This window comes from Mustela nivalis (assembly GCF_964662115.1).
Source record: "Mustela nivalis genome assembly, chromosome: 3".
Classification (NCBI taxonomy): domain Eukaryota; kingdom Metazoa; phylum Chordata; class Mammalia; order Carnivora; family Mustelidae; genus Mustela; species Mustela nivalis.
This window is the reverse complement of record NC_139022.1, coordinates 31,995,697-32,133,234: the sequence shown is the minus strand read 5'-3', so window position 1 is coordinate 32,133,234 and position 137,538 is coordinate 31,995,697. Positions and strand designations below refer to the sequence as shown.

Genomic DNA, 137,538 nt, shown 5'->3' with positions numbered 1-137,538 from the left:
CTGGTCTTAACTAAATGACCAAGGAATACCTGACCCCCTTGGTAATGCATTAGAAAATCATGTTTGACCTTTTAACAATATGGCCACACTCCTAAGATGGTATTTATCCTATTTTTTTATATAGTTTCGTGGGATTTTCTTCCATATAATGAGAATGGGGGCACCTGGCTGGCTTGGTTGGTGGAGCATGTGAATCTTGATCTTGGGCTTGTGGGTTTGAGCCCCACATTGAGTTTAGAGATTACTTTAAAACAAAAATCCTTGGGGTGCCTGGGTGGCTCAGGTCATGATCTCAGGGTCCTGGGATTGAGCCTTGCATCCGGCTCTTTCCTCAGCAGGCAGCCTACGTCCTCCCTTGCTCTCTGCCTGCCTCTCTGCCTACTTGTGATCTCTGTCTGTCAAATAAATAATCTTTTTTTATTTTTTTAAAGATTTTATTTATTTATTTGACAGAGAGATAGAGTACAAGCAAGCATAGAAGCAGGCAGAGAGAGAGGAGGGGAAGCAGGCTCCCCAATGAGCAGAGAACCCGATCCTGGGATCATGACCTGAGCCGAAGGCAGAGGCTTTAACCCACTGAGCCACCCAGGTGCCCCTAATCTTTTTTTTAAAATCCTTTTAAAAATGTAATTCTATGATTATCATAGAAAGGCTAGATCAAAGAAAAAGGCAAGATCATTTCTTAGGATAAATTCGCAGATGTAAATTACTCAACAAAAAGGAACTAAGTCTTTTTGAAGGCCACTAACAAAGGTTACAGCACTTCACAACCCTCTCTGTGGTGTGTGAGGGTTCCATATCCCTTCTTTTACTGGTACTAAAATTTTCCTTTCCACTAATCTTTGCTAATGTGTTAAGCTACATCTCTAATTGGCATCTGCTTGAGTCCTAGCGAGGTAGAATAAATGTTAAACATTTATAGCCAACTCTCTGGTATATAGACTATCAGTTTGACTTCTTTTTTTTTTTTAAGATTATTTATTTATTTGACAGACAGAGATCACAAGTAGGCAGAGAGGCAGGCAAGGGGGTGGGGAGCAGGCTCCCCGCTGAGCAGAAAGCCCTATGCAGGGCTTGATCCCAGGACCCTGGGATCATGAACTGAGCAGAAGGTAGGCTTTAACCTACTGAGCCACCCAGGCACCCCTCAGTTTGACTTCTTTAGTGATCTTTTGGATTTTATTAAGTCTATCAGCCCTCAGCCACAGCTACCCCAAATATTTTTCTGTTTGCTTCAGAAAAACAGAATAAAACCTGTTTTTCTTCTACCTTCTACCTATTTTAATTATTTTTTTCAGACTTACTTATTCTAGAGATAAGGCATGAGTAAGAGGGGCAGAGAGAGTGGGAAAAGGAATCTCAAGCAGACTCTGATGAGCAGAGCTGACTTGGGTCTCAATCTTATTTTTTTTTTTAAAGATTTTATGTATTTATCAGAGAGAGAGAGGGGCAGGCAGAGGCAGAGGGAGAAGCAGGCTCCCTGCTGAGCAAGGAGCCCGATGTGGGACTCTGTGATCATGACCTGAGCTGAAGGCAGCTGCTTAACCAACTGAGCCACCCAGGCGTCCCGGGTCTCAATCTTATGATCCTGACTGAGATCATGACCTGAGCTGAAACCATGAGTTGGACAATTAACCAACTTCACCACCCAGGAGCCCCTGTTTTAATATTTAGAAACAAGGACGTTTTTAATTTTGATGAAATCAAAGCCATGGATACTTTTTTTACCTTTTCTATTTTACTTTCTTTTATCTTTTTTCTTTAAATGTGACAGCTATGTAATCTTTTTGTAAAAGATTTTATTTATTATTCATTTGGGGGACATAGAGAGAGAGAGAGAGAGAATCCCAAGCGGACTCTGCACTGAGCTAGGAGCCCAGCACAAGACTCAATCCCACAACCCTGAGATCTTGACCTGAGCTGAAATCAAGAGTTGGACACATGGGGGGCGCCTGGGTGGCTCAGTGGGTTAAGCCGCTGCCTTCGGCTCGGGTCATGATCTCGGGGTCCTGGGATCGAGTCCCGCATCGGGCTCTCTGCTCAGCAGGGAGCCTGCTTCCTCCTCTCCCTCTCTCTGCCTGCCTCTCCATCTACTTGTGATTTCTCTCTGTCAAATAAATAAATAAATAAATCTTTAAAAAATAAATAAATAAATTAATTAATTAATTAATTTAAAAAAAGAGTTGGACACATGGGACACCTGGGTGGCTCAGTTGGTTAAGCAGCTGCCTTCGGCTCAGGTCATGATCCCAGCGTCCTGGGATCGAGTCCCACATCGGGCTCCTTGCTCCGCAGGGAGTCTGACTCTGCCTTCCACTCTGTCTGCCTGTGCTCGCTCTTGCTCGCTCTCTCTCTGACAAATAAATAAATAAAATCTTAAAAAAAAAAAAAAAAGAGTTGGACACATAACCTGCTGAGCCACCCACGTGCACTGACATTTAGTTAATCTTTATTGACCTTAACAAGAAACAAAATGTGTCGAAGTTGTGATGAAAGCACTTTCTCTCCTTTCCCCCCCTCCAAGTACTCTCTTTGATCTTTAAGCTTAGAAAGCCATTTCCTATACAGAGATAAAGGATGTATTTATTCGTCACCTATCTCTTTCATCAATTTTATTTTTTTTTATTTTTTTTAAAGATTATTTATTTATTTATTTGACAGAGAGAGATGACAAGCAGGCAGAGAGGCAGGCAGAAAGAGAGGAGGAAGCAGGCTCCCCGCTGAGCAGAGAGCCCGATGCGGGGCTCGATCCCAGGACCCTGGGATCATGACCTGAGCCGAAGGCAGCGGCTTAACCCACTGAGCCACCCAGGCGCCCCACTTTCATCAATTTTAAAATAACATTTCTTCACAGTTTATCCTCTCTAAAATAGGGATGTGTCTTAAAAACCAGTGGTATGTTTTAATTGGCAGCATTTACCTAAAATAATGCCTTAAAATTGGTGACATTTTAGTTTTGATGGAAACTGGTATATTCCACTTTTTAATTTTTATGATGACACATTGTGGGCCATTAAAATTATGTTTTAGGGGTGTCTGGGTGGCTCAGCCGGTTAAGCCCTACCTTCTGCTCAGGTCATGATCCCTGGGTGGTGATCCCAGTGTCCTGGGATTGAGTCTCAAGTTGGGGTTCCTGCTCAGCAAGGAGCCTGCTTCTCCCTCTCCTCCTTCTGCCCCCCTTGATTGTGTACTCCCTCTCTCTCTCAAATAATACAGTCTTTTTTAAAAAAAATATAAAATTATGTATTTATAGATTTTTTTGCTATTGTAAAGTGATGTTTGTGATATAACTATGTGGGAAAAGGAGAAAACAATATTAACAAGTAGTATATAGACCATGTACAACTATCCTAATGTTACAATAAAACACCGTGACCACAGAAATACAAATAGAATGACAATCCAAAACCTTTTGCCACTGACTTTCAAAATAATCAATGTTAAAAAGAGTAATAAAGAGCTGGAAAGAATGCACGCAGGTGACATACACATACTTCGTCACCCAGGGGCCCACATGCATTGCATCACGGTTGGAATGTAAATTGGTACAGTCTTTCTGGAGGGCTATCGGCAATATATTATATATTCAAAATCTTAAAAATATACATCCCTTTTGGGGCACTTGGGTGGCTCAGTGGGTTAAGCCTCTGCCTTCAGTTGAGGTCATGATCTCAGGGTCCTGGGATCGAGCCCACATTAGGCTCCCTACTCAGCAGAGGACCTGCTTCCCTCTCCCCCTCTGTCTGCCTCTTTGCCTCTCCCCCTCTGTCTGCCTCTTTGCCTACTTGTGTTCTCTCTCTCTCTGTGTCAAATAAATAAAATCTTTTTAAAATATATATGTATATATATATGTCCCTTTTGAGGGACACATGGCTGGCTCAGTCAGTAGAGCATGGGACCCTTGATCTTGGCGTGGTGAGTTTGAGCCCAGTGTTGGGCCTAGAGCTTGCTTTACTTTTTTTTTTTTTTTTTTAAGATTTTATTTATCTGTCAGCACGATCACACAAGCAGGGTGAGCAGGGGGCAGAGGGAGAAAGACACTCCCCTCGCTGCAAGGAGCCCAATGCAGGACTCAATCCCAGGACCCTAGAATCATGACCTGAGAGAAAGGCAGATGCTCAACAAAATGAGCCACCCAGGCACCCCCAAAGAGCTTCCTTAAAAAAAAAAAAAAAAAATTACAAGAATGTTCATTGTAGCATGAAATAGGGAAATCTTAGGAAACAATTTAAATCGCTATTGTAGGGAATAAACTGTGGTACAGCTTTACTATGCATTCTCGCCTGACAGCTTTACTATGCATTCTCGCCTGGGATGATGTTTCCTCTGCAGGGGGCAAAAACTGGTTCTGGAGTTTGGGGGGGTGCTAATAACATTTGTACTATTACAATGGTTTATGGCCACCTAGAAAGAGATCTATGCTGTTAACATTTCATATGGGGAAGCATTAGGGGAAAAAACTGTCCAAAAAGTCTCCCTTGGGTAGCAACCATGAAAAAAAATTTTTTTCAGAAAAACTGATCTGTATAATGGAATACTCCATAGTTATTAAAAATGGTGGGGGTGCTGGGTGGTTCAGTTGGTTAAGCCTCCAAATGTGACTGTTGATTTCTGCTCAGGTCATGCTCTCGGGTCATGATCTTTTGGTTGTGGGATCTAGCACCACCCCACGCTGCCAAATCCGCTGGGTGCTCAGCGGGAAGTCGGCTTGAGGTTCTCTCTCTCCCTCTGCCTCTCCCCGCTGCTCTCTCTTTCACAAAATAAAATCTTTTAACAGTCATAATAATATGATGGTGATGTAGGGGTATATTTTTGAAAAGCCGTTTACAGTATTCCTTGAGTGAAACACAATTAATGGAACAATAATCGTATGGCTCAGTTTTTCTGGAATATGCATAATCACACACGTATAAATCCGAAACACTCACAGGGTCTTTAGATGGCGCGGGCCTGGGTAATGGCCGTTTTGTTTTGTTTCTCGGTATTTCCCACCGTTTTAATGCTCAACACCTGTTACTTGTGGCTAGAGCACTTCACAGTCCTCTGCGTGGTAAGACAGAACGTCGGGGCAGGAGCTTCTCCCTGTCCTCGCAGCAGCTCAGCACCAGCAGCCTCCCCAACGGCCCGGGGGCGGGCACACCGTTTCGGAGATGGAGACTGAACCCCGCGGCGGCCCAGTGGTTGGAGCCCGGGACTCGGCGCCCAAGCGCATCCCGCCCCCATGCCTCGTGGCGCTGCCCTTGCAGCCGCCGGGTCACGGTTGTGTTAAGCGAGACCGCTCCTCCCACGCCTCGTGCGGACTCGGAAACCACTCCGCCCGCTCTGAATTGGGGTATCTGGTGCGGCAGAAACAAAGGCGGAGGCGGAGCGTCCCCGGGGAGGGTGCTGGCTCTCCGGGAGGAGCTGGGTGCCCCGCAGGCCGCCACCAGGAAAAGGGGATCCTAACACGCCCCCTCCGGTGCTCTTAGCACATCTCATGTTATGCTGAAGGCGACCACGTGCACTTTGAACTCTATCCCTCTTGACCGTGGTCTCCAGGGCTTTCACCCAGGCACCCACTGCGGTTGCATCCTGAAGCCTGATGCAGAACACCTGATGGCTAACGCCACTCCTTACATCGAAGGATGTTTTACCGTGGGGGCACCTGGGTGACTGTGGGTTGAGCTTCCCAGCTGGGTTCCCGCCCAGGTCACGATCTCAGGGTGTGAGATCCAGCCCTGTGAAGGCTCCACCAGGAGCCTGTCTGCCCCTCTCCCTCCAAAAATGTAAATAAAATCTTTAGGGGGAAAAAATGTTTTAGGGGACCCTGGGTGGCTCAGTGGGTTAAAGCCCTTGCCTTCAGCTCAGGTCATGATCTCAGGGTCTTGGGATCTAGCCCCACATGGTGGGGGTGGGGGGTTCTCTGCTCAGCAGGGAGCCTGCTTCCTCCTCTCTCTCTGCTGCCTCTCTGCCTATCTGTGATCTCTCTGTGTCAAAATCTTTTAAAAACGTTTTTTTAAATGTGGTAAAATATACATCACAAAAAAGTGACCATGTTAACCACTTTTAAGCATAGGATTGGGTGGAATTAAACGCATTCACGGTGTGGTGCGCTGTCACCACCGTCCATCTCCAGACGGTCTTCATCTTCTCAAGCCAAAAGGCTACCCTTTAAGCACTAACTCCCCATTCTCCCTCTCCGTCCCCGGTGACCTTTATTCTACCTGGTACCGGATGTAAGTGGATGGTAGGACATTTGCCCTTGGTTTGTGGTTCATTTCACCCCATGCAATGTTTTCAAGGTCGACCCTCCTGGTAGCATAGGTAAGTTTCCATTTTTTCAAACTGAATAATATTGTTATGTGTATATACTACAATTTGTTTATTCATTCATCCACTAGTGGACACTGGAGTTGGGTTCCAGCTTGTCAGCTATTGTGAATAATGCTGCTTTGAACCTTGGGGTACAGATACCTGTGAGATTCTCAGCTTTCCTTTCTTTCAGCCATCTACCTATGAGCGGGAATTGCTAGATCATATGTAATTCTATGTTTTCCTTTTCGAAGAACCACTGTTCTTTCTTTTCTTTCGCTAGATCCTGAGTCACTTCAACATTCCCACCAGCAACGCACACAGCTCCCAGTTTGCCCACAGCCTCAGCAACACTCGTTCTTTTCTGGCTTTTGTGTTTGTTTCTGTATTTTTAGAGTAGCTGTCCAAAAGAGTATCTCACAGTGGTTTCCATTTGCATTTCCCTAAGGAATAGTGGTGATGAGCATCTTTTCATGTGCTTAGTGGCCATGCCTCTGTTTCCTTTGGAGAAATGTCTATTTGAGTTCCTTGACCACTTTTAATTTGTTTGTTGGTGCTGTTTGTCAATAAGTTTTAGGGGTTCTTTATGTATTGTGGATATTAATTCCTTATCAGATTTGCAAATATTTTCTCTTTCTGTGGATGATCTCTTACATTTTTTTAGAGAGATTTTATTTATTTGAGAGAGAGAGAGAGAGTGAACTTGAGGACAGGTAAGGGTAGAGAGAGAAGCAGACTTCCTGCTGAGCAGGGAGCTGGGAACTCCATCCCAGGACCCTGGGATCATGACCTGAACTGAAGGCAGCCACTTAACCGACTGAGCCACTCCAGGCGCCCCTGTCCCTGACACTTTTGAATCTTTGTAAATTCATTCTCTTTTCAGAAAGTTCTTTGACCATTGCCCACTGGCTTCTCACATATACATTCATTTCACACACTCATTCACCCAAAAAATGTTCCAGTGCATTCCATACACCATGCTCTGGGCTGAACACTGGAGGCATAATCCCAGGAGAAAAGGTCCCTACCCCCAGAGGAGCTCACAGTTGAGTGGGGTAGGTGAACAAAACAAGAAACAATTCTGCATTTCACTCCATGACAGTAATGTAATTTGGGGTTGGGGAAAGTGGCTGAGAAAGTGGCACCTAAACTGGGATTTGACTGGTGAGAGGGCCTGCTTCAGGGCAGAGTGATCTGGCAGATGCAACCCAGCTTTGAGGCTGGGAGGCCTAAGGCCAGATATGGTTCAAGGCTCATACTGCACAGCAATCCAAAGAAAAGTCCAAAGACTTTTCTTGCTGTGGGGCTGCCAATAGATAAAGGACTCCTCCTTCCTCCCCCACCCAGCTTTCACCACATCCTGCCTTCCACCCACAGACAGGCACCCTCTGACCCAGTCTCTGTCATCCCTCTGTCATCTGATGAGGGCAGTTGATCTCCTGGGCTATCCCCTTGTCCTTTGCCTGGTCACTTTCAACACAGAGTGATTTTCTTTTTCCCTACTGAGATATAATTCACATACTATACAATTTTTTGGTGTAGTCACAGACTTCTGCCCCCATCACCACCTTCTTAGTTTAGAACATTGTCCTCGCCCACAAAAAGGAACCCCTTGCCCATTATCAGTCCAGAGTGATCTTTCAGAAACTGCAAATAAGATTACAAAACTACCCTGCTTTGAATTCTTTGGGGGCTCTCACTGCAGTTTAAGGTAAGTCATTTCTTTGTCATCATGGGACTCCTGTGTACCTCCCATCTTCTCAGGATCTCTTCACCCACTTCCCAGCAGCACTGACCTCCTTTCTGCTCTTTTCCATCACAGGCCTTTGCAAATGGGGATTCCTCTGCCCAGAGCATTCTCCCCCAGATGCCATCAGCAGCAGCTCCTCCTTTAGGTGTCTTGCCATCAAATTCCTCTCTTTGAATCAGTCATACCTTTTCTATACCCTGTGATCATCTTGTTTATTTATGTGATGACTTTTTCTTGGCTGCTCCCCACACCAGAATGTTGGTTGCCTTGCTAGCACGGGGACAGAGTGCCTGGCATGTAATAGACATCAACAAATGAGTGTTGGACGAGAGAAGGATTAAGGAGAAGAGGGAGAAGGACATGTGAAGACCAGTGCCCGGGAGTGGATGAAGGTGCCATTCGCTGAGATGGGGAGGGCTGGAGGCAGGCAGAAAAGAGGGGGTGTATCAGTAACTCCATTTTGAACACTCTCAATTCGAGATCCTCCAAGATAGCCAAGTGGAAATGTCATAGGAGCAGCTGGAGTTTTATGAGTTTAAAGCCAACAAGAGTCGTCGAGGCTGGATATAAAAATCTGGATGTCACTGGATGTAGACAGTATTTAAAACCTTAGGGATGAATAAAGGTGCTTACCCTTGAGAATGGTATTCCATTCCAATATCAGGCATCACACGAGCTCAAGATTGGGAGGTTGCGTCAATGAAAGAAAAGGAAGAAAGAAAAAGGAGGGAAGGAAGGGAGGGAGGAAAGGAGGAAGGAAAAAAGGAAGAAGGGAAAGGAAAGGAAGACAGCAAAGGAGGCTGAAAATGAGTGGCTAGAGAGATGGGGAAAGCCTGGGAAGTACAGGGTTCTGTGTGGAAAAGTGCAGCCCACAGCATCGAATTCTAGCGAGAAGACTCACATGACAGAGAAACAGAGACCCTGGAATCTGGCAACACGGAAGTCACTGATGCCTTTAGCAAGAGCAGGTTAGGTTGAGCAGAAGGTGTAGAAAGCAGAGCAGGGTGCACAGGAGAGTAAGGGAGGGCACCTGCAACACCCACATACTCTTCTTCTAACACAAGAGCCACTAGTTTGTGGTAATTTTACTGCTTGTGGTTATAGCAGTAACAGGAAAACAACACAGGAAGGTATTCCAGGAAATAAAGAGGGTAATTCATTTTCTTGCAAATCAAGGAGAAAAATCTTGTGTCACCCAGGTGCCCCAGAACCCAAAATTATAAAACAAATTAAATGATATATCCAATTTGTTTCTGCTGAAATTTGGACAAGACAGGGGTTCCCCCTTCTCTTTAAGATTGTGTTGGGGAGGGGCACCTGGGTGGTTTAGTGGGTTAAAGCCTCTGCCTTCAGCTGAGGTCATGATCCCAGGGTCCTGGGATCAAGCCCCACATCAAGCTCTCTGCTCAGTGGGGAGCCTGCTTTTTCCTCTCTCTCTCTGCCTCCCTCTCTGTCTACTTGTGATCTATCAAATAAATAAATAAAATCTTAAAAAAAAAAAGAGATTGTGTTGGGGGGCGCCTGGGTGGCTCAGTCATTAAGCGTCTGCTCTCAGCTCAGGTCATGATCCCAGCGTCCTGGGATAGAGCCCTGCATCAAACTCCCTACTCAGTGGGGAATCTCCCTCTCCCCCTCCGCCTCCCCCTGCTTGTGTGCAAGCACTCTCTCTTTCTCTCTCTGTCAAATAAATAAATAACCTAAATTTAAAATCTAAAAATCTGAAATCTAAAATAAATTTAAAATGCATAAATAAAAATCTTCAAAATAACACAAAACACCAAAATACTTCTCTGATGCCTTGAAAATTTTATAACAAATATTTAAATAAAAAACAATATATTAGAAGGAAAAAAAGAGTAATATTTATATAACTTTGGAGTGGAAAAAAACCTGCTAAGTAAGTCTGGAAACCAGAAAGCCAAAGGGAAAGATACATTTGACTGCACACAAATTTTATTTTATTTTATTTTCATTTTTTTTAAGATTTTTATTTATTTATTTGACAGATCACAAGTAGGCAGAGAGGCAGGCAGAGAGAGAGGGAAGCAGGCTCCCCACCGAGCAGAGAGCCCAACGACGTGGGGCTCAATCCCAGAACCCTGGGATCATGACCTGAGCTGAACGCAGAGGCATTAACCCTGAGCCACCCAGGCGCCCCACGATTTTATTTATTTATCTGACAGAGACACAGCGAGAAAGGGAAATGCCGAGTAGGGAGCCCAATGCAGGACTCAATCCCAGGACCCCAGGATCATGACCTGAGCCGAAGGCAGACGCTTAAGGACTGAGCCACCCAGGTGCCCCTCTGCACAAATTTTAAAGTTTCCTAGAAAAAGTCTAAAATATATATATAAAGCAAATGGTAACCTGAGAAAATAGTTACAAAATATGTGAAAGACAAAGAGTCAACCTTAATATGTAACCGAGGCCTGAAACCATAAAATTCCTACAAGAAAACATAGGCGATCATATCTTTGACATCGGCCAGAGAAATATTTTTTGAGATATGTCTCCTCAGGCAAGGAAAACAAAAGCAAAATGAAATGACTGGAACTATACCCAAACAAAAAGCTTTTGCAGGGGGTTGTCTGGCTGGCTCAGTTGGTGGTACTCTTCTTGGGGCTGTGAGATCAAGCACCACGTTGGGTGTAGAGTTTTCTTAAAAATAAATAAATAAATAAATAAAATCTGGGGGCCCTGGGTGGCTCAGTCGTTAAGCATCTGCCTTAGGCTCAGGTCATGATCTCAGGGTCCTGGGATCGAACCCCGCACCGGGCTCTCTCTGCTCAGCACGAAGCCTGCTTCTCCCTCTCCCACTCCCCCTGCTTGTGTTCTCTCTCTGGCTCTCTCTCTCTCTGTCAGATAAATAAATAAATAAACCTTTTAAAAAAAATAAGTAAAATCTTAAAAGAAATAAATAAAGGAAAATCTTAAAAAAAAAAGACAAAAGAAAAAAAGCTTCTGCACAAGAAGAGAAACCATCAACAAAATACCAGTGTGTAATCTACTCAATGAAAGAAGATATTCGCAAATGATATAACCACTAAAGGGTTAATAGCCAAAATTTACAAAGAACTTATACAACCCAACACCAGCAATAATAATAATCATCATCATCATCCCATTAAAAGATGGGCAGTGGACTTGAATAGACATTTTTCCAAAGAGGACATATAAATGGGCAACAAACACATGAGAAGAACTTAGCATCGCTTATCATCTGGGAAATGCAAATCTTAACCACAACGAGCTATCGTCTCACACCCGTCAGAATAAGAAGACAAGAAATAAGTGCTGGTGAGGAGGTAGAGGAAAAGGAACCCTCATGTACTGTTGGGGAGAATGCAAACTGGTGTAGCCACTATGGAAAACAGTATGGAGTTTCCTCAAAAAGTTAAAAATAGAAGTGCCATATGACCCAGTAATTCCACTACTTGGTATTATCCCAAAGAAAACAAAAATACCAGTTCAGTAAGATATGTGCGCCTTTATGTTTTTTGTAGCTTTGCTTGTCATAGCTAAGATATGGAAGCAACCCAATCACCAATAGATAAATGGATAGAGAAGAGTGATTGATCTACCTATCTATCTAATGGAATATCACTCAGCCACACGAAATGATGAAATCTTGCTATTTGTGACAACATGAATGGACCTAAAGGGTACAATGCTAAGTGAAATAAACCAGAGAGAGAAAGACAAACACCATATGATTTCACTCATATGCAGAATTGAAGAAACAAATGAACAAAGAAAAACAAAAGAGATGAATAAAGAGTCTTTTTTTAAAATTTATCTGAGAGAGTGAGAGAGAGCACAAGCAAGGAGGAGGGTCAGAGAGAGAGGGAGAAGCAGGCTTCCTGCTGAGCAGGGAGCCTGAAGTGGGGCTCCATCCCAGGATTCTGGGATCATGACCTGAGCCGAAGCCAGACACTTAACAAATCAGCCACCCAGGCACCCAGATTCATTTTTTTTTAAGATTTTATTTATTTGAGAGAGAGAGAAAGAGAGAGCATGAGAGGGTGGAAGGTCAGAGGGAGAAGCAGACTCCCCATGGAGTTGGGAGCCTGATGCAGGACTCAATCCCAGGACTCTAGAATCATGACCTGAGCAGAAGGCAGTCACTCAACCAATTGAGCCACCCTGGCACCCCAGCACCCAGATTCTTAAATACAGAGAACAATATGGTGGTTTCCAGAGGGCAGGTAGGTGGAGGATAGGAGAAATTAGATAAAGATTAAGAGCATACTTATCACGATGAGCTCTAATATATAGAATTATTGAATCATTAAAAAAAAAAGAAATGTGGGGCGACTAGGTGGCTCAGTCAGTTACACGTCTGACTCTTGGTCTCAGCTCAAGTCTTGATCTCAGGGTTATCAGCTCAAGCCCCATATCGGGCTGCGTGCTGGGCATGGAGCTTACTTAAAAAAAAATTGTGAAAGACAAAGAGTTAAAAGCCCTAATATGCAATTTTTAACAGACAAGCAAGAAAAACAAGACACATAAATGGCCCGAAGTTCTCACAAGTAGTCAGAGAAATTCGAATTAAAGTAGCAAAAGGGTTGGCCAAAATTAAAGAGCAGTTCATATCCAAAATCCCTGATCTTCAACCACAACTTCACAGAGTCTTGAAAACCAGAAAGATGTTTGAATTTGCTAAGTCTGAGGCTAATTCATTCAGCAGCAGGACTTTAACCTGAACTAATTCAAGGATATTTGCAGTCTTTTTTTTTCTTTTTGAGATCTTATTTATTGATCTGATAGAGCTAGAGAGCACAAGTATGGGGGAACAGTAGAGGGAGAGGGAGAAGCAGGCTCTCCACTGAGCTGGGAGCCCAATGCGGGACTCCATCCCAGGACCCTGAGATCATGACCCAAGCCATAGGCAGATGCTTAACCAACTGAGCCACCCAGGCGCCCCGAGGCTATTTGCAGTCTTGACTCATTTTTTTTTTTTAATAATTGGTTGTGGATTTATTTTAAGATTTTATTTATTTATTTGACAGAGAGAGATCACAAGTAGAGGGAGAGGCAGGCAGAGAGAGAGAGAGAGAGAGAGAGAGAGAAGCAGGCTCCCTGCTGAGCAGAGAGCCTGATGCGGGACTCGATCCCAGGACCCTGAGATCATGACCTGAGCCAAAGGCAGCAGCTTAACCCACTGAGCCATCCAGGTGCCCCAGTCTTGACTCATCTTGTTTGGTGAGAATATTTTTTATATTCTGCTGCAGAAGCATTAACAAAAGCATCTGATTAGGATGGGCTGCCTCAGAGCCTGCTTGGCAGGGAGGGGAGGAGGTGTCATATAATTTCCTAAAGTCGGAAAGGTACTGTGTTGTGAAACCCATGGAAGGATTTTGAGTAAGTACTTACAGCTTTGTAATCTTCAGGTGCTCGCTTCGGCAGCACATATACAGCTTTGTAATCTTCAGGAAACAGAGTGACAGAAGCATGCACTGGCCAATTTTCAAATATTAAAACAACCTTGCATTCCTGAAATAAATCCTGCTTTGTCATGACATGTTACCCTTTCATGTAACATTGGGTTCAATTTGCTAATACCTAACAGGGATGTTTAAGGCCATATTCACCTGGCCTAGTGGTCTCTGACTTTCTTTTGTACTCTCTTTGCCAGCTTTCTGTTCTGGGCTATGCTGGCCTCAGAAAAGGAACTGAATGGTCAGTGTTCCTCCCTCTCCTTTACTCTCTGTGTTCATGAGACACCGTCTGGGCCTGGATTTTTCTTCCCGGAAAGGTTTGGATAAGAAATTCCATTTCTTGGGGCACCTGGGTGGCTCAGTGGGTTAAGTCGCTGCCTTCGGCTCAGGTCATGATCTCAGGGTCCTGGGATCGAGGCCCGCATTGGGCTCTCTGCTCAGCAGGGAACCTGCTTCCTCCTCTCTCTCTCTGCCTGTCTCTCTGCCTACTTGTGATCTCTGTCTGTCAAATAAATAAATAAAATCTTTAAAAAAAAAAAAGAAATTCCATTTCTTTGCCTGTTTCTTTTTTCCAGCATACCACAAGGCGATGAAGATATCCTCCTGTCTGACCCTGGGTCAGAATTTGTGTCCCATGCTCCGCCCCAGCCAGCTAAGGGCAGGGAGATGGCTTTGCTGGGATTGAGTTAGACAAGTCAGGATTGATCCCTGGACTTGGTCAAGGGGCTCCCTCTGCAAGGGTGGGACCCAAACAGTCAGGGTTCTGGTGGCAGAGGAGCCAGGGACAGGGATGACGCAGGGGAAAGGAAGGACATTTGAAAGATGGAAGACCCAGAAGAGACTAAAATAAATTCAGAGAGTAAAGAGTAAGTTTGCTATTCACCATTAGTAGAAATAGGGCTCACGGCATCTGGGTGGCTCAGGTCATGATCTCAGGGTCTTGGGATCGAGTCCTGCATTGGGCTCCCCACTCAGCGGGAAGCCTGTTTCTCCCTCTCCTGCTGTCAAATAAATAAATTGAATGTTTAAAAAAATAGAAATAGGGCTCAGAGCAGGGGGTGCTCACAAGTCAAAAACCAAGTTACTTTTTTCCCACTGGAGTTGCACTTGCCCCACTTGAGCTCACCCTCTCCCCTTACACACATGCTGGGGTGGATGGCAGTATTGGTGAAGGCTGCGACCACTGTTGACCATCCACTTGGGAATATGAGACAGAAGACCATACAGGATAGGGATGAGGCTTGACTGATGGGGCTGGAGGTAGGGAGGAGCAGGCTCTCCCTGGGGTGGTGTGGAATGGCCTGAAGTCTCAGAGAGTCCCAGGCTTGCGGTGCAGATGAGTACAATGAACCCACCAGTGCTAACTGAAGGATTGTGACCTTGGCCTCCAGGCCAGAGCAGATAAGCTCACACCATAGTATGGAGTGCCAGCCTCGATTTGAAAATACCTTGACCTGCCATTCATTGTTCAAGAATAAATTCTAGATTCTCAGGGTTTATGGTCTCAAAGGAAACAGTAATCTGCCTGCCTGCTTGCTAATTTGCCTGTATTCTGTTTTGTGCCAGAAAGGAGTTAGGATGCATTAGGCAGGATGGGCTAGGAAATGCTGCAGTAACGTCCCCACATCTCAGGAGTTTTACACGACAAACTTGATTTCTCACAGCTCAGACCACACGGCTCATTCATTAAGTCACATGGCCAAACCTTTCTTCAAGAGGTCAGGAAATGAAACTTCCCCATGGTCCTAGAAAAAGAACCAAAATCTCCATGAACGATAGGAATGACCATCCTGGGGGCGGGGGTGTCTGTGTTTATATACACACCTGGAAGAGGCAATGCCTCTTGCTGTAAAAATAGAGCACCTGCTTGGTAGAATCGACAAGTCTCATTTAGCCTTTGCAGGCTTTACCTCTGCCAGGATCTGCCCAGTCAATGAATCAATCAATCAGTCAACCAGGGGAGGGGCAGCAGCATCCCCAGAAAGACTGGCCCCATCAAAGACTGGCCCCTGCACCAAAGCCCTTCCCTTTTCCCCTTCCATTTTCTTCCCCTGGGTTTTCCCCAGTCTGGGCTGACTCTGCCAACTGATGATGGAATTGTTGGGGGAGGGAGGGTCCGCCTGGGTGGCTCATTCTGTTAACCAATTGAGAGACTGCCTCCGGCTCAGGTCATGATCTCCAGGTCCTGGGATTGAGCCCTGGGTCAGGCATCCTGCTCAGCAGGAAGTCTGCTTCTCCCTCTGCCTGCTGCTGCCTCAGCTTGCGTTCTCTCTCTCTCTCTCTCTCACACACACACACACACAATACACATAGTTGTTGTGCCCTGGCATTTGGCAGATAATTGTGTGATTACAGAGTCAAATGAGTCTGAGTTAGGTAAGACATCGCTTGGCCCTGGGCTAGAAGGAAAGACACAGGCAGTCGGTGGTCAAGTTCAAGGGCAGGACAGAGTCACTCTCAGTGGGAGGGCGGGCGGTGGGGAACTTCCCAGCTGAGCAGAAAGAAGCACTGCGGGGAGTAACAGTCAGGAGCTGGGGGTCTGGGTTCCAGGAAGAGAATGGAGAGCGCACAAAGTTCAGGCAGCTGGGTTCAAGGGCTGTTTCCGAGTCAGCACCCTCCCCTTCCTGGGTGCTTCGCATCTCTGTCCCTTGGGGCCTCTTAGCAGTCCCAAATCTGCAAGGAACAGGTTCAGAGAGATGCGCAGAGATCCAGCAAGCGGGCAGAGCGGACCTGGACTCCAGGCCGGGTCCAAGTCCCGCATCAAGCGCTTCCACCACTCCAGCTTGTCCGAGAGCTGGGGGCACCTGGCCCCTGGCCCCTGCAAGCTCCAGGGAAAGCAGTGGGAGGCGCACTTCGGGGGCACGGGGCATCGCGGGGAGAGGACTTGGGCTCCTGCCTGGTGAGAGTGAGCCACCCCAGGGAGGCGGCTGCCGCCTTGCGAGCGGAAGCGTGGAGAGCAGGCCCAGCCCCAGAAGCGCCGAGGAGGGTGTCCCCCTCCGGGAGGGACCAGCGGCTCCGGCATCGCGTGACCAGCAGGGGGCGCGCGATCCCCTTCCGAAACCCGGGAAGGCGGACGAGAGGGTGGTGCCTGGGGAGGTGAGTTCAGCCCTCCTGAGTAAGGTCCTCCGCTTGCTGGCTTGCTGGCTCCTGCATTGAAAAAAGGGCTTGGAAACGGTTCTTACCTGTTCCTTCTGTGGCATTGCACCGGGGCAGGGTGAGGACTCCGGAATTTCGTTTTAAACCCTGCTCTTTAAACACTAAACACAGTTTGACACATGGGCAAGCTCGTAATCATTTGACGGAGAGTGCCTGCTCTGTAGCTGATTTGGCCTGGGTCCCCCAGAAAGCAGAGTGGGGGGTGGGGAGTTGCTTTGGGAGATGACACGGTAAGGAGCGCGATCGGGAGAGGAGAGAGAGCTAACACAACTCCGCATTGCCGAGGTGGTCCTTCCCCGCTCCGCCTCCCAGGACATTCCCGGCCACTTTCCAGAATGTCTCAGAACTACCCTCCTGAGGAGGAGAAGGATTTATCCATTGCCTACCAAGACCCCCTCCTCTAGCACAGGCCTGCGGGAGAATCTGTTCAGTTCATGGGTGCAAAGCCTGGTCAGGACACTCTCCCAGCTGGAGCTGGATTCTGGATAAGAGGGCTGAAGGGGGGCACATGACCTCAGAACCCCACCCGAGAAAGGGACACAAAGGGTACAAGGGGACCCTAAGGAAGTCATGCACAGTAACTACCCAGACTCTTCATCTCAGGACTGTTTATACTAAGGTGTGTGTCTAAGATTCTGGGAAGCGGGATTGCTTGGTGAAAGGGGAAAGGCACCTGCAATTTTGCTACATGTCAGATCTTGATATGATGGGGTTGTACCATTTGGCACCAACAACTTAGTGAGCTCCTGCTTCCCCACAGCCTTGCCAACAGAGTATGTGGCAGACCTTTGTGTGTTCGCTGATCTGACAGGTGAGACATCACATCTTAGTGCATTTTTATTTAGTATTTCTATTATCATGAGCAACACTGAGCATCCCACCTTATACACAAGGCTTTTCATTGCAGTATTATTTGTTTGTTTGTTTTTTTAAAGATTTTTTTATTTATTTGTCAGAGAGAGCGAGCGAGAGCGAGCACAGGCAGACAGAGTGGAAGGCAGAGTCAGACGGAGAAGCAGGCTCCCTGCGGAGCAAGGAGCCCGATATGGGACTCGATCCCAGGACGCTGGGATCATGACCTGAGCCGAAGGCAGCTGCTTAACCAACTGAGCCACCCAGGCGTCCCTCATTGCAGTATTATTTGTAATAGGAGAAGACAGGGAACACAAAAGCACAATGAGATATCACCGTCTCATGACCATCAGAACGACTATTAAAAAACAAAACAGGGCACCTGGGTGGCTCTATCGGTTAAGGGTCTACCTTTAGCTCGGGTCATGATTCAGGGTCCTGGGATTGAGCCCCACATCGGGCTCCCTGCTCAGCAGGAAGACTGCTTCTCCCTCTGCCTGGTGCCACCCCCTGCTTGTTCTCCATCAAATAAATAAAAAATCTTTTTTAAAAATGGTAATTTGCATGAAAGCTGGATTTTTTTTTAATGTGGTGTAGCGTATGGGAAATATAATTCAGACAAAAAAACAATCTGACATTTTGACACATGCTACAATATGTAGGAACCTTCAAAAGGACAAGTACTGTATGATTCCTCTTATATGAGACACCTGGAGTAGTCAAAATCATAGAAAGTAGAGCCGTGGTTGCCAGGGGCTGGGGAGAGGGTGGTGGACTGGGAAGTTGATGCTGAATGGGGACAGAATTTCAGTTTTGCAAGATGAAAAGTGTTTTGGGATGGGCAGTGGGGATGGTTGCCAAAGAATGTGTGAAAGGACCTCTTGCCACTGAGTAGTACACTGAAAAATGGTTAAGATGGTAAATTCTGTTATGTGAACTTCACAATGTTTTAAAAAGAAGCCAAAAACAGACAAGAAACTTTGAATTCATAGAGGAATAGATCAAGCTACATTCACCCAGGGTACAATACTGCTATTAAAAAAAAAAGAAAGAAAGAAAGAAAGAAAGAAAAGAAAGAGTGAGGAGTGGGCACCTGGTGGCTCAGTCTGTTAAGCGCCTGCCTTTGGCTCAGGTTATGATCCCATGGTCCTGGGATGGAGCCCTGCATCGGGCTGTCTGCTAAGCAGAAAGCCTGCTCTCCCTCTTCTGCTGCTCTCCCTGTCTGTGCTCTGTCAAATGAATAGATAAAATCGTTTTAAAAAATACGTTTACCTAGTGAGTATCCTATCAGGCTAGATGGGACAGAGGTGCAGCTGGACTTCTCCATATTCACTTTTTTTTTTAACGTTTTATTTATTTGAGAGAGAGTAATAAGCTGGGGGGAGAGGGGAAGTGGAGAGGCAGACAGAGAGGGAGAAGCAGACTCCCTGCTGAGCAGGAAGCCCAATGTGGGGCTCAATCCCAGGACCCTGAGATCATGACCTGAGCCAAAGTCAGATGCTTAAGCACCTGAGCCCCATCTCCGTACCTATCTTGTTTTATACATCTGCATTCAGAAACATGTAAATGTGCACACAATTTTTTTAAACCTTAATTAGTATAGAGTTTGTTGGATTTTCTCTGCAATCTCCATAAGCACAGCCTTAGAGGGTCGTGTTTTTTTGTTTTCTGTTTTTTTGAGAGAGAGGGTGCAGGGAGGAGGGGCAGAGGGAGTAAGAATTGCAAGCAGACTCCACACTGACCGCACAGCCTGACACAGGACTTGACCTCACCCCCCGATCATGATCTGAGCTGAAACCAAGTCAGACGCTTAACCAACTGCACCACCCAGGTACTCCTCTAAGATTTTATTTTTAAGTAATCTTTACACCCAACCTGGGGCCCAAACTCACAACCCCTGAGATCAGGAGTTGCATGTCTACTGACTGAGCCAGCCAAGTGCCCCCAAAGAGAGTTGGTGATCTTTGAGATTTCTCATACATTAAAAAACAAAATAAACAATCCCCCCCACCCCATGAAGTAACTAGTATGAACTTAGCTTTGAAAAAACCGGAACACTCACACATTGTTAGTGAGAATGTAAATGGTGTGGTAGCCTCTGAAACAGTCTGGCTTCCTCAAAAATTGAAACAGAGTTAACATACCCAAGAGAAATGAAAACACATGTCCACACAAGGGCTTTAACACAAATGCTCATAGCAGCTTTATTTAGATTAACCCCAAACTGGGAACGACCCAAATTTCCGCCAGTAGAGGAATGGATACATTGTGGTATTTCCACCGGATGGCATACTACTCCCTAGTAGAAAGGCTAGCTGATGTGTCTAAGGACATAGATAAATCTTGAAATACTTGGGAAGAGAGAGAAATTAGACTTTCAAAAGTACATCCTGTATGATTCCATTTGCAGAAAATTCTGGAAACTGAAAAGTCATCTATAATGATAAAAAGATCAGTGGTGCCTTGGGGAGGGGGAGGAGGGCAGGGGTGCCCCTTAAGGGGAATGAGGAAACTTTGGGGGTGTGATGAATACGTTCATTGTCTTGATTGCGGACGGTCTCATAGGTATACAGATACATAAGAACTTGTTAAATTATACACTTTGGGTTTGTTAAAAAATATTTATTTATATTTTTAGAGCACAGGTGCAGGAGGAAGGGCAGAGGGAGAGGGGGAGGGAGAGATTCTTAGGCAGACTTCCCACTGAGCATGGAGTCCGGCGTTGGGCTCAATCACACAATCCTGAGACCGTGAGCTGAGCGGAAATCAAGACTCAGACATTCAACTGACTGAGCCAGCCAGGTGTCCCTAAATTATACACTTTTGAGTATTTGCAGTTAATTGTTCACAAAATAGGACGAGATGATAAACAGTACTTAAAAATTTTAAAACAATGTTAAGTTCTTGGACGATCTCTCTTTTTTCAAGATTTTATTAAGTAATCTCTACACCCAGCGTGGGGCTCGAACCCCGAGGTCCAGAGTCACATGCCTCACCGGCTATGCCAGCCAGGCGTCCCAATATCTTCTATATAGTCAGAAATTCCTTTCTATTTTTGTTTTTGTTAAGAATTCTTTTCAGGTGGAGGGGTGCCTGGGTGGCTCAGTGGGTTAAGCCTCTGCCTTTGGCTCAGGTCATGATCCCACGGTCCTGCTCTCATGATCTCTCTGCTCAGCAGGGAGCCTGCTCCCCCCACCCCACGGTCTGCCTTTCTGCCTACTTGTGATCTCTGTGAAATAAAATCTTTTAAAAAAAATAATTTTTTTCAGGTGAAATATCAAATACTTTTTTGGCATCTGCTATATGGTTTTTCCTCATTTAATGTTTACATGGCTTATTTATAGATTCTCTAGCACTAATTCATCTCTGTATTCCTGGGATAGATGCAACTTGATCATGATACACCGTTCTTTTAATATGCTGCTGAAATTGATTTGCTAATAATTTGCAGGGTTTTTTGTTTTGTTTTGTTTTGTTTTTTTGCAGTTATCTTTTTACTACTAGCTAATTTAATTGTTTCCGTTGTCCTGGTGAGAATGGCCTGTGGCTTTCTTTGGGACATACTGGCGTGTGCTAAGGAACGTGTTCTCCTCCAGTTCTCTGGAAAAGTTTGTTTTTTTACGGTTGAGATGATGGGTTCCTTGCCAGTTTGGTGGAGCCCATGTAGGAAGCCAGCTGGGCTCAGTATTTTCTTTGCGGGGAGATTTGTAAGACTAATCAGATTTCTTTAACAGTTCCAGGGAAAATTCAGGCTTCTCTTTTTTTCCTTTTGAAAATATATATATACATATATATGTATATATATTTTTTAAGATTTTATTCACTTATTTGACAGGCATAGATCACAGGTAGGCAGAGCGGCAAGCAGAGAGAGAGAGGAGGAAGCAGGCTCCCTGCTGAGCAGAGAGCCCAATGCGGGGCTCGATCCCAGAACCCTAGGATTATGACCTGAGCCGAAGGCAGAAGCTTTAACCCACTCCGCCACCCAGGTGCCCTGATCCTTTTGAAAATATTTTATTACAGAAAATATCCACCATACAAGTAGAAAGAACGGTATGGTGAGCCCTCAACCAGCTTCGAAAATCAAGCTTATAACCCTATCTTTTCATCTGTACCCCCACCCACTTCCCTTGCCCACATCCTAGATCACCTGGAAATAAATTCCAGACATCCTATCATTTCATCTGAGGGTATTCCACTAATTTTCTCCAAGAGATAAGGATTTTATTATTTTACTGTTTTTAAAAATATTTTATTTGAGAGAACACAAGCAAGGGGGAGGGGAAATGAGAAAGGCAGGCTCTCCACTGAGCAGGGAGCCTCATGTGGGGCTCGATTCCAGCACCCTGAGACCATGAACTGAGCTGAAGGCAGACCGAGTCACCAAGGTGCCCCAAAAGATAAGGATTTCAAAAACACAAAACATAACCCTTATATATCATGCTTATACAAATTGAACAATTCTGTGATATCATCAGTCTGTTTTTATCTATCCCCAGTTGTCTCATGTGTTGGGGGTTGGGATTGGTGGTTTTGTTCATTTCAGTTAGTTTATTTGAAAACCTGGAGCCAATTAATGCCCATACATTGTGACCAGAGGCCTGCCCAGCATGTGAGGGTTCATGCTCCCCAGGCGCATGTTTTCATTTCTCCGGCCATGCACAGGCCCCCTCCACGGTCCTCCACACCACCAAGCCACTGACTGGCCTACCAGGAGAGTTGTGCACCCGCTGGCATAGCCCCACGACATGGGTGTCAAAGGTCCATACCCAGCCCACCCCCAGTGAGCCCACAGAATCCCTGAGACATTGCTTTGTCCCCGGACTTCAGTTCAGCTCTGGCTGATCAGAACTAGGACAGGGACCAGTTGAAAATGGACTGAGTAGGTGATACTACGGTATCACTAAATATATTATGAGGGGACAAAAAGCAACAGACAGGACATTGGTGGTGGCTCCCAAGGGGGAAGGGGCCAAGGCTCCTGCTCTGTGGCTCCAGGGACAGCAGTGCCAGGGGCAGCCCTAGCCCACCGTGGTCCCCAGGGTCCCCTGCGAGGCCTCCTCTCTCCCTGACAGCGCTGACCATGCAAGTTCTGTGGGCCTTTGCTCCCTCCTCAGTTCCCTCTGGTTGCCACAGGCTTCTGTGGTATACTGTCCCATGTGTGTGCAGATTGCACAAGGGACATTCTGGGCACAGGCTTCTGAGTGTGCTCCTTCTTATTCTGGACAAGACTGAGGGCGGACAGCAGGCCAGGTGCTGCTGACGGATGGCCTCCCAGACTGCTTGGGGGAGGGGCAGCAGAGGGCACTGCTAGGAGTGGCCCCCCGAGCAGCAGAGGAGACATGCCTGCGTCCGAATTGACGGGTGAGGCAACAGCTAGGGTAAAGTGACAGCTGTGGGGCACGGAGCCAGATGGAAGCAGGACAAGTAGAAATTTCGCTGGTGTGAGGCTGTGGCCACTTCACTCCCAGACACCAGGCAAGCAGCTGGTTGTATGGGAAACACCCAGCCTAGGCTGGGTCCCCTTTGGAAGGCGGGGCGGGGTGGGGTGGGGTGGTGTACAGTCCTGTCCTAGCCAGCATGAGGCCAGTGCACTAGCCCCCCTGGACACAGGACTGCTGTCTGTGCTCGTGCAGTGGTCATGTCTGCTCCTCTCCCCTGTGATCCTACACATATTCTCGAAAGCACGTCTGCCTGGGAATTGCAGGCTGTCTTCCGGACAGATACTATTTTTCAGATAGGCTGTTTCTCCTCTTTGAGGTTGTGCGGCTGTTCATGATCCTCTGGCTAATATTCCATTCTGGACTCCAATCTCTACACACCACGTGTTCCTCCTTTTTCTGGCCGTAAGATACATGGGACAAAAAACTGACTGTCTCCAGAACTTTTCCACGTACCGTCCAGTGGTGTTAACTACATTTACACTATTGTGCAACCATCGCCATGATCCATCCCCGGATCTCTCTTCTGGTTCATATGGAATGGCCGGGCATTTTTACCGACTGCTGTTACAGCCCAGCTGCCATCCGTTGCCTGAACTGGTGGCGTGGGTTGAGAGGCAGGTCCTGGGGCTACTCACTGCTTCCTGCTGATTCTGCTTCTGATTCTGGCATTTGCCTCCTGTTACGGACACAGTCCCCAACTCCCCCAAATTCATATGGCGAAACCCTACCCCCCCAATGTGATGGCATTGAGAGGTGAGGCCTCGGGAGTTCAGGGTTTGAGCAGGTCCTGACATGGAGCCCTTGTGATGGGACTAGGAGCTGTGAGAGAGCTTGCTTCCCTCCTCCACCAGGTGAGGACTCAAGGGGAAGAGGTTCGTCTGCAAGAAAGCCCTCACCCCCGTCACACTGGCACCCTGATCGTGAACTTCTCGCCTATTTTGGTCTCATAAAAGCCACCCAGTCTGTGGAATTTTGACAGGGGCCTGAACAGAGACACACCAAAAGGGGCTGAATTTGTTCCCTCACAGTCACACTTCTCAGTGTCTCATACTGGCTGGTCTCCTTGTTAGGCTGTGTAGGCAGGACTCCACATATTCAGGGGTGCACAGACTGCAGTTTTAAATGCTTCTCTGTAACTTACTCTGTTGTCAAACCTGCCGCTCTACTGCAGTGGTGTTAACTTCACTTCAGTGTGGGGCTCTCCCTGCCTTTCCCTAGAATGCGTCTAAATCCTGACCTGTAACGAAGGCACTTTAACAGCAAGCCAGTCAGATCTCTGCAGGTGCATCTCTCGTCCTTATTCCCCAAACCCTTCTACTGCTCACTCTCTGCCCCCTTCGGCTGCTTGTTTATTTTGCCCCTATGGACACCATGGCGTTGCCAGAGAGCTCTGAGAAGCAACAACCCCCCAGCGGCCGCCCCAATCTTGCTGCGAAGTCTGGTTAAGAATGCCCTTCTAGGGCGCCTGGGTTCAGCCTCTGCCTTTGGCTCCGGTCATGATCTCAGGGTCCTGGGATCGAGTCCCGCATCAGGCTCTCTGCTCGGCGGGGAGCCTGCTTCCCCCTCTCTCTGCCTACTTGTGATCTGTCAAATAAATAAATAAAATCTTTTAATAATAATAATAATAAAGAATGCCCTTCTAGGGTGCCTGGGAGGCTCAGCGGGTTAGGCCTCTGCCTTTGGCTCAGGTCATGATCTCAGGGTCCTGGGATTGAGCCCCACATTGGGCTCTCTGCTCGGCAGAAAGTCTGCTTCCTCCTCTCTCTCTGCCTGCCTCTCTGCCTACTTGTGATTTCTCTCTGTCAAACAAATAAACTCTTTTTTTAAAAAAACGAAAATCTGCTTAAAAAAAAAAAGAATGCCCTTCTACCTTCTGTTAAGTATCACGTCACCATCATCCAAACAGTTAAATGCCATTTGAAGGGCGCCTGGGTGCCTCAGTCAGTTGGGCGTCTGCCTTTGGCTCGGGTCATGATCCTGGGGTCCTGGGATCAAGTCCCACATGGGGCTCCCCGCTCAAGTCCCAGTCTGCTTCTCCCTCTGCCTGCCGCTCCCCATGCTTGAGCTCTTTCTCTCCAAAAATAAACAAATAAGTAAATAAAAAGAAAGGAAGGAAGGAAGCCATTTGAGAATCTCACCATTTCCAATGACACTAGGAAACCTCATTCCACGGCTGCATCTCCTGTTAACTCTGGCCCACAGGGGTCAGCCACCAACAGCTTCTTGATGACTCAATGGCCCCCTCACTGTCTCGTCCCCTACTGCCTTAGCAGAGGGAGAATCCTCTGGGAAGCTGCCCAAGAACAAAAAGTATCTGATTTTGGCTCAGGTCATGATCTCAGGATCCTGGGATCAAGCCCTGCATTGGGCTCCCTGTTCAGCAGGCAGCCTGCTTCTCCCTCTCCCTCTGCCCCTCCCCACTGCTAGTGCTCATGCTCTCAAATAAATTTTCAACAAAAATTTTTTAAAGAATTTTTTAAAAAAGATTTTCTTTATTTGTCAGAAAGAGCATGCACAAGGAGGGGGAGAGGTAGGCAGAGGGAAAAGCAGGCTGGGACTTGATCCCAGGACTCCGATCATGACCTGAGCCGAAGGCAGACGCTTAACTGACTGAGCCACTCGGGCATCCCAAATTTTAAAAATCTTTAAAAAAAGGGGAAAAATGGTGAATCTTCCAGTTTTATGTAACAAACCCATTCTCAGATCCCCACTCCCTTAAGGCTTCAGGCTCCTTCTTCAAAACTCGCCCAAGGCAATCCTGGCATCTCCAGCTCATTGACTGAGGCCACCATTGTGTCCAAACTCCTGGAGTCATTAGAATAAGCTCCGGGTGTTCTTGGCAGGACTTTAGGTCTTGAGTCATGGGAAATGCCCCCATATCAATCAACTCACTGCCCAATATTAGATATCCCACCCCCATCAGTACCCTTAAGATCCACTCCTGCATGTGCTCCCCTAGGTCCTGTGGTTAGACCTGTCCTGCAACTTTTTGGGGGACTGAACTATTTCCTCCTAGATCACGGATTGTGTTTCACTGCTGAGGCTAGGCTGAGACCCAATTCTAGTTGCTGATCCAGAGGCAATGAGCGGAGGTGATCTCAAGAGAGTGATTAGTATCATTTCATAAGACACTGAGCCCAAGTGAGATCTCTACATGGCCTCCACGCAAAACAAGGCTACTTTTCTTTATCAAGGGGAAGGGAGCAGCAGCTGCTGGCCAGGAGGATTCAGGGGCTCTGGAGCTCCAGATTCTTAGGTATGTCCACCCAAACATCCCCATGATCCCCTCAGGATCCTGTCTTCCCTCGCTACCCCTCCAACCCCCAGTTCAATGCCCTGACTTTGTAGCACAGGAGAATTGTTGAGAAAGATGGGTCTTGTCTGCAACTGTGCTGCCCTTATGATTCCATCGTGGGCCTCATTGTCAGCCCACTCTGCTTCCTCACTGCAAAAGTGAGCATTTCCTTATGTTGCTTCAGGAGACTTTCTGGCTTTCATATCATGGGCTCCATCGATGGGGTTCACCTGAACCTGACGTTCTTTCTGGAAAGTTTCTAAAGCAGTATAGAAAAATAGCCACCTCCATGGTCTTTGTAGCTACAGCTGCCTTTCTTTCAAGTGCCAAAGCCACTTCATAAGCCCAGCTCTCCCTTCAACTTCTATCTCATTCCAGTCTACCAAAGGTAAGAGTAAGAGTAAGAGTCTTACCCTCCGGGCCAATGGTGGTGAGAGGTCCCTGTTGCCTTCTGAATGGTGGATGCCATAGTTCTAGACTCCTATCCTTAGTCTCCCTTCTAGGGCTACTTCCCACTGTTTTAGCTTCATTCCCATAAAAGCAGAGCCTGAGCCTAGAACCTGGGTGCAGCTCATTTTGGTAGATGAATCCAGGAAATGGGAGAGAGGGAGTGAGGAGAATGACACAGGGTAGAAGGACAATTCGACACTGTGTATTTTGGCTCCTGTCCCTTATGGGCTGAAAGCATTCACTCACCTGTACTCCAGCCTAGGCCTGCTGGGTTGAGAGAGCTCCTAAGGCTGAGGAGAAAGCCATAGTAGATGCTGGAAATGAGGCACTGCCAGTGTCCACAGAGCCATCTACCCTAGCTGTGGCTGGGGTCAGAGTGGGCTGATCGGGCAGAACCAAAAGTTCCAAAACATCTAGTACACCTTTCTTGCCTTAGAGGGGATCAGAAATCTGGGACAATGCCAAAGGCCAAACACCATTGGCTCCCTGCGACTCAGGTGCCTGCCACTGTAGACCTCTGTGCATTCTAGAAATATGTGGAGTGGGCCTACTCAGTGTTCTACACTGAGATATAGGAAAAAAACAGAATGAAAAACCCTACAGAGCATAAGTCCAAGTGGTGTGGGATAGGGGTGTGGAGGAGATTGACAATAAAACAGACAGCATGCCAAGTGGTTACAGATGTTAGAAAACAAAACAGGAAAGGAGGACCCGTTGTCCTGCTTTGGTTGGGATGGCAGAGAAGACGGACTCCTTTAAATAGAGTCATTAGGGAAAACCTCATTGAAAAGGTGACACTGAAGCAGACACCTGAAGGAAGTGAAGAGAGTAAGCCAGACACTGAGGAATGCGGAGGGAGGAGGGAAATAGTGCCCAGGAGCTTGTAGTGCCTTGGAAGCCCGGTGAAGACAGTGTTTCCAGGAGGAGCAGGAAATGTGGCTGATGGACCAAGACGGAGGATGGAGAATTGGCCAAAGTCTCTAACACTGGAGGATGATGGCATCTGTGAGGAGAGCACGCTGGGGGGAGTGGAGGGTGAGACACCCAAACTAGAGAGGGATTAAGAGAGAAGAGGGAGGGGAGGAATTGAGGACAGTGAATACAAGTAACTTTCTGGAGATTAGTTACAAAGGGAAGCAGAGAAATGGGGCAGTAGCTGCAAAGTCTTGTTGGGTCAAGAAAGGACAGGTTTTCCAAGATGGAAGATCTACCAGGTTCTCTACTCCCATTTCCCTTCATCTTTCCTCTGGCTGTCGACAAATCTGTGGCCTTTTTGACCTCCCTCTTCAAGCCCAAAAATATTTTTGCAAAGCTCTGATCCCCAGAGAGTGCTGAGCTATAGGAGGGGAAAGCCACAAAGAGTCCTTTGTTCCTGCTTTCTGCTCTGTCACATCCCCCCCTGGGGCAATGTTATTTTTTAAAGATTTTATTTATTTATTTGACAGAGAGAGATCACAAGTAGGCAGAGAGGCAGGCAGAGAGACAGAGGGAGAAGCAGGCTTCCCGCCGAGCAGAGCGCCCGATGTGGGGCTCGATCCCAGGACCCTGAGATCATGACCTGAGCCGAAGGCAGAGGCTTAACCCACTGAGCCACCCAGGCGCCCAATAAAATCTTTTTTTTTTTTAAAGCGTACAATTCAGGGACGCCTGGGTGGCTCCAGTTGGTTAAGCAGCTGCCTTCGGCTCAGGTCATGATCCCAGCGTCCTGGGATCGAGTCCCACATCAGGCTCCTTGCTCCGCCGGGAGCCTGCTTCTCCCTCTCCCTCTGACTCTGCCTTCCACTCTGCCTGTGCTCGCTCTCGCTCTCTCTCTGACAAATAAATAAATAAAATCTTTTAAAAAAATAAAAATAAAAATAAAAATAAAAAAGCGTACAATTCAGTGGCTTTTAGAACATTCACAATGTTGTGCCACCATCACCAAACAGTTCCAAAACCTTTTTCATCACTCTAAAAGGGAACCCTTTACCTGCAAAGCAGTCCCTCCTTCCTTCCCACAGCCCCCAGTCCTTGGTAACCACCAACCTGCTTCCTGTCTCTATGGATTTGCCTATTACAGGTATTTTATTTAAACAGAATCATGTATGGGTGATTCTGAGCATCTGAGCATAGGCTGAGCATCTGCCTTTGGCTCAGGTCATGATCCCAGAGTCCTAGGATTGAGCCCCGCATTGGGCTCCCTCCTCAATGGGGAGTCTGCTTCTCCCTCTCCCTCTGCCCCTCCCCATGCCCTGCTCATGTAGTCTTTAAAAAAGATAAAAATAAACAGAAACATGAAATTCATGATCCTTTGTGTCTAACTTCTTTCACTTGTCTGGTTTCTCCATTAGTCCCTTCTCTCAGGTTTGATTTTTTTTTTCTAGTCTATCATTTTGATTCCCTTCTCATTTCCTTTTTTGTGTATATTTTTTCTTATTTTATTTTAAAGATTTTATTTACTTATTTTTTATGATTTAGTTGAAATAGAAAGAAAGCAGGAGGGGGGAGAGGCAGAGTGAGAGGGAGAAGCAGACTCCCTGCTTGAGGGTGGTGGGGAGGCTTGATCCCAGAACCCTGAGATCATGATCTAAGCCAAAGGCAGCTGCTTAGCTGACTGAACCACTCAAATGCCCCAAGATTTTATTTTTAAGTAGTCTCTACTCCCAATGTAGGGCTCAAACTCCCCACCCTGAGATCAAGGTCACTTGCTCTTCCAACTAAGCCCACCAGGCCCCCCTGCTTTCCTAGTTGTTTTAAAAGGAGAATTTATTTCACCCCTATAACTATTTTAAGTACTTTAATCTATGTTAATGTAAATATATAATTATTAAAATTAAAAAAAGCATTGCGAAGAAAAAATGTTTCTCAACTTTGTGTCTAATGACATGTTTTGTGTTGTTTCGCTGCTTGAATAAGGCCACAATTTCATACAAAGTAGCTGTTTAGTAATCCCTAGTTTACTCCTGAAATAAAATTGGGCTGAGGCAGGATACCCACTTCTCTCACAACTGTCATATGGCCCTCGGGAGATGGGTCCCCCCCACCCCTGGTCTCAAGTTTCAGTGGATTCAGAAATGCACTGTCTCTATTCCAGGGAAAAGGTTGGATATAGCAAGGACAAATGTCATCACAAGTACAATACACTCCCCAAAGCACCTTATGTAATACCTCGTGTGTATGGAGGTTGGGGAAATGGGCTCCCCACGTCCTGGGAAAGAACACTGATCCAGAAGGGATCTAGGAGGATATCAAAATCAGACACCTGCAACAAGCAAGGAGTGAAGCAACCAGCAGGTGACAGCCACACTTCAGCTCAGGAAACTGCTGGCTGGACAGAATGGAGGTCCAGGTGGTGGCCAAGTCTCTTTTTCAGAACACAGGATATCTGGATATTTAATGTGAAATCTCTGAATTCTTAAGCGTTGGCAACGAATGCAAAATTTTTAAGCAAGGTGGGTGGAGCAAATCCTATTTGTGTACAGGTTTTGCCCTGGAGAGTGCTTGTTTGTACTCTGGGGGAGACTACGAAGGAGAAAAAGGCCTGTAATAGAGAAGCGACTCCCCAAATACCACACAGCCAGGTGGGAGCGGCTGCGCTCACGTTCGAGAAAGCCGAGTCAAACACACCGACTTTGGACTGAGGCTGACTGAAACCCCCCTGGCCCGCGCCGCGCCTCTAGGTCAGCGGGGAGCCAGGAGCAAGGTCCCCGACCCCGTCCGCCTCCCAGCCTCACCGCACCCTCCATCACCGAGCGCCCAAGCTTTCATGGCCTCCCCGACTTGGCCCTCGGTCGCTTGGGACGAGAATGCCACTGCCTGCCCCCGCTAGCCGTCCTCGCTCCCCTTCCCCTCTCCTCTGCAAGTCCGGCTCCCACCCCGCATTCCCAGCGAGCGGGCCGCGCACACACCTTCCGCCAAGGCCCTATCGCGCCCTCCCGAGCCCTTCTGCTGGCTGAGTCACCCGTCCACACTGGTCACTAAGTGACGGTCCCTACCCGCCAGTCGGGAGCGCTGGACAGGCCCACTCCGCCGCCCACGAACGCGCCCGGACAAGGAGAGAAGTGCGCGTGCGCCGCCCGGGCTTTATTGCGTCACCGCGACTCCAGAGCGCGCGGCTCGATCATGAGCACGCCGCTCGCGCCTTCGCGTTTGCGCATCTTCCTTTGCCAGGCGCGCGCCGCCGCCGTCGGGCTGGAATCGGTGTCCAGCTTCTTCTCCAGCAGGTGCATGCGCGCCGTGGTCTCAGTCAGCATGTCCATGAGCAGTTCCTGCTGCAGCTTCAAGTAGTTGTTCTCCTCCAGCAGTACCTGGCTCTTGACCCGCTGCACCGGCGGCTCCCAGCCCGAGATGGTCGGCGGGGACAGAGGCGGCCCGGACCGCAGGGGGAGCCCCTCGGCGGTCCAGCGACCGCCGCGGAACACAAAGTCCTCGTCGCTCAGGCGCGTGCGCGGCGCGCCGTAGCTGAGGCCCAGCTCGGCCTGGCGCGTCCGGTGGTCCAGCAGGTAGAAGGTGGACATGGAGGAGATGCGGCGTAGCGGCGGGCGCCGTGGCGAGAAGCGCCGCGAGAAGTGGTCGACCCAGAACTGCCGCAACTGCTCCCACAGGCGGCCGGCGTGGCCCGACGCCGGGCACCTGAAGGCCTCCAGGTCGAGGGCCGAGTGGGCCTTGTCGGGCGTGCGGGTGCCCGGTGCCGAACCTCGAGGACTTGGGCGACCGGGGCTGCGCCCTTGCCTCTGGAGCCCCGGTGTCCAGAATGATGAAGACGAGCCAGGGGCACTGCTGGGGAGCAAGAGTGCGGGTGAGCAGCCTGCTTGGATAGGCTGTCCCGTCAAACCGCGAGAACCGGTGGACAGAGCTTAGCTTTGAGGCTGGCACCAGGGCTAACCAGTTGCTGGTCGCCGAGGAGCCCATCCCTGCACGCTGCCGCTGACAGTAGTCTCTGAAACGACCTTTCCCAAAGACCGCTCTGAGTCAGGCGCAGGGGATGCATTTGCGTATGAATGACCGCATCCCTGCCTTTCTGAGCTTTGGGCCGGCGGCTGGAAGGGATCTTGGGCCCAGGAGAAGGGAACGGTGGAGCCGCTACTTAAAAGTTGAGCAGGGCTTTGCTGGGTGAATTGGGGGTAGATAGGAGAGAGAGCCTCTAGGCAGAGTTAAGAGCCAGGCACAGCCTGAATTTCCCAGATGTGAGGAAGAGCTTGGAGTAGGGCTGGTGTGTGGGACTCTGCTGGGAATACAAGAGGAAGCCAGAAAGGAGACCAGGGCCTAAACTTCATCCTGGCACTGCTACATTACAAAGCCAGGGCTAGCTCTGGATTCAGAAAAGTATTCAGTAGGATGTGTAAAATAGCCAGTGGCATAACGGGCTGTGGGCCAGGCCTCGTCTGGGCAGGGGTTCTTAGTCTGTGCCCACCCTCAAGATGCACTGGTCCGGCTTGGAACACAGATGTGTGTGTAGATGACAGTAGTTCAGTATAGTCAGTGACATCCTAGGGGCACGTGCCACGGAGTAGGACCTATCCTTAGGATTCAAGGTCATAGCGGTTAGGTAGACTACTTGTGACTTTTCTCCCAAGCAGACTACATCCTCAAGCAAGCTGAAGGACAGATAACAAGTCTCATTCTCTGTCTCCCCCAAAACCTGAAAGTGCTGACTCTATTCTATGGGAAAAGGACTATATGTTCTCTCTTAAATTCCTCTTCTCCCCCATGTAAGGTGAAAAGGGAAAGAACACTCTGTCATGCCTACATCAATCCAATACATGCGTATTCCTCTTGCACATAGCTAGGCTGAGCGGATGGTACGATCACCTAGATCTGACTCACGGTGACATCTCTGAAACCCCTAAGAGGGCCCAAGTGGGTGCAGCCAGGCCCTCCCTTAATGCTGCATCTTCCTAAAGGGCCTTTTCCCAGGAAACCTCACTGCAAGTTGTGCCTCACCTGGAGGGTGTGTTGGAGGTGCTGAGCTGCTGTCCCAGGCCTGGCCCCATCTCTGAACCCCTCAGTTGCTGTCCACCAGCTATGACTCACAATGCCTCCAGGCCGGACTAGCCCAGGACAGAAGGGGTGCCCAGAGTCTAGCTATATAACAGACTCTGGGCTCTCGGCTCTCCCCATATTCATTCAACACATGTATTGAGTGTTTGCTATGTTCCAGGTACAGCTCTGCAGAGCTGGAGATAGGAATTTGATGTAAGGGAACGAACAAGGTAGTCCCTCCTGAAGCTTACCTAGGGTATCATGGGTCAGGTTCCCAGAAGCAGAGCCAGAGATGAGAATTCTTGTTTGAGTGATTTACTGAGGAAGTGCTCTCAGGAGAAGGGTGTGAGGGAAACAGGGCAGGGCAGGGCGGGGAAGCAAACGAAAATAAGCAGGAGAGTGGCTTCAAGTGGAAACTAGCTTCAGACCTGTCCCACAGGTAACTGCATAAATTACACCACAGAGTTAGGCCCCCTTGCCACAGGAATGCCAGTCTTTCTCACCCACTCCCTTCTCTTCCACCCCTCATTTCCCATCAGTTACTGGCGGGGCAGTTGTGAGCGTCAGCCAACACTTAAGGCACATATGTGGTGGGTGCATCACCAGGAAAAGGGATCTGGGGCCCCAATTGCATAGAGGAGGGAGGAAGAGAATAAATCATAAAAATAAATAGAAGGGGCCCCTGGGTGGCTCAGCAGGTTAAGTTTCTGCCTTTGGCTCAGGTCGTGATCTCTGGGTTCTGGTATCAAGGCCTCTGTCTTGGGCTCTCTGCTCAGCAGGAAGTCTGCTTCTTCCTCTGCCTCTGCCCCCCCCCACCATGCTCGCTCGCTCTCAAATGAATAAATGAAGTCTTTAAAAAATGAAAGTAAAGGGGCACCTGGGTGGCTCAGTGGGTTAAGCCGCTGCCTTCGGCTCGGGTCATGATCTCAGAGTTCTGGGATCGAGTCCCGCATCGGGCTCTCTGCTCAGCAGAGAGCCTGCTTCCCTCTCTCTCTCTCTGGCTGCCTCTCCGTCTACTTGTGATTTCTGTCAAATTAATAAATAAAATCTTTTTAAAAAAATGAAAGTAAATAAATGAATAAGAATTTGACTTTGATATACACAATAAAAAAATAGAGAAATACAAAAAGTGACGTTAGCACGTGGTATTCAGTGAAGGTGCCAGACATTCAGGCTAAGACCTAAATGATGAGGGGACTACAGGAAGATTGGGGGCTGGAGGCAGAAATGAAATGGGCCTGTTAGAGGGACAAGCATCTTGTGTTGAGAAAATGGGAAGTAACAAAGTCAACTGTACCTGCCAAGCACATCAGGTTGCCTGCCGTCACCTCAACTTGGCATTCCTGACCCCAGAGTCCTTCCCAGTTAATTCAGCATGGCCCTCCAAGGAGTCAGAACCAGCTCCAGAGGAGCTCATATCCCAGAGTAGAGCCAGGTGTATTTGTAGCACTGCCTCCTGGGATTTTTTTTTTTTTTTTAATTTCACAGAGAGATCACAAGTAGGCAGAGAGGCAGGCAGAGAGAAGGGGAAGCAGGCTCACTGCTGAGCAGAGAGTCCGATGCGGGGCTCGATTCCAGGACCCTGAGATCATGACCTGAGCCAAAGGCAGAGGCTTAACCCACTGAGCCACCCAGGCGCCCTGGGAATTTTTTTTCTTGAAGAGTCTTTGAAGGGATCACTGACGAGGGCACCTGGCTGGCTCAGTCAGAAGAGCATGCAGCTCAGTTTTGGAGTTGTGAGTTCAAGCCCCATGTTGGGTGTAGAGATTACTTGAAAAAATAAAATCTGGGGCTCCTGGGTGGCTCAGTGGGTTAAGCCTCTGCCTTCGGCTCAGGTCATGATCTCGGGGTCCTGGGATCAAGTCCTGCATAGGGACTCTTCCCTATGCTTCCCCCACATTCTCTGTCTGCCTCTCTGCCTACTTTTGATCTCTGTCAAATAAATAAAATCTTAAAAAAAAAAAGAAAGAAAAAATAAAATCATCTTTTTAAGAGTTTATTTATTTGTGAGAAAGGGAGAGCTCAAGTGATCTAGCAATGGGGAGCTCTGAACGCAGAGTCCAACACAGAGCTCAATCCCATGACCCTGAGATGACAACCTGAGCTGTAACCAAGAGTCAGAGGCCCAACCCACTGAGCCACCCAGGAGCCCCAGATTTTATTTTTTTTCTTGAAGAGTTGGATGCTTAACTGACTACACTAACCAGTTGCCCCTGTTTGAGTTAATTTTTGTTTATAGTGTGAGGTGAGAGTTGATTTTTTTTTCATACAGATGTCCATTTGACCTCACACCAATTACAGTAAAGACTAGGCTTTCTCCGGAGTTGCAGTCATTCTTCCTGTGACTGAGTGTTTCTGGGCTCTCTGCTCCTTTCCATTGATCTCTTTATCTATTCTTGCAGCACATCACATTTTCTTAATTATTGTAGCTTACAGAATGTCTTAACATCTGGTAGTAACTTCCAGCAATATTCTTTTTTTAAAGATTTTTAAAAATTTATTTATTTGACAGGGATCACAAGTAGGCAGAGAGGCAGGCAGAGAGAGAGAGAGAGAGAGAGAGAGGAGGAAGCAGACTCCCCGCTGAGCGGAGATCCCGATGTGGGGCTCGATCCCAGAACCCTGGGACCATGACCTGAGCCAAAGGCAGAGGCTTTAACCCACTGAGCCACCCAGGAACCCCCCAGCAATATTCTTTAAAGATTTCTTTGGTTTTCTAGGTCCTTTGCAATTCCATATAATTGAATTTCCATCCTAATTTTAAAATTTGAATGTCAGTTTCCACAAATAAACCCTTGTGTTCACTATTAAAAGCTCTCTCTTCCTATCACGAGGACAAACGAGGACACTTGAAAGCTCAGATCAGCCCTCAGAAGGTTGTCTGATGGACGTGGAATCAGAGCCCAGGAATATTTTAATCGAGCCAGTGATTCATTCTCTCTGTCTCTCTCTCCAAATTGTATCTCTGTTATTAAGGCTCATTTTCATTAACAATTTCAGTATTTTATTTTTATTTTTTTTAAAGATTTTATTTATTTGTCAGAGAGAAAGCGAGCGAGATCGAGCACAGGCAGACAGAGTGGAAGGCAGAGGCAGAGGAAGAAGCAGACTCCCTGCTGAGCAAGAAGCCCGATGTAGGTGGGACTCGATCCTAGGACACTGGGATCATGACCTGAGCCGAAGGCAGCTGCTTAACCAACTGAGCCACCCAGGTGTCCCGGGATGTTTATGTTTATAGGCATTTGAACAAGATTGTGAGGTGAGTTAATATTTTGGAATAGCCCTTGTGTAGTTTGCCCTAAATAGTTCCCTTTTACACAAGTCCCTGTTACCACTTAAATGAAAGTGAAGCTTTTGTGGAAAACAAAGCAACTTTCTGGGCTTTCAACTTCCAAATCAGCCTCTGAACAATTTCATTGGATTGTGAAAGCCTGACTTTTTTTTAAGTTGTAAAGCTGAAAATTATACAAGGAGGGACACCTGGGTGGCTCAGTCAGTTAAGCAACTGACTCTTGATTTCAGCTTGGGTCCTGATCTTAGGGTTGTGAGATCAAGCCCTGCATTGGGCTCTATACCAGGCGTGGAACCTACTTAAGATTCTCTCTCCCTCTTCCTCCCCTCTTCCCTGCATCCCCCCTCCCTCTCACATATGCTCTCTCTTCCCCCAAAATAAAATTAAATTAAAAGTAAAATAAAAATCATACATGGAACACCTGTATACCCTTTATCCGGATTCCCCTACAGTCAACACTTTACACTATTTCTTTGATTATTTCTGAACCATTTACATATATCATGAGACTTTGTCCCTAAATACTTCAATCTTGTATGGTCTTATATGACCACAGTACAGATATCAACCCAATGAATTCATTTCACTACAAATTACTTTAATCGACCATCCATGTTTCAATATCATCTGCCTCCTTATAATGCCAGTAATGGCACTTGGCACTAGTACAATAATGCTAGTAGTGTTTTTCAGTGCAGGAGACCAGCTAGAGACAGGTATTACATTTAAGTATTGCGAGGGAGCCCTCTGTACTGTGGAGTTAGACACTCTAAGACCATGTAAGTATCCTGTTCCTCATCAAAATTTCCTTCCACATTTAGCCTCTGGTGGCGATTCTTACCTCAGCTAATCTTTACCATTATACTTGCAAAGTGATGCTTTTCCAATGCTAGCACTAACTTCATATTTGTCACTTAGCTCTCAGCATTCTACTATATGCAAGAGGTCTCCCTTCTCTATCAGTATCATGAGATCATAGAAAATCTATATACTCTCTGTACCGCCCCCCCCTCAATTCCTGACACAGGGTTTCTAAAACCCTTCAATTTCCTATGTGGTAACAGGACTAGGTGCATCTTTTGCTGTCATATTTGATCTTTGACCCTTCTTTCGGATACAGACCTTCCAAGTCTCTTGGAATTTTCCCAGGTAATAGCTGTGTCTTTTGTTCTAATGAAGTAGATGTTGGTGAGATCCTGCATGGAGGCTGGTCACCAGAAAGACCAAGCCATGATTAGAAGCTTGGCACTTTCAGCTCCATCCCCCATTCTCCAGAGGGGGCAGAGAGGCTGGAAATAGAGTTAACCCCCATACTTTAGGGGTTCAGAGAACTTCCAGGTTGATGAGCATATCTGTGTGCAGGAAGGATGGCATATCCCCAAAACTACAGTATGGAAGTGCCTTTGCTTGGGACCCTCCCAGACCTCATCCGATGTATCCTTTTAACTGGTTGTTCCTCTGTATCCTTGATCACATACTTTCATAAGGTGGTAAACATAAATATTTCCCCGAGTTCTTCAAGCTGTTCTAGCAAATAAATCAAATCCAAGAGGAGGTCGTGAGAGCCTCTGATCTGGAACCAGGTGGACAGATGTTGTGAGTAACCTGGGGATCCACTACTTGTGACTGGCATCTGAAGTGTGGTCAGTCTCATGGACTGAGCCTTGCATCGGGGGAATCTGACGCTAGCTATCTCCAGGCAGATGGTGTCAGGACTTAGTTAAATTGCAGGGCGCCTAGCTGGTGTCACAGAATTGCTACATGTGGGAAAAATTCCCACATATCTGGTGTCAGAAGGGTTGTGAGTATGGTACTGGTGTGAGTAAAGGGGAAACACTGGAGTGTAGGGTAGTTTTTGTTGTTGTTGTTGTTTGTTTATCTATTTTTAGGTTATCTCTACACCCAATGTGGGACTTAGAACTCATGACCCTGAGATCAAGAGTTGCATGCTTGTCCCAGCCGAGCCAGCCAAGTGCCCCCTAGGTATTTTTCTTTACATTTTATTAATTTGTTTTTTCTTTTTAAAAATTTGTTGACATTTTAATTTTTCACTGGCTTATAATTATTTTGAATTCCAAATGGCTATGCTCTCCCCCTTGAGATTCTGATGTAATAGTTCTAAGGGTACAGCCTGGGCACTAGGATTTTTTTTTTTTACAAGATTTTATTTATTTGTTTGACACACAGAGAGAGAGAGAGCACAAGCAGGGGGAGAGGCCAAAGGAGAGGGAGAAGCAGACTCCCTATAGAGCAGGAGAAGCCCAATATGGGACTCGATCCTAGGACTGTGGGATCATGATCTGCACTGAAGGCAGTGACTTAACCAACTCAGCCACCCAGGTGCCCGGGCACTAGGATTTTTATAAACTTTCCAAGTTTTTCTAATGGCAGACATGGCCCTTGCAATGTGAAACATAGAGACCAATGCAAGAAAGCAGGAAGAAAGCAACGTCAAGGGAAGACATACAGAGGGAAAAAATCTTCAACTAAAAGTATATGGCAAAGTGTGGAGATCAACAATTCTCTCTCCAGGAAACAATGATAAAGTTGGAGGAAAAAAATAAATCCAAAAAAACATTTAGGGGCACCTGGGTAACTCAGTCATTAAGCTTCTGTCTTCAGCTCATGCCATGATCCCAGGGTCCTGGGATCAAGCCCCACGTCGGGCTGCCTGCTTCTCTCCTTCCCACTCCCCCTGCTTGTGTTCCCTCTCTCACTGTGTCTCTCTCTCTGAAATAAATAAATAAAATCTTTTATTTATTTATTTTTTTAAAAGATCTTATTTATTTATTTGACACAGAGAGAGAGATCACAAGTAGACAGAGAGGCAGGCAGAGAGAGAGGAGGAAGCAGGATCCACACTGAGCAGAGAGCCCGATGCGGGGCTTGATGCCAAGACCCTGGGATCATGACCTGAGCCAAAGGCAGAGGCTTAACTCACTGAGCCACCCAAGAACCCAAATAAAATCTTTTTAAAAAGAAAAAGAAAAAAAACATTTAGGGTTCTGGAAATAGACAAAAAGCAAAGGAAAAATTGAGGGGTTTTTGTCCATGAAAAACCACTGAACTCTAGGTGAGAACAGAGTCTGTGGTATTCTTGCTTGAATTCCCCCAGCCTGGGCAACAGAAAGGCAGCCGACCATGACTGGGCGGACTGCACCATCCAACAGCTTTGCTGCCAGAAGGGGCTCACTGCATTTGGAACAAACCACAGCGAGATGCTCCTACTAGAAGGGCTACAACAACAAACACAGACAATAGCAAGTGTTGGCGATGCTGCAGAGAACCAAAACCTTCCGGCATGGGACTGTGAAATAGCACAACTACTTTGGAAAACAATTGGGGAATCTTCTAAAGCTAAACACAAATCTACCGCAGAGATAGGCAGTTCTACTCCTACAGAGTACCCAAGAGAAATAGAGATGTTTGTATAAAAACTTACATACAGGGGCGCCTGGGTGGTTCAGTCTTTAAGTGTCTGCCTTTGACTCTGGTCGTGATCCCAGGGTCCAAGGTCATGATTTCAGGGTCCAGGGATTGAAACCCATGTCGGGCTCCCTGCTCAGCGGGAAGCCTGCTTCTCCCTCTCCCACTCCCCCTGCTGGTGTTCCCTCTCTTCCAGGCTCTCTCTCTCTGTCAAATAGATAAATAAAATCTTTAAAAAAAAAAAAAAAAGCTCATATACAGATATTCATGACAACATTACCTACGATAGCCCCAAACTGAAAAGAATCTAAAGGCCAATCAGCTCTTCAATGGATAGACAAATTGTGGCATAGCCTTGCAATGGAATATTTTATTTTATTTTTTAACATACAATGTATTATAAGTCCCAGGGGTACAGGTGTGTGAATCATCAGGCTTACACATTTCACAGCACTCACCATAGCACATACCCTCCCCAATGTCCATAACCCAACCACCCTCTCCCTCTCCCCCCAACAACCCTCAGTTTGTTTTAAGTTAAGAGTCTCGGCGCCTGGGTGGCTCAGTGGGTTAAAGCCTCTGCCTTCAGCTCAGGTCATGATCCCAGAGTCCTGGGATCAAGCCCCGCATCGGGCTCTCTGCTCACCAGAGAGCCTGCTTCCCCCTCTCTCTCTGCTTGCCTCTCTGCCTACTTGTGATCTCTGTCTGTCAAATAAATAAATAAAATCTTAAAAAAAAAAAAAAAGAGTCTCCTATGGTTTGTTTCCCTTTTGATCCCATCTTGTTTCGTTTTTTCCCTCCTTACCCCCCACAACCCCCCGCCCTGCCTCCCAAATTCCTTATATCAGAGAGATCATATGATAATTGTCTTTCTCTGATTGACTTGTTTCACTTAGCAGAACACCCTCTAGTTCCATCCATGTTGTCTTGCAATGGAATACTATGCAGCAACGAACAGGAATGCATTCCTATACATGCTGCTAACATGTATGGAAAGATGACTACATATTGTATGGTCCCATTTATTTTTAAAATTTCTATTACTTTATTTTTTTTAATTTAAATCCTATTAGCCAACATCTAGTACATCGTTAGTCTCAGATGTAGTATTCAATAATTTATCAGTTGCATAAAACACCCAGTGCTCATCACATCACATCACACACCCTCCTTAATGCCCATCACGCAGTTACCCCATTCCCCTCAGTATGATTTCATTTACGTGACCTCTCTAGAAAATGGAGATCAATAGAGGGAGAAAACCATTTAGCAGTTGCCTGGGGTTGACTGGGAGTTGACTGCAAATATGGACAAAGGCTCACATATCCTGAACTTGGATTGTGGTAATGGCTGTAGAATTCTCTACATTTACTAATAATTATTGAATCATTTACTGACAATAGGCAAACTTTATGGTATGTAAATTATATAACAATAAAGTTAAAAAAAACCTATGTGAGGGTAGAATAAATAGATTTCTTGAAAATATTTATTTACTTGAGAGAAAGCTAGCAAGCATGAGTGGAGGAAGCAGCAGAGGGAAAGGGAGAAGCAGGCTTCCCACTGAACAGGGAGCCTGATGCGAGGCTTAATCCCAGGACTCTGAGATCATGACCCAAGCAGAAGGCAGATGCCCAACAGAACAGACTGAGCCACCCAGGTGTCCCAGAAGATTTTTCTGGTGTGTAAGATTTCAACAAAACCTTACTCCATAGTCTTGGGAAGCACCAGGAAGATGAAACTACCAATCATGGTAGTAAACCACCAAGAAAAATGGAAGATGTCAGGTTATTCAGAGAACATTAAAAGAGATTTCTGTACAAAGAGTCCATAGCTATTTTATACCATAGAGCCCCAAATTCAAAACTGCCCAGATAACTGTTACTTGGTGAATGGGTAAACAGACAGGCATCCTCATATGATAGAATACTACTTAGCAAGCAAAAGGAACAAATTTGTGATAAATGTTACCGTATAAATGAGGATCCTGGAAGACTTTGTTGAGTGAAAGAAGCCAGACACAAAACACTATATACTCTATGGTTCTATTTATATGAAGCTCTAGAAAAGAGAACTCTGTAGTAACAAATCAAGTCAGCATTTGTCTGAGGCCAGCAGTAGGGATGGGTTGGGAATCGCTATGAGGGAATGGTAGTGTAATAAAAATTGGTCTTTGTTCTGGGTTCCTGGTGCACAGCTTCTAAAATCCTTGGAATTTCCTGAACGACAGGAGCATCTTTTTTATTTTTATTTTTTAAGATTTTATTTATTTATTTGACATGGAGACAGAGATCACAAGTAGGCAGAGAAGCAGCCAGAGAGGGGTTGGGGAAGCAGGCTCCCTGGTGAGCGGAGAGCCAATGTGGGACTCGATCCCAGGACCAGGAGACTATGACCTGAGCCAAAGACAGAGGCTTAACCCTGAGCCACCCAGGCGCCCCTTATTTTTATTTTTTAAAAGATTTTATTTATTTTGAGAGAGCGAGAGAGCAAGAGCAAGGAGGTACAGAGGCAGAGGGAGAGAGAGACACTTTCAAGCACACGCCACACTGAATGTAGAGCCTGACGCCGGGCATGATCTCAGGACCCTGAGATCACGACCTGAGCCAAAATCAAGAATCGGACATTTAACCTACTGTGCCACCCAAGTGCCCCAGGAGTGTCTTTTGTTATCCATAAGGACCCCCTTTCGGCCACACCTGAGTTTATGCTATTCAGGTGATTATTGGTGGACCCCTAGAGAGCTTCCTGTTGGAGGCTGGTTACTAGCCTCACCAGTAGGAAAGAACTAAAGAGGAATGCACAGTGCTCCCTCTGGCTGTGTGCCCCCTTTTTCTTTCAAGCAAGGGAAGGAGGGGATAAGCAAGAGTGAGGGCTGCTTTGCAGATAGGTAGAGGGCAAGTTAAGTTATAAGAAGCAACTGGATAGGAAGGAGGGATTGGTAAACAATTTTGTTTACAATGAGTTTTAAACATTTTATTAAATTTTTTTAGAATTTATTTGCCAGAGAGAGAGAGAGAGCGAGCGAGCACATAGCATAGGGAGCAGCAGGCAGAGGAAAAGGGAGAAGAAGTCTCCCCACTGAGCAGGGATCCCACTGTGGGGCTCCATCCTGGGTCCCTGGGATCCTGACCTGAGCCAAAGGCAGATGCTTAATGACTGAGCCACCCAGACATCCCTAAACATTTTATTTTTTAAAACTAAACACAAAAGCAGACATTTACGTGATTTTTAAGTAAGCTCTACACCTAGTGTTGGGGCTTAAACTCATAAGCCCGAGATTAAGAGTCACAAACTCTACCAACTGAGCCAGGCAGGTGCCCCCATTTATGTGATTCTTCACTGAAAAAATAACATACACACATTATGAAAAAGCCTCCTTTTCACTTTTCACTCACGGAACCCATATATTGCACAGGAAGTACCTGAACCTAAAGTCAGAAAATGAGCAAATCCACAAGTGTGGTTATGGCAAAATCAACAAGGGCCAATTGCCCTGACAGATAACCCTTGGATTTCTCCATCTCTTGGTAAGTATGGCATTATCTGCATGGGGGATCTGATTGATGAGATCTTCACTGTTGGAAAACATTTTGGAGAAGCAAACAACTTCCTAGGGCCCATCAGATGATCATTTCCACAAGCGGAATCAAGAAAAAGACCACCCATTTTGTAAAAGGTGGAGATACTGGCAACATGGAAGACCAGACTTGCAGGCTTAGTAGAGGGATGAACTGAGCAATTATTTTTGTAATCTGGTCAGTTAATCAACAGTGACTGCTTTTAAATTGGGGGGGGGAATATATTCTATGAGGTTTGTCCTTGGCCGCCGCCTCCTTCTTTTTTTTAAGATTTTACTTATTTCTTTAGAGAAAGAGACAGCACAATTTTGGGGGGGGGGCGGCAGAGGGAGAGGCGGAAGCAGGCAGCTCTACTTGGGTCTCCATCCCAGGGTCCTGGGATCATGATCTTAACTGACTGAGCCACCCACATGCCCCTTACTTCTTCCTCTGAAGAACATTATGCTTTAGCCAAAAAAAACCCAAGCAGGATTCTTAGCAAGATCTCCAGTCTTGGGGCGCCTGGGTGGCTCAGTGGTTAAAGCCTCTGCCTTCAGCTCAGGTCATGATCCCAGGGTCCTGGGATCGAGCCCCGCATCGGGCTCTCTGCTCAGCAGGGAGCCTGCCTCCTCCTCTCTCTCTCTCTCTCTGCCTGCCTCTCTGCCTACTTGTGATCTGTCAAATAAATAAAAACCTTTAAAAAAAAAAAAAAAAAAAAAGATCTTCAGTCTTGCTCTGTGTTTGGCCCAGAGAGGATCCCCAAGATCAACCAAGCTTGAATTCCCTCTTTTGGGGGGGGGTACCCAGTTCACCTCCAGTCACCCAGGCTCACACTCCCAGTGTTGGCTTTGATTCCTCTCTTTCCCTATCTTCCTGAGTCCAACGGACCATTCTTCAAGCATCAACATTTAATGCTTTTGTTTCTATACATGCTGCCTTTCCCTAACCCTGCCTTTAAGTCAGCTCCAAGAAGAGGCTTCCTAACTGTCTTCATAGTCTCTCTGTCTTTCAGAACTCCCTGGAATAATACTGAAATAATCTAAAATCCAAACCATCTCCCTGCAGACTCCTTGGCTAGGCCTTCAAGAGTTAGCCCCTAACCCAATCCTAGAGCTGACATCCCATTGCTTTCTTAAACACCTTTCTCCAGCCAAAGAAATAAAATCTTTTAAAACACTCCAGCCTAGGGGTGCCTGGGTGGCTCAGCCAGTTAAAGCCTCTGCCTTCAGCTCAGGTCATGATCCCAGAGTCCTGGGATGGATCCCCACATCAGGCTCTCTGCTCAGCGGGGAGACTGCTTCCCCCTCTCTCTCTGCCTACTTGTGATCTCTGTCAAATAAATATAAAATAAATATAATCTAAAAAACAAAGCAAAAAAAAAAATCACTTCCAGCCTAAACACACACTACCCATTTTCCTGTGTTCGCATATGCCATTGCCTCATCTGAGGAAGACTTCAACTCTCTCCCAACTCTCCATCTACAGAAATCCTGCACACCTTACCAGATCCAGCTCAAGTCTTCTTCTTTCCCTGTCCATTCTAGATGAAAGCGGTTCCAACTCAAAGCTACATTACTTTCTTTCTTTAAAAAAAATTTTTTTTAAAGATTTTTATTTATTTGAGAGATAGAGCAAGAGAGATCACAGAGAGAGAGGGAGAAGCAGACTCACTGCTGAGCAGGGAGTGGGATCATGACCTGAGCGGAAGGCAAACTCTTTAACAACTGAGCCACCCAGGCACCCCTTCCCTTCTCCTTACTTTTTGGCCCCTTTACTGGAGTAGCTCTTTTGCTCGCATACAGTTTCTATAACTACATTTTAAGTTCATTGTTTGGAACACTTGGCATAAGGAATATCATAAGTAAAATTCTCTTACGTAGATCTGGGGGTTGAACTGGAGAATACTAAACTCAGGCAGACATCAAACTCTGTCTCCTCTTTTGTCCTCACAAGCGCCAGGAGGGAATAATGTTGGTTCTTAGGATAGGATATTCCGTTCCCTAAATCAGAGGGAAAGAGACTTAACCGTGGCTGATTCTAGTTTTTTCCATCTTAAGATTCAGCCTTTGGGTCTCCAAACAAACGCAAGACCGAGACCAGGACCTATAAAGGCCGAGAGTAATCATTTTCTGAGGATCTCAGCTTATTAAAACTGAAGATGTGTCTGAAGTGGGTTACAAAAACTGTGCGAACGCCGTCAGTCTGTCTCCGGGCCCTTACGTGTAATCTTATTCAAGGAGATATCCAAACTGAAAAAGGAAATAACCTTGGGTTATAGCATTCTGGACTCTGCGCTGGGTAAGGCGGCGGCAGGCTGCTGCGCCCAGAGAGATGACTCTGCAGGAACGGTGGCGCCGGGTTACATGCACAGCGCTGCGCAGTCAACTCCAGGCCAGGCCAGAGGAGCCCGCGCCAGGTTCCGTCCCGGGTCCGCACATGCCGCCTCCGGGAACCGGCCCCTCCCGATGGCCCAGCGGAGCTCCCACCCGGTCTGCCGGCTGCCATTCGCCCCTAAGCCAAGGGAACGGGATGCCCATGCCGGGGGCCAGGTCCAAGCCCCGGCGGCGTAGGAACCGAACAGCTGGGGATGAAGGGCCGGGCAGCGGGCCCACTAAGGCACCAGGGCAACCGGGGGCCGGAATGCCGGCCGGGCCAGCCCCGCCCCAGGCGCGCGCGCTCGAGGTTCCCGATTCCGGGGCGGCCCACCTCCTTCTCTCCCGTCCAATCAACAGCCACTTCCTGCCTCATTCCCAGCCAATCCTCACACTCCACGAAGAATAGCCCTAGGGGGCGTATGGGAAGGTGCATAGAGCGATGGCCGCATCGGCCAACCAAAGACCGGAGCTTGTGCGGGGGGGCGGGACTTGGCGCCGGCCCTAGCTACTCAGGAGCGAGGGGCGGACGCAGGGCCGGGCTTCGTGCGGTGGGGCTCGCTCGCGCGGCAGCGGCGGTAGCCGAGGCCTCTTGGTTCTGCGGCACGTGACGGTCGGGCCGCCTCTGCCGCTGTCTCCACTGCAGCGCGGGGCCAGGTGTGCGGGCGGGTGGAGGCGCTGGCACTGCCGGCGGTCCCCGTAAAACTCGAGGTGAGGCAGGAGGCCCACGCGTGTCCTCGGGCCTGTGAGGACCACGGGGGGCCTGGGTGCGGGGCGCGGCGGCGAAGGGCCGGGCGTGGCCGGGGCCGAGGGGGTCGGGCTGGGTTTGAGGGCCCAGGCCCCAGCAGACGCGCCAGCGGTGAGGGACGAGGCCCGAATCTGGGCTGCTCCGTGTGGGGAGCCAGGCCCTGGCCGCGCCGCCGGGGGCGGGAGGCGTGGCAGGTGCCCTAGAGGCTCCCTTGACCTCTGGGTGGCTAACTTCTTCCTATGGCTTTGCTTCTAGGGCTTTCTGAGGCCTTTTACTGGCTAACTGGGAAGCCGCGAGGTGGGTCGGAGTCAGCGGGGAAAGGTCTGGAGTGGGATCGGGCCTAGTCGGCACTCCTAGCAGTGGGAGAAGGGGGTCTCAGACCGGGAGGCCACGTCTGGGATTAGCCTTACAGGTTCGGTAGGGGAAGATAAACCCGCGAAGCGAAGACTAAACCCTAGCACCCCCGAAGAGTGGAGAATGTGCTAGAACACGCCTTGGTTGAAAAACTTCAGTCCTAACATTTACACCTGTTTGGGGGTGGGGAGGGATCCAGTCGGAAATTCAGGGGACGTTATTAAAAAGCAGGAAAGCACCCAAAAGCTCACCGAGGGCAGGGCGCTTTATGGTGGAGGAAACGGGAGACCCAGAGCTATGAAATGACTGGCCCAAGGTCATGCCCATTAATTTTATGATCACGTTTGGGATTATAGCTGAGGGCAGGGCAGTTTTGGTGGAGGGGTTGAGGGTATAACAGTCCTGTTTCAAGCCCTTTGGACCATTTGTTGTTGTGTGAACTGAGGCAGTTCACTTACCGTTTGCGTCCTAGTTCTCCACAAATAACGGATGTGATAATACCTGATGAAGTTGTTGTTAGAATTAAATTGGGTGTACAGTAAGGTCGGGAAGTCTGACACATAGTGTTAGACAAATAATGATTGCAGTGTTGCTATAATCCCAATTCATTTGGTCCACTGCACTCCCATGCTGCGTTTCAAGTTAGGTCCTGTTTCCCAGTATCTGAAGTCACATTTATGTCTTTATTTTCAATTCAAACTTTAATTAACGTACAGTGCAGTGTTGGTTTCTGGCTGAAACTACGTTTAAAGTAACGGAGGGAGAACTGGATCTAGTGGGTCGGCTGCTGGTAATGGCACAACTGAATGCCCGGTTGAGGGAAGTTAAACTGAGCTTGTGAGAGGACAAAGGTGAGCCACGGTTAAGTCTCTTTACCTCTGATTTAGGAAACGGAATATTTTGCATAATTTTGTAAAGAGTAGAGGAGTTGTGTTGAGTTTTGAGGTCCTACTGTATCTTAGCTTTTCCCGCATTGTTCGCGGGTCATGAATAGAATCACTGCCATGTTGTACACTTGCTGTAATTATACTCAGAGCAGACTTGGAACAGAGGTAAAGCACTGTGTGGGAGTTCTTTGCACCAGCCAGGGCGCACAAGCCAGCAGGCCTGGTAACTGAATCACGAGAAGGCTGGAGTGAACGGTGTATTGGAGTGAATGAGTCCCACAACGGCAGATTTTCTGACCTATCTGAAAATGGGCGTTAGCATCCTCCTCCACCTAACTATCTTAATTGGTCAGGCAGTTCAGCTGACATTATCTTCCAAGAACCATGAGAGGTAAACGGTTGGGCAGAAGCTGTTGCTGCCCTTTTAGCAATCATGCTGTTGCATCCTTTCATGAGAGTTCACTTTGCCCTGCAAGATAGCTTCAGGTGTGAAGTGACAGTTGGTAAGCAGAAGGCAGAGTCTTGAATTCCAGGCCCAGCATGGTAACTAACTAACTTAGGAGCCACCTTGGTTTCCCCATCTTCAAGGTAGAAATGGGAAGTCTCCTGACTGCCTCACCATTGGGTCGGGGGCGGGGGTTACTGGGAGGGACAAATAAGGTAGTGAACAGGGAACTGCTTTGAATAATGTGCTACACTCCTGGCAGAAGAACTGGCAGTCCATAACAACTCCTAGGAAAAATAAAAGGGCCTGAACATAGTTGTAACCTATATAGCTTACTGTAGGACTTCATTGGGAAAGTGCTGCTGGTTGGTCAATTTTTTAACTGCAACAGACGTAAACTAAGCTTAACTTTGAGCTGTGAAACCGATTTGGAGAATTTTTTTTTTTTTAAGACTTTATTTATTTATTTGACAGAGAGAAATCACAAGTAGATGGAGAGGCAGGCAGAGAGAGAGAGGGAAGCAGGCTCCCTGCCGAGCAGAGAGCCCGACGCGGGACTCGATCCCAGGACCCTGAGATCATGACCCGAGCCGAAGGCAGCGGCTTAACCCACTGAGCCACCCAGGCGCCCCTGTTTTTGTTTTTTGTAAAAAATTTAGAGGATCGGGCGCCTGGGTGGTTCAGTTGTTAGGCAGTGGTCTTCAATTTGGGTCCTGACAGCAGAGTCCTGGGATCGAGGCCCCCGTTGGGCTCCCCGCTCAGTGGGAAGCCTGCTTCTCCCTCTGCCTGCCGCTCCCCCTGCTTGTGCTCCCTCTCTGTGTCTCTCTCTGTCAAATAAATAAATAAAATCTTGGAAAAAAAAATGTAGAGGATCTTCAGCAATGTATTTTGAGTATTCACATGTTAAACCTACTTAGGTTATAGGAAAAAAGAAAGTGGTGGTATGGAAAAACCAATTATGTTCCCATCAATGAAAAACAAAATTCAAAACTCGAAACAAGGTACATACATACATATATATGTATATATGTGTGTTTATGTATGTATACATATGTGTGTGTGTGTGTGTGTGTGTGTATTTTTTTTAAGATTTTATGTGAGAGTGATCACGAGTAGGGGGAAGGGTAGAGGGAGAAGCAGACTCCCCGGGGAGCCAGATGTGGGACTCTATTCCAGGACCCTGGGATTATGACCTGAGCCAAAGGCTGACATTTAACTGACTGAACCACCCAGGCACCCATATAGATATATTTTTAAATGGATAAGCATTCACAATAAAGATCATGTTTTATGTAGGCCCCCCCAACAATGCTTTTACTTTTTGACCAGATGCATGTGTAATACAGTCAGAAGGTATAGAATAGTAAATTGGTTCATCAGTGACTGGAATCAAATCCCTTTTAACTGGTTCCTTTCCAATCAAAGACTTACAATTTCTTGCTTGCCTTAAAATGTCGAGTTTTAGAACCTTTAAAACTCAACGTGGTATCACTAGGCCATATGTAGTAATAGTAGAAATCCCTGTTAGGGTTATGCATATATCCTGCAAGCCAGGCACGTGCATTTTGTTTATACAATGACCCTAAGAAGTATATAGTGTTCTTACTCTCATTTAAGAGATGAAGAAACCGAGGCCCCAAAGTTAGCAGTTCACTCACTGTACCAAGTTATTGGATAGTCCAGGAGGGATTGTGATTTCATAGTACCTGCTCACAAACACTGCTGTGTGTCTAACTGTGACCTCGGACAGTTTCTGTAATTTCTATTAGCTTTAGTTTTCTCCTGTGTCAGCTGAGGGTGGTCAAACCTCATGGGGTTCTTGTAGGGATTAAATTAGACAACCTGAGATATTTAAACCCCATAAGACCAACATTTTGAAAGGGTGTATTAATAGATGAGTGGATAACCTGCATGAAAGAAAGACTGCCTCATTTCTTATATGCTTTCTTAAAAAATAAATTGTTTTTTTTTTTGTTTGTTTTTGTTTTTGAACAACCAAGAACATTAGGTAGGTCATTTCTTCTGTTCCTCTTTCTAATTTCTCATGGATTAAAGGAATTATTTGAAATAGCTTATCTTCTTTTAAGAGACAAGTCCCACAAAGAAAAGCCCAGAACCAAATGGCTTTACTGGTTAAATCTACCAAATACTTAAACAAGAATTAACATTAGTCATTCACAGACTCTTCCAAAAATAGAAGAGCGCACACTTCGCACTCCTTCTGTGAGGCCAGTATTATACTGATACCAAAACCAGAGACTTCACAAGAAAACTGTAGACCTGGGTCTTTATGAAAATAGATACAGAAACCCTCAAAATGCTAGCAAATAGAATCCAGCAACATATAAAAAGGACTATACGCCGTGACCAACTGGGATTTATCTCAGGAATGCAAGGTTGGTTCAGCATGCAATAATGAATGTAACACTCTACATTAATAAAGGACAAAAACCACGTCTCATAGACACAGAAAAAAGCTTTTGACAAAATGCTCCCTTTCATGATAAAAATAAACAAACTGGGGAACGTGGGTGGCTCAGTTAAGCGACTGCCTTCAGCTCAGGTCATGATCCTGGAGTCCCTGGATCGAGTCCAGCATTGGGCTCCCTGCTTGGTTGGAGTCTGCTTCTCCCTCTGGCCCTCCCCTGTCTCATGCTCTCTCTCTCTCTCTCTCTCTCATTCTCTCTCAAGTAAATAAAATCTTTATTTTAAAAAAAATAATAAACTGGGAAAAGAAAGAACTTTTCAGCTTGATGAAGTGACAAATAATCCCTTCCTGGGGATTTCTTCTGTTCTTCTTTTTAATTTCACATGGATTACAGGAATTAGGGTTGAAATTTCCTAACTTCTTTTAAGAAACAAAGTCCCACAAATAAAAGCCCACAACCAAATGCCTTTATTGGTAGAGTCATTCAGAAACCTAGGGAGGAATTAATACCAATCCTTCCACAAACTCTGAAAAATAGGAGAGGGGCGCCTGGGTGGCTCAGTGGGTTAAGCCTCTGCCTTCAGCTCAGGTCATGATCTCAGGGTCCTGGGATTGAGCCCCACATCGGGCTCTCTGCTCAGTGGGGAGCCTGCTTCCCCTTCTCTCTCTGCCTGCCTGTTTACTTGTGATCTCTCTCTCTCTTTAAAATAAATAAAATCTTGGGGCGTCTGGGTGGCTCAGTGGGTTAAGCCGCTGCCTTTGGCTCAGGTCATGATCTCAGGGTCCTGGGATCGAGTCCCGCATCGGGCTCTCTGCTCGGCAGGGAGCCTGCTTCCCTCCCTCTCTCTCTCTACCTGCCTCTCCATCTACTTGTGATTTCTGTCAAATAAATAAATAAAATCTTTAAAAAAAATAAAATAAATAAAATCTTTTATTAAAAAAAGAAAAGAAAAATAGGAGAGAGAGAATACTTCTCAACCCATTTAGTAAGGTCAATATTCCCTAAATCCAAAACCAGACAAGGCCTTCACAAGAAAAGAAAAAACCATACACCTATATATATATATATTTTTTTTTTAATAATAATTTTTTTATTAACGTATAATGTATTATGAGTCCCAGGGGTACAGTTCTGTGAATTAGGCTTACACACTTCACAGCACTCAACCATAGCATATACCCTCCCCAATGTCCATAACCCAGCCATCCTATCCCTATTTCTCTTCCCCCATACACACACACACACACATATTTTTTTAAAAACGTAAGCTCTGCGCCCAGCATGGAGCTTGAACTCATGACCCATGATCAAGAGTCGCATGCTCTACTGACTTAGCAGCCAGGTGCCCCAGACCAATATTTCCTATGAAAAAAATAGACTTAAAAAGGTAAAATATAGAAATTTTAAATTTAATAAACTCAAAAAATAAGGCTCCATTTGTTTTTTTGTTTGTTTTTTTTTTTTTTAGAGATTTTATTTATTTATTTGACAGAGATCACAAGTAGATGGAGAGGCAGAGGGGGTGGGGGGGGAAGCAGGCTCCCCGCCGAGCAGAGAGCCCGATGTGGGACTCGATCCCAGGACCCCGAGACCACGACCTGAGCTGAAGGCAGCGGCCCTAACCCACTGAGCCACCCAGGCGCCCTCCATTTGTTTTAAATACCTTTTTTTCTACACAGTCTCTTATTGAGAATACAGTTTTGTGCCTTACAGGGTACAAATTTACTATTTCTTTAGTGGGCCCATTCCTAAAGTTGATCTAAGTGGTTATCTGAATTTGCCGAAATTCAATGCAGAATTGTCTGTTTCTGTTAAATCAGATATTACGTGTTCAGGTGAAGTCTCCTGTGTTATTAAATGTATATAGCAAAATAGTTGGGATTGTCTTTTTTTAGAATGTGCTGAGAGCAGAGTTACAATTAACCAAGAAATAAATGGAATTTTGGAGAATTTTTGAACAAAAATAATCAGTGACAAAGCAGGAAAAAATATCACAGATAAACATGGACATTTCTGTCTACGAATGCTGAAATTGTAGAGACACCACTGCAAGGAAGAGTTAAGAAATCATAACCACACATCTCTAGTGTGGTTAGAGAAAAGCAAGTTTTTCTGGCCATGCAAAATTATTCAGCTTTGCTGAAAAACGGTTGTAGGAGGAGGCAGGTGTATTAGACCTGTGGGTCTTGTATGATAATTGTATGATAATTGAACTAATTCAATTGGTTGTACTAATTGTGCATCAGAGAACGAACTATTTGCTTATACCTACCTATAAAGTCCTGGACTCTGATAGACTTTGTATTATCTTCTTCTATTTTCACAGCAGGCCTTCCCACCAGTAGTTCTATAACCCGCAGCTGTAAAACAGGAAAAGAAGACCCCTGGGAGTTCAGTAAGCTAAGCAGGGCCACAGAGAAAAGCAGGGGAGTCTGGGGCCCAGGCTTCTCTGGGTTATACCAACCACATGTGCCGTACTGCCTTGGGTTACCAGGAATTACTTTTCTGAATCGTCCATTTTAAGATAGGAAATTTCTAACTCTAGAAGTCAAAATGAATTCACTCTTCTAAAAGTTAAAAAGTGTGGACTGCAGTATTAAAAGTGAGTAGATTAGGTGCTCTTGAAGATTGCTGTCCCTGAGATTTTGAGAGCTGGACTTACTGCTCTGTCCTTGGGAAATTGGGAAGCAAGCCAGAAGTCATGTATATTTTAAGTGTATAGTATAAATGTGTGTGTTTGTCCATGTGAACCCAGACGGTGGAGATACTCTGGCATGGATATAGGTAGATAATTACATTTAATTACCAAAAACAAAACCGTTAATTGGAAGGAAAAGAGAAAGACTTGACCTCTTCAAGTGCAGCTCATTTTTCTGAGTCTTCCTTTATAATTTTATGCTTTACAGAAGGACGTCAGTTTAAAGCTGGTTTCTGGACAATTTTGCTCAAGTCTGAAGTGCCATCTTTGTTGATCCAGTATATGTCATTTAAAAACATTTAATTTCAGGGGCACCTGGGTGGCTCAGTCAGTTAAGTGTCTGCCTTCAGCTCGGGTCATGATCCCAGGGCCCTGGAATCAAACCCCACATTGGGCTCCCTGCTCAGTGGGGAGCCTGCTTCTCTCTTTCCCTCTGCTTGCTGCTCTGCCTTCTTCTGCTCTCTATCACTCTGTCAAATAAGTAAATAACAATATTTTTTAAAAGACCATTTAATTTTGAACTAATTATAGACCTGTAAAAAGTTGCAAAAATAGTACAGAGCAGTCTCTGGCAACCATCATGCAACTTCCCCCAATTGTAGCATCTTTTTTTTTTTTTTTTTTTTTTTTGGAAGTAGGTTCCATGACCAGGGTGGAGCCCAGTGCTGGGCTTGAACTCACAACCCTGAGATCAAAACCTGAACCAGGATCCAGGGTCAGACATCTAACATCCCATGAGTGGTAGTTTCTTACATAACTATAGTTCAGTCTTGAATCCAGGAAATTGACATTGGTACAATCTACAGACCTTACTTAGAGTTTACCAGGATTTACATGCACTTGTGTGTGTATACAGTTCTATGCAGTTTTATCATGTTGGAAATTCATTTTTGAAATTGTTGCTTTTTTGGCATTGTTTCTGTGGAAAGAGAATACTAGCATGAGTCTTAAGTGCTACTAACCTGTGCATTTTTTGCAAGTTAGATGAAGAAAAGATAAGGTTATAGTATTATGAGTTTATTTTGATCCTGACCCCAAAGCCCCCCCAAACTGATTTGTAGAACTACTACTACAGTATATTCATTAGTCTGAAAACACAGGCAAGTATAAAGGTCACTTTTAATCAGTAAAATATTTTTATGCTTCCAGATTTTTAAAAATCCCCTTGCCCCTTATGTTTTCAGACTTTATGGACACCATATTACAGATTGAGTTCCTGATTGACTTTTTCTTTTTTTTCATATTTGATACCTCCTTGGCACTCGTGGAATTGGATACCATCAACAAACATTGGTTTAGTGTCTTACTCTAGCCAAGTTTTCTGATGGGCATCAGATGCATTTTTTCCTTTAATCCGTTTATAATATATAATTCCCAGTCTGAGCCTGTGACTGCCAGAAAACACTCTTGAACTCTGCCACCCAGCTTTTATCAGAAGTCCCAGTTGATTGACTGATAAGGATTTGAAGGATATGCAGTCTGTCGATTTCTCTAGAATCTAGGTATTGTAGGTTTTATTTTTATTATTTTATTTTTTAAATATATATTTATTTGAGGGGCGCCTGGGTGGCTCATTGGGTTAAAGCCTCTGCCTTCGGCTCAGGTCATGATCTCAGGGTCCTGGGATCGAGCCCCACATAGCAGCAGGGAGCCTGCTTCCTCCTCTCTCTCTCTGCCTGCTTCTCTGCCTGCTTGTGATCTCTGTCTGTCAAATAAATAAATAAAATCTAAAAAAAAAAAAGATTTATTTGAAAGAGAGCATGTTCTCTTGTGAGCATGGGGAGGGGCAGAAGGAGAGGGAGAAAGTCTCAAGCAGAATCCTGCTGAATGGGGAGCCTGGTCCCGCCCTCGATCTCACCACCCTGAGATCAGAACCCCAGTCGAAATCAAGAATCAGATGCTTAACCCTGAGCCACCCAGCTGTCCCGTAGGTTTTGTTTTAGATCAAGTTCTGGATCAGTAGAAATCAGAACTTGGACCATATGGAGTTGGCCCCCACAGTTACTGTTTTTACTGACTGATATCCTTTGCTTAAAGGATATCAAAAGACAGAACCACACAGAACTCTTATTTGTATATAACTGAATGGTATTTTTGAGACAAGGTGTCTACTTCAGTAGACTCATAGATGTTGAAAGATTTTCATATTTGTGCTTTTGTTTTCTGATTGCAGGCTGTCCTGGGGGTCCATGCCTGTAGTGATTTTAATTTGGCTAAGATAGGAATTTAAACGGCCCACTGTGAGACTCATAGCACCGACTAGCCTAGCTACAGGTGGTTCATCCACCCAGCATTTGCGTCCTGGCTCAGAGGGGCTTTGCTGTAGAGTTAAGGTAAGAGTCTTGCAGTGATAAAAATTATGAGAGACAGGGAGAGAAGATGGCCCCTGAAAGAAGACCAAAAATGAAGTGTTCTAAGAATATAATGGCTTAAAGTCAAAGGTGGGGGGCTGTCATGGCATGCAGGAATGTGGGAGGCCTTGCCATCAAAGAGCTGATAGATGTTGGCATGAACTGTGAAATAGAAGAGAATTTTAGCAAATGTGGTCAATGTGTCTTTATTACAGGAGAATGTTTCTCGGTTTAAAGGTAATTGCTTTATGCACTTTTACTCCTCAACCTTCTAAATCTACGAACCACTTGCTCTGTGGCTCTGGGGAAGTTGGGGTGTGTGTGTGCTGTTTGTTTCCTAAATCAAGCATTCTTGCTTTGTTGTTGAACTCCTTGTTATAGATTTCCTATCGATAATCTTAGAAATAGGAAAGCAAAGTGACAGTAGAAGTGTGCTCTCTGCTTAGGATTCTGTCAGCGTAAAGACAAATGAAGACTTTAAAAGGGAGGAAAAAAAACCCCTCTGAAATCTTCCTAGATGTTAAAATATGTGAAAAATCACTTTGTGTCTTTCAGACAAAAGCATTTGTGGAATTACCAAGTAGGGTGCACTGCACCGGGCTGCAGGAGCCTTGGCTTCTGATCCTGATTCTGCCAATAACTGATTTTTGGCAAGTCGGTCTCTGGACCTCATTCTTGTGCAAAAAGGAGAGCTAGACTAGATTCCTGTGGTATATTTCAGCTCCAGGATTTTTTTTGAAGGGGTGGGAGATGAACCATTTGAGGCATAATTGTGGAACATCCTTTTTTTTTTTTTTTTTTTTTTTAATTAATTTTTAGAAAAGGTTTAGGTTTACAGAGAAATTATGAAGACTGCACAGAGGATTCCTATATGATGCACATCCAGTTTCCCCTACAGTTAACAACTTAAAATTAGTATGGAACATTTGATTATAATTAATGAACCAATCTTGATACATAAATATTAACTAAACTTTTCTTTAATTCATGTTTCCCTTGTTTTTACTCACTGTCCCTTTCTCTTCCAGGATACATTGCATTTAGTCAGATTTCCTTAGGCTCTCCTTGGCTGCAACCGTTCTTTAGACTTTCCTTAGTTTTGACGGCCATGACATTTTTGAGGACTAGTAGTTAGGATGTTTTGTAGAATGTCCTCCTGTTGTTGGGATTTTGTTTGGTGCTTTTCTCATGATTGGTGCTTTTCTCATGATTATGCTAGGGATATGGATTTTGGGGAGGAAGACTGCAGAGGTTGAAGTCCTTTTTTCATCACATTGTGTCAAGGGTACATAACTATCAACATGACCTCTCACTGTTGATGTTGACCTTGGTCACCTGGGTGAGACAGCTTTTGCCAGGTTTCTACAGTGAAACGTTTCTCTCTCTCTCTCTCTCTGTTTTCCCATACTGTGCTCTTGGGAGGACATTACTGTGTAGCCGCCTACATGTAAGGAGTGGGGGATTAGGCTCTCCTTCCTTGAAGGAGGAGTAGCTGCATAGATCAGTTGGAATATTTCTGCATGGGAAATTTGTCTCTTCTGCCCCATTTCTTTCTTTACCCGTATATTTGTATCAGATAGACATTTACTTTATACTTGGGGTATTATCTAGTACCATTTATTTTGTTGACTCACACTGTTCCCACTTTGGCCACTGCGCACTCTTGTGTTCCTTAACACCACCCCACCAATCATGATGCATGTTTTATTTTTGTTTTCTTTTTTGAACACTTCTCTGGCACTGTGAGATGCTCCAGGCTCATCTTAGTTCCTACCCCAATCCTAGAGTTGGCCACTTCTCTAAAGTGCCCTGTTTCCTTTAATTGGAACTGGTATTAAAAATCAAGATCTTAGGGCACCTGGGTGGCTCAGTGGGTTAAAGCTTCTGCCTTCAGCTCGGGTCATGATCTTGGGGTCCTGGGATCGAACCCTGTGTTGGGTTCTCTGCTCAGCGGGGGAGCCTGATTCCCTTCCTCTCTCTCTGCCTGCCTCTCTGCCTACTTGTGATCTCTGTCTGTCAAATAAATAAATAAAATCTTAAAAAAAAAAAATCAAGATCTTGGGGTTCCTAGGTGGCTCAGGGGGTTAAGCTCTGCCTTTGGCTCAGGTCATGGTCTCAGGGTCCGGGGATCAAGCCCCACATGGGCTCTCTGCTCAGCAGGGAGCCTGCTCCCCCCCCCCCCCCCCCCGCCTGCCTCTATTCCTACTTGTGATCTCTCTCTCTCATATAAATAAATAAACTCTTAAAAAAAAAATCAAGATCTTGGTACTAGGTATATTTATTGCTACTGAGGTGTAGTTTCTTCTAGGCCTTCACAGGTGACACAGCAGGGAAACGTGTGCGTACTAACAGGCATATGTGCGCATATCTAGAAATACTACTACATGTAACCCTCTGTGAATTAGCTGCAGCATGAGTTTACACCGATGTCTCCAGCCCTCTCCCATTACTATCGGACTGTTCCAGCCTCTTGCCCTTGCTTATCGGTTAGTGCGCACACCTAACAGTGTAAGGTGGCTCCCACCTTCCACCACCCGTATACTCACTTGCTCAGTTCCTGTGTCTGTATACAGCAGTGTCAGGATTGTCAACCTGTACACCCCTGGGAACGAACTTACCAGCTGGTAAAGTGCTTTTGCACAGTCTAGTTTACAGACTCCGAAGTGACGTAGGTCAGCATCCTCCCTCTACCCCTTCCAGTGAGGTGGTTTAATGTATGTGTAACATTGTCACATACTACCTGCTGTCCTTGGGTCACTCGACCTCCTAAATGATTTTCTAAGATTTTCATCCAGTGAGATTCACTCTCTGTGCTTTGACATTTCATGGGTTTTGACAAGTGCAATTACATATCCATAATTCTAGCAACCTACAGAGTAGTCTCACTGCCTGAATTATCCCCCTCTGCTGATGCATTCATCCTGACCATCTCCCCCGAACCTCTGGTGACCACTGAGTTTTTTACTGTATTGGAGTTTTGCTTTTTGCAGAATGTCATATTGCAAATATACAACATTTCTCCCTTTTGGACTGGCTTCTTTCACTTAGCAATATGCATTTAAAATTCATCCAAGTCTTTTTGTGGCTTGATAACTCATTTCTTTGAGTTGCTGAATAATATTGCATTGCAGTTTGTTTATTCATACAGCTATTGAAAGGTATTTTCGGTCCTTCCAAGTTTGGGGTGGTTATAGATAAAGCTGCTAGAAACACTGGTATGGAGGGTTTTGTACATATGTAATCCTTCAAATCAGTTGGGCAAGTATGTAGGAACATGATTGCCGAATAGATGGTAAGACTTTGTTTAGTTTTGTAAGAAATCCCACACTGTCTTCCAGAGGGGGTATGCTGTTTTGTATTTTCACCAGCAATAAATGAGAGCTCCTGTTGCTTCACACCTTTGCCAGTGTTTGGATCTTGGCCATTTTATTTTATTTATTTTATTTTTTTATTTTTTTTTTTAAGATTTTATTTATTTATCAGAGAGGGGGGCCGGAGAGAGAGCATAGGCAGACAGAATAGCAGGCAGAGGCAGAGGGAGAAGCAGGCTCCCTGCCAAGCAAGGAGCCCAACGTGGTACTCGATCCCAGGACGCTGGGATCATGACCTGAGCTGAAGGCAGCTGCTTAACCAGCTGAGCCACCCAGGCGTCCCAAGGATCTTGGCCATTTTAATATGTGCGTGGTGGTATCTTGTTTTAATTTGCAAGTAGCCAGTGGCAGATGATACTGAGCATCTTTTCATGTTTATTTTTCATCTCAGTATCTTTGGTGAGCTATCTTCAGAATTTTTGTCCATTCTGTAACTGGATGGTTTGTTTTCTCATCGGTGAGTGTGAGTTCTTTGTACAGTTTGGATACCAGTCTGTTATCAGATGTGTGTTTTCCAAGCATTTTCTCCTTGTCTGATTTGTCTTTTAATTCTCTTAAGTCTTTCACAGAGTTGAATTTTTTAATTTAATAAATATGGCTTACTGATTTTTCTTTCCATATATCTTGCTTTCGATGTTGTATGTAAAACCTTATTGTGAGACCCAAGATCACCGAAATTTTCTCCTATGTTTTATTCTAGAAAGCAACATCCTGTGTAAATACCCACCCAGTCAGTGCTACCTTTTGGACTCCATTCCATGTAGGGGGGCTGAAAGAAGATGGGGGGATTCTCTGTCTTAGTAATGTTGGATTTTCATTAACAAAGCAGAGAATTAAGGTCACCTTAAAATTTATTGTTGAATTCTTTGTGAATATGGACAAATCTCTAACAAAACTTGGAACATTTAAGTTGACTTACTAGTGGTTCTTGGAACTAGAATGGGCCTATTGGTTGTAGCATTTGGGGGGGATATTGGCAAATACTGTAACAATACTGGTGTAACAGTACTGGTGTTAACACAGCATATGTGGAGCTGGCAGAGGGTAAGGCTCATTAAGATAAGAGCTCTGAGAGGCGTGGTTTGGCAGAACTTCACAGGTTCCATGGCCTTCTGGATAATGTGAAGGGAATAGGTGAATTCCTGCACACTTCTCTCACCTAAAAAACCAGGTTCTGCACCCCAGAGTGTAGAGGAAATGGCAGTGGGTGAGAAGTGCATTTTCTGAAGCTTTCTAGAGACTTCCGGTGTTGTTCCTGACATGACAGGTAGCTAGCCTTCTGCTCTGTGAAAAGGGTTTTCCTTGTAGTGGGACCACTCTGCCTTCCCGACGCAGATGCCTCTGCCTAACACCCCCATCGTAGGCCCACAGCCTGGCTCGCTAGTCCGCAGTCGCTCTGCCCTCACTAACCTTATCTGAACCTCCCCATTTCAGATCACTCCTAAAGGCTCCTCCTGCCTGGTCCTCTTCCTGTCTTCTCTTCCATTATGCCTTCTCAGTATGCAACTACATAGTAGCATTCTGTCTATAGTGTAATAGAAATACAGGATTTGAATTCTTTGAGTCTCAGTTATTAGTTGTGATAATAAGTAGGTTATTGTGATTTCGCTAAGTCTTGCTTCCTAACTCATAAAATAAAACAAGAGTAATACCTCACGGGAGATTTATATGAACAGTGTGTATGAAAGTGCTTTATAAACTGGAAAACCAAGCCCGGATGGATTATTCATAAACCCTAAGCAGTGGTTCTCAAAGTGTGGTTCCTGGAACTTGTTGGAAAAGTAAAAATCCAGGCCTGGACTGCATTAGAAACTCGGACAGAGTCCAGCAGTCTTCTTCAGCAAGCCCCTGTGTGATGCTGACAGCTGTTTAAGTTTGAGAAACACAGCTCTGCATTATACTTAAAAACTGAAGGAGAGCTGTTTTGGTCGGCTGGGCTGCTGAATAGAATACCACGGCAGGGGCTTAAATCATAGGAAATGATTTTCTCTCAATTCTGGAGGCTGGAAGTCCCAGATAAAGGTGTTGTCGGGATTGGTTTCTGGTGAGGACGTTTCTCCAGCTTGCAGAGAACTGCCCTCTGACTGTGTCCTCATGGACTCCTCAGGGCATGAACGCTTCTAGTGTCCTACGTGGGTACCAGTTTCACTGGATTAGGGCCCTACGCACCCTGTGACCTCTTAACCTTAAGTCCTCTCTTAAATGTCTTGTGTCTAGATACAGTCACCTTGGGAATTAGGGCTTCAACATGCACATTTGGGCGGGAGAATCTAATTCAGTCTATAGCAGCAATATATCAACACATTAAAACTTATTGAGAAAAAAACATTCAGTCCTGTCTTTTTTAAAGGCAAGTATTTAGCCCACCAGACCATCTTTCTGATTAGCTTTTTCCTTGGACAATGTGTGTTCCAGCACCAGTACTCAGTTCTAAGTTATCCATTGCTTTTGTACTTTTAATTACTACTAGTCTCAGCACATTTTATTTACTTTCAAAAAGTCTTAGCTGTATATTGTTTTAGCTGTGTTTGGGGCTAGTTTGGTTTTGTAGCTTATACCTGGGACTCTAATCCCCATTTATAGCTTTGTCTCTTTTCCTTTTTTCTTTTTTTCAGATTTTTATTTATTTAGGGACATCTGAGCGGGTTGGTCTGATTCTGACTCTTGATCTCGGCTCAGGTCATGACCTTAGGGGTCTTGAGATAAAGCCCTGCGTGTGGCTCCATGCTCAGTGTGGAGTCTGCTTGAGATTTTCACTTTCTCTTTCAAAATACACAATCTTTAAAAAGAAAAAAACCTGCACACAAGTAGGGGGGAGGGGCAGAGGAAGAGGGACATGTAGACTACACACTGAGCTTGGAGCCTGAGGCTGGCCTCCATTCCAGGACCCTGAGATCCTGACCTGAGCCAAAGTCAGACACTTAATGGACTGAGCCACCCAGGTGCCCCTATAACATTGTTTCCGTGGGCATTGTTTCTGCTTGGGAATTAGATAAAATTGATTTAGGTAGAAGGGTTGAATCAGCCTGTTTAGTTTCAGAGAGCAAGTTGTAAATCAAATAGCAATATTGCTATGCCATTCCAGAAAACCGGTCTTTCCAGTGAATAAATGAGAGATTACTTGTGTTTTTAAAGTATATAAGAAACTGAAGCAGATTGTTGACATTAAGAATTTTTTCTAAAGGGGCGCCTGGGTGGCTCAGTTGTAAGTGTCTGCCTTTGGCTCGGGCCGTGATCCCAGGGTCCTGGGATCGAGCCCCACGTCAGGCTCCCTGCTTGGCGGGAAGCCTGCTTCTCTCTCTCCCGCTTCCCTTCCTTGTATTCCCTCTTTAATAGTCTCTCTCTCTCTGTCAAATAAATAAATAAAATCTTTAAAAAAAAAAACAACAGATTTTTTTCTAAAAATCAGTCCTAGAGAAGGTTGTGAATGATTTTATTTAGCACCTTTTTTTTTTTTAAGATTTTTTTATTTATTTGTCAGAGAGAGAGAAAGGGAGAGAGAGCGAACACAGGCAGACAGAATGGCAGGCAGAGGCAGAGGAAGAAGCAGACTCCCTGCTGAGCAAGAAGCCCGATGTGGGTGGGACTCGATACCAGGACGCTGGGATCATGACCTGAGCAGAAGGCAGCTGCTTAACCAACTGAGCCACCCAGGTGTCCCTATTTAGCACTTTTATTTTCCACACTAAATGCTAAGCATTTAGGAATCCAGTCTTTACCTTCTTTCATTCTGTGAACACAGTCCTAAGATGCATAAATAAATAAATACCACTAAATGATGCATGAAAATACAGTTATTTGTGTTGAGTTACTATAAAGGGTTAGAGAGTTTATAAGGAATTTGGCATTAAACTGAGCATGAGAATAAATTGATTTACATTTTTCTAGAAACTCAGTTGGTCAAAATGGCAGTGTTGGTTGTGAATTGGGGCCATTTGAAGTTTCTGAAGGAGCTCCTTCAGTTTTTTTTCTTCTTTATTCTTTTTGGATTTTGCCTGAGAAATAAAGGTCTTCATTGTAAACAAAAGACCAAAAATGTTAAGCTCAGGTTTTTTTCCTTATGTCGTTTTTTGTTGTTGTTGCTTTAAAAACACATAAGATTTACTGTCTTTTTTTAAAAATTAGTTTTTGTTGTTTGTGGTTATTTACTATCTTAACCATCATTAAATGTACAGTTTTGTGGCATAAGTTACATTCACATTCTTGTGCAATCATCCCCTCCATCCGTCTCTAGAACCCTTATTCATCTTGCAGAACTGGAACTGTACTACGTACTATTGAATCATGTTGTCCATCCATGTGACTCAGCTTTTAGGGGACCCACTACCACCCATGACAGCCTAACACAATACACAAGGCACTTAAGTGTTTAAAAGAATGAGATAAGAGTAGCTAGTCCTTGGTTTAATATTTTTGTTCAGTCTTAAAACACCAACTTAAAACCATATCTAAACTTGGTGATCTTTGAACAATAACCATATCTATATTAAATCATTAATGTGAGGCTATTTAGCCCTTCTGTTACCATGTCATTGTAAATTGTAGATTAATATGTTAAAAAAGCTTTTGTCTATCATTGAACTTTTAAAAAAAAATTTTTTTTAAAAAGATTTACTTATTTATTCATTTGACGGAGATTACAAGTTGGCAGAGAGGCAGTTGGGGGTGGGGGAAGCAGATTCCCCACTGAGCAGAGTTGGATGTGGGGCTCTATCCCAGGACCCTGGGATCATGACCTGAGCCGAAGGCAGAGGCTTTAACCCACTGAGCCACCCAGGCACCCCCATCGAACTGTTTTTAAATGCAAGAAGTGAGTTGGAAATTGCATTCTGACAACCTGGGTCTGGGTAGCCAATGTGATAATTCTATATGTGGACAATCATTTTTGAGTTTCATTTGGAAATTTTTGTGAAATTCAGTCTTGAAAACCCCCTTCATCTCTCTGGGCTCGGTTTCTTTATCTGTAAAATGAAATAGTAAAGTTTTTTTTTCTGATTTGAAGGCCTTAATTTTAAATAAGAGCAGGGTCAGTGATCTTTAAAAAATATTTAAAAGTAAGCAATAACATTTCACTGATTTTACTTTTTTTTAATATGTAGAACATGGAAGCGAAGTGGTTCCTGTGTATGTTATTGGTCCTTGGAACTGGCATTGTTCAGGCTCATGAAGGACATGATGATGATATGATTGATATTGAGGACGACCTCGATGATGTTATTGAAGAGGTAGAAGACTCCAAATCGAAACCAGATACCAGTGCTCCTCCATCTCCAAAGGTTTGAAGTGGTCTTTGAATCTATTTGTTTGACCTCTTGAGGTAGTCAAAGGATGAAGGTAAATTTGGCTCCTTTTCCAAGGGCAAGCAAAGTTGGCCAAAATAGCAGCTTTTCTTATATGTTGCCAATGATAAATTATATATTGAATCATGAGGCACCTATAAAAGTTTGGGATAACTGAAAGCAAATCTTAATAAGAAGGGAATCCTGCTGAAAATTGCAATTTTTGATACATTTTTAAATTTAACACAGGTTACCTATAAAGCTCCGGTTCCAACAGGGGAAGTGTATTTTGCTGATTCTTTTGACAGAGGAACCCTGTCAGGGTAAGTGTTTCTTGGGGAAAAATGTCTTGTAGACAAGCATCATGTAAGTAAGATGTGATAGTGGATTCCACTATCAGATAGCATTTTATATAGTAAAATGTCTTAACTATAACTATTTTATGTCCCCAGTGTTTGTCATCATTTAGATGGAATTTAGAACATGTCCATTTAGAAAAGTTTTTTAGAATATGTGGGTCTAATTTCCATTTCTCTTTTCCCCTTGATCTTATATATTGTTCTTTTGAACTGAGAAGTTTTTTTCTCTTGAGTCTTAAAAGTGGAGGAATGCCTTGGTGACTTTAGTTAAGCATCTGACTCTTGGTTTCAGCTCAGGTTCTGATCTCGCATTCATGGGGTCAAGCTGCACGTCAGGTTCTATGCTCAGTGAATAGTCTGCTTCAGATTCTCTCTCTCCCTCCCTCCCACGCATCCACACTCACTCAGTAAATAAAAATCTTAAAAAAAAAAAAAAAAAAAGGTGGAATTATTTCACGGGTTTGGTACTTTTTCTTACAGGTTTGTGAGTTGAATAGTATGTATTTCTGTGTGGCAGATTTAAAAGTTGAAAGTACTAGAGCACCTGGCTGGCTCAGTGGGTTAAGCCTCTGCCTTTGGCTCAGGTCATGATCTCAGGGTCCTGGGATGGAGCCCCACATCAGGATCTTTGCTCAGCAGGGAGCCTGCTTCCCCCTCTCTCTGCCTGCTTCTCTGCCTGTTTGTGATCTCTGTCTGTCAAATAAATAAATAAAATCTTAAAAAAAAAAACGGAAAATACTAGAGTGATTAAGTAGACTAGGAAGACTTGGTAGATGCTGCTTGTGTTAGTATTTACATTGTTTCTTTTCATAGGCCAGCTGGCATTTAAATCTTAATTTGGGGGTTTGTCCTAATTACAGGTGGATTTTATCCAAAGCCAAGAAGGATGACACTGATGATGAAATTGCCAAATACGATGGTGAGAGTTCCATTTGATTTACATAGAGTAGCAGACTGAGGCTTCACGAGTGGTTTCTATAGTGTATCTTAAGGCAGGTTTGAAAATAGTATGTATACATTTTAAGATTTTTCTCTTAGAAGCTTTGCTGTCTGTGAAGTAATGTGTCACCTGTGCTGCTGTCTGTGTTAAATGGAAGGTCTTTCTAGGTGTAGATGAAGTGAATAAGCTACAGGTTTGAAAACCATATCCTAATACTTATCACATGTGTGTGGTTAATGGGCTAGCTCTCATAGGTAAATGGAGTAGGTTAAAAATTTGCCAGTATGATAGATGTGCATGACTTGGAGTTTTGCTTGTTACCATTTAAGAGATCTTCAAAGGCATGATTAGTGAGTGGATTTTTTTTTTTTCCTGATGTCTTGCAGGAAAGTGGGAGGTAGATGAAATGAAGGAAACGAAGCTCCCAGGTGATAAAGGGCTTGTGTTGATGTCTCGGGCCAAGCATCATGCCATCTCTGCGAAACTGAACAAGCCCTTTTTGTTTGATACCAAGCCTCTCATTGTTCAGTGAGTCAAACGTTTGCTTGATAGAAACTTCCCAGATCTTAGGAAATTATAAGAATAATTACATATCACAGTGGCAGGTTTGCAGTATATTTAAGCATCCTGTAATCCAGTACTTTTTTCCTGCCCAGTAAATTCGTTTGAAACAGATTGACTTACTTTTCTCCTGATGACCAATGATCAGGATTTTGTCAAAAGTGTATACTGGGAATCTGCATTAAGGTTTTATTTTATTTTGCTAATGTTTTGGGGGTGATTAAACAGCCATTCAAAAGCAAAAGAAAATGAGGAGCACTCAGTAGAGCATGAGACTGTTGATCTTGGGGTGTGAATTGGTGCCCCTATGGGGTATAAAAATTACTTTAAAAAAAGTTCTTCAATAGGATGAAATTTTTCTTAAGCATAAACATATGACCTGTGATGAAACATGTGACCAAGACTAGTCAAAGAAATTTGATCTTTCAAAATGCCTTATGGTTTTCTCTTTGAAATCAGGTATGAGGTTAATTTCCAAAATGGAATAGAATGTGGTGGTGCCTACGTGAAACTGCTTTCCAAAACCCCAGAACTCAACCTGGTACGTCCTTCCTGTTTCCTTATATGGCCACCCACAGTTGTCTTTTAAGAATCTTAGAGAAAAGGAAAGAGAATCTTGGAAGACCTGGGAAAATGAAGGCCTCCTCTCCTACTGTTGAAATATTTAGAGGATTGGGAATACTGACTTCGATGCTTCTTTTTTATTTGAGATGTGAATTTCAAAGCCATTGTGCCTTATCCCTGACTTCTGCTCTGTGTAATTTTTAGTTTTGGCAAACTTTGTTTTGTGTAAGAAGCAGTAACTATCTAGATACATGCATTACTCTGTTTTGTTTTTGTTTTTAAGTACTTTCATATATCCTCATGTAAGTTTCCCCAGGTAATTTCTGGTTATTCCTTTTCAGTGGTATCTATATAAGCCTCACAAATGAATCAGCTTTTTCTTTAAGGTGCCAGAAATTTATCTGGGATTTTATTAGAGGAAATAGCACATTTTGAAAGTTTGCTTTTGAATACTTTGATTGAGTCACTTAAAAATAATTCATTTTTGTTTCTGTAGGATCAGTTCCACGACAAGACCCCTTATACGATTATGTTTGGTCCAGATAAATGTGGAGAAGACTATAAATTGCATTTCATCTTCCGCCACAAAAACCCCAAAACGGGTATATATGAAGAAAAGCATGCTAAGAGGCCAGATGCAGATCTGAAGACCTATTTTACTGATAAGAAGACACATCTTTATACATTAAGTAAGAAAACATATTAATTTGGGGGTATTATGGCACCGTACACTTATCATCTGTTTAAAGATTACATATCTGGAGAAGATGGTAGTCTGCAAGTAAGAGTCTCTGTTGACTTAATATCATAGTGGTGAAAATAATTTTTCAGCAGCAAAAAAAACGCTGCTTTTCCCATAGGTTGAATTGAAAAGTGGGGTTTGAGACCATCTTAAAGTAAGCTTGTATGTTCCATAAAGAGCTTTGCTGATTCCCCTCATGTTCTCCCATTGTGTATTTTCTTGTTGAGAACATGTTGAATAATGGGTTACAATAGAAATACATGTTGTTGTTGTTTTCAAATTATCTTTCAGTTAAAGTTTGGATGCTTCAATACCTGGATGGTTGAGGTTTTTGTGTATGTGTTTTTTTTTTTTTTTTTTTTTTAAGGGTTTTATTTATTTATTTGACAGAGAGACATCACAAGTAGGCAGAGAGGCAGGCAGAGAGAGAGAGAGGAGGAAGCAGGCTCCCTGCTGAGTAGAGAGCCCGATGCGGGACTCGATCCCAGGACCCTGAGATCATGACCTGAGCCGAAGGCAGTGGCTTAACCCACTGAGCCACCCAGGCGCCCTGTGTATGTGTGTTTTTAAGATTTTATTTGTCAGAGAGAGAGCACAGGCAGGGGAATGGTAGGGCAGAACGAGAAGCAGACTCCCTGCTGAGCAAAAAGCTCAGTACGGGCTCAATCCCAGGATCCTGGGATCAAGATGCTTAACCAACTGAGCCACCCGGACATCCCTAGACAGTTGGACATTGGAATGCATTTTTTATTTTATTATTAAAGATGTATTTGTTTACTTTTGAGAGACCATGCAAGGGAGGGGAAGGGCAGAGGGGGAGAGAGAGAGAGAGAAATTCTCTGCACTGAGCTCAGAGCCTGGAATGGACTCGAGACCAGGTCCAGAGCTGAAACCAAGAGCCAGCTGCTTAACCTGAGCCACCCAGGGGCCCCTGGAATGCGTTTCTTATTTTAATGAAGCTTTTCCTGCTGGTTTAAGAATATATACACAGGCCTCTTTTCCTAAAGAGTATAGTCACCTTTTTTCTTTTCTTTTCTTTTCTTTTTTTTTTTTTTTTAAGATTTTTATTTATTTGACAGAGAGAGACACAGTGAGAGAGGGAGAAGCAGGCTTCCCACTGAGGAGGGAGCCCAATGCGTGGCTCGATCCCAAGACCCTGGGATCATGACCTGAGCCAAAAACAGATGCTTAACAACTGAGCCATTCAGGGCTTTTTTTTTTTTTTTTTCTTTATAACAGAAGTAATACATACTCCATAAAAATTCAAAAGCTAGAAATAAGCAAAATAAAATTACATTTAAAATTATTTGAAATATCAATATTGTAATATGTATTTGACCGTGTCTGTATAAACACTTGTAGTGTTTTATTAAAAGTTGTTGGGACGCCTGAGTGGCTCAGTTGGTTGGACGACTGCCTTCGGCTCAGGTCATGATCCCGGAGTCCCAGGATCGAGTCCCGCATCGGGCTCCCAGCTCCATGGGGAGTCTGCTTCTCCCTCTGACCTTCTCCTCGCTCATGCTCTCTCTCACTGTCTCTCTCTCTCTCTCAAATAAATAAATAAAATCTTAAAAAAAAAAAAAAAGTTGAATGCTAGGGGTGCCTGGGTGGCTCAGTGCGTTAAGCAGCTGCCTTCGGCTCAGGTCATGATCCCAGGGTCCTGGGATCGAGCCCCGCATCGGGCTCTCTGCTCAGCAGGGAGCCTGCTTCCTCCTCTCTCTCTGCCTGCCTCTCTGCCTGTTTGTGATCTCTCTCTGTCAAATAAATAAATAAAATCTTTAAAAAAAAAAAAAAAAGTTGAACGTGCTGTATTCCACACTCTCTTCTCAAAGGTGTAAGAATATCTCTATGAGAGCACATATGACTGACAATGTTGCTGGCCTTCATTATCACTGAGGCCAGTGGCATAGGTGCTCCCTGCTTTCCATAGTATTCTGGATGTGCTGGGACCTAGTCAGTTGCCAATGAGACATTTAGGTATGGGATCCAGGCTTTAGAGGAAGTCTCACTTCAGATATGTTTATGGATTTAAAGTTCCACTGGACTCAAAAGTACAACCATAAGTAGACATGTGGTTTAATATATACAATCAAACGCTTGTTTGATTGGAAATTTTGGTAACATAGATGGTAGTAGTACCAGTTCAAAAAATGAGGAAATGGGCTTTTCTTGCTGGGGGGTGGTAGTTATAATAAATAAACTTATTTGCCTGTTGATTGGTGTGTAACCATTTGTGTCAGACCATTATTGCATGAGTTTTGATGTTTTTAATGTCCATAAGTGAAGTCTTCTGCAACTTTAAATTTTATGTGTCATTTGCTTTAGTTTTAAAATCTCGAGGAACTAGCATTTATGATTTACAGATAAGGCTCCAAGACCGTCTTCTGACTCTGACACCTTGAGGTCATTACTCTGTGCTTCCATTTCCTATTAGAAATAGGATCTTCGGGGGCGCCTGGGTGGCTCAGTGGGTTAAGCCGCTGCCTTCGGCTCAGGTCATGATCTCGGGGTCCTGGGATCGAGTCCCGCATCAGGCTCTCTGCTCAGCAGGGAACCTGCTTCCCTCTCTCTCTCTCTCTGCCTGCTTCTCCATCTACTTGTGATTTCTCTCTGTCAAAAAAAGAAAAAATGTTAAAAAAAAAGAAAAAAGAAAAAAGAAATAGGATCTTCGGGCGCCTGGGTGGCTCAGTGGGTTAAGCCGCTGCCTTTGGCTCAGGTCATGATCTCGGGGTCCTGGGATCGAGTCCCACATCAGGCTCTCTGCTCAGCAGGGAGCCTGCTTCCTCCTCTCTCTGCCTGCCTCTCTGCCTGCTTGTGATCTCTCTCTGTCAAATAAATGAATAAAATCTTAAAAAAAAAAAAAAAGAAAGAAAGAAATGGGATCTTCTGCTGTGGAAAAGAGAACTTGGGAAATGAGTGGTTGATTTATTTTTTTTTATTACATTTAATTTTTTTCAGTCTTGAATCCAGATAATAGTTTTGAAATATTAGTGGACCAGTCTGTTGTGAATAGTGGAAATTTGCTAAATGACATGACTCCTCCTGTAAATCCTTCACGTGAGATTGAGGACCCAGAAGACCAGAAGCCTGAGGATTGGGATGAAAGACCAAAAATACCAGATCCTGATGCTGTCAAACCGGATGACTGGTGAGTCTTCACAGTGCAGCATTTCATATGTTCCACGTGGCTTAAGCAACTGATGTTGGCTAAGATCTCATAATTTCAATAATCTTTGGTGCTCTCTAAATGGTAGGAAAAATGGAGACCACTATAGCTGAAAAGGGGCCATAGTGATCATCTCGATTGCCTAATACCATTTTACAAGCCACAAAATGCTGAAATTGATGATTGAGTTTGCCTGTGGGAACATGGTGGGTTTGTAGCAGAACCTTTTTTCACTTGGCCTTTCCAGGGCTTTTATGAATTCATATTTAAAAGTCTTGAAATTTTATGGGGCGCCTGGGTGGCTTAGTGGGTTAAGCCTTTGCCTCAGCTCAGGTCATGATCTCAGGGTCTTGGGATCGAGCCCCACATTGGGCTCTCGGCTCAGCAGGGAGCCTGCTTTCCCCTTCTTTCTCTCTCTGCCAAATGAATAAATAAATTAAAAAAAAAACAACCTTTAAAAATCTTGAAATTTTATTTAATTTATTTTTTAAAAGATTTTGGGGGCACCTGGGTGGCTTAGTTAATTAAACATCTGCCTTTGGCTCAGGTCATGATCTGAGGGTCCCAGGATCAAACCCTGCATCGGGCTCTGCTTGATTTTATTTCTTTTATTTAATTTATTTAATTTATTTGAGAGAGAGAGAGAGAGAGAACGCATGTGTGCACATGCACAAGTGGGGAGGAGGGGTCGGGGGAGAGGGAGAGGCAGATTCTGCTGAGCAGGGAGTGTGAAGTGGGACTCCATCCCAGGATCCTGAGGTCATGACCTGAGCCAAAGGCAGAAGCTTAACCAACTGAGCCATGCTGGTGCCCTAAATTTTAAACTTTAATTTGTATAATAACCTTTTTCCCATTTAAACAACACTCAAGGCTCCTCTGCTCTGTATTGGGCAGTGGAAGACAAAGCCACAGGGATACCAGCTGCCCACACAGCTCCCAGTAGAGTTGTGAGGCAGGCAGATAAGGTCGGTGTGCGTGTGGTGAGTGATCTGGTAGTAGGTATTAGTGAGTGATGAGAGCACCAGCTATGCCTAGTCCAGGGCCAGTTTCTTGAGCAAGGAGGTCAGACTGAGACTTGGAAGGTGGGGTAAGGAGTCAGGCAAATGGTGAAGATGGGGAATGGTACTCCCAGCTGAGGAAAAACAACATGTGCAGTAAGTAGAGGGGTAGGAGTGAGCTTGGCATGTGTGAGTGAACTTGAGTATATGCTGTATAGCCTTTCTTGTTGGGTACGAATTGGAGAGTGATGAGAAGTGAAAACAAGCAAGGTTATACTCTTATGTGTGGCCATGTTGGGACTATGATCCAGTGACTTTTAGAAATGTCAGAAAGTGACAAAGAGCAGTTAAATTTTAGCTGATGTTTTTCCTTCCTTAAAGTATGTGTACCTGAATTTTTATGCTACACTACAATAAATACTGAATAAACGCGTAGACCTGGACTCTGCCTATTTCAGTATCGTACTCCTTAACTAGCTGTTTTATTTTGGGGGTGGGAGTGTGAATGTTCAGCTTCATTAAAAGGGCCAGCTGAATGTTGTACAGTGTTCTGCAGTGTTCTCATGCAATTAATTTAAAACAAGCATGGGTCAAAAAGCATAATCTTGGCAGAGGATAGAAGATGTCTTTGCTTACCAGTTAATATGGGCTCTGTTTCATAATGCTTGCATAAAACTTTGAAATTAGCTACATCTTGATGAACTTTTCTTTTAAGAGTAAATGTTTGAGGGGCGCCTGGGTGGCTCAGTGGGTTAAATAAAGCCTCTGCCTTCGGTTCAGGTCATGATCCCAGGGTCCTGGGATGGAGCCCCACATCAGGCTCTTTACTCGGCAGGGAGCCTGCTTCCCTCTCTCTCTCTCTGCCTGTCTCTCTGCCTACTTGTGATCTCTGTCTGTCAAATAAATAAATAAAATCTTTAAAAAAAAAAAAGTAAATGAGTTATTGTTCACATACTAAAATCCACCCTGTTTCTGTCTCCCTGGATTAACCTGTTCTGGACATAGCTACTAACCTATTAGATTAACCTATTCTGGACATCCATGTACTGTAATATATGACCTTTTGTATCTAGCTTCTGTGCTTGGCATAATGACTTCAGGGTTCATCCATGTTGAAGTGTGTGTCGATACTTCATTCCTTTTTCTGAGCTCGTAACACTCTGTCATGTAGATACCACCACACTTTATCCAGGCCCCAGTTGACTGACGTTTAGGTGGTTTTTTTAGCAATGGTTATGAATCATGCTGCTATGAACAGTCATTACAGGTGTTTGGGTGGTTCCACGTTTTCATTGTCTTAGAGTGGAATTGCTGCCGTTTTCCTTTCCCGCCAGTGACATTACAAGATCTCCACATCCTCACCAGCACTTGTTTTTAGCAGTCATTCTTTTTTTTTTTTTTTTTTTAAAGATTTTATTTATTTATTTGACAGAGAGAAATCACAAGTAGGTAGAGAGGCAGGCAGGGAGAGAGAGGAGGAAGCAGGCTCCCTGCCGAGCAGAGAGCCCGATGCGGGACTCGATCCCAGGACCCTGAGATCATGACCTGAGCTGAAGGCAGCGGCTTAACCACTGAGCCACCCAGGCGCCCTTAGCAGTCATTCTTATAGCCATCTTATAGTCATTCTTATAGCCATCCTAGTGGGTGTGAAGTGATATTTTATTGTGGGGTTTTTTTTTTTTTTAAGATTTTATTTATTTATTTGACAGACAGAGATTACAAGTAGGCAGAGAGGCAGTCAGAGAGAGGAGGAAGCAGGCTCCCTGCCGAGCAGAGAGCCGGATGTGGGGCTCGATCCCAGGACCTTGGGATCATGACCTGAGCTGAAAGCAGAGGCTTTAACCCACTGAGCCACCCAGGCGCCCCTTTATTGTGGCTTTGATTTGCATTTTCCCAATGGCTAACGATGTTAAACGTCGTTTCATGTGCTTATTGGCCCTTTGTGTATCTTTGGAGAAATGTCTTTTCACATCCTTTGCCAGTGTTTAAGTTGGGTTGTCTTTTTTATGGAATTGTAAGAGCTCTCTATCTATTCTGAATACTAGACCACTGTCAGATGAATGAATTACTCCCTTCTGTTTTCCAGAAGGAGTTATTTTAAATCTTGAGAGTAAGCACGACCAAAATATTTCCAGATTGCCCCTGTTTCAGAGTTATAATGTGGGATCACACTGTGACTCTTTGGCCAGTGTTGTGTCCTGACTGGCTTTTTCTGTTGTGTGTAAGGGATGAAGATGCACCTGCTAAAATTCCAGATGAGGACGCTTCAAAGCCTGAAGGCTGGTTAGACGATGAGCCCGAATATGTACCTGATCCAGACGCAGAGAAGCCAGAGGACTGGTAAGACCTTCGGTGAACTTCTTAAATTGCCTGCTCTTTTATTGACATAAAAGTTACTGATTAAAGATAGCCAGGTGTCCAATTTAAGTGTAGGGCTCAACAGATTTTAATTATGTGGTGGTTTTGAAGGCATCTATCCCGAAAAACCCTTGTTACTGGAAATGCAGGTACAAAATGATACTCTGGTGACACAGTGTGACCCTAGAAGCATTACTGCAGGACTTCAGGGGAGTCTTGGCGCAGCCGTCCTAGTCCTGCATCACAGAATCTGTTTGTAATTGGTTTCTACCTCCACAGGGATGAAGACATGGATGGAGAATGGGAGGCTCCTCAGATTGCCAACCCCAAGTGTGAGTCGGCCCCTGGGTGTGGTGTCTGGCAGCGACCTATGATTGACAACCCTAATTATAAGGGCAAATGGAAGCCTCCCATGATTGACAATCCTAACTACCAGGTGTGTGCCTCCTCATGGTTGAGTTGCCTCATTAATCTGTTTGTTTGGAGAGAAGTTTTGTCTATAGGGAGGCGGCGTGGTTGATCACTGTATTCAAACAATTGAATTAAAGACAAACTTCAGGGGTGCCTGGGTGGCTCAGTCAGTTGAGAGTCCGACTCTTGATTTGGGCTTAGGTCTCAAGAGTCAGGGTGGTGCATGAGGCTCCCCGCCCAGCTTAAAAAAAAAAAAGGCAAAAAACCCCAAACTTCGGAATTGAGGGAGAGCTTAAATGTTAAGCGTTGGAAAAAATAAACCTAGGGACTGGAAAGAGGTTTCATGATTGCTTTGTAGCTTGTGTTTAAAATCAGAAAAGAAAACCAGAAACTTGTGATTTAGGCAGCCTGCTGTCGTGTGGTAGGGGCGTCGCAGCCACTGGATCCAAACTGGCGATTGGTGGGATGGCGATCAGTGACATAGACCGTGGAGACGGGAGGGGGCTCCCTGACTGCGATTCCGCTCAGTGCTTCGCTTAGGTATCTCAGCTGTGAAAAGGCTGAGAGGTGCAAACAAAATGCTAGGCATACAGATGGTGACCACTGAGACCCTGGTCTCCTCAGTTTCTGTCTTAGATGACTTGTCATCGTTAATTTTGACTTTTTCCCCCTTTATTATATCTTATTTTTCACAAAATATTTATTTATTTTGGAGAGGGAGGAGCAGGCGAGCAAGCATGCAGTGGGAGGGGTAGGAGAGGGAGAGAGATGTTAAGCCAACTGTACTCTGAGCATGAAGCCTGACATCAGGCTCAATCTCAAGACCCCGAGATCACAACCTGAGCCCAAATCAAGAGTCAGGTGTTCAGCCGACTGAACCACCCAGGCATCCCTGTCCTCCATTATAATGTAAGGTATGAGTGTATGTCTCTGTGCCTATACTGTGTGTATACATTTCTGTTTGTAAGTGTATTTTTAGTTGTGCAGTCAAGCAATAAAATAAATTAAAATAGCCCTTTAAGTAAAATGTCCCTTTAGAAATACAAATCAAAACAGATGCTGGTGAGGATGTGAAGAAAGGGGAACCCTCCTATACTGTTGGTGGGAATGTAGGCTGGTACAGCCACTCTCTAAAACAGTATGGAGGTTCCTCAAAAAGTTGAAAATAGAGCTACCCTATGACCTAGCAATCGCACTACTGGGTATTTACCCTAAAGATACAAATGTGGGGATCCAAAGGGGCACGTGCACCCGAACGTTTATAGCAGCAATGCCCACAATAGCCAAACTATGGAAAGAACCTAGATGTCCATCAACAGATGAATGGATAAAGATGTGGCACACACACACTATAAAGCCATTAAAAGAAATGAAATCTTGCCATTTGCAATGGTGTAGATGGAACTAGAGGGTATTATGCTAAGGTGAAATAGGTCAATCAGAGAAAGACAATTATATGATCTCTGATACGAAGAATTTGAGAGGCAGGGCACGGGGTTGTGGGGGGTAGGGAGGGAAAAAATGAAACAAGATGGGGTCAGGAGAGAGACTAACCATAAGAGACTCTTAATCTCAGGAAACAGACTGAGGGTTGCTGGAGGGGGAAAGGGGTGGTAGGGATAGACATTGGGGAGGGTATGTGCTCTATGGTGAGTGATGTGAAATATGTGTGCCTGATGATTCACAGACCTGTACCTCTGGGGCAAATAATACATAATATGTTAATTTTTTAAAAAGTGGGGGGGGGAATCCAGCCCTTTAGCTCTTCTGTGGATGGTCATTTGGGTGGATTGCTTTCCACCCATGTTTGCTCTCAGAGTCTTTGCTGCAGTGTTCAACCCTGCACATGTCTGGGTATGTGTGGTAACTATTCTTCTAGCTAGTTATCAAGTAGTACACTTGCTGGTTGAAGGTCACATACATTGCAGATCACCACTGAGCAAGCCTGTGCTTGTTCAAGGCTGTTTGTTGATAAGAGTTTGTTGGAATATGCCAGGCAGAGCAGGTGTTGGTTTGGGTCAAGGTCAGGGCTGAGGTTAGAAATTGAAAGTAGTTGGGAGTCCAGACATCTTCATCGTTTATTCCCTGGTACTCAGTTACATTTTGCAAAGTCAGCACTTACCTTCGTTGATCATGCAGAATTCATCTTAATTCTTATTTAGGTTCACCACACATTTGTGTTGTTCATTATCTGAAATGTTTTAAAAACTACTTTTTTCTCTAGGGAATCTGGAAGCCCCGGAAAATTCCAAATCCGGATTTCTTTGAAGATCTGGAACCTTTCAAAATGACTCCTTTTAGTGCTATTGGTTTGGAACTGTGGTCCATGACCTCAGACATTTTTTTTGACAACTTCATTGTTTGTGGGGATCGAAGAGTAGTTGATGATTGGGCCAACGATGGATGGGGTCTGAAGAAAGCTGCTGACGGTGCTGCCGAGGTTTGTTCTCACTTGCTTCTCATGCATTTATATCTGTTATTGCTGGTGACAAATCTTTTCTTTTATGGCAGCCTATCTTATAAGATTTGTCTTTTCCCCTATTTGAGAATATTGGCATAAAATATGTGACCAGATGCTTGCTAAATACAAAATACTGGGTGTTTGGACATGATTTCATTAGTCTAATGTAATGGCTTTTTAGATTCCCTATTTGTGTTATGGGTAGGGTGTGTTTTGTTTTGTTTTTAATTAATGTGATAAAACATGATTTAAGAAATTAGCCATTTAGGGTATTTTAATGCATTCTTAAATGTTGAATCTTTTTTTTTTTTTTTTAAAGATTTATTTATTTATTTATTTTGACAGAGAGAGATCACAAGTAGGCAGAGAGGCAGACAGAGAGAGAGGAGGAAGCACGCTCCCTGCAGAGCAGAGAGCCTGATGCGGGACTGGATCCCAGGACCCCGAGATCATGACCTGAGCCGAAGGCAGCGGCTTAACCCACTGAGCCACCCAGGCGCCCCTTAAATGTTGAATCTTGATTTACCAGTACACATAATGTTCCCCCAGTTTGGCCACATGACCAAACTGTGAGTGGGAGAGCCAGAGATTACTGAGATCAAGAAATTCTTCATTCACTGGCCCTGAGGTTAAGGGGGCCCCTAGCAGGTGATTAAGAAACCTGCATTCACATCTCTGAAAGGGAAATCACCTTGATGATAAGAGTAGGGGAGGAAATGGAGGCTTTTCTCTTACTTCCTTTTCAGGTTGTATGATTATCTTGGCTTGAACTCTTTGACAGAGGAGGAGCCTGAGTAGTGATGTGCAGAAATTAAAAGTGAAACAGTGCAGCCTATATTTGGTGTCAAAACCAAGGACCTGAAATCTGTTCTGTCCTGTTTTTCAGCCAGGTGTAGTGGGGCAGATGATTGAGGCCGCAGAGGAACGCCCATGGCTCTGGGTGGTCTACATTTTGACTGTAGCTCTCCCCGTGTTTCTTGTTATCCTCTTCTGCTGCTCTGGAAAGGTATGAGCTTTTCTGTTAGTCACTTTTAAAAAAGAACTCTTTTTATATTAGTATAAGATCTATTGCCTGAGGTTTTCTCAGTAATGACTGGGCCACATCTGAAACCTTATTCACTGCTCTCACTGGGCATTTATGGTGCCCAGATGGGAGCAGGCTTTCCAGGCCTTCAGTTTCTACTGGTGTTTTAGCCTGGTGTATTACTCTTCCCTACTATTTGGCAGAAGTTTTCTAGAAAACAAAAATAAAAAACCCAACAACTTAGATATAAAACCAGCCATCTGGGCCCAAACCTGCTTTTCCTCCTTGGTGTAGTTGTTTGTATCCATATGCTTCATAATTCAGTCTTTGATTTTTTTTCATTATCCATTCTTCCCTCATTATCCCTACCCTTCCCCCCAAAAAACACGTGGGGATAATCCAGCCTTATTTTAAAGTTTTTCTTGTTTAGTCTTTGTTATATGCAATCCAGAAACCAGGAGAGAATATTCTGTTTAGGCACTCTACTTCTATTAAATGAGGATTGTGTTTCACCTTGCATTTGATATGTTCTGTAACCTGATCCCCAAAGTTCCTTTTTCAGCCTTCTCCCCCACCACGCTTCTGTCTGTGTGTCTGTGCCTCAGTCATCTTGAGTGTTTAGATCTGCATGATCCTGCCTCATCCCTTTATTCTTACTCTTCCTTCTGCCTTTGACCCACACACACACTCACTGAAGAGAAAGCTCACAGGGTGGGAATACTTTATACTTTTATTTATCTTAGTACTTTTATTTATCTATGTATCTATGCCAGTATAGGGCCTCATGCAGAACTTTGCTCTTAGGCATTCAATAATTACATGATAATGTAGTACATAAAAACCTGAACAAAACTGTTGCACTTTGGGGACTATTTCAGAAACAGTCCAGTCCTGTGGAGTATAAGAAGACCGATGCTCCTCAACCAGATGTGAAGGAGGAAGAAGAAGAAAAGGAAGAGGAAAAGGACAAGGGAGATGAGGAGGAGGAGGGCGAAGAAAAGCTTGGTAAGTAGACCCCAGAATATCTGCTTTAAGCAAGACCCTAAGGTGTTTCAAACTCAGAAACGAGTGACGAAAAAGATTGCCCTAGACTCCAGAAATGTGTTCTAAGGCTGCTAGTCTAGTCAAAAACAAGTACAAGGTTTTGCTCATTTTGTTGTTTTTTGGTCTCTGTCTCAGAAGAGAAGCAGAAAAGTGATGCTGAAGAAGACGGAGGCACTGCCAGTCAGGAGGAGGATGACAGGAAACCTAAAGTAGAGGTAACAGCAGGGGGGAGTATGTTTTCTAGCCCAAGCAGCTCAGGGAAGGTGCATTTAAGTAGGAGCTTATTTTCAGAGGATAATTTTCATGGGCTGTGGCAGTAAGAAAAAAATTCATGAGGATTAATTTTTTTAAAGTAGAATTCTTAGCAACATAGGGAAGCATTTCCTTGGATCATTTTATTTTATTTTATTTTTTAAGATTTTATTTATTTGACAGGCAGAGATTACAAGTAGGCAGAGAGGCAGGCAGAGAGAGAGAGGAGGAAGCAGGCTCCCCACTGAGCAGAGAGCCCGACATGGGGCTCGATCCCAGGACCCTGGGATCACGACCTGAGCTGTAGGCAGAGGCTCTAACCCACTGAGCCACCCAGGCGCCCCTCCTTGGATCATTTTAAACTACATCTGAATCTCAGAAGTATTTTTCTCTGCTGTAATGGATTTTCTGGAGTAAGCAGAAGGTTTCAGGGGAAAACCAGTAACGTGTTTGCGAAGATGGTAACTTCAGATTCAGGTTATTATCCAACACTGTCTCCTTTCTCTCTCCTCTCTGTGCCCTGAAAAAGTATTTCCTTCCCTGGTGGTCTAGTGGTTAGGAGGGGGAAAAAAATATTTCTTGAACAAGGATTTTATTGTATTCTAAAATTTTTGTCCCTGTTGTTCATGGATTTGTTCATTCAGCAAGTATTTATGGAGTGCCCATTATGGGCCTCACATTGTCCATGAACAAAGACAAAGATACCCTTCCTTTGGGGAGTCTAAATTCCAGTGGGAGGAAACTGACAATAAGCAGTAGGCATTATAATGAAGTAAATATGTTAGGAAGTGATAGGCTGTGAAAAATAAAAGTAGAACAGGAAAAGGTATTGGAAGTACTGGAGGTGGGGTGGAGTGCAGTGTTAGAAATGGTAGGCCTTGTTGAAGAGGTGACCCTGGGGCCGACTTAAAAGAGATAAAGGACTTTGCTGTAGAGATGTCCATGGGAAGAAATATTCGTACAGAGACAACAGCCAGCCCAGAGGCCTGAAGTAGTAGTCTAGAAGACCATGTGGGTCAGTAGAGTCGGGGGTGGGGAAGGCTCCAGATTAGGTGGGGCATCCCAGGTGGTGGTGTGGGCTTGGCTTCTGCTTGTGAAATGGGCAGCCATTGCAGGCTTTGGGGCACAGGAGTGACAGGATCTGATTACGCGGGCTGCTGTGTTTTCTATAGACCGGGGAGAATCAATGAGACCAGTTGGGAGGCTGCTGTGATAATGCAGGCAAGATAATGGTGGCTATGAGCAGGGGTAGAGGAGAGTGTGAGAACTCACTGGGCTTCTGGGTACAGATTTTGGGTGGACTGAATAGTAGGATGTATGAGGGAAAGAATAATCTACATCTTTCTTGGGGCCCTTTTGCAAGCACTGCTCTGTTTCAGTCTGCTCCTTCCTCGAAAATCCTACCCAGTTTCCATACCAGCTTCTCCAACTGCCCCTCCAACGACAAAGGTCAATGCTGTTGATACCTTCTGTGGCTGTATTCTTCTCAATTACAATGTAGACTTTGAACTAGATGTACTTCTTTCAGGTAGGGACCAGTCTCACACATTTATTTTATATTCCCCAATCTTCCTCACAAAATAGAAGTTGCTCTGTAGAGTACAAGGAGCCCTGGACTTACAGTCTTGAGTGCTGTGTGGGGGCTGCGGGGACAGTCCTCCATCCCCTGAGATCCTAGCTTTCTCAGCCTCAGAATGGGGCTAATGTGCCCACAGGCCAGTAGGTTATTCAGAATTGAGCAAGATCACGTGGGAAAGCAGGGCATCTGGTCCCTTTTAAAGAAAATTTTGATGGGTTAGATTGAGGAAAGTGGATGTTTACAGAAAACAGTACAGACAAAATTAGAGCATGCAGAACCCTGCTGCCTTTGAGAACACCATTGTTTCTGGTACATTTTCTTCTAATCGTTTTTCTTCTCTTGTTTTTGCTGCAGATGGGTTACCCTCAGCCTGGCTGATCTTGAAAGCTTGGTGAAGTTTTCACTTATTTAAAGCATTGCTAATTATAGTGAATTTCTTATTTTTTCAACCAACAGGAGGATGAAATTTTGAACAGATCACCAAGAAACAGAAAGCCACGAAGAGAGTGAAACAGTCTTAAGAACTTGATCTGTGATTTCCTCTCCCTCCCCTTTCCCTGCAAGCGTGGTCCTAGGCGAGGGCCTGGCACACCTTAGGTTGAAACTCAGAAAACCTCCAGACGTCACCATCGACAGGCTCCAGTCAAACACTAGCCCGTGTAATTGTAAACATCTAAGCAGTCAGTAATTGCAGTTGTGACATAAAGGACCCTGTGTCTGTAGAAAGAAAGCATATAACATTAATGGTTGTGAAATGTAACATGAAGCAACTAACTTGTATTTTGTTTTCGTTTTTGTTTTTAAACATCTTTGTTTTTTAAAATAGAGTGATAGAACTTTGCCAGTCTTTAAAATCTTGGCTTAATTTAATATATTAATCTGTCCGGGCAGAAATAACACCAACCTTTAGAAATGCTAGGGGGATGAATTGCAGTTTTTAGAACGAAATTTGTTTTTTAAGTTTGGTATTACAAAACATTCAAGTGTTCTCTGTCCCTTAAAATTGATAATCATGTTGAAAGTGCAGTCGTTTGTGGTTATAATCTTGTTTTGCTTGCTTCCATCACCCAGTTCCTCCTAAGGAAACTGAGGAGATGGACTGGATGGAAGCCCAAATTTATGTAAAGGTTCTGTTTCAGTTGTATTAAAAATAGACATACAGAAAGAAGAAATTTTTCCTCTTGATGTTGGTTAGACCATACAGTGTGTGTGTTCTGTTGCCCTTGGAACAGCTCCGTTCCCAGACAGCTTTGCAGTCAGTGGAGGAAGTGGCATAAGGTGGCACGCGGGCAGTCATGCTTCCCAAACTGGGGGAGTCTGGGCGCCAGCCATCCGGAGCAGGGGGCTGTTTAAGGAATGCTCCCAGGGCATGGGGGCTCCCAAGTAGATGCAGATGTTTTCATCACTTCCACTGTGTTGACACTGTTTCCTTCCCTGTTGCCCCAGATCCCCAGCTTTTTCCTCTGCTATGCATTTTCTTCACAGCGCAGCTTGCAGTCCGTCGCTGAAAATGATTATACGCTCCGCATAGTGTTAAGCTTTATTGTGATTAAGTGTTTCTTCTTCCTTTTTTAAGCAGACCCACACCTTTCCAGGGTCAAAGTACAGGATAGAATACTGTCTTTCATCTTTATCCATTTCTTTTTACTCTGTGTAAAGACTTGAGAAGTCTAAGCCAGAGGTGAGCCAATTCAGAATTGACTGTAATTGAACACAGGCTAAAAGTATTTATGGGAGGAGTGACATACAGCATGAATTATCTGATTTTTTTTTTTAAGCTGCTAACTTTTTAAGTCTTCATTTGCAGTTCATGTAACATTTGTGTCTTAAATTACATGATAAAGCAGTCCTGTTGAAAAAAAAATTATTTTGTTTGGGTATGTGGCTTGTAGAATTCTTTAAAAAGTGATCTTAGATTTGTTTATTTCATGTGGAATGCAGATGGGTGCTATCAGAGCCTCTCCCCCATCACTCTAGTGTAATATCATTATTACACCACACTGAAATGTATTCAGAATTGTTTTAGCTTTATTCTTTCTTCAGAGGTGTTTCAAATGTACCGATGACACTGTTTCTTGCACTGAATATATAAACACTCCAAAGTGTTTATATTGGGGAGATTTGGGGAGGAAGTATATTCGTAAAAGATGAAGGCTGTATCTGTTTATTTTGTTTATCTTCAATTTTTTACTGGTTCACTGAAATTCTTAGGAGGGTGGGATGAATTTTTCTTGCTGTTCCGTGCTTTATCCTTTTCATCTGTTGTTATGTGGTCACAGTGACCTTAGCTATGTAGCAGACTTTCCCAAATGTATTGAGTGCAAATAAACAGTTACTTAGCAAGACCTGAAAATATGTCTGCAGGTTTCTCCTTGAAGCAAATGTGTGGGATTATTGCATTTCCAGAAACCTGCCTTCCTATCTCACCTAACAGTTTCTTCCAGCTGATCTGTGGAATGACAAGTACAAGCTAGAAGATTCATTTTGCTTTTCTGGGATTATTTAGTAGCAAAGTTTGTTTAAAATAAAAAAAAAGGAAGAAAGAAAGAAAAAAAAATTTTCTTGGTTTTCTCTTTGTTGAAGGTGCACCCTTCCGATTAAATGTCTGACACATTAATGAATGACCAGCAGTATTTAGCTCTTAAATGCACTTAAATTAATAGTTTTCTGTGCTGGCTGTCTTGTCACAGTGTTGTAAAATCCCACTCCATCAGATGTGTTCCTCAATTTCTCTTATCCACAAAATACTCTCCATTTTTCTCAAATTGTCACGTCACTAAATGGTATTACATTAAAGCCCTGTGTTAAGTGTCTGCTTTTGACTGAACTTCTTCATGGTATCTTCCAAGTCAAGTGTTACACTGCAGAAAATGTGGATAGTTGAGTAATTACTTCATGTCACCGTGTGGATTTGATCCAGTCAATTCAGTGTAGATTGGGCATTCTTTCTCTGCTGGATTGCGGGTCAGCATTTCCTGTTGTAGAGTAAGGATAGCAGCTCAGAAATGGGGGAGGGAGCAGTAACTTGTAGATAATTTTTTTTTTTAAGATTTTACTTATTTATTTGACAGACCACAAGCAGCAGGTGGGGTGGGAGAGGGAGAAGCAGGGTCTCTGCTGAGCAAGGAGGCAGACACTGGGCTTGATACCAGGACCCTGGGATCATGACCTGAGCTGAAGGCGGAGCTATAACTGACTGAGCCAGGCAAGCACCCCCGCTTTTTTTTCTTAAGATTTTTATGATAACATTCTTTGATGTATGGGAGCCATTGAACTTTTAATTTTTATTAGAGAATGTCTGTTCAGAATCAGACTTACCTTTCACGTACTATTTCAAGAATGTTTTTGAAGTTAGGTCAAAACTTCTTAAATATGTGCTAAGGCTTTTGGATTCCTCGCTGGAAGGGAAGTATACATAGTGTAGTACTCTTAGTGATTATTCTCTCCCCTATTAGAAAGTAGTTTAATTCTAATGTAAAGTATATGTTTGAAGACTGGAGGGAAAAAACCCAGAACCAGGGGCGCCTGGGTGGCTCAGTAGGTTAAGCCGCTGCCTTCGGCTCAGGTCATCATCTCAGGGTTCTGGGATCAAGTCCCGCATCAGGCTCTCTGCTCAGCAGGGAGCCTGCTTCCCTCTCTCTCTGCCTGCCTCTCCATCTACTTGTGATTTCTCTCTGTCAAATAAATAAATAAAATTTAAAAAAAAAAACCATTTATGTGGGCTTCATGAGCTCTGGACACTTTTGATTTGAGCCTCTTGTATTTATTTTTTTACAGCATTGGTATAAAAACATACTACGTAAGAACTTTTTTTTCCCTTCTGATTTTAAAATATTTTTGTGGGCCCTAGCAAAAAGTTACTGTAACAAATGTTTGAACTGGTGGTGGTCCTGGCACCTCCTGTTTAACTTTTTAGCAGTTAGGTTGCCCATGACTATCCCCTACCTCTTGGGCCTACGTAGGCTTAGTTACCTAGTTTTAGTACTGAGTCACTGCTCCTGTTCCCCACCCCCACCCACCCCCGGTCTCCCACCCCTTATGCCTACTGGTTATAATACTAAACGTAATTGTCTCTGGTTGGATTTTGTTGAGTGACTCAATCTTACCTAAGCCACCATCCTTTAATGGCCCGCCAGGCTCCCTGTTTTTTGGCTGAAGCTTCAGCCTTTACAGTTCTAGTCCCCAGTAATGGAGCCAGAATCCTCTTAACATCTGCTGCGGCTTTTTTTTTTTTTTTAAGTTTTTTAAGTAGTACTTTTGAAACTTGCTCAAACTTTTATATCAAGTGGAAACTGACAGTGATTCAGAATGGTGCAAGAGGAAGCTGCTTCCAGCTCACTCGTGGACAATTCCGACCAATGATGAGGCTGGACGTAAGGAATGCGGTGGAAAAACAGCTGACATTGAAAAAGCGTGGCTACTTTTGAGTTGATGGAAACAACTCAAAAAGGCTGCAGGGGAAGAAACTGGTGAAGCGCTGTAGTGACAGGCGGGCGTCTGGGTCAGGCAGTTAACGATACGCTGCACCGGATGGCCCCTTTCCTCCGCGGGCCCGGAAAGGCCTGCCGGAGAAGGGTGGCGTTTAGGACCGGCTCCCGTCGGTCACACTTGGCCGTATGCCCGGCACTCAAGCTAGCCCAGGGGCTTCCCTCCGCCCCTCACTTGAGAGTTCCTTTTAAACTCGGCTCGGGAGCCCCAACGCGCTTCTTGCGTGCTCGCTCCCACCCCTCGGGCGGCCCGCTCTGCCTGCTCTGATTGGCCGCCGTGCCTGCTCATCAGCCGTGACGCCGGGGTCGCCCGCCGGGGCCCCGCCCTCTTCCGAGAGCCCTGAAAACAATTTTAAGATGGCGGCGACGGCGGCGCGGAAAACAATGGGGTCGGGGCGGCGGGGACAGGCCGAAGCCTGAGGTGAGCAGCGAGCGCCGGCCCGGGTTGGGCCGAGCGGGGCCTGAGGAAGACCCGCCGCCGCGCGCGAGCCCGCTCCGCAGCCCGCGGGGCCATGGCGCGGCCGTGAGGCGGCCGGGCCGCCGGCGGGAAGCGGAGCCCGCAGTGCCAGTCGGCCCCGAGAGGCCCGCCCCGGGCCCGGCCCGTGCAGCCCGCGGCCCATGGTGCTGCCCACCTGCCCCATGGCGGAGTTCGCGCTGCCGCGGCACAGCGCGGTCATGGAGCGCCTCCGCCGGCGCATCGAGCTGTGCCGGCGCCACCACAGCACCTGCGAGGCCCGCTACGAGGCCGTGTCGCCCGAGCGCCTGGAGCTCGAGCGCCAGCACACCTTCGCCCTGCACCAGCGCTGCATCCAGGCCAAAGCCAAGCGCGCCGGCAAGCACCGGCAGCCGCCCGCCTCGGCCGCTGCCCCGGCCCCGGCGCCCGCCGCCGCCCCGGCGTCTGCCGCGCCGGCCTCGGCTCCGCGACTCGACGCCGCCGACGGCCCAGAGCACGGCCGACCCGTCGCGGTGAGTAGGGCGTGGGGAGCACTCTCTGTCCCCTGTCCTAGGGGAGACGCTGCCCCTGACGCCGCCCGGCCGCCTTGTAGCTTCCCCGGTGCCGGCAGCTCCTCGGGTCTGGCTCGGGGGAGTCTGACACGGCAGGGACGGAGCGGTTGTCATCTGCGGGAAACAGCACTGTGGCATTTACTTTGGGAGAACATGACCGTAAGGACCTGACTTAATTAAGGCCCCGGCTTGGGAGGCTGGGAACGGTGGCTGAAAGGTTATTCTTCCGGGCTTGATTCCGAATGTTTGGTAACTTTTTGGGGGGGAGCAGGCTGGCACAGAGTTGCTTCTGATAGTGGCCTCATTTATCCTGCGAATATTTATAAGGTCCCTGCTCTTTGAAGAGTCAGGGCTTGCATATGGAAATAAGCCGATCCGCGGTTGTCCAAATTAAACGGTTCTGAACGGAAAAATCCAAAAATCTTGGGAGATCACCGCAAAAGGCATAATACCGCTCACCGAGTTGCGAAGAAAGTATTGCTTGTTTGTTGAGGCAGCCCCGAAATGTGTGAACTTGTAATTCCAGTAATATTGTCGACAGCTCCCGTTTTAATGGATAAAGCTCTTAAAAATCTCCGATCATGTCAGAGAATTAGTTGGTTAGAGGTTCACATCCGTGAAACTGATTTATAAAAGGAAGATTATTTATTTATTTATTTATTTGGTGGTGGTTTTTCCTGGTGATTTAAAGTTTAAAACAAGTGTTACCGGTCTAGTTTGTTCTGTGTGTTTTTTAAATTTGTGCCTTTATTACCTCTCACTAGGCTATTGCTGTGCTGGTCCCTTACTAGTCTTTGGTCCTTCTTCCTCTCTAAATGCTCTGCCCCCACGGGTCCTATGTTCTGGTGAGTTCTTTTCCTCATTGTTTCCTACACTGGGCTGCTGGACATTTTCATTGCTTATCCTATCGACTAGTTCAGGCTTCTGAACCTCATTTTTTCCATCTGTAAACTGTGGATGTCGTTTAGCTTCTTATCCTCCAGGGTTCTTACAAGACTCCAATGAGTGCGGGTGTGAAAATATTTCCTATTTCTTAAACAGAGAGGCTGCTGCCTGCAGGGCCTTTCTCCCCTTTCAGAATCCTGCCCTCATCCTTTGGCTCATCTTCTTCTTCTTTAAAGCTAGTTTCTGACCACCCTAGCCTACCTTCGGAGTCTTCTTTGTGAAAACATTCGGAAAAGGTATGGCAGATAGTGGTACTGCTTTAGGTCCTGTCTTGCCAAGTCGACTGTAAGCCCTGGGAGGCAGGGAGGAGTTTGGCTCAGTCCTGTGCACATCTTAGGCCTTCCTCACACGCTGAGTGATTGATACTCAACTTTGTAGTACTTTACTCAGTCATCTATCCTTCTACACGTTAACCCTGAAAAGTAAAATGGCTTAATTTCATGAGCCACCTTTACTTACAACTCTTGTTTTAAGGAAAGCCTGTAAGAGTAGTGGATGGTCATTCCAATTTAAGTAAACAACGAAAGCTCATAAAAATCCTAGTTTTATACTCAAACAGTTGCCTTGAACACTGTAGAAGGTGTATGAGTGCTGATTCAATTTGTTTAAAGAGAGTAAGAGCTTAGACTCTCTATGTTATTTTTAGTGCTGATTTACTGGAAAGAAATGAGGCACGCTGTTTGAAGAGAAATTAATTCTGAGTGTGTTAGAACTTGCATATGGCTTGTCATTCATTCCTTTGGGCATTAGAGCCTAAGCAGGTGGACCGTGTTAATGTTGATGTCTTATCACATTAAACTTTGACCCAAGGATTTCATGAGTTTAAACTTCAGAGTGGAACTGCTTTTCCGCCTCCCTCTTAGAGAGCGGGACCCTTTTCACTTCAGTCTACAACTGATTCTAGCTGAGCTCTTTGGCCTTGGAATGGGGTCGTAGTAACAGAGTAGGTCCGTGTCACTAAGAAAACAGTGATGTTTTCCATTTTAATGGCTTACTGAGTTCTGAGAGGAGAGCGTCCTTCCCCAGATAGGACTTTGGTTTGGAGAGAGAGCACAGCTTTCCACAGAGAAGTGGAGTGGAGAAGGTGCCTCTTAGTCATTGTTATTTTGGACAGTTCTATATGTGTACTTGATCTGATTAATATCCCTTACATAGGGAATATTATTAGTTCTCCCCCACCCCCAGTTGTACTATACTGGTAGGCAGCTGTTTCATCAGTAACCGTTTGTAAAACTGAAAAGGGATCAGATTTATAGAGTTCAGCCTTCAGGTTTTTTCCTTTCTTAGGATGTCCCACCACCAGCAGTCTTAACCTTATTCTGCTTATTCTGTTAAAGATGGAACAGAACGGTGCCTCAGACTTTTTTCTATTCTAGTTGTCAAGAAATGACCTTACTGGGTTTTCTTTATACTGTATGTGTATTAAAGACCAGATTAGTTTTTCTTTTTAAAATTTATTTATTAAGAGAGAGAGAGAGAGCAGAGGGAGGGGCAGAGGAAGAGAGAGAGTCCCAAGGAGACTCTGTGCCAACTGCATAGCCCAGTGCAGGGTTTGATCCCAGGACCCTGAGATCATGACCTGAGCTGAAATCAAGAGTCAGATGCTCAACCGACTGAGCCACCCAGGTGCCCCCAGTATTGCTTTCTAACAACAGTTAAGACTGACTTCTTTTGGAATACCTGGGTGGCTCATTCGGTTAAGCATCTGCCTTCTGCTTAGGTCACAATCCCCAGGTCCTGGAATCAAGTGCGGTGTCGGGCTCCTGGCTTAGTGAGGAGCCTGTTTCTCCCTCTGCCTGCCACTCTCCCTGCTTGTGCACTCTCTCACTGACAAATAAAATCTTTTTTTTTTAATATTTTATTTATTTATTTGACAGACAGAGATCACAAGTAGGCAGAGAGGCAGGTCCCCTTGCCAAGCAGAGAGCCCAATGGGGGGGGGCTCGATCCCAGGACCCTGGGACCATGACCTGAGCCGAGGGCAGAGGCCCTAACCCACTGAGCCACCAAGGTGCCCCCCCAAAAATTGACTTTTTATTAGGAATGCTAGATTATAGAGAATTTTCTAACCACTTTATACAAGTGTTCTGTAATGAAAATCGTCTTATGCAGTAGCTTGAGCATTTTCTTTTAGTAAAATGCCATAAAGGTTTATGCTTCATCCCTTTATCCACTATTGTTACATTTTTGCTGCTTATTCCTGAAGTAGTTGTGAAAGTCTCGAGAAATTTGGTAGTTGCCTGCCAACCATTCATGGAAGTTGCCTTCCCTGCTTAGTTTAGGTGTAAGAACTTTACCTTTCTCTCCCTCTTTTTTAATTTTTTATTTGTACATAATTTAAAACTTAGAGAAAAGTTACACAAATACTACAAAGACCATTTGTACATCCTTCACTTAGATTCTGCCCATACCACCATTGTGTCCCATTTGCTTTATCATTTGCCCACACGCTCTTTCTCCTGTCTACATCCATCCCTCCATCTCTTTCTCTCTCTCTTAAAACACCTTTGTTCTCTGAACTACGTGAGCACTACCTGCAAATCTTAAAGCTTTCTACTTGCAGATACCCCAGTGTGTGTTTTTAAGAGTTAAGAAACATATACAGCATTTTAGTAATGATTTTGTAGACCAAACTGTGTTAGAATTATGCAAATAACAAATTACTTCCAGGGAATAGATGTTTCTGAACGTAAAATAGACATCTTACTGTAATCATGTGGGATAGTTTTAGAGAAGAGATGACTAATATGGCTTTAGGATCCCATTTCTTCCTATAACATCCGGGACCTTGTCCTGGCCCTCTTTCCTTTTTTATCTTTGGTCCCCTTTCCCGCTGGCCCTTCCCTTCAGCTTGAAAGCATAAGCAATTATTCTCCTTTCTTTTGTCTTTTCTCACCCTCAAAATAGTATTCCATCTTTTTCCTTCCCTTTGCCCTTTCCCCTTGAACTTCCCATTTACTCATTAGCCCATTGTAATCTGCCTTTTCCCTCTTCTCTTCTGAAATTGCCCCTTTTAAAGGGCACCAAAGATGGAATTGCCAAATTCAGTGGCTTCTTAGTCATCATTCTTTTTGACTTCCTCCTTCTCAAGGCTCTTCTCTTAGTTTCTGCTCTCTTCTTTTTTTTTTTTTTTTTAAAGATTCCATTTATCCATTTGACAGACAGAGATCACAAGCAGGCCTAGAGGCAGGCGGGTGGGGGGTAGGGAAGCAGGCTCCCCGCTAAGCAGAGACCCCTGTGCGGGACTCAATTCCAGGACCCTGGGATCATAACCTCAGCCAAAGGCAGCAGCTTAACCCACTGAACCACCCAGGCACCCCTCTGTTCTCTTCTGATTCTCTTACCAGCTTTCTGGTTTTTTTCTCAGTCTCCTGCTTTCCCTTAATAATTCATGCAACGAGTACTTGAGTGCCTACTGTGGGCCAGAGGGGATCTTAGGCACTAGGAATACAGCAGTGAACAAGACAAATTAAAACTCCGGCTTCATGGAGAAAGAGATAGATAATTTAAAAAACTAATTTTTATAATATTATAATGCTAAGAAAAAATGAAAGGAGTATTGTGCTACTGGTTGACTTACAGTAGCAGCTTTAGATAAGATGCTCTGTCTTTATCTGGGCCTGATTGACAGGGGATCATCAGTCAGCTGGAAGTCTCAGAAAAGAACATTCCAGTTAGAGAAAACCACCAGCACCAGGTGTTTGAGGCAGGAACCTTCTGAGAAAGGAGGTCATTGTGGCTGGAGAGATGGCAGGTAGGTAGCTAGTGTGAGAGGTGGGTAAGAAGGGCCAGATCAAGTGCACTGGGAAGCAGTTAGCAGGGTTTTAAGCAGAAGCATGACTTATGTTTTAAAGGCCATTCTGGTGCTATGGAGAATGCTTCGGGTTGGTGTGCACAGGAGTGGATACAGTTAAGGCTTTCGTGGTGGTCTAGACTGAGGCTGGATGTGGCAGTGGTGATGGAGAGGAGGAGTTGGGTTTTGTATAGCTCCCAAAGGCAGAGGTGACAGGGCTCAGTGATGGGCCAGATGGAGTAGATTGGGGGGTCGGGGGGAGGAGAAAGGGAGAATTCTGAGTTTTTTGGCTTGAGAAGCTTTCTTGGTATGCCTTTTAGATACTAGTATTCCCTGGGTTACTCTGCTCTCTACTTTTTCCACATAGTCCTGTTTTCCTGGGTCATGTCATTGTTTGTTTCATGGCTCCATCTACCGCCTATAATAGTAAGAGTCTGCAGATCTCCAGATCTTTCTTCCAAGTTTCAGATCCATATTTCCAGCTGTCTACCAGACCTTTCCACTTTTATTTCCCACATATCCAAAATGGACTCTCCCTTTTTCCTGCCAATCTTATATTCCTTCTATTTTACCTAGGCTAGTCATCCGAAGTAGAAACCTGTGAATTGCCCACTCCTTTCCTGCAGTTGCCACTTTCCATTGGTCTATTCAGCCATTTGAGCCCCTGCTTAGAGCCAGGAATCATGGTCATACTGGACCTAGGTCTTATAGCCTCAGGGGGAGTAGGTGGCAAGCTAGTTTTTGCACAGCTGTGTTGAGGGCTGCAAAGCCTGGGGGAATACTGGGAAGGGCTGCCTCTTGGATGAAGCTTGGAAGGCTTTAAAGACTTGACTTTTAGGGGCGCCTGAGTGGCTCAGTGGATTAAGCTTCTGCCTTTGGCTCAGGTCATGATCCCAGAGTCCTGGGATCAAGCCCCACATCAGGCTCTCTTCTCAGCGGGGAGCCTGCCTCCTCCTCTCTCTCTCTGCCTACTTGTGATTTGTCTGTCAAATAAATAAATAAAATTGAAAAAAAAAGACTTTTAAATGTCTTAAGATTTTGCTAGATGCTTTGCCTAAAAGTTGTTCTGTGGAGCATTAATTTTACAGAATATTAAAAGAGTTCTAGAGTTGGAGAAACAAATTTAAACAGTTTCCTTTATTAGGAGTTTTCCAAGCCTTTAAATACAACTAATATACATGGGGACTTGAGCTCTTATCACAGGGCACCTAATAGGATTTTGATCCCTTTGGGAAACTAAGCAAAAGCACAAAATTATGACAGTAATTTGGGACTTATGAATTTGGGACTTCAAGTGTTAGAAGCTAGAAGGTAAAGCTAGAAAGGTAGTCCTATCCTGAAAAGCTGTGTATTTGATAATGGGTATTTGAACTAAATAATTCTTTACAGCACTGCGAATCCCTTCAACACATTTTTTTTTAAAAGATCTTATTTATTTATTTGACAGAGAGATCACAAGTAGGCAGAGAGGCAGGCAGAGAGGAAGGGGGAAGCAGTCTCCATGCTGAGCAGAGCCCCATGTGGGGCTTGATCCCAGGACCCTGAGATCATGACCTGAGCCGAAGGCAGAGGCTCTAACCCACTGAGCCACCCAGGCACACCCCCCTTCAACACATTTCATGTGGACATCTAAAACTTCATCCCAGGTTTTTAAGCTTACCAAAAATCATAATGCAGGAGCGCCTGGGTGGCTCAGTGGGTTAATCCTCTGCCTCAGCACAGGTCAGGATCCCAGGGTCCTGGGATCGAACCCCACATCGGGCTCTCTGCTCAGCAGGGAGCCTGCTTCCCCCCACTCTCCCTGCCTGTTTGCCTACTTGTGATCTCTCTGTCAAATAAATAAATAAAATCTTTAAAAAATTTTTTTAAAAAATCATAATGCGTTCATTGTGTTGATCAACTGTACGCTTAATTATTGTAACTCAGTTTAAGTGAAATATATAAAATAAGTATATGTAACAGTCTTATAAGCGTTTACATATAATTCAGTATGAATCAACTGTTTTAAAAAGAGAAAAGACAGAAAATGTTATTTGTAGTTTCAGGGGCTGTAGCTTTCAGAGAATTATAAATATTAACATTTAAAAATAAGGTGGTTACATCACTTTTTAAAATGTAGTCTGTGGAATCTGAATACTTTAGGAGTACACTTTTATCAGCCATTTAACAAATGCTTTTTTTTTTTTTTTTTTTTTTCCATAGAAATTTGAAATCCTTCCTTTTCCTCTTACACCTTGCATTTCTTTAATACTTGCCCCATATAGTTTTGGGGTTTTGGGGGAAAGATTTTATTTATTTATTTATTTGAGACAGACAGAGAGAGAGAGAGAGAGCGAGCGCACGTGAGCCCAGAAGCAGTGGGGAAGGGGCAGAGGGAGAAGGAGAAGCAGATGCTGGACTCAATACTGTGGTCCCAGGATTATGACCTGAGCCCAAGGCAGATGCTCAACCGACTGAGCCACCCAGAAGCCCCTGCCCTACCTAGTTTTATTCTTTTTTTTTTTTTTTAAAGATTTTATTTATTTATTTGACAGAGATCACAAGTAGGCAGAGAGGCAGGCAGAGGGGGGGGTGGGAAGCAGGCTTCCCGCCGAGCAGAGAGCCCGATGCGGGGCTCAATCCCAGGACCCCGAGATCATGATCTGAGCTGAAGGCAGAGGCTTTAACCCACTGAGCCACCCAGGCACCCCCATAATTTTATTCTAACATAATATGTGTGTGTGTGTGTGTGTTTAGGTCTTTTTATTTTCATTCTAGCAAATTTCTCGGCAACAATAAAGGCATCAAAATTGAAACTGAAAACTTTTCAATTTACTTTGACCATAAAGCTCTATGGATATTTTTGCTTTCTTTAAGAAAGGTTGAGTGAGTGCTGTGAAGTGTGTAAACCTGGCGATTCACAGACCTGTACTCCTGGGGATTAAAAATACATTATATGTTTATAAAAAAATAAAAAATAATAATAAAAAAAAGTTGATTTAAGGACGCATGGGTGGCTCAGTGGGTTAAAGCCTCTGCCTTCTGCTCGGGTTGTGGTCTCCGGTTCCTGGGATAGAGGCCCCGCATCAGGCTCTCTGCTCAGCAAGGAGCGTGCTTCCTCCTCTCTATCTCTCTGCCTGTCTCTCTGCCTACCTGTGATTTCTATCAAATAAATAAAATCTTTTAAAAAAAGGTTGATTTATACAAAAGAAAAATATATGTAGTATTTATAAGTTTCTGTGTGTTACATATTTTCTTATTTCAGTAAGTTGAGTTAGACTTAGTGCACAACACACAACAAATACATTATAAATTTTTGTAAATAATCATTAAGCAAAAAGAGCACAAGTTTATTAGAAATGCCTCTCTTAAGGGTCCCTGGGTGGCTCAGTTGGTTGAGGGTCCTACTCCTGGATTTGGCTCAGGTCATGATCTCAGACTGAGCCCCAAGCACTCAGTGGTGAGTCCAGTTGGGATTCTTTCCCTCTTCCTCCTCCTTCCCCACTCTGCTTTCTCAACCCTTCTCTTGCATAAAGTATCTCTCTTTTTCAAATAAGTAAATAAAATTAAAGAAAGAAAGAAAGATAAAAGAAGTACCTCCCTTTGTGAGATGGATGAGTCTTTTCCCTTCCGCATTTTGTTCATGCAACCAGGAGTGAATATTGTTGATAAAATAAGAGTTTTCAATTCTGTCCCTATTTTTTGTTTTTATAAATGTAAGCTCCAGAAATCCTTACTCACATTAATGCAAAAGCAAGGAAGAAATTTAGTTCTAGCATTGTTACACATTTTTTTTAAAGCCTGAGTTGTATACCAAAAATCACTTGGTGATCAATCATCAAAAATTAGCTTACTAATTAACCTCAGGAATTGGTTATGTACTCTTTCAATGTTATTGAAAACAAATAATTAGAAGCCATCTTGGATCTAGAGAGTGTAATGCGAAATAAGTGAAATAAGGCAGAGAAAGACAAATACCATATGATTTCACTCTTATGTAGAATTTATTTATTTTTTAAAGATTTTCTTTATTTGAGAGAGAGAGCAGGGGAAGGGGCAGAGGGAGAAGAAGAAGCAGACTCCCTGCTGAGCCCGGAGCCCAACACAGGGCTCAGTCCCAGGACCCTGGGATCATGACTTGAGCTGAAGGCAGACACTTAACCAACTGAACCACCCAGGCTCCTCATATGGGGAATTTAAGAAAGAAAACAAGCAAAAGAGAAAGGAGACAAATCAAGAAACAGATTCCTAATTATAGAGAACAAATTGATGATTACCAGAGGGGTGAATCAGGTGTCAGGGATTAAAGAGAGTACTTGCCGTGGTGAGCACTGTGGGTGATGCATGGAAGTGTTGAATCACTACATTGTGCACCTGAAACTAGTATTACACTGTATGTTAACTAACTGGAATTTAAATAAAAACTTAAAATTAGAATCCATCTGCTTATGAAAGGATTAATCTCAGTCAGTCACTTACTCATTTACTGAGAAATATACAAAAGGCTTTATCAAGTCTTATCAATTGATTACCGATTATACCTGTTTTTCTTTTCTTAGAGGTACCTTGTTTAACCCAATATTCTCAAAATAGATTGGGCCAATCAAAATACTGTTCATTTCTACACTTTTGTCAATACAGTGTTTTTGATAAAATACTTCTGTTGGCTTTGAATAGATTTTCATCAAACTGTGACTATAGTTTGTTTAATATCTGAAAAGTTTGGACATTCTCTGCCATGTAACCTAACTGGCAAAACCAGTCTTTATTGTTAGATTTATTAGCCACATCAGGCTCAGCTTTCTATCAGAAAAGATTTAACTTTATTTTTCAAATACTCATCCCCATGACTTCCATCTCACTTCTGATTTCTAAGGGGGAGAATTAAAGAGCATGGAGCCTTGTCGTGAATTTTGTTACCTGCATCAAATACCACTCATTGCCTTCACATTTCTTACCCTGTTCTGTCTGCTTTCTTGTGGAGCATTCCTGCAAAGAGCTGATTTGGTTACTTTAGGATGGAGGAGTAATGTCTTTAAATGGAAAATGCCACAACTCCAGCTACCCGGTCTTTATGTGTCTGAATTTAAAGCATTCTAACTCAAAGACCAGATGTTAAGTGCTCAAGGCCCTGAGATCCATGGAGAACTATTGTGTCTGTCAGAGCAGAGCAGCGGCAGAGACTTGGCACATGGTAAACATTTGGAGCAGCATTGGTGCTACCAGGCCTAGTGGAGCAACTTGTCATCGGTGTGGCATCCAGTACCATGGGAATGAAGCCCAGGTGACGCCCTCCCAAGATCCCCCAGATACTTTGAATGCAGTTCTTTGAAATGGCCTAAATTCTCTTGGTATCATCACATGTATCTTTCCCCAGTCTTGTAACATCTGCAGCTCCTCATTCAGAATTCTGCTCATACATCATCTTTTCCAGGACTCCTCTCACGTCCCTCCTCAAGCTGGGCCAGGTGCTCACACTCTGTCAGAAAAATCATGTTCAGCTTTAGTTAGTGTGTTTGCTGCTCTCCAGTAGACTCTGAGCCACCTGCGAGCAAGACCAAGAGTCTAGAACCATACCTGCCACATATTCAGCAAGTGTTTATTCAGTGGATGGCCCTGCAGCTGGAACTCTGAATGGGAAGTCATAAGCTGTATGTTTTCAAGCTGGGATCATTTCAGAAGTGGAGTTGGCAGAAGTAAGACCTGTAGCCCCCAGTTTGCACTCCCATGTTCAATGCAGCATTGTTCACAGTAACCAAGAGGTAGAAGCAACCTAAGTGTCCCATCAGGACATGAATGGATGAAGAAAATGTGGTGTGTACGTACAGTGAAATGTTATTCACCCTTAAAAAGGAAAGGAAGTCCTGTCATACGCTACAACATGGATGAACCTTGAGGACATTATCCTAAGTGAAATAGACCAGTCGCCAAAAAAGGCAAATACTGCATGATTCCACTTACATGAGATATCTAAAATAGTCACTCTTAGGAATAGAAAATAGGATGGTAGTTGCCAGGGGCTGAAGGAATGGGGGTTGGGGGAGCTGTTCATTGGATACGGAGTTTCAGTTTTGCAAGATGAAAAAGTTCTAGAGATCAGATGCACAGCATGTACCATATACTTAAAAAAGGTTAAGATGGTATATTTTATGGTACAGTTTTTTAAAAAATTAGCTACAAGATAAAAGCTGTGATTTTACACACTATATACCTTGGAAACTTCTTAGAAATATTAATGGATTCTTAATTAAATTTATATCAGTGAAATTAGACCAGTTTCATTCAAAAATCAATCAGAGAGGGGCACCTTAGTGGCTCAGTCTGTTAAGTGTCTGCCTTTGGCTCAGGTTGTGATCCCAGGGTCCTGGGATGAGCCCTGCATCAGGCCCCCTGCTCAGTGGGGAGTCTGCTTTTCTCTCTCCCTCTGTCCTTTCCCCCTGCTTCTTGTGTGTACTCTCTCTGTCTCTTATGCTCTCAAATAAATAAAATTTTTAAAAATCAGAGAAAGATGTAATAGATTCTGTGATTCTCTGCTTAAATATAAAACAGTGAAAATATAAAATCATGTTTTGTGTATCTATTTTGCATCTCTATTTCTGTATAGTTATGAATAAAAATTTGTTAATCTAAACAAAACTAAAACAAACAAACAAACACCCCCCCCCCACACACACACACTCCAGTAGTTCTTCCCTATGGCTCAGGGAAGGAAGGTGCTGTAAATGAGAAAGGAGGTAGTTAAACATTTGCATGCAAAAGGGATGAAGCTGGTTATGGGCCTGGATCCAAAAACCTGAATGCAGTGACACTTTTGGCCTAAAGTAATTACATGACTTAGGTATGGTATTTTGTCTCTCTTCTCTCCAACTCACCTTGTCTTTAAAAGATATTAAGGGGGGGCGCCTGGGTGGCTCAGTGGGTTAAGCCGCTGCCTTCGGCTCAGGTCATGATCTCAGGGTCCTGGGATCTAGTCCCACATCGGGCTCTCTGCTCAGCAGGGAGCCTGCTTCCTTCTCTTACTCTCTATCTGCCTGCCTCTCTGCCTACTTGTGATCTCTGTCTGTCAAATAAATAAAATCTTTAAAAAAAAAAAAAAGATATTAAGGGGACAAAAAACCTAACAGACCAGAGATTGTAAATTAAGTGGAAACATATACTTCTAAGCAGAGAACACAATCTAGCATGGTTTGGGCTCTGGGGCGTGTGGTTCAGGGGAGGAAAAATAGGGTGGTTCTTTTAAAGCCAGAGGACCACAGACCATCTCTTCCCTTGCTAGAAAAGCAAAGACTGTGTTGCTGACTGGCTAATGATAATCAGCACCTTTCCATAAGGAAGCCCTGGGTTGCCCAGAGGTGGGCTGCTGTGTGAAGGGACTGTCAGCCTAGGATTCAGCCTTTGGCCAATTCTGCTACTTAGATCATGATGTGCCTGTCTTTGGATCATGGCATCCAGTCACATTTGCTTTGATCTAAGTAGTCAAGGGGCTCAGGTCAAAAGAAAATTTTAAAAGGACCAGACTCTCTCTTTCTTTCTTTCTTTTTTTTTTTAGATTTTATTTATTTATTTGACAGAAAGCAAGCAGGCAGAGGGAGAAGCAGGCTCCCCGCTGAGCAAGGAGCCAATGCGGGACTCGATCCTAGAACCCTGTGATCATGACCTGAGCCAAAGGCAGATGCTTAACTGACTGAGCCACCCAGGCGTCCCAAGAACCAGATTCTTTCAATATTTTGTCATTCTGTCCTCACAACGGTCTCATAAGGTGGATATTATTGACGCCAATTTTACTTGTAAGGAAACTAAGATTCATAGGTTAAGTTGTCAAGATTGCCAGCTCAGAGGTAAGACAAGGATTCAAACCAGAGTCCAGTACCAGAGCTCTTTGTCTTTCCACTGTGCCATTTAGGTTCTGTAGATGCCGTACATGCGAAAGAACTTTTCAAAGATTGGAAGCCTTTTTAGAAACATATTACTGGTTAATACATGATTTACGAGAGCACAGTTAACACGTTATTTAGTATAGTAAAGACACTTTCTGTGGCCGGGGACATATGAGAATTGGGGCACTTTTAAAATATACATCTCCTTGCCTTCTGATGCCCTCCCTCCTCTGTCTGTCCCCTGACTTTTATCTTTAGTCATGGCTAAAATGAGTTGCTGTTATTGGGGTGCCTGGGTGGCTCAGTTGGTTGAGTGTCTGAGTCTTGGTTTCAGCTCAGGTCATGATCTCAGGGTTGTAGAATTGAGTCCAGAGTGGAGCTCTGTGGTCTGCTTGAGATTCTACCCTTTCTCCTTGCCACCACCACCGCCCTCCCCCAACCCCCCGCACTCTCTGTTTCTCTCTCAAATAAATAAATCTTTAATATGAGTTGCTATTATTGATGGGAGAATGTCCTATCCCTTAATTGTGTGTGTGGGGGGGTCAGTTAAATGTTTGGTCTCAGTTCTTCACTCTATAGGCCATTTTTTTTTTTTTAAGATTTTATTTATTTATTTGACAGAGTTCACAAGTAGGCAGAGACACAGGCAGAGAGAGAGGAGAAAGTAGGCTCCCTGCTGAGCAGAGAGCCCGACGCTGGCTCCTTCCCAGGACCCTGGGATCATGACCTGAGCCGAAGGCAGGGGCTTTTAACCCACTGAGCCACCCAGGCACCCCTATAAGTCATATTATATACCCACACCTTTGGCATAGCTTTGTAGCAGACAGAGTATACTTCTTCATCCCTTGATTTGGGGGCTTAGACATGTGAATTATTTTTGGCCAATGAGATATTATTGAGAGAGATTAAGAAGATGCATTGTATTTATGGAACAAGAATTTTAAAAATTCAGAAAGCAAAATCTTTTAAAATATGAAGTATATGTGTGAACTATGCATATGAAATAGGAGTAATTTTCCCAAAAAGTAAAGAAAAAGACAAATCAGATGGAAAATAAAAAAGAAAATTAGACAACCAGTGTAGGAAGTCCAACATCTATCTGAATAATGGAAATAACAGGAAGTGAGGAAACAAGGTGGGAAATGATTAATAAAATAACTTGAGATATGAAGAACAGGAGTTGCCAGATTCAAAGGGCACGCTGTGTGGGGAAGCACTAGGGAAGAAAATAGCCCCATACCAGTCACTGCGTTTAAAGAAAAGATTCTACAGGTTGCCGAGGTAGGGTACTAGGTCACATATCAAGAATCAGAATTGGAAGGGGCGCCTGGGTGGCTCAGTGGGTTAAAGCCTCTGCTTTTGGCTCAGGTCATGATCTCAGGGTCCTGGGACTGAGCCCCACATTGGGCTCTCTGCTCAGCAGGAAGCCTGCTTCCCCATCTCTCTCTGCCAACCTCTCTGCCTACTTGTGATCTCTGTCAAATAAATAAATAAAATCTTAAAAAAGAAAAAAAAGAATCAGAATGGCTTTGCATTTCATGACAGCAACATATGAAGCCAAAAGACACTAGTACAGTGCCTTAAGAATTCTGAAGGCAAATGATTACAAGAACTCTAGACCTAGCCAAAATATATAAGAATGAGTATAGGATAGTCATTTTCAAAGATAAAGATTTTTCAGAATTTAACTGCCACACACCCTTTCTCAAGGACCTACTGCAAGATGTACTCCACCAAACTGGAAGGTAAGTCAAGAAAGAGTAAGACGTGAGGTGCAGAAAAGACAAGACTCAACATAGAAGAAAACAAGGAGGGAATCCCTTGGAGGATGAGGGCTGGCTCTGGGGCTGATGTGGACAGGGCTGAGCCATCCCGCAGTGCTGTGATCCCAGAGACAGTTGGGCATCACAACCCCCCTCCCCAGCCGCCACTTCCATCGAGCCATCTTCTTAAACCCCAGACAGAGCGCCCAGGACGTCTTGGCCCAGATTCTCATGAGGATTTGGCTTGTCTTGAACATGTGCTCCTGAGGGTCTCTCCCCTGATGCTCTGCTGGTGCATTTGTGTCCCTCACAGAAGTTCTCAGCTTTTCTCTGAGAGCGGGAGGCAGCCCCTTCCCTCTGGCCGTACTTCTGCCGCGTTTCCAGTGCCTGGTCCACACCTCAGTCTTCCTGAGCACTCCAGTGTGAAGAGCCCCATGTTGCCCAAGCCTCACTCATGACCTTGCTTGCAACTTACTCAGAAGGGGCCTTGTCACCTCCCAGGGAAGGGAAAGCCAGACCACGACCTGACCCAGAGACTCTTCTCACCTCCTCTTGGACTCTCTGTCCAGCTGGGGCAGTGCTGCCCTCTTCTTGCACAGCTGGTGTGTGCAGGAGACTGGGGCAGCGATCATTTGGGGATAGATGACATGAGGGTGGTAGAGCTGTAGACAAAATCAGATAACACGAAATCAGGACATTTGTTCTCTCTTGTGGATTGAAGGAGGGTGCAGGAATTTATAAGGAGAGCTTCTGAGGCTTAATGTGTGTATGAATCACTTGGAGTTGCTTTTAAAATGCAGATTTATAGGGATGTCTGGGTGGCTCAGTCAATTAAGCGTCTGCCTTCTGCTCGGGACACGATCCTAGAGTACTGGGATTGAGTCCTACATAGGGCTCCCTGCTCAGTGGAGATCCTGTTTCTCCCCTTCTTCTGCTTGCTGTTCTGCCTACTTGTGCTCTCTGTCAAATGAATAAATTTAAAAAAATCTTTAATTAAAAAATGCAGATTTCTAAGAGGGGGCAATGATATAGATGCAGCATTTTGTAACCTTTCGGGTGATGCCAGTTCTGTTGGTCCTGGGACCACACGTTAAGTGCCAAGGTCTGAAGTGTTTCTTAACTTGAGCAGTTGGAAAATGATATTTGTTTTATTACTGTTCTTTGCACTGTGATGTGTGCATATGTGCATGATACCCTTCATAAGAGCAAGAAAAAAGTTCATTGCTGAAGAAAACTATGAGAAGGATGTGTTGAGCAATACGCCTGAAGACATAAGCAAGTCAAATCATAAAAGCCTTACGTACTGAATTAAGGTTCTCCAGAGAAACAGAACCCGTGTGTGTGTGAGAGAGAGATACTGATCGGCTGGTTGATTATAGTAAGTTGGCTTGTGCAGTTATGGAGGCTAGCAAGTGCTAAGATCTGCAGTTGGCAACCTGGAGACCCAAGAGAGCCAGTGGTCTAGTTCCAGTCCAGATGTTGACAGGCTTGAGACCCCACAAAGAGCCAGTGTTTCCTGTTTAGTCCAGAGGCAGGAAAATCCTCATGTCTCAGCTCCAGGCAAGCAGACAGGAAGAGTTCCCTCTTACCTCCATCTTGTTCTGGTAGGCTGAGTGGGGTCCATCCGAATCAGGGAGGGCAGTCTGCTTTACTCAAGCTACTGACGCAGACATTAATTTCATCTGGAAGCCCCTTCCAAGATGCACCCAGAATTATGTTTGGCCAGATAGACATTTGGACACTTTGTGGTTCAGTCACGTTGATGCCCGGAATCAACCATTGTGTATACCATGGCAGGGAGCTTGAATTTGATTCTTCTCTGTGTACTGTGGAGAGCCAGTTAAAGAATTTAAATAACGGTGAACTGTTGAGTAAATTTGTGTCTTAGATAATCTTTGCGTTGGTGTGGAGGATGGTGTGGAGGATGAATTGAGCGTAGGTAGTAGAGAAGGGCTGTTTCATTGGTCTAGACAAGATATGATTAGGAGAAACTAGAAAGTGGCAATGTGGGCCAAGGAGGTGATAAAATGAATAGGATAGGGTGATTGGTTGATGGAGGAATTGGAGGATTGGGGGATGTATCAAGAGGTTCTGATTTCGGGCACCTGGGTGGCTCAATGGGTTAAGCCTCTGTCTTCAGCTTGGGCCATGGTCTCAGGGTCCTGGGATCGAGCCCCTCATTGGGCTCTCTGTTCAGCAGGAAGCCTGCTTCCCCTTCTCTCTCTCTCTCTGCCTCTCTGCCTACTTGTGATCTCTCTGTCAAATAAATAAAATCTTTAAAAAAAAAAAAAAAGGCTTCTGATTTCTAAGATTCCCTTTCCTGATCCTGGATCAGGAGAAACCCTTCCTGGGCCAGGAGTTGCTGGGAAGTTGCATTTAGCCACGGGCGCCTCATTAGTGACCTTGCCAGGGCATTTGTCGGGGCCAGGGTGGGGGCATCAGATGTGGAGCTAGTCCCTAGCTCCAGATATGCAGAGGTCTTGAGCTGCAGCCCCTTTGGAGCTTTGCCTAAGGTGCACTATTAATGTTGCACTGATCCATTTATAATTTCCACCTCAACTTGCCTCAGGTTGTCTCTTTCACCTCCAAGTTTCGTTTGAGAAAGTTGAGAATCTGTGTTGTAAGTTAGGTTGTGTGGTACGAGGTGATCCCATGCGTGCAGCCTGTCTAAGGCGTTATGTGGAGAGTTAAGAATTTACATGTGTTCTGGGTACTGTGCCAGCCTTTCGTGTGGCAGGCCGCCAGCCACCCCCAGGACTGTGAAACGGCAGGGGGATGTTTATAGCTTATACCCCGCGGTGTTCTCTGCTGTGTCTTCAAGGCTTGTTAAGATGTGAGCAGCTGTCACTCCCAAGTTCAGTCCACACCCGCACACCCGCACACCCGCACACCCGCACACCCACACACACACTCTTCTGCATTGCTTCTGAGCTATAGTTAACCATGATCCTCCTCCTCTTTGCTCTGCTTACTCTCTCCAAGCCTTGTTTCCCTCCTCTGGGAAATGGTGATGACAACACCTGCTTTGCAGAGTTGCTGTGCCTGGAGCAGAATAGGTGCTTCATAAATGGTTGTTTTGGGGGCGACCGGTGGGGCTCAGTGGGTTAAGCGTCTGCCTTCAGCTCAGGTCATGATCCCAGGGTCCTGGGATCAAGTCCTGCATCAAGCTCACTACTCAGCGGGGAGTCTCCCTCTCCCCCTCCCACCGCTTGTGCGCACACGCGCTCTCTCTCTCTCTCTCTTTCTCTCTCTGTCAAGTAAATAAATAAATTCCTTTTTTAAAAAATGGTTGCTCTTGTTGGTTTAGGAGACTTTTTAAAATTAATTTTAAGTAAAACTTGGGTCTTGAACTCACAACTCTGAGATCAAGATGTGATATTGAGGAAAAAAAATAATTATATGCTTAACTGACTGAGCTACCCTGAGTATTTGCTTTTTAAAATAATATATCCAACTCAAACTCACGATCCTGAGATCAAGACTTCTCACTGAGCCAGGCAGATGCCCCCAGGAGATTTCTTTTTAAATGTTTGCTGATGTGTTGTTTTTCATGTCCTGATTACCTCTGTTAATCAGGTATGAGCCTTTGCCAGAGGACCTAGCCAACCATGGACTATTCTTTTGGTTGGCAAACTAGCCGGGTCCCAACCACAAGGCGAACACTGGTGGTGATGAGTCATGTGCCATCCAGTGCTGCAGAGACAGGTGAACAAGGGAGTGGCCATGCTCCAGGAGCTGACAGAGACAGATGCAGAGGCCAGTCATCACTGAGCTGTGTCATATGTGCCACACCAGAGGATGGTACGAAAAGCTAGGGCAGACTCTTCCGTCACCCTTAGGAGTTGGGGAAGACTTTGAGATGTGCTGCCTGCTATCTAGTGCAGGGGGGTGCCCACAGAGCTCCCTGTGCTCCTGGAAAAGCCACTTCTCCGCCTCCCTCCATCCTTAACCCCACAGACCTGTGGCCTCTCCCCCCTCACCAGCCTCAGAGTCCATTGGGACTGTGCTGGGGCGCCTGAGCTCTCTGCTGCTACCTGCCCTCACTCACTGCACGCTAGCCAGGAACACTCTTCTCCCAGAGACCCCTCAGGCCAAGTGCTCTCAGCAAACCTCTCCAGCTCTGCCTTCTGCACACATCCAGAACTGGGCACTTCTCACCACCTCTGCTACTACCACTTGGGTTTTCTTACCTAGAATATTGCTTCCTAATCAGTTTCCCTATCGGCCCGAACTTTCCTACAGTCTGTTGGCTGTGCAGCAGGTGGAATGAACTTGTTCCCCTGCTCAGTTTTCTGTCTCACCTGAGGGAAAATCCCACCCTTAGCCAGGGCCACAGGCCCTGTGCAGTCTGGCATGCCTGGCCTTCAGGCTCTCTCGCTTTCATTCTCTTCCCTCTTCCAGGTCCCCTCTCCCACCATCTTTTCATGCACCCCACCTGTGTCCCCTAGGCATACTCCCACTTGGCCTCTGTGCCCCCTCTTCCCTCAGCCTGGACCCTCTTCTGAAGATGTTGCCATGGCTCATTCTCTCATCTCCTGCTGACTTTGGCTCAAACTTCTCGTGCTGTGTAAGGCCTTACCTGAGTATCTTTTTAAAATTGTAAGCCCCACAAACTCCCTTTCTTTGCTTTATTTAATTGGGAACACAAGCTAACTAATAGGTTCCAGGAGAGCAAGGGGGTTGTCTGTTCCTTGCTGTAGTCCAGGACCCAGATAGTGACTGAGCTCTCAGTAACTTTTTGTAGAATACATCGAATAAGATCATGAGGGGCACTTGGGTGGTTTGGTCAGTTAGGCGTCTGCTTCTGGTTCAGGTCATGATCCCAGGGTCCTGGGATCGAGCCCCACATCGGGCTCCTTCCCACTCCCCCTACTCGTGTTTCTCTCTGTCAAATAAAATCTTAAAAAAGAAACCACTGCTCTAAACAAAACATTGATTTTGTTTGTTTACAAATGAAAAATTTTTTAAAGGTTTTACTTTAGAGAACGTGTATGTGAGTTGGGGGAGGGGAGGGCAAAAGGGGAAGGAGAGAGAATCTGAAGCGGACTCTGCGCTGAGCTCAGAGCTGAACATGGGGCTCCATCCCAGGACCCTGAGATCAGGACCTGAGCTGAAACCAAGAGTCGGACACTTAGCTGACTGAGCCACCCAGGCATCTCCATGTTGAAATTATTTTTGAGCTGGGAAGGGCATTTTTTTTTTTCTTTTTAAGTAAGCTTATACCCATTGTGGGGCTTGAACTCATGACCTCCAGTTCAAGAGGCACATGTTGCACTGACTGAGGCAACCAAGTGCCCTGAAGGGGGATAATTTTTTTTTTTTTTTTTAAGATTTTATTTATTTACTTGACAGAGACAGAGATCACAAGTAGGCAGAGAGGCAGGCAGAGAGAGAGGAGGAAGCAGGCTCCCTGCCTCGCAGAGAGCCCGATGCGGGGCTCGATCCTAGGACCCTGAGATCACGACCCGAGCAGAAGGCAGGGGCTTTAACCCACTGAGCCACCCAGGTGCCCCCTGGAGGGGGATAATTTGAAGAGAATTCTCAGATGAGACAGGTCCAGAAGGAGTAAGAAGGTGCAGCTGAAAGCTGTTAATACTTGCAAGGAGGGATGTTTTCCTCTCAGAGAGGAGGGAGAGAAGAGAAAAGTGAAGACTTTAAGAAGTTTTGTGATGAAAAAGAGGCGCATTTGATGGGGCCACATAAGTTGGACTTTGGGAAATTACTTTGAATTAAATAAATCTGTTCAGATCTTGGTTTCGTGCTCACTTTTGCAAATGCTTTGACTGCTTTAAACCTTGGTGCCTTGATCTTGAAATTGGGGTAATGGTACAGCATGGACCCCAGAGGCTGTCGTGAAGATTAAGCAAACTAGAACTGTCTCCATTATTGGGCACAGATAGCCCATGAAACTGAAAGACAGATGTGCTGGCAGCCAAAGAACAGTAGAGTGTCCATGAAGGGGATCAATGGGGCAGGAGGGAGGCTTCATCTGGAAATGGTTGTTGGGCACCTGTAACTTGCTGGCACTGGGGGTGGAGAGGGCAAGGTTCTTGTCCTCCACAGATGGGGCAAGATGCAGAGAAGTAGGTCGGTGTGTATTTTCAGTGTGGTTCCATGCTTTACCTTGAACGTGGAGTATACTTTTTATATAAAATCCTTTGTTAGAGCACTAAGGATGGAATAAGGAACTTGACCAGGTGTGGGGTAAGTGGCCAGGGAAAAAAATACTACAGAGGAGTTGATGTTTGTGCTAAATCCTTAAAGTTTAGTAGGAGATCACCAGGCTAGAGGTATATTCTCAGCCCTGAAAGAAGTTCACTGAAAGTTGGGGCCCAACAGGAATGGCAGGGGATTAAGTGGAAAGGCTCATTGGGATCAGATCAAACAGGCTGTTGGTGCCAGAATAAGGAATTTGAGCTTGATCTGTAAGTGAGGGGGGAATAAGGGATGTAAAGTGGTTCAAATACGTGTTTTATAGAGATGGCTTGGTAACAACATAAGGGGTGGGTTGGAACAGAGAGAGAATAGAAATAGATCAGATCAGCATGAAGTTATTTCAGTAATCTATTTTTTAAAAAACAAGGCATTCAACTAAGAGGGAGGTGTGGTGGTGATGTGGAGAGATCTCACTGGAGATTGATTTAGGACGTAGAGTCAGGAAAGGGCAAGGATTGAAGTGTGCACTGAGAGAGGGAGCTTGAGAGGAAGAGCCAGGTATGGAGGACATCCTGTTGGATATCTGTGTGGAGATTCCTGGTTACAGTCAAATACGTGAGTTTAGAGCACAGGAGAGAGAGCTGGGCACAAAGATGAAGACCCCAGGAGCACCTGGGTAGCTCAGTGGGTTAAGCATCTGCCTTCAGCTCGGGTCGTGATCTCAGGGTCCTGGGATCTCACTGGGCTCTGTGTTGAGCGGGGAGTCTTCTTGTCCCTCCCCCACCACTGCTTGTGTGCTCCCCCTCTCTCAAATAAATAAATAAGCAAATAAAATGTTAAAAAAAAAAAAAAAAGATGAAGATCCAGGAAATGTTCACTCAGTAAATATTTGAGAGACCACTCTGTGCCAGGTTGTCGGGCTGTGGCCAAGGCCCTGAGTGTGGATGGGGTACCTGGGAGAAGACAGCAGTGGAAAGGGGGAAAGGGGAAGCATGCGAAGCAGCAGCCTGCAAAGAGCCTTGGAGGCAGGTCCAGAGAACTGTCTCTTGGGCCTTAAGGGAGGAACATGTTTAGAGAAGAGAGGCATGGTCATCAGAGTTCAAGTGCCTCAGAAGGGTCAAGCAGATATAGTTTAAAAGTGTCCTTTGGATTTAAGATCCAGGAGGTCACCTTGGCACATATGGCAAAGTAGAGACCCATCTTTGAGGAAGCTCCAAAGTGAAGGAAGGGGATTGGCTGAAGGGTGAGAATGTTATCAGCTGCCTGGTTAAGCAGTAGGAATGTGCCTCACAGCTCCCCCAGGAAGTGACTGTCCTCCTCACACCACCCCCCGCCAGCCCCTCTTTAGATGAGGAACCAGAGCTTCTCGAGATGCTGTTAATTTGCATGTGAGCACACAGCTGTTAGGCAACCAGAGCAGGATCTGAACCCAGTTTAGCTATCCCCTTAACCCAGAGCTAAATGTAGAGTAGGATGGGGGCTAAAAGATAGGGGTACTGAGCATTGCAAATAAATGCTTGGTCGGGGGGAGACCTGGTAAACAGGGAGATGGATGGAATGAGAATGGGATAGAGAACCCAGGTGGAGGGCACAGCTTGGGAAGGGAAGAGTATCATCCTTACGTGCACAGCCTCAAGCACAGCCCCTCAGTAAGTCAGGATCGCCTTGTGCAGGAGAAGATATTGGTGTTTATGCTTTCAGTTGTTCATGGTGCATCTTTTTCATATTTATCTGTGAATGCCTGATTGCACAGTATCACAGAGTTCCAGAGGATTTTATAGATCTGGTCTAATAGATAATTATCTGCTATACTTTCTTTTTTTTTTTATGATTTTATTTATTTGTCATCGAGAGAGAGAGAACACACACAAGTGAGGGGGGCGGGTGGCAGGCAGAGCAGGCAGAGGGAGAAGCAGGCTTCCCACTGAGCAAGGAGCCCAAGGTGGGACTCAATTCCAGGACCCTGGGATCATGACCTGAGCCAAAGGCAGCTGCTGCTTAGCCAACTGAGCCACCCAGTCACCCCTTATCTGCTGTTCTTTAAGTGAGCTCAAGTATTATTCCAAAATAACCCTTCTTTGACCCTCTCTGGCTACCTGGTCTCTCTCCCTCACTTAAAAAAATAATAATTAACTTATTTATTTATTTATTATTTCCTGAGAGAGAGAAAGAGTGCATGAGCTGGGTAGGGTGGGGCAGAGGGAGAGGGAGAGAGAATCTCAAGCGGACTCCCCACCGATCATGGAGCCCGATGTGGGACTTGGTCTCGTGATCCCGAGATCTGACCTGAACCGAAATCAAGAGTTGGATACAACCAGCTGAGCCACCCAGGTGCCCTTTCCTCACTTTTTTTGACCTTTTTTTGAGATCCAGTTTCCATACTGTACATTTTCACCCATTTAAATTCATTTCCCATATATAGGTTCCATAGTGTAGTGGTTAGCACATCTGCCTTACATTTCCCACATACATTTCAGTGCTTTTACATTTATCCACAGAATTGTCTGACCATCAACACAGATTTTAGAACATTACCTCACCCCAGAAAAGCCCCACAATCCTAGCTGTCATCCATCAATGCCTCCCCCCCAATTCCCATCCAAGCAATAGGTTAATCTACTGTGTCTGTCTATCTCCCTTTTAAAATTAAACTTGGGGGAGGAGTCCTGGGTGGCTCGGTCATCAAGCATCCGTCTTCCAACTCAGGTCATGATCCCAGGGTCCTAGGATTGAGCCCCAAATCGGGCTCCCTGCTTGGTGGGAAGCCTGCTTCTCCCTCTCCTGCTCCCCCTGCTTGTGTTCCTCTCTGACTCTCTCTGCATCAATAAATAAATAAAATATTTTAAAAATAAATTACACTTGGGAAAGAACAATTCATACTCTTTTTACTTGCTTCCCAGTTACTTTGGAAGTCAAGGATTTTTACTCCAGTCAGCCTTCTGGAACTGCTTTGGACAGTGGCATCAGTGAGTGACCTTTTGGACATGTTCTGACCAAGTGGACATGTTCAGCTTTTATCCTTCGGGACCTTTTGGATGTATTTAACCCAGCATTCTCCCTTGTGCTCCATCTTCATTATGTCACTCTTCTGAGTGATTGGATCTGTGCTCATAATTTCAGCTGCACACGTTGCTGGTGACAGTCTTCCCCCTGGACTCATCATCAGTGTTATTCACTGCCTCTTGGACATTACCTGAATGGTCTAGCCTCATGGCTAAAACTAAATTGTCACCTTCCCCCACCAAAACCCTGCCTTGCCTTTGTTCTCTGTCTTACCTGTGTGCCCAAACTAGAGAAAAACTTCTTTCTTCCTCAACCCCAATATAAGATCAGTCTTCAGGCTGAATTCCGCCTCCCAACTCTGAAATCCTCTCTTCTTCCTCATGCCCACTCTCCGACCCCCATCTCTTTCACGGACTATTTCTGTATTCTCCTCCTTGGTGATTGCTCTGGCTGTGTCCTCCCTCCCTAAAGTGTATTTACCACAGAGGCATTAGAGATAACTTATAAAAATGCAGGTTCAAAAAATAATAATAATGCAAGTCTGATTTCATCTGTTACATCACATTTAAGTTTTTATGTGTAAAAAAAAAAAAAATCTGAATCCGATCAAGCTTCTATCAGTTTACTGGAAATACAGAGGATAGAAGAACTTGTAAATGACACCTTTGGGTGGGCGTACAATTAGCCAACGGTGGAAATGGAAAATGCTACAGGACAAGGGACTAAGTGTCTTTGACAAATAAGTGGCAAAATTAAGAAAGGGAGAAAGAATTGTTATGTACTAGAAGTCCTAACAGCATGTCAACCAGATGCAGTGTTTTGGATCCTGACTTGAGTAAACCAAACTGTAGCCACAATTTGATTTTTTTTTTTACATTCACTAATGATTTTGTGGTCATTTTTCGAAGAACTTTCATATTTTAGTGATGCATGCTGAACTATATAAAGAGAAATGATGTGATTGCTGTTAGCCCAGCGGTAGGGTATGAATGAGACAAAATGGGCTGGGCGTTGTTTCACTGGGGCAGTGAGTGCATGGAGGGTCATTCTGCTTTCTCCCTATTTTAGTGTGTGTTTGAAGTTTGCCATAATAAAGGAGTTATTTTGTTAGTCTCGGAAAGATCTTAAGACAGGGAAACTTGAACACTGCTGGCCTACAGAATGATAATAAGGAATTAAAAAAATTTTTTAATTGTACTAAAATAAAACAAGGGGTGCCTGGATGGCACAGCTGATTAAGTATCTGACTTGGGGGGCGCCTGGGTGGCTCAGTGGGTTAAAGCCTCTGCCTTTGGCTCAGGTCATGATCCCAGCGTCCTGGGATCAAGCCCCCGCATCGGGCTCTCTGCTCAGCGGGGAGCCTGCTTCCTCCTCTCTCTCTGCCTGCCTCTCTGCCTACTTGTGCTCTCTGTCTGTCAAATAAATAAATAAAATCTTAAAAAAAAAAAAAAAGTATATGACTTGGTTTCAGCTCAGGTCGTGATCTGAGAGGGATGTATCATCGAGCCCCGTGTTGGGCTCCACACTATGGATGGAGCCTGCTTGGGATTATTTCTCTCCATCTCCCTCTTAAAAAACAACACGTGTATGTGTGTGTGTATGTGTGTGTGTGTGTGTGTGTGTGTGTGTGTGTAAATTTACTAGCTTAACCATTTTTAAGTATACACACTAGTATTAAGTACATTCATGTTGTTTGTGCAACCACTACCACCATCCGTCTCCATAGCTCTTTTCATCTTGCAGAACAGAAACATTAGCTGCCTACTTCCCTCTCCCCACAGCCCCCAGACACCACCATTGTCCTTTCTGTCTCTGAATTTGATGACTCTAGGTACCATGCATAAGTGGAATTCTACAGTATTTGTCTTTTTGTGACGGGTTTTTATCACCTGACATAATGTCCTCAGGGTTATGCTGTATGGTAGCACATGTCTGAATGTCTCTCTTTTTTTTTTTTTTTAAGATTTTATTTATTTATTTGATAGAGAGAGATCACAAGTAGGCAGAGAGGCAGGCAGAGAGAGAGAGGAGGAAGCAGGCTCCCTGCTGAGCAGAGAGCCCGATGCGGGCCTCGATCCCAGGACCCTGAGATCATGACCTGAGCCGAAGGCAGTGGCTTAACCCACTGAGCCACCCAGGCGCCCCTGAATGTCTCTCTTTTTTAAGGCATTTAAATAATATTCCGTTGTATGGAGTTTATTCATTCATCCACTGGTGAACTCTTGGGTTGCTTCTACCTTTCGGCTACAGTGATTTCGCAGCTATGAACATGGTCTACAAATTATCTGTTCAAGTCCTTGCTTTCAGTGCTTTTTGAAATGGAATTCTTTTTTTTTTAAAGATTTTATTTATTTATTTGACAGACAGAGATCACAAGTAGGCAGAGACACAGGCAGAGAGGAGGCAGAGAGGAAGAAGCAGGCCCCCTGCCAAGCAGAGAGCCCGATGTGGGGCTCAATCCCAGGACCCTGAGATCATGACCTGAGCCGAAGGCAGAGGATTAACCCACTGAGCCACCCAGGCGCCCCTGAATGTCTCTCTTTTTTAAGGCATTTAAATAATATTCCATTGTATGGAGTTTATTCATTCATCCACTGGTGAACTCTTGGGTTGCTTCTACCTTTCGGCTACAGTGATTTCGCAGCTATGAACACGGTCTACAAATTATCTGTTCAAGTCCTTGCTTTCAGTGCTTTTTGAAATGGAATTCTTTTAGAAATGATATTGCTGACTAATATGGTATATCTGGGTTTTTATTTTTTGAAGAACCACCAAACTGTTTTCCATAGCAGACGCACTATTTTCATTCCTACCAACAGTGCACAAGGGTTCCAGTTTCTCCATGTCCTTGCCAACACTTGTTATTTCGGTTTTTTTGTTTGTTTGTTTGTTTTGGATTGTAGCCATCCTAATGTGTTTGAGGTGGTGATAATAATTATTAAAGTTGGGGAGCTTGGGTGGCTCAGTTGTTAAGCATCTGCCTTCACTTTGGGTCATGATCCCAGGGTCTGGGATCAAGCCCTGCATCAAGCTCCTTGCTTCTCCCTCTCCCACTCTCCCTGCTTGTGTTCCCTTTCTCGCTGTCTCTCTCTGTGTCAAATAAGTAAATAAAATCTTTAAAAAAATAATTATTAATCTTTTAGGTGTGATAATGGTATTGGGATATCATACACCCATGTATATTTTTAAGAGTTTTTACTTTTCAGAGATACATACTGAAGTGTTTGTGAGTTGAATGGTATTATGCCCAGGATTTGTTTCTTAAATAATCCAATTTGGGGGGTGGCAATAGGGAGGTGGAAATGCAACAAAATGGCCAAATACTAAGAGTCGTTTAAGTTGGGTGAGGGGCGCATGAGGGTTCAGTGTACTGTACTCTCTCATTTTGTGTATTTTTTGAAACCTCACATTATTAAATAACATTTCAGAGCCATTGGTGTCCGTTCCCAGCCTGACTTTCAGCACTTCCTGTTGTGCCATTTACACTTGAGCAACATTCAACTACGACTCATTTTTTCTGCTTGCCTCCCTTCTGTCCACTCCTACTCTCAGTGTTTGTTTGCATATCCTTGCGTATGCCTCTCAGCCTGGAATGCCTGCCCCCTTCTTCTGGATGACTTCTTTGTTCTTTTAGTACCTAACTCGGGTGCCCCCCTCTCCTTCCACCCGTAATACTCTGTCCTGCCTCCATCGCTCCACCATCTCATCCCAGCTAGTGGGAGCAGGAACTATGCCTTATTTGTCTTTTTTATCCCAGGACCCAGTGCCCTGCCTAGAATACAGTAAAAACCAAGTGCTTATCAGAATTTACAGTTATTTTGTGCTCAACTTGTGTAGGGCAGTGTCTGGCAAATAGTAGGATCTTGTGAATGAGCAGTGCATGGGGATACCTCTGGGAAAAGTGGTGGAAGGATACATAGGACCTCTCTGTACTCTCTTTCCAATGTCCTGTGAACCTCAATACTTTTTTAAATTTTTTAAATTTGAGTATAGTTGATACAGGAACCTATAATTCGTTAAAAATAAAACATTAAAGAAATTATGGCAAAAATGTCTGGACCCCAGAGTATAAAGTTTTCTGGAAAATGCATTTCTCGGAACTTTCCATTTTCAGCATGTTCTTCTAGGTGGATTCAGTGGGAAAGAGTAGTGTTTACTGATCTCTGTAGTATTTACCATCCTTCAAAATTGCTGGTGATTTCAAACTATGAAGACAAATAATATCTTAAAAGTGGGAATCTTCGGGGTACCTGGGTGGCTTAGTGGGTTAAGCCTCTGCCTTCGGCTTAGGTCATGATCTCAGTGTCTTGGGATCGAGCCCCCGCATCGGGCTCTCTGCTCAGCAGGAAGCCTGCTTCCCTCTCCCCCCTCTGCCTACTTGTGATCTCTCTCTCTCTCTCAAATAAATAAAAAGAAACCTTTAAGAAAAAATGGAAGGGGCGCCTGTGGCTCAGTGGTTTGGGCTGCTGCCTTTGGCTCGGGTCATGATCTCAGGGTCCTGGGATCGAGCCCCGCATCGGGCTCCCTGCTCCGCAGGAAGCCTGCTTCCCTCTCTCTCTCTCTCTCTGCCTGCCTCTCTGCCTACTTGTGATCTCCGTCTTTCAAATAAATAAAATCTTTAAAAAAAAGAAAAAAAGAAAAAATGGAAATCTTGGGGTGCCTGGTGGCTCAGTCACTGAGTGTCTGCCTTCAGCTCAGGTCGTGATCCTGGCATCCTGGATCAAGCCCTGCATCTGGCTTCCTGCTCAGTGGGAAGCCTGCTTCTTCCTCTCCCACTCCCCCTGCTTGTATTCCCTCTTTTGCTGTGTTTCTGTCTCTGTCAAATAAATAAATCAAATCTTAAAAAAAAAAAAAAAAGTGGGAATCTTTAGAAGCAGGTTATATTTAGTTCTGTGAAATCTTTCCTTTTCTTTAGTGTGTATGTGTGATTTCCTCACTGCATGGCCCGTTTTTCTGGTCACAGCACCTTGATGGGCTTCTTCATGCTTGGCAGAGCGGAGGTGCTCCTTTCACAGCTTGCAGCTCTGACACACTCCCTGCTGCCTGGGTTTCATACCAGACGCCTCGCTCAGCCTCACAGGTGGCAGCAGAGTTGACCTGGACCCTGTCAGACCAGAAGGGAGGTGGGCCTGCCAGGAGGGAGGCTCAGCAGCAGACCCTTCCCTTCCTTTGAGCCCCAGTGCATCCCGCCTTGGGAAGCATCATGCAATCTGACTTTTCATCTGCTGGAAGGCAGGACCAGTGATCCTTCTTCACAGCATGCCTTTGAAGGTTGCGTGAGATTCTGACACCATGAGGAATAGCTAGGGGCAGGTACTGAGCAGTCAGCAAGGCCACTGAGGAAGTAATGATTGGCTCTGTGGCATTTGGCTCAGACTCAAGCCTTCCCGAGGTTGCTACTCAACATGGATTTCCCGCACTGTCCCTCAAATCAATGAAATCTTGAATGGTGCCTGAAAGTAGGTCGACTTTACCTGGAGATGGTCTTTTCCACCAACAGTCAGGGTTCCTGAGTATCCATACAGAGTACAAAAAGAACATAGGGGAGAAGGAAAAGTGAGCATGGTATTAGGTTGAATTGCTGCCTTTTAAAGTCAAGGATTTGTATGTTTCAGCCTACACTTTGGCAGCACTCCAGGGAGCTGTAGCACTGGTGTACAGCATGGGTGTGGTGGGAAAGTTTGTGGAGAATTAAAACTAGTGTCGAAGCCAGGAGGACTGTGGAGCTGAGCTCAGGGTGACCAAGACCTAAGGGCAACGAGGTGCCATTGAAGAGCTTTCAGGAGGAGAGGGACAGGATCAGATTTGCCCTTCAATGCAGTCACTCTGACCGTAGTGTGGAATGTAGTTGAGGGCAGAGATTGCAAGGAGCCTGGCTGTAGACGTGGTTGAAATGATTCAAGCAAGAGAAGTTAGTGTGTAGATAGATCCAAGAATGCTGAGGAGGTGGGCTCAGCAGGACAAGGGTGTTGATTGGATGCAGGGAGTGGAAAAGAAGGGGCTAGAGCTGGTCTCTGGTTCTGGTTTATATGACTAGGTGGATGGTAGTGACACTTGGGGACAGGAACAGAGAAAGGAAAATGGGACATGGGGAGAGGCTGCTTCAGGTTGGGACAGATTAAGTCTGGATTATCTGTGGCACACCCTGCACATCAGGTGGGTGGTTGGACAGGCAGGGGTCTGGAGCTCTGTCGACATGGTGGGTAGGAGCACATTCATTCACAAATACTTATTGAGTGCCAGGCACTGTTCTAGGTAGTGGGTCTCTGCTTTTCATTCTAATGGGGGAAGCTCGGCTTATTCACATGAGTGCCTCCATGGGGGACTTAACAAGGAGATAGGTTGGAGAGTTGGAAAATAGTCATTCTATGACTTTTAGGAGATGAGGGGCCCAAATTATATGCTCCTAGGGAGATGGGGAAGAAGTATTTTGGGAAAAGAGAACAAGTGCAAAGGCCCTGAGGCAGACAGCACATTTGAGGAACTGTAAGAAGGCTGGTGTGACTCAGTGTGCTGTACTGTGGGGAGCATGGAAAAGGAGGTTGGATAGAGGGTGAGGGCTGATATATCAGCACTTGATCCCTGGCAGTTGGGTCTATTCTGAGTGTGATGTTCAGTCTTAGGAATTTGAAGCCATGGGAGTAGATAAGATCAGAGTGTGTATAGAATAAAAGAGGGGACAGTTGGGTGGCTCATTTGGGTGTCCGATCCTTGGCTTCGGCTCAGGTCATGATCTCATGAGTCATGGAAGTGAGCCCCTTGTTGGGCTCTGTGCTCAGTGAAGCGTCTGCTTGGGCTTTCTCTCTCCACTTGCCCCTCCCCCCTGCTCATACACTCTCATGCATACTCTCTCAAATGAATCAATAAATCTTTTTTAAAAATTAAAAAAAAAGAGGACTCCCATACTCATTTGAAGGGGAGACCTATCTCAAAGGAGACTAGAAGAAACAACCAGAAAAGTAGAAGAGAAAGCAAGATAGTGTGGTAAAGAAATAGGATAGAGAACTTGAAAATGCAGGGAGGGGCGCCTGGGTGGCTCAGTGGGTTAAAGCGTCTGCCTTCGGCTCAGGTCATGGTCCCAGGGTCCTGGGATCGAGCCCCGCATCGGGCTTTCTGCTCGGCTGGGAGCCTGCTTTCCCCCTCTCTCTCTGTCTGCCTCTCTGCCTACTTGTGATCTTTGTCTGTCAAATAAATAAATAAAATCTTTTTAAAAAAATGCAGGGAATTATTAAGAGGCAGATGATGGAGGGAAAGACTGAAATTGTGGGCTGCATTTAACAGCACCAAGGTCTTTGCTGGCCTCAGGGAACACAGCCCTAAAGTCTCCCTTCGACTCATCCCCACCCAGCATCCCCAGAGGATGGAACCCATACTGCAGTGGGTCAGGGTACTGACTCTCCAGGTGGGGGTGGGGGTGTGGTGTTTGGCTGATAGGAGGATGACTGAGGAAAAGAGGACCTGAGAAGGAGCAGAAAGCACTGGTGCTGCCCCCAGGTAACTGCCCACGTAAGGGATATGGAGGAGAGAGCCACCCCTGTCTTAAGCAGCCACACGTGTTTGTTAGCTCAGTGCAAGAGTACAGGTGTTAGCCTGTGGTTAGTCTGACCAGAAAGTGCACTGGAACTTCAGTGGTGGGTGGCAGAGGCCTGCAGAGTCCTTTGGTGGAAGACTTGGTGAGCATGCAGGGCCTCCAGCTTAGCATCAGGCACTTGGTACCCTTTAACAAAACCCCCTTGCAAAGGAAATGAACACCAGATCATGTTGTCCAGGACCAGATCCTCCTGGAACCCTGATGGTTAGGACGGGAGCCTCTGCACTGAGCACCCACAAGTACCAGATCCGCTGAGAGCAAGCTCGTGTGTTTATCCATGGCAGCCAGTTTTGGGTGCCTTATGTCTCTTACACTGTTTATTCTTATATAATTTATAATCCGTTCAGGGTGTCTGCCCACTCTTGTAAAATCCTGGAGGTTAGTCTCCATAGTTTACCCATCTTCGTCTTCCTCTGCCGGGGCCTGCACATATCAGGCATTCCTGCAAATGCTCCAGATTGAAAAATCTGCCAGGGCCAACACATTCCACACTCCTCACCCCTGCCTACATCATCCCAGGTACACTTTGTGAGCAGTTGAGAAAATGACTGTTTCCTTTGGCCAAAAGTATTGGGATTGCAAAATTGAGTCATTCCTTTGGAACTTGTCTGCAGCTGTTTGCATGCAGATATTGAAAGAGGGAGTGGTGGCTTTTATAATTGTTCAGGCAAAGAAAGATTCTGTTTCTAATCTGGGACAACCAGCTGACTCATCAAGTGTCCTGACCTTCTAGATTTCCATCTTCCCCCTTAGGAGAGTGGAAAACTGAGCTCCCAGGTTCACAGATGGCCCCAAGCTGACAGTGAGGAACAAATGATTTTCCAAAAAGAAATAATAGAAAGATTAAAAATCCAAGGAAAAATGAACTCTTTTTGATTTCCTTGTGACGGATTAAATGGCTATGAATTGACTTCCCCAAAGGAAACTTCCCAACAGTAGATCTTAGAAAGGTCCAGGTTAAGAGCATGGGTCCCTTCCCCGCTCCCGCCCCTAGGTGGCAGCATGAGGCAGAAGAACCCACATGAAAGGAAGGCCACTGTCGTCTTGTAGGGTCCTAGGATCAGCTTACACCTCTGCCCTACCGTTCCACCTATTGAGTATCCCTAAGTGTTTAGGAGCTAACGTAGGTACCCAGACACGGATTTAGAGAAATACAGACTCAGCCAGGATTTATAGAGCCCTGTGCAGTGGGCTTTAACAGGAAAGAAAGTGGAAAGTCTTGACGTGGGGATAAACAAAGGCAAGGGAGCAATGGAATTGGAACTCCAGATTGAGAAAATTGCCCTCCTTGTTTCCTTACTCGTTGCACATTTGTATCTAGGCAGGAGTCCGGGTCAGAGTGCTCACGCACGCAGGCTCCTCGGGCTGCTGTGCTGGGTCTGTGTGGCCCTTCTCCATAGCCGGAGGACAGCGGTCTGGAGTTCTAGGTGCTACCACTCCTCTGGTGGCTATTTAAAGATACAATGAAAGCTACCATTCGGAACTATGTAAATAGCGTGGTGTGGATGCTTAGGGTCAGTGGGAGGAAGGGTGAAGGACAAAAATGTAACCAAAGTAAGCCTGGAAAGGAGCAGTACCCTGTTAAGAGCTAAGTGTAGGCACCTCCACTTGGAGGAGTCCTGTCCCGGGAGCTGAAAACGAGGCTGAGGAAGGAGTGGAACGATACCACCTTCTCTCCTCCCCACTCTCGTTGTAGCGTTCTCTTCACGAAACCCCTGTATCTGGAGCCCCGTCTCAGGGCACAATTGCTCAGCTGTTTTCTGGGGGGCCTCTGTCTTCTGTAGCCGTGTCTGCTTGGGTCCTGTGGTACATGAATTCCACTGCAACCACCACTTTTGTCTTGATCTGCACATAGCCCTTGCCCCCCCGCACAAGGTGGACAGTTAGGAAGGTTAGCTGAACAAACCCTCTGAGGAGAAGAGGGGGAAGCAAGGACAGCGGTGTAAGGCAGACTGGCTATGCTCAGAGGAATGCTTCTGATAAGAAGTGGGGTTTGTTGGGGCTCATGACTAGGCACAGGGGATTAGAAGCTGCTTGGCCTGCCGCAGGGAGGAGGGTGGGCACATGGGAGCAGCCCTGCCTAGGGAGAAGAGATGGGGCCAGGCAATGGCTCCTCCAGAGGCTGCGCAGGGCAGGAAGCGTGGCCTGGTACTCGTGAACTGCCCCCACTGAGGCCTGAGAAGGAGCCCCTAGCAACCAGGGCTCCTTCCTGTGGAAAGCGATAGAAATCCGCGTTAAATCAGCTTAAACACAGGAGGAATTCTTTGGTTCCACAAAGTGAAAAGTCCAGGGGCAATGGTCTCCTGTACAACCCGGACTTAGGTAGCACCCTGGAGAATGGATCTGTATCTTCTGGTTCTTTCTCATCGGCTCCATTCTTGGGCACACTCTCCGACTAGACGACTATGGGCAGCATCAGGCTTGCTTCCTGTGGGAAGAGAGGGCCCCAGAAGCCAGGAACCCATGTGCTGACGCGGGCTCGCTTTCCCGGAGCGCAGGTAGTGGTTGGGAGTCACGCCCAGCCGAGGGACCTTGGAGAAGGGAAGTGGGAGTGGAGGGAGCATGAGCTGGACAAGCACAGTTATTAGAGTGCTATGGGATGTGGGCCCAGACTGACGTCACCAGCAGGCATGGAGGGGCCTCCTACATGATGCTGTTTCTTACGTCCCTCTTGTCTGTGTTTTGTAGCATCTCCATGATACGGTGAAGAGGAACCTTGATAGCACCACCTCTCCTCAGAATGGCGAGCAGCAGAATGGCTATGGAGACCTCTTTCCTGGACACAAGAAGACCCGGCGTGAGGCTCCTCTGGGTGTAGCCGTTGCTTCCAATGGCCTGCCCCCGGCCTCCCCTCTGGGGCAGCCTGACAAGCCCGGCACTGAGGCACTGCAGGCCGGCAGCAAGCACTCCCTGGGGCTGGACTCCCTCAGCAAGAAGTGTCTGGCAGATGCGAGCCTCCACTTGAACGGGGGCAGCAACCCTGGGGAGCCCTTTCCTCTGAGCCTGAATAAAGAGCTAAAGCAAGAGCCCGTCGATGACTTGCCTTGCATGATCGCAGGGGCCGGGGGCTCCATATCTCAGAGCAACCTCATGCCTGACCTCAACCTTAACGAGCAGGAGTGGAAGGAGCTTATCGAGGAGCTGAACAGGTCAGTGCCCGATGAAGACATGAAGGATCTGTTTAATGAGGACTTTGAAGAAAAGAAAGACCCAGAGTCATCTGGGTCGGCCACACAGACCCCATTGGCACAGGACATTAATATTAAGACAGAATTCTCTCCGGCAGCCTTCGAACAAGAACAGTTAGGCTCTCCACAAGTGAGGGCTGGGTCTGCAGGACAGACCTTTATGGGGCCTTCAGCTGGCCCTGGCAGCACAGAGTCACCCAGCCTGGGGGGCGCTCAACCTCTGTTCCACGCCTCTAGTCAGCCCGGGGCCGACAACCCCAGTCCCACCCTGATGCCGGCATCAGTGCAGGCCCAGAATGCCCCAAGAGCCCTCTCTGGTGTGGTGTTGCCCAGCCAGGGCCCGGGAGGGGCCTCGGAGCTGTCCTCTGCCCACCAGCTGCAGCAGATTGCTGCCAAGCAGAAGCGCGAGCAGATGCTCCAAAACCCACAGCCGGCCACCTCCGCACCAACCCCAGGCCAGATGTCCCCATGGCAGCAGACAGGCCCCTCCCACAGCCCCCTGAACGTCCCTTATCCCTTGGAGAAGCCTGCCAGCCCTCCTGGCTACAAGCAAGACTTTACCAGCCCCAAACTCCTCATGATGCCTGGAGTGAACAAGAGCTCCCCGCGGCCCGGAGGCCCCTACCTCCAGGCTGGCCACGTGAACCTGCTGAGTCACCCACCATCAAGTAACCTGAATCAGAGTACCGTGCCTAGCCAGGGCTCGGTGCTGGACTATGGCAACACCAAACCCCTGTCTCATTACAAAGCCGACTGCGGGCAAGGCGGCCCTGCGTCCGGCCAGAGCAAGACCGCCGTCATGGCTTACCTTCCCCAGCAGCTGCCTCATCTGAGCAATGAGCAGAACTCCTTGTTTCTGATGAAACCAAAGCCAGGAAACATGCCTTTCCGGTCACTGGTTCCACCTAACCAGGTGAGCTCGCGGCTTCCCTCTCTGTCACTGTGTACCCCTGCGGTCAGCGAGAGGGAGACAGGGAGCAGCTGCCCTTGGCCTTTGAGTCCCTGGAGGGAGAAAATCGGCTGAGCAAAGTGGGCTCAATTTTAAATAAGCAAAAATAAGGTAGAATTCCCTGGTGTAACTTGGTTTAAAGTATCCATATGTTTGAGACATCACCGGGCACCTGGGCGGAGGCATTGAGTTCTCCTGCCTGCCATGCAGCGTAAATTCAGTCAGGTGTGGTCTGTGCTCTGCAGGTAGCGGTCACACTTGATGTGCTTCTTAGAGGCTTTGCCTTTTTTTATTTTAAACCACCTTTCAGATCTTCACAAAGTATCTTAAGATTTAAACCCCGTGCAGCCTGGCAGAGTCACGTAGCTCTGAAGGGTGGAGAATGGTCAAGCACCAGTCTTACCATGATCACTGTTTGCATTTCTCCTCATGGTCAAATGTGTTCGAAGATGTCTCTTCCCTGGCAACCTTCTCATGGTGATAGCGTGTTCCCCCAACTTCCTCCAGGACAGAGGGGAGCGCACTTGTTTTCTCCCTCCACGGCGTGTCCCAGACTGTCCTTCGTGTCCGGACATGTAGTTCTCTTGATACTTGTTACCAGTCATGTGGCCACAGTTTTGAGACATGCCCTGATGTTGGTGTACCCTGTTGTCACTGGGTCTTCATGACTATAAGGAAGCCTGAGGCCAGTACCCTTGCGGCTTCCGGTGTGGATTTATGAAATTTTAAAAATTAAAATCCCAGTGTTGGTAATGATAAAAATTGGGAAGTCAATGTCCCTCTGGTGAGGAGGGTGTATACATAGGCCTGGTGCTGGTGGGAAGTAATTTGGCATTAGATATTCTTCTTAAGCCATAAAATTGTTTGTAAGCATTAAAACATTATACCCCTGCAAGAAACAATCCCTAAAAAAATAGGAAAGTTAGATACAGGATATTCATTGCATCGTTATTTCTAATTGCCCCAAACTGGAAGCAGGTTGGGCATCTCCCAGCAGGAGTGCATGCATGTAAATGTTGATGCTGCTGCTGCCGCTGCCAGCCAGGAAGCTCTGCACAGCCCCTGGGAGCATCCTTAAGAGTGTGACAACTGCCAGTGCTTAGCGCCTCACAAAGCACTGGGAGCCTGAGACTGGAAACTTGGGGTGGGGGGCTGGTGAGCAAATTACCTCGGTGCATCTGCTTGAAGATTAGACTCTTGTAAGAATGAAATGTCCAGGCTCATCAGGACTGGAAAGTTGAGATCCTTTAAATGATCATTGCTTTTTCCCTTTTTCCCTTTTCAAGTTAAAATTTCCCCTTTTTTTCTTTATTTTTTTTCCCAAGATTTTATTTATTTATTTGACAGAGATCACAAGTAGGAAGAGAGGCAGGCGGGAGAGGGGGGTGGAGCAGGCTTCCCGCTGAGCAGGGGGCCTAATGCGGGGCTCAATCCCAGGACCCTGAGATCATGACCTGAACCAAAGGCAGAGGGTTAACCCACTGAGTCACCCAGGCGCCCGTATTTCTCCCCTTTTAAATGTAAGTCATGACGGGATAATACTGTGGAGCCTCTGACAGGACTCTCACTTCTACCCTTTGTGTTAATTGAGAATATTTATTCAAGTACTCGCTGATATTCAGTATTTTGTGAGCGTATCTGACAAAAGCCCAGCAGTCTGATCCCAGGAAAATGCTCTACACAGACAAACACGTGGTACGGCTTCAGACAGGTCAGGGACAGCCCCATGGCTGGGGATGTGAGGTTGGCCCGCTTGAAACACCTTGTCTCCATCCGGCAGAGCGTTCCTCCTTTGGGGGCCCATCTATACTCACGCATTCCAGAAAGTGAGGATATAGAAGCTCCGGCTGCCGACCGGGAGTCATGCGTGTGAATAGACGGGCTTAGATGTCAAGTCTTGTCTTTGCCACTGGTTACGCTGCTTTTTGCTGTGCGGGGATACGCGAGTGTTCGCCTCTCCACCTGGCCCTGGAGGACATGTGCCCTTGGCTCTGCAGTGACTGGGTAGAGGGCGGTGGGCAGAAGCTTATAGACTCCACTGTGTGCCCCCGACCTGAGACCCCCCTTCTCTGCGCTCACAGGAGCAGAACCCGCCCAGCATCCCTGTCGCTGCCCCAGCTGGTGGCGTGGGGAGCCAGCCGCCTGCTGCATCCTCCGCCAGCACGCGCAGCAGCGCCCCCTATCTCAGCAGCCAGCAGCAGGCGGCAGTCATGAAGCAGCATCACTTGCTTTTGGACCAGCAGAAACAGAGAGAGCAGCAGCAAAAACATCTGCAGCAACAGCAGTTTTTACAAAGGCAGCAGCACCTTCTGGCGGAACAGGTAAAGCGAGAGGGGAGGACGACCCTTGCCAACTGCATCTTCACCTGCCTTCAGTGTCGCTGCTCAGCCATCAGACCCGCTGTGTGTGCGTGCGTGTGTGTGGGGGCCTGCTGTGTGTCCTTTGCCCTTTCTAAATCTTTTATTATTATTATTATTATTATTATTTTAAGATTATTTATTTATTCATTTGGCAGAGAGCACAAGTAGACAGAGCAACAGGCAGAGAGAGAGGAGGAAGCAGGCTCCCCGCTGAGCAGAGAGCCCAACATGGGGCTCGATCTCAGGACCCCGGGATCATGACCCAAGCCGCAGGCAGAGGCTTTAACCCACTGAGCCACCCAGGCGCCCCTAAATTTTTTTTTAAAGATTGATTTATTTATTTTAGAGCGAGAGACTCAAGCAGACTCCCTTTGAGCGATTGAGCCACCCAGGTGCCCCCCCCCCTTGCCCTTTTCAACCCCTTCTCAGGAGTGTGGCGTTTCTCAGGCAGTGGTAGCTTGTGTCAGAAGCAGCTTTCATATCACTTGGTGGGGATTCATGAAGGCAACTCTGTGGCTTAAACTATATTTGTTAGGGATGTTTATCCATGTCCTGTGTCTGCAGCTGCCAGAGCAGTAAGCTCCTTGGTCTCCTCGTTCAATGTGGGATCCAGCTTTGTTGTAAGCGTAGTTTGTGATGAGCCAGAATATGACACAGGGAAATGGAAATGTCCCTGCGGCCCTCGAGTTCTAGAATCAGGCCCACCAAGCCCCACCCACCCACCCCACACCCTGCAGTTCACCTGCTCAGTCCCCAAGTCTGGTGCACAAACACCAAGGTGACAGCAGTGCTCAGGATTTCAGATTCCATCTTTAAAGTCATAAGAGAAGAAGCAGCTACCCAGAAGACAAAGGTGATTGAGAATGACTTTAAAGCCCACATCTCTGCCTCAGTTCTGCCATTTTTTAAAAATAACAGCTTTATTGGGACTCGAGTCATGTGACCTTGAATCCACCCATTTAAAATGTACAATTCAGTGGTTTTCACTATATTCACACAGGAGTGCAACCATCACCGCAGTCGATTTCATCCGTTTTCAGCCCCTAAAAAGAAGCCATATGCCCATTAAAAGCTACTGCCTACTGGGGCACCTGGGTGGCTCAGTGGGTTAAGCCTCTGCCTTCAGCTCAGGTCATGATCTCAGAGTCCTGGGATCAAGCCCCACATGAGGCTCTCTGCTCAGCAGGGAGCCTGCTTCCCCCTCTGTCTCTGCCTGCCTCTCTGCCTACTAGTGATCTCTCTCTCTGTCAAATAAATAAATAAAATCTTAAAAAAAAAAAAAAGCTTACCACCTGTGTTGTGGTTCACACCAGTTTTTCCCTTCTTCCCGTGGCTGAGCAGTACTCTTGTGTGGATAAGCTCTGTTTGATTTATCCATTCACCGATTGGTGACATTTGGGTTGTTCCCCCTTCTTATGGTTGGAGGTTTTCAGCTCTGTTGAGTGTATTCCAAGAATCACTGGGTCCTGTGGTAGCTCTTACTTGGTGCCCTGTAAGGAGCTGCCAGACTGTTCTCCCAAGCGGCCATGTCATTTTACATGCCCACAGTGGCATGAGAGCACCAGTCTCTCTTCAACTTTCCCGTACTTGTCTTTTTGGTTCTCACCATCCTGGTGGGCGTAAAGTGGTATGGCATTGTGGCTTTGATTCGCAATTGCCTGATCTGCCCTCCCAACTTTGGGAGAGGGACAGCGGGAGAGAAATAATCTTAAGCAGGCCCCATGCCCAGCTCCAAGCCTGATAAAGGGCTCCATCTCACGGTCTTGAGACCATGACCTGAGCCGAAACCAAGAGTGGGATACCCAACCGACTGAGCGACCCAGGCGCTCCCTGCCCAACTTTTTTTAAACCAATACACCACCGTTGTTTTTGTTTTCTTTTTTAAATCATTGCTCCTTAGATCTGTGCCATTGTTCTGTTTCACACAGTTTATTAAAAATCCCCCAAATGAAACCACAAGCATTGTGTCCACAGGAACACATCCATGAGTAACAAACATAGGGGTGTGCTTTTTTCTGCTCTGACTCTATTGTTTTTGTTTTATGTGGGTCTTATTGTTTTGTTCTTCCATCCTTGGCATTTTCTAGGAGAAGCAGCAGTTTCAGCGGCACCTGACACGCCCGCCTCCCCAGTACCAGGACCCATCCCAGAGCACCTTCCCCCAGCAGGTTGGACAGTTCCCAGGTGAGGGGACCGCGGAGGCAGCTCAGGCAGCACAGGACGCAGTGGGTGGCTCTTGCTGTCTGCATGGCTTCCTACTAGGGGCTAACTAGATCAACTGGCTTGTGTAAACATCAGTGTGCCAGTGGAGCCTGCAGGCCCAGGGTCAGGGGGAAAGGGTCACAGGGGCAGACCACTTTGGCGGGCACTCTGGCCATGCCGTCTTTTGAAGTAAAATTATTTCTGGCTGGAGGATAGCTAATCAACAGGAAATGGGTTCTGTAATTCTTAAGAAAGTTCTTTGTTTCTGCTGTGATGTGCCTTCAAAAAGGGACCCTCTTATTTTCCAGTTAAGGAGAGACTTGGGGTAGTTTGTGTGGCCTTTTTGCTGCTTCTCTTTCTTCCTGTCAGCTCACTTTGGTGTCACAGGCAGATAGCACTCTGAGGTCTCAGCTGTCATATCTTAGATATGCTCGGGAACCTGACAGCCTTTGCTTGGCCATCCCTCCAGGAATATGAGAGGACCTCACACCCTCCCTCTTTCACCCCGACGGTGCCAGCAGCTCATATACTTCTCGCCTGAGTGATCTGAGTAACCGCTGCCTGGGCCTGGAACCCCTGTTGCCATCTACTTGCCCTGTTGTCCTGCATTCCTGCCCTTGACATGGCCCCCTCAGCTTCCCTGAGTCTGGCCACAGCTCTCTGTCCAGTTGTATCCCCAGCCTGTGGGGACACCCTCCCCATACCCCCAGCCACAGAGCTCCCCACACAGACCACCTCTTGTAACTCTGGCATTTTCACACTCGCTTCTCTGTCTAGAATACTCCGTTTCTCCAAACTGTTGAAATCAGTTTTTCAGTTCAGCCCTTTGAAAACCCGATGTCTTTGTCACCATTTTTCTGAAGCCGTCCCCAGATCTTCCAAGGCACTGAGCCTCTGGTCCCCTGCCCCGCCAGCTGTTGTTACCACCCTGTCATACCACAGCCTTTGCCTCCCCGAGGCAGACCCTGGGCCGTATCTGTCTTGGAGTCTGCCGTGCTGGCGTGGAGCTCCCACGGAGCAGAAACAGAGTGGGCCTTTCACGGGTGAATCATTGAGTCTCCTGGCTTCCCCCGCCCTGGGCTTTGGCCCCCTCCTCTGAGCTGGTCTTAAATTCATTACTGCTCCAGACTGGCCTCCATTCCACCCTGTGGGAAACCTGCTCCCCTTTGGCCCACAGGGCCGTCTTCTTTGAGGGTCCACTGACCTTAAGATACCTGGTGTTCTGATTTGGCCTTTTACGCCAGAGAACAGTGCCTGCAGCTGGAGTCCTAGAGCCTCTCGGTGGCAGTGGGCCCAGAAATGCCAGCTCGATTGACTGGCTCTTCTCTGCCTTCTAGGGTCCTCTGGTGCTGTGCCTGGCATGAACAACTTGGGGCCATCTAACTCCAGCTGTCCTCGAGGGTTCCCTCAGGCTGGGAATCTGATGCCAATGGGCCCTGGACACACTTCAGTTTCCTCTCTCCCTTCAAACTCAGGCCCGCAGGACCGGGGTGTGGCTCAGTTCACTGGTTCCCAAAGCCTGCCGCAGGGCGGTCTCTACGGCATGGCCTCCGGCATCACCCAGATTGTTGCCCAGCCACCGCCACAGGCCACCAATGGACATGCCCACATCGCACGGCAGACCAGCATGGGCCAGAACTCCTCAGTCTCCACTGCCTACGGGCAGAACTCTCTGGGGAACTCCAGCCTCTCCCAGCAGCACAATAAGGGGACTATGAACTCTGGCTTAACCAAGCCACAGGTGCCAAGGGTGTCAGCCACTGTGGGAGGCCAGAACGCCTCGTGGCCACATCAGGGCCTGCCCAACTTGAGTGGCCAGACCCCGGGGAGCAGCACTGTGAGCCCCTTCACGGCAGCCTCCAGTTTCCACATGCAGCAGGCCCACATGAAAATGTCCAGCCCCCAGTTCTCCCAGGCGATGCCCAGCAGGCCCATGGCCCCCATGAGCTCGGCAGCCGCGGCGGGGTCCATGCTGCCCCCAGTGAGTGCGCAGCAGAGGACCAGTGCCCCCGCCCCAGCACCTCCCCAGGGAGCCCCACAACCAGGCTTGCCGGGCCTGAGCCCCGGTGGGCCTGAGCTGGGGGCCTTCAGCCAGAGCCCGGCACCACCCATGGGAGGCCGGGCGGGACTGCACTGCACTCAGGCATACCCTGTGCGGACCGCGGGCCAGGAGCTGCCCTTTGCCTACAGCGGGCAGCCAGGGGCCAGTGGGCTGGCCAGCATGGCTGGAGATGCCGACCTGATTGACTCCCTGCTGAAGAACAGGACTTCGGAAGAGTGGATGAATGATTTGGATGACCTTTTAGGGCCTCAGTAACTGGAGGGTTTGCGGTGTTCTCAGTGTTTGTACAGCCTGTATTTTTGTTCTCAGATTCAAGAAATATCAACTACTTTGGACCAAAAGCTCGTGGCCCAGAGAACAGGGCTGAGGGGTGGGATTGGAGCCCCAGGGCCAAGGCGGGCCCTGGCCAGGGTCTGCGGGGACCCCCCCCCACCTCCAGCTCCCAGCCAGCAGTTGCGGTCTGTCGGGCTGGCCCCAGCCCCTCTGCTGGCATCCATTGCCTGGTGTTGGGACAGCAGGACAGGGTTCTGCAGGAGGTTTTCTATCTGAATGACCAAAAAAACCCCAAGAATAATGATGGTGAAACCCCACGATGTGTGCCATCGTGTTGACTTAATCCAAGATTTCGCCACTTGCCCCAAGGCTGGGGACAGGTTTCGTTGCAACTTTGTATAGCAGAACCATTCGCAATTTGTAGCATAGAAAAGATTTTAAAAACTGTTTTTAAAGATTTGAGGACCGATTAGGATAGGTGGTGGTTTAAAATGATTGGCATTGGGAACTGAGGGTTTCCTTGTGGTCAAGAGCCTTTCTTATTCCTGCTCTTTGTCTTCTTTTCAGGGGATAGGGAGGGTCCCTGGGAGGTCATTTCTGTCAGCGCAGCCTGTGACTGTATGTGCCAAAAAGGAACAGGATGCCGCGAGGTGGCAGCGCTGGGAACACAGATGTGGCCTCTCCAGCCACTTGCCTTCTTCCTCCTCCCACAGTGCTGCACCCTCTGGGTCGACACTCATGACTTGCCAGCCCCCAGGCTATGTGCTGAAATGGAATGTATGGGGTGCCTGTGTCTGTGTCTTTGCCCTCCTTCTGCAGTTTCTTTGAAAACTAGCATTTGCTGTATCAGGAAGGTGATCCTAGCTGAGCTGCGCACAGAGGTCCTCACCTAGTCTCCAGTTCCCGTGACCTATCTGCCACCCCTCTTTGTCTCTCCAGCCCAACTGGAAAACCTCTTGAAGGCAGTGTACCAGATTGGTGGGGAGTCACTAAAATCCCTTAGGGAGCCCCAGCATTGTAGGTGGGAGGGCATCCCCTCCCCAGAAGGCAAGGGTGCGGGGGAAGGAGGGAAAACCGGGAGTGTGGGGGCCCCAAAGGGGGAGGGGTGCAGGCCAGGCTGGAGGAGAGAATTCCACTTGGTTTCACCACTTTGGCCACTCTCCCATGCCAGATGACTTGCACTTTTTGAAGAGAATGGCTTTATAACACTAATACATCCTTCTCGGGTTTTGAGTGGATGTCTCTCTGAAGGTCTATGGACTTGACTAAGCTAAAAGTCCACAAAACAGGATTCCCTGTGGGCTGTTTCTGGACAACACAGATGGAGAGAGCACTTGGGTTAGAGTGAAAGCAGAGTGGTAAGTGCAGGGTGAGACCCTTTTAAAGTGTCGGAGAGCAGAGAGGACACTGAGAAGAGTGGCTTCCATGCAGAGTGGTCTCGGAACAAACTGAAACCCCGTGTTTATTTCCCTGGAGTCTCAAAGTAGATGATTCAAGGAGTGTCCTATGTAAAGAATTGAGCCAGGGAAGATAATCTGTGTGGGCAGCCTGAGTGGCTTTTGAGGGGACGAAGGGTTGTGCACACAGGGGTAATTATTCTGCACCAGCAGTGCCTTTGCTGGGGGTACTTGGACCCTCAGATCCTCTTCTCTATAATAGCCATTTGCCACCTTGGGTGGTGTGTGGGCCATTTCCCCTTTAAATGCCCTCCCTTGCCCTCCCAGATGCTGAATTTAGCTTTCAAAGAAGGGAATGAATCATAAAGCCAGTGAAGACTCCACCCTCTGCGTGAGTTCCCCAATCTGAAGGGGAAGAGGGTGACTTCAGCGGGTTTTCTACCAAAAATAGAGGGCTGAAGGCTGGTGATGGGTCCTGTTCCTCTCCTGGTCTGCCTCTAGCTGCTCACCTCTGTCCCCTCCTGGGGAGGGCTGCCCCCTGCCTTAGTCCTTGGGCCGCCAGACAGACAGCAGGCTTCTTGCTGCAGTGTCAGAGCAATAAAATGTGATGCTTGGGGTCCCCCCAGGGAGCTGCCCGTGGCTTTATTTATGAATCTGGTTTTTGGGGAGTCAGGGGAAGAGACGTCTCTGCTTCAGTGCAAATCCCCTCTTCCAGGAGCCATGACTCAAAAGAAGGGTGCTCGGACTTTGTTATACACATTTGCTTTGTGTAAATAAATGTTTACAATTTTATATTAAAGAGGAAATAAGCGTTAGAGTTTCTGACTGTATATTTTTTACTTTTATAGATTTTAAAACTATGATCCTTTATATATGTGTTTTGGGGGAGTATGATAAGTTTTATGGCAAACAGTTGGTATTGTTAACTTTTTTTGTCATCAAAGTACATAAAAATCCCATTAATTCCCTTATTCTTCTATTGCCCTTAACTCTGGTATACACCAAAAAGAAATCTTTACTTTCCTTCTTTTATCATTATAAAATAATAAAAGTATTTTGCTAGTATGGAAACCGCGTGTGTCTTGGACCTCACGTGGCCGCGCCAGCAGGGTGGGTGGGGGATTGACGTGTGACTTCTTGGGTAGTTGGTGTCCGTCTGGGATGGAGCTGCTTGCCCACTGCTTGGTGGTGGAAGGAGGGACATTTGGTCTGGTTTACCTCAGAGTAACTTTTTTTTTTTTTTAAAGATTTTATTTATTTATTTGACAGAGAGAGATCACAAGCAGGCAGAGAGGCAGGCAGAGAGAGAGGAGGAAGCAGGCTCTCTGCTGAGCAGAGAGCCCAACATGGGGCTCGATCCCAGGACCCTGGGATCATGACCCAAGCCGAAGTTTAACCCACTGAGCCACCCAGGCGCCCCAACCTCAGAGTAACTTTTATTACCTGATGACAAGTAGGAGGGTGAAACTTGGGGCCACCAGCCTCTCCCCTCTTGTGGACCTCCCCACCCCATCTTTATGTCTAACGGGAGGGAGGAAGTTGGACCCAGTGACTTGGGTACTTTAGGTCCTCAACAGTTGAGATATTTTACTGGAAGCCCTGAGACTTACCCTCCAAGCACCCTACTCCCCCAAGTCCTATCTGGTGTCCTCCCCCGCCTTTTTTTTAGAAGAACATATGCTCCAGCCCACCCACCCACTGTTGTCACTGTCCACTGTGGGGGTCATCACATGATGGACCCACCCTTTCCCTTTTGTCTTCACAGTGGTAATGCACCTGCCCCTCTTCCCTCTTGGCTGTGCTTGTGTTTCAAAGAGAACTGGCTGGCTGAGTGGCTGCCCTAAGCCCAGCCCCAGAGGCTAGCCAGTGCCTACAGACCTTCTGAGGGAGGTTGGGAAAGATGATCTTTGGACCCTCACCCAGAGCAGAAACTGACATAGGAAAGGTTAGGGTTCCAAGCTGTCGGTCAACAAAGAACTCTGGAGACCTCTCTGGTGTAAAAAGGTGATTTTATTAAAGCACAGGGACAGGACCCGTGGGAAGAAAGAGCTGCACTGAGGTTGTGAGGTGCCAGCCCATTATACACTTTCAGGTTGGGAGGGGGTGAGGGGGTAGTGTTAAGTGACTAAGGAATTTCAGAAGCAAGGTATCCAAGACCTTGAGAGGGCTAGCTGTTGGGACAAGGTCATTTATTACTGTCTTATAAAACCTGAGTCACGAGACCCTTCAAATGTTTATCAGTGGGCTCTATGTTTGGGGGATTGATTACCAACACATATTTTGGGGTGTTTAGAGATAAAGGAAGTTTCCAAAAGAATTTTTATATGTGAAAGTAGACTCACAGGGTCCTGGGCGTTGGGATAAGATTGCCTTTTGCCCTTAGCAAAGTATTAGCATAGAGGCCCTTGCGTCCCTAGAAGAATGTCACTCTGCCTGTTTCAAGGCCTTGTCAATGGGCTATAGCTAATAAGGATATTTAATAATTTTTCTTCCGCCTTTGTTTCCCACATTAGAAACCGCAGGACAAAGGCAGAACTCACCCATCCGCCTTCATATCTGTGTCCTGGAATGCTATCTTTGAGGGAGCTGGCCTGCGTGAGGGGAAGGGAAGGACACGCTGTGTGCTGCAAAACCATAATGACAACAGCTAGAGCCAGACCTGTTGGCCCCAGGGGTGGGAGAGGGTGGTCCAGTGTCTTCCCTGCTCCAGGCCACAGATCCCGGCCAGCCTGCGGGCATGGAAGGAACAGAAACCACAAGGCAACAGCCCGGGGACTAGTAGCTCGACAAGGCCTGTTCAGGAGGCTCCATTTGTTCCTGTCCCTGAACTTTTCAAGATTGCCAAAGGAAAAGCTGGCATTCTATACTCAAGTCACAGAGGTGGTAGCTTCCCTTGACACAGCCAAGGTAAGTGCTTGCTGAACTATCTTTGGATCTTTCCTTCCTGACACACCATCACTGGCTGTTCGTCTTGAATGTCAAGGTTTCAGATGGGTTCTGTATTTTCTTTTTCTTTTCTTTTTTTTTTTTTAAGATTTTATTTATTTATTTGACAGACAGAGATCACAAGGAGGCAGAGAGACAGGCAGAGAGAGAGGAGGAAGCAGAGAACCCGATGCAGAGCTTGATCCCAGGACCCTGGGATCATGACCTGAGCCGAAGGCAGAGGCTTTAACCCACTGAGCCACCCAGGCGCCCCGGGTTCTGTATTTTCTTAAATACCTAGCTGCTTCTCTGCACTTTGGGGGGCAGAGCCCAACCACTTACTGTCATCTTCAAGGTCAAGAGCTTCAGCTAGCCCATTACTGTGTCATGTTATTCTCGGTGATGGAGAATCGGGGCGGGGGGGTGGGTGGCTAAACCCTGAGTAGTGAAAAAAAATTTTTTTAAACCCCATCTATTAGTTATATCTGCCACCCCATGCCATTTCTTCTTTTTGATATTTGCTTGTGCAGTAAAAGAGACTTTGCTTAAATCCTGCACACTAGAGTGCATGTACCTCACTGTATTTGTGATGGCCAGATAGGCCTACCAGCCAAGTATCACAAAGGGAGCCCGAGAACATCCATAGACCAGAAAAAGGGCACCCTAAGGGAGGGATACCACCCCTTGAGCAAAGGAGAGACCAAGTCCCAAACTGTAGCTGCAGGGAACATCAGCCAGCCTCTGCTATCCCACTCCGCCCTTCCCTGTGCTGGAAAAGGGGGCTTATGAATGCACTAGCTAGGGGTCAGGGGGCGTCTCTGCAGGATCCTGGCAGCATGCCTCTGACTCACCCAGGAGCTGGAGCATCATCACTGCTCAGTGTCCACCCTGCTAGCAACAGAGACCAATGCCCAGCCTCTGAGTCAGCCCACGTCTGGAGACCAGCTAGCCACTTGGTACTACATCTGTCCCTCCCACGCCAGGAAAGGATGGTGAGTCATCTTTTTTTTCCCTTTTTTTTGGTTTTGTTTTCTGCCTCTTGGTTTAGCTAGAACCTCAGATGTACCAAACAAACAAAAAACCTACAAAAAACTCTGAAAAGAGGACAAAGGTCACAAAAGTGTGCTGAGTTGCAATGGACACAAAAACCACATGTCACAGGAATGAATGAATCCCTTTATGTGAAATGTCCAGAAAAGGCAAACCAGTAAAGACAGAAAAGATTCAGGTGGCCTGGGGCTGGGCTTGTTGGGATGATGAATTTGCTGTAACACCAAATCATGGTGATCCTTCACACAGCTGGGCGAATTTACTAAAAGTCGTTGAGTTGGACATTTAAGATGGGTGAATTTTATGGTATATAAATTCTATACCTCAGCAAAGTTGCCATTCTCAATACTTAGATATGGTTCCCCCAGCTTCCCCATCCTTTATAGCAACAGTATAGTAGTTTTTTTTTAAAGATGTTATTTATTTATTCACGAGAGAGAGAGAGAGAGCGCATAGAGGGAGAGGAAGAAGAAGAAGCAGGCTCTCCACTGAGCAAGGAGTCTGATAGGGAACTGGATCCCAGGACCCCGGAATCATGACCTGAGCTGAAGGCAGATGCTTAACTGACAGCCACACAGAGGCCCCAACAGTATAATTATTAAATACAGGAAATTAGGGGCACCTGGATGGCTCAGTTGGTTAAGTGTCTGACTCTCAATCTCAGCTCAGGTCTTGATCTCAGGGACAGGAGTTCAGAACCGCCCCCCTCCCCACCCAAATATAAAATAAAACAAAAATTAAAAATAGGAACTTAATACTGAAACGAAGACTGTCAACTAATCCACAGATCTTATTCAGCTGTTGAGAGTTGTCCTGTAATGCCTGTTTTTCTAGTCTGGGATCCCATCCAGAATCACACTGCATTTGAGGTGTCCAGCCTCCTTCGTCTCCCATGATCTGTGAGGCTTCCTCGGTCTTCGTCACTGCGGTCATTGGCAGCAGCCATTCATTCACATGTCTGGGAACAGATGCTGCATCTGGGTGTGGCTCTGGCTGTCCTGCCACTGAGGGTCAAGAGTGTTTGACCCAGCGCTACAGTCTGTCCTATGTCACCTTGGAGGGAGCATCTCTGCACAGCAGTGCCATCACGGGATGCACGGCATAGGATCCACTGTGACGTCACCTCCAGACACCCGGGAGCCGCTCTCCAGGAGCACAGTACAGGTCAGGGGTCAGCTCAGTGACAGGGCCTTGCAAGGAGAGGGCGCCATCCTGTAGGAAGGGGTATGTACCCCAGATCAGTGACTGGGGGACATGGGCCTCCACTAAATAAGAGACATGGAGGGGGAACTGGGAGCGGAGGTTGAGGAGACCTTGCTTGCTCTCACTCCAGAGACCCCCCCCCCTGGGAGGTCCTTCCACTTAAGACTGTGTGCGACCAGGGACCCTGGCTCCTGAAGGGACAACATAGCCACCAGAAGACACAGCAGGACTGTTAGGCACAAAGCTACTGGCCTCCTGGGCCTTGGAGCTCCTTGTGCCCAGAAATCTGGCAGGAGGAGAGGACCCTGACCATCAAGGGCCAGGGTCTGACCATCTCCTCCATACTGGGGAGAGACAATGCATGCCACCCCGCTGGTGCGCCTCTTGGTACAGTTTTGGTGGCAAGGGGACAGGGTGGCCACCAAGCATTGCTAGTGCTGAGTGACCAGGAGCTCCACCCCCTCCCGGGGAATGGGTTTGGGTGGCCCCTTCAGATCCGCTGACATGTAATCAGACATACACTTAACTGGATGAAGAGGACCCAATTTGCACAAGGTGCGGATTCTAGGTGACGCTGTAGCGCCCCCCAGTGCTGCCCCTTAGGGGGCCGCGGGATTCTCCCTGGGAATGGGCTGGGCCCGGGGCTGCGCAAGCGGCTGCCCTTGACGTGCGCTACTCCCCTCCACAAGGCCGCCCGCGTTCAACATCGCCCCTGCCCTGGACCGCCCCGATGCGCTGCAGGGCCCCCTCGGCAGGGCGGCGGGCTGGGGCTCAGCTGCGCCCTGTCCCAGCTCAGCGGGCCCCTGCCCCTCTCGCCTCCTTCACCTCTGTTACAAGCATGCACATTCCGGGACCCAGTCCCCGAATCCGGGACCGCAGTCCCCACGCGCTCGGTTTCTGAACAACCTGCTCAACGCAAACCAGAGCTCATCAGCATTTCAAAGGTTTTTTTCCTGTCCCCCAAACTGGGGGTCCCTCCCTCTTTCAGTCTCCCTGCAGAGCCTGTGGGGATGAAAAGGTGTCCTTTCTTACCTCTGGGCCTATCTCACTGCATGGGGCATCTGGAAAATAAGCAATTTCAGTGTCTTTCTTTCTGATTTTAAGCTCTTCTAAAATTGTCAGGAAGAGGGGGCGCCTGGCTGGCTCCGTGGGCAGAGCATGCAACTCTGGATCTTGGAGTCCTGAGTTCAGGTCCCACTTTATGGGTGCAAACAGCACTTAAAAAGTAAGTACAGGGCGCCTGGGTGGCTCAGTTGGTTGAGCTACTGCCTTCAGCTCAGGTCACGATCCCGGGGTCCAGGGATGGAGTCCCCCATCCAGGTTCCTTGCTTAGTGGGCAGTCTGCTTCTCCCTCTCCTTCTGCCCCTCCCCACTGTTCATTCTCTCCCTATCCCCCTCCATTTCATAAATAAATAAATAAAATATTTAAAAGAAAATAAGTAAATACACAGAGAATTTCAGTGTATGTCACCAAAAAGTCTCATTGTCCATGATATTTAAATCAGTATGTATATCATATTGTTACTGGACAGAGAACCTGGCCGGAACTCAGATTTTGCTGCTCACTGCCTGAAAATCAATGTGGGAAAGGAAAGGCTTTATTCAGGAAGCTGGCAACCTGCAAAGACGATGGACTAATGTCTTAGAGACTATCCTCCACACCCAACCCTGCCCAAGGGAAGCCGGAAGGTTTTAAAGGGGGAAGGACAGAAAAAGGCGATGGGGGGTGTTGCACAGGAGAAGCAGGTGATCAGGAAGTTAGTCATAGGTTAGGTAGGTTAGTTAAGTCCTGCCTTTAAAAACCTTTCCTCCCCTCTACCTGCTAGATGGGGATGCTGGCCGATTCATGAATCATTTAATATTAAAGCCAGTGAGATCTTCACATTTCCTTGTTTGAATTTTGTTTTCTTTTTTTAAACTTTTTTTTAAAGATTTTATTTATTTATTTTAGAAAGAGAGAGCATGAGTGGGGAGGAGGGTCAGAAAGAGAAGCTGACTCCACACTGAGCTCATTCCTGAGACTCTGGGATCATGACCTGAGCCGAAGGCAAATGCTTAACTGACTGAGCCACCCAGGAGCCCCTCAACATATGTATGCATACATATGTATATATATACATATATATATGCACAACTGTTTCCCAGTTCTCTCCATCAGGAGGGTGTAGATGCAGAAAATGACACCCTGGCCAACCATAGACAACATGGACATCCCAATAAATAACAACCCTTGAGTAAAATATGAATTTTTTAATTTTAGAATTTATGAATTCATAATGATTCAAATATGTACTCAAGTGGACAAGAAGGGAACGCTCCTTTTCACCAATGTAGAAAGAACGGAATTAGAAAATGACCATTGGGCTAGTGAGTGACTCGGGCAAGGATCCCTAATGGTGGTTAAAATCAGTCTGGGAAAGTTTGAGGAGTAACAGGATTTTTTTTCCTCAGAGCCTCAAGGTGTAACCCGACAAAGAGAAGTTTCAATGGGAAAAAGAGTTATGTTTTGTCAAAGATCAACAAAGCCAGGGTCAAGGTGCGGGAGGTAAAAACAGACCGGGGACTCCCACAGAGTCGGGGACTGAGAAACCGCAAGAAGCAGCTAAGACGGTTGGTCATTGTCATTGTCAAAGTCATGAGGTGCTCTGTGAAGTCAGGCTTCTCCCTCCCTCTGAGACAGGGAGACAGAGGCCCCAGCCTTCCTGAGGATGCCATTTCAGAGAGACATTTCAGAGAAGGGACTTAAACAGTTCAAGGTTTTTCTACAAAGGCTCTAAGAATGGGAGGTCAGGAGCCCATCTTCTGGGGCTGGCTGGAACAAACAGTCAATTCTTTCATCAACCTTTAACTTTGCCAGACTGGCACTCAAGGGGGCTGGGTCATCCCAGTGGCCTTAGGCTTAGGTCTTGGGCTGCCAGAAGCTGCAGGAGAATTTGGGCAAAGTCTGTTAGTGCAAGGGATGTAGACAGAGTCGGCGTGCGGAGAGTTCTTGTAGATGTCGCTTCACAGCAGAAAAGCCAGC

The 137,538-nt window shown here is 45.9% G+C and overlaps 3 protein-coding genes across 13 annotated transcripts; 2 read left to right on the top strand and 1 right to left on the bottom strand.

The window, feature by feature from the left end:
* Positions 1–30,723: 30,723 nt before the first annotated feature.
* Positions 30,724–45,567, bottom strand: CBY3 (chibby family member 3). 4 transcript variants are annotated; one of them, XM_082723676.1, is made up of 4 exons: positions 45,182–45,567; positions 44,792–44,915; positions 39,372–39,562; positions 30,724–31,431 (listed from the first exon to the last, which is right to left on the bottom strand). In XM_082723676.1, the coding sequence occupies exons 3-4, from the start codon at positions 39,446–39,448 to the stop codon at positions 30,747–30,749; spliced, it is 762 nt and encodes a 253-aa protein (XP_082579802.1). In that variant the 5' UTR covers positions 39,449–39,562; positions 44,792–44,915; positions 45,182–45,567; the 3' UTR covers positions 30,724–30,746. The 4 variants fall into 4 exon arrangements, with proteins under 4 accessions (XP_082579802.1, XP_082579803.1, XP_082579804.1 ...); XM_082723677.1 differs by lacking the exon at positions 44,792–44,915; XM_082723678.1 differs by lacking the exons at positions 39,372–39,562; positions 44,792–44,915; positions 45,182–45,567 and adding an exon at positions 32,599–33,678 and having other exon boundaries at positions 30,724–31,434.
* A 225-nt stretch (positions 45,568–45,792) lies between these two features.
* CANX (calnexin) lies at positions 45,793–82,661 on the top strand. Of its 7 annotated transcripts, none has more exons than XM_082723583.1 (18): positions 45,823–45,998; positions 46,291–46,332; positions 52,477–52,545; positions 55,022–55,181; positions 63,670–63,846; positions 64,099–64,172; positions 65,069–65,127; positions 65,535–65,676; positions 66,169–66,250; positions 66,770–66,962; positions 69,974–70,163; positions 73,406–73,519; positions 73,817–73,973; positions 76,173–76,388; positions 77,296–77,415; positions 78,312–78,438; positions 78,613–78,692; positions 80,765–82,661. In XM_082723583.1, the coding sequence occupies exons 5-18, from the start codon at positions 63,673–63,675 to the stop codon at positions 80,816–80,818; spliced, it is 1,782 nt and encodes a 593-aa protein (XP_082579709.1). In that variant the 5' UTR covers positions 45,823–45,998; positions 46,291–46,332; positions 52,477–52,545; positions 55,022–55,181; positions 63,670–63,672; the 3' UTR covers positions 80,819–82,661. The 7 variants fall into 7 exon arrangements, with proteins under 7 accessions (XP_082579705.1, XP_082579706.1, XP_082579709.1 ...); XM_082723584.1 differs by having other exon boundaries at positions 52,477–52,580; XM_082723582.1 differs by lacking the exon at positions 52,477–52,545.
* A 2,455-nt stretch (positions 82,662–85,116) lies between these two features.
* On the top strand, positions 85,117–130,409 carry MAML1 (mastermind like transcriptional coactivator 1). Of its 2 annotated transcripts, XM_082723553.1 has the most exons (6): positions 85,118–85,249; positions 85,376–85,761; positions 119,596–121,008; positions 123,126–123,365; positions 125,492–125,588; positions 126,944–130,409. In XM_082723553.1, exons 2-6 carry the CDS (start codon positions 85,414–85,416, stop codon positions 127,921–127,923), a joined length of 3,078 nt encoding a protein of 1,025 aa, XP_082579679.1. In that variant the 5' UTR covers positions 85,118–85,249; positions 85,376–85,413; the 3' UTR covers positions 127,924–130,409. The 2 variants fall into 2 exon arrangements, with proteins under 2 accessions (XP_082579678.1, XP_082579679.1); XM_082723552.1 differs by having other exon boundaries at positions 85,117–85,761.
* Positions 130,410–137,538: the final 7,129 nt, after the last annotated feature.

What these genes read in the sequence shown, in the direction of transcription:
- CBY3 (XM_082723676.1), bottom strand. Translation starts at nt 39,448, where the DNA reads ATGACCTTGGACCCTGGGATCACGACCAGAGTCAAAGGCAGACACTTA. An exon ending in CCACCCAGGCGCCCCTGTAT is followed by an intron (nt 31,432 to 39,371) that starts GTAAGTTTTTAT and finishes GCTCCCCAGCAG; the next exon opens with TGCCCCTGGCTCGTCTTCAT.
- CANX (XM_082723579.1), top strand. Translation starts at nt 63,673, where the DNA reads ATGGAAGCGAAGTGGTTCCTGTGTATGTTATTGGTCCTTGGAACTGGC. An exon ending in GTGCTCCTCCATCTCCAAAG is followed by an intron (nt 63,847 to 64,098) that starts GTTTGAAGTGGT and finishes AATTTAACACAG; the next exon opens with GTTACCTATAAAGCTCCGGT. An exon ending in ACAGGAAACCTAAAGTAGAG is followed by an intron (nt 78,693 to 80,764) that starts GTAACAGCAGGG and finishes TTCAACCAACAG; the next exon opens with GAGGATGAAATTTTGAACAG.
- MAML1 (XM_082723552.1), top strand. Translation starts at nt 85,414, where the DNA reads ATGGTGCTGCCCACCTGCCCCATGGCGGAGTTCGCGCTGCCGCGGCAC. An exon ending in AGCACGGCCGACCCGTCGCG is followed by an intron (nt 85,762 to 119,595) that starts GTGAGTAGGGCG and finishes TGTGTTTTGTAG; the next exon opens with CATCTCCATGATACGGTGAA. An exon ending in CACTGGTTCCACCTAACCAG is followed by an intron (nt 121,009 to 123,125) that starts GTGAGCTCGCGG and finishes CTGCGCTCACAG; the next exon opens with GAGCAGAACCCGCCCAGCAT.